General features: G+C 38.0%; 6 protein-coding genes across 8 annotated transcripts; 5 read left to right on the forward strand and 1 right to left on the reverse strand.

Moving 5' to 3' along the window:
- The first annotated feature begins 382 nt into the window (after positions 1 to 382).
- LOC117787682 lies at positions 383 to 9,245 on the forward strand. Its single transcript, XM_034626268.1, has 5 exons — positions 383 to 871; positions 7,800 to 8,094; positions 8,393 to 8,553; positions 8,682 to 8,804; positions 8,868 to 9,245. The coding sequence occupies exons 2-5, from the start codon at positions 8,031 to 8,033 to the stop codon at positions 8,934 to 8,936; spliced, it is 417 nt and encodes a 138-aa protein (XP_034482159.1). The 5' UTR covers positions 383 to 871; positions 7,800 to 8,030; the 3' UTR covers positions 8,937 to 9,245.
- Positions 9,246 to 9,647: 402 nt separating this feature from the next.
- Positions 9,648 to 10,159, forward strand: LOC117788233. Its single transcript, XM_034626931.1, has 2 exons — positions 9,648 to 9,728; positions 9,782 to 10,159. Exons 1-2 carry the CDS (start codon positions 9,675 to 9,677, stop codon positions 10,076 to 10,078), a joined length of 351 nt encoding a protein of 116 aa, XP_034482822.1. The 5' UTR covers positions 9,648 to 9,674; the 3' UTR covers positions 10,079 to 10,159.
- A 2,337-nt stretch (positions 10,160 to 12,496) lies between these two features.
- Positions 12,497 to 17,767, forward strand: LOC117788054. The gene is made up of 3 exons (XM_034626708.1): positions 12,497 to 12,748; positions 15,817 to 16,309; positions 17,017 to 17,767. Exons 1-3 carry the CDS (start codon positions 12,743 to 12,745, stop codon positions 17,547 to 17,549), a joined length of 1,032 nt encoding a protein of 343 aa, XP_034482599.1. The 5' UTR covers positions 12,497 to 12,742; the 3' UTR covers positions 17,550 to 17,767.
- Positions 17,768 to 21,677: 3,910 nt separating this feature from the next.
- Positions 21,678 to 31,002, forward strand: LOC117787445. The gene is made up of 6 exons (XM_034625975.1): positions 21,678 to 22,171; positions 26,918 to 27,049; positions 27,775 to 27,925; positions 28,023 to 28,783; positions 29,630 to 29,835; positions 30,671 to 31,002. The coding sequence occupies exons 1-6, from the start codon at positions 21,985 to 21,987 to the stop codon at positions 30,884 to 30,886; spliced, it is 1,653 nt and encodes a 550-aa protein (XP_034481866.1). The 5' UTR covers positions 21,678 to 21,984; the 3' UTR covers positions 30,887 to 31,002.
- Positions 31,003 to 35,846: 4,844 nt separating this feature from the next.
- On the forward strand, positions 35,847 to 42,877 carry LOC117787559 (titin homolog). Its single transcript, XM_034626108.1, has 4 exons — positions 35,847 to 35,933; positions 37,435 to 37,764; positions 40,053 to 41,474; positions 41,547 to 42,877. The coding sequence occupies exons 1-4, from the start codon at positions 35,865 to 35,867 to the stop codon at positions 42,549 to 42,551; spliced, it is 2,826 nt and encodes a 941-aa protein (XP_034481999.1). The 5' UTR covers positions 35,847 to 35,864; the 3' UTR covers positions 42,552 to 42,877.
- Positions 42,878 to 43,574: 697 nt separating this feature from the next.
- LOC117788372 lies at positions 43,575 to 48,119 on the reverse strand. 3 transcript variants are annotated; one of them, XR_004617763.1, is made up of 4 exons: positions 47,984 to 48,119; positions 45,305 to 45,457; positions 43,807 to 44,392; positions 43,575 to 43,774 (listed from the first exon to the last, which is right to left on the reverse strand). XR_004617763.1 is itself a non-coding variant. In XM_034627126.1 (4 exons), exons 2-3 carry the CDS (start codon positions 45,413 to 45,415, stop codon positions 43,859 to 43,861), a joined length of 645 nt encoding a protein of 214 aa, XP_034483017.1. In that variant the 5' UTR covers positions 45,416 to 45,457; positions 47,984 to 48,119; the 3' UTR covers positions 43,575 to 43,775; positions 43,813 to 43,858. The 3 variants fall into 3 exon arrangements, 2 of the variants coding, with proteins under 2 accessions (XP_034483017.1, XP_034483018.1); XM_034627126.1 differs by having other exon boundaries at positions 43,575 to 43,775; positions 43,813 to 44,392; XM_034627127.1 differs by lacking the exon at positions 47,984 to 48,119 and adding an exon at positions 45,567 to 45,585 and having other exon boundaries at positions 43,575 to 44,392.
- Positions 48,120 to 129,022: the final 80,903 nt, after the last annotated feature.

The raw sequence follows: 129,022 nt of genomic DNA on the forward strand, positions 1-129,022 counted from the left end.
TGAGTGTGGAGTGTTAAGAGTGGAGTGTTGAGTGTGGACTGTGGAGTGTTGAGTGTGTTGCGTATAAAACCAATTTAAGCGACGGATTCCGAACCAGTTGAGCGCTGACTTTGCAAACGTTTTCATCATCAACACAACGCGATCGTCCAAGAGCCAAATGCAGTTGGCCAAAAGTTCGTTACAGCCAAACAAAAACACAACAACAACAACAACACTAAATAAAGTAAAGCAAGCACATAAAATAAAGTAAAATACCAAATTGTTAACTATTTTGTCTTTGCTTTTTGCCTTTTGCCTTTGTTTCTGTTTACTGCTTTTGTGTGTGTGTTTTTTGCTTTTGCGTTTTGTGTTTGCAGCCAAAGTTAAAGTTAAAATTTGCCGTCAAGTGTTTTCTTTGGTTTGGCTTCGTTTGCCGTTTTATTCGTTCGACGTGCGCGATAGCGAACGGTTGTTGCTTTGTCTTTGTCTTGCGCCTTTTTGTATCTGACGGATACGCGAGTCTCGCGAACGCGCTCTCAATTTATCTCTGTGTGTCTGTGTGTGCGTGTGAAGAAAGAGCAATATTTATATAAAAAAAAAAACGAAGAAATAAATATATATAAAAAAAAAATGTTGTTGGTGGCGAAATAACGAAATAACGCCAACAACAATTGTCGATGAAACAGCAGCAACAGCAGCAACCACCGCATAAGAAATAGTTTTTCCAGTGCAAAAAACCAAATGCTCATTATATAAATCATCATCAAAATTGTGTTAAATATATCATCTTATACGAAGCACATGCAAATGCGTCAAGTGCTTGGCAGATTTCAAACTCAACTCTGTGTGGATAGCAGCAACATTAACGACTTTTCTTGGAGCCAACAATAAGGTAGGTAATAAATAAAGTATCCTCTGTTTCACTGTTGCATGTGCTCCACATTTCATGGTATTTCTTGCACGTTATGCAATTGTTATTGCTGTTGTTGTTGCTGCTGTTGTTTACGCATAATGATGTATCGTTATCGCCAGCGTGTGCCATTAACATATTCAATGCCTAATCACAAATGGCAGCTGTCGAGGCCAAAAGCATTTGCTGCCAATTTCGATATATTAAAAAAAGGCCAGCGAAAGCATTGGCCTTAATTTGTTGACCAATTGTCGTTGGAGTCTAAACAAACTGAGCAACTGTTGCTGCTGGTCAAGCGCAATTACCAATGCACATTGTTTAAACTTTGCCATTCTCACAACAGATAGTTAGAGAGAGAGAGAGAGAGAGAGAGAGAGGGAGTGCGAGAGAAAGAGAGAGAAGTTTAAGCTGAGGAACGACATATTTAAGCATAACTCGCTGTAGATCAGTTAAAAGATTGCAGAGGGGATTTTTTTTCTTAAAAATATGTTGTTCTGGGAAGAACTTAAGTATAAATTTATAATAAATTATTGCTAGATTTTTTGTATAAGAAAACCACAACTAAGAGCGGAGATTAAAGTAAGTTTACCCATGCAATCGATAAATTTGATAAAAAGAACTCGCTGTAGATCAATAAAGAGATTGTAGAGTGAATTTTAATTTTTTAAATATGTTGTTGTGGGCAGAACTTTAAGTTAATGAATCTAAAATATATAATTGCTAGATTTTTTTTCTAAAGAAAACCACAACTTAGCGTGGAGATTAAAGCTAGTTTGTCCATGCAATCGATAACTTCAATAAAAAGAACTCGCTGTAGATTGATTAAGAGATTGCTTGTTTCATAAATATGTTGTTCTGAGAAGCACTTTAAGTTTATTAATTTATAATAAATTATTGCCAGATTTTTTTTATAAAAAAAACGCAAGTTAGTGCGGAGATTAAAATAAGTTTGCCCAAGCAATCGATAACTTCGAAAAAAAAAGACAACTTGTTGTCGTTGTTTTTACTGCAGCTTAGCAATTTTTTTTTTTTTTTTTTTGAGAGTAAGTGTGTGTGTTGTGTTTGTGTGAAAAGACACTTGACTGGCGGCATGAAGCCCACCCGCTGCAACCAACTGAAGCTGGCAGCGCATTCTTGGAAAATCTTTCGACTCTCAGCAGCAGCAGCAGCAGCAACAAGTGTGTGTGTGTGTGTGTGTGTGTGTGTGAGAGTGTGTATGTGTGTGTGCTGGTGTGTAACTGCGGTTGCGATTGCTTGCACATCATTTGGCCCGTTGGCGTTGCGCTTTTTACAATGTGGTATGTAATTCATTTGCATTGTTTAACTCTGCACCGTTTTCTTCTTTGGCCGCAATAACAACAACAAAAGCAAAAATTGCTTTAAGCAAAAACGATTTACATAAAATTTATTGCTGCCACATTACAAAGCAGTTAGTTAATGCTGTTGCTGCTGCTTAATTGTGCGAAAAGCGTTTTGCTCGCTGATTGCAACGTGCTCAGCCATTTGGCCAGCACAGCCGGCACATCACGTATACGCCACGTGGCGAGCCTGGAACTCGGATAGCATTTGCTAAACACACACACACACACACACACACTTAGAGGGATAAAAAAGAAACCGGTTAAAAAATGCACGCAATCGTTTATATGAAATTAATTAATTAATTTAAATTTTACAGTAAATCAAATTATTAAAACACTTTATAGTATGGCCAAAGCCAAAAATCCTCAAAATGCGATCATCTTGATGATCATCAATTGGTGTTCGGGCAGCCTAATCGACACTTCAGTAGCACTTGGTCAATTTGGTAGCCGTTGGCCAAATTTGCAGCCACAAAACACATGAGTTTGACTTTTGATTTTTGATTTGGAAGAGGAACGTCTTTTTGCCGTAGACATGGATCAAGGCGATCAATCAAAGCAGCTTTAATGGCCTGTTACCATAGCAAATTGTGCAAGGTAATGGTAATCAAAACTAAAAATATATATACTTTAAAGTCTGCTGATTTAGTTAAGTGTCTGCCCAGAGATAACTGAACTTCTGTGCGCCCTTGTAACGAATATTCGATTAACAAAAAAAAAAAAAATAAACAGTTGATATGTTAATGTCGAATTGTTGAAGAAGCTGGAGATGCTGCTGGTCAGCGGCATTTTTGGTTAACAGATTTGCAGTTGTTTGTTATTTGTTGTTTGTTGCCTGTCAGCCGTTGAACTGTTGGCATTTAAGACCATCGATCGTTCGTTCCGTTCAATCGATCGATGGATCGATGGATCGATTGATGCTTGATGCGTTTGCGTTTAATGGAATCTTAATTAATTATTAGTTTTTCAACGGCCTTTTGCAGCTGACAAGCTCCATATGTTAAACAATCAAAGCGGGTTTTTTTTTGCTTAGCTCTTTTCTTTTGTTAACAAACAAAAAAATTAAAAAAATAATAAAATCAGCGGAAGTGTTAAATGTTAAACTTAAGGTGAGGATCATTTTGTGGGTGGCTCATGCTGCAGAATGATCAATGATTATTTAATGACAAATTATAAATTATTTTATATACAATATAAACGAAATTAAATGTTATCTCAACTATTTGCTTTAAGTGTTGGCATCGTAAACTAAAAAAGTGTATGATATTATTTAAAATTTTTGTTAAATATATTATCTAAAACTTATTAATTTTTTATCACACAGAACTAGAACTGATTTATACATTTTATATATTTTTTTAATTCATTTTTTTTTAAAATCATATGTATGTATTTTTATTTACATCATTAAATATTTATATCTCTAATTTCTTATCTATTTTTAAGCATTGTAACTTTATTATTAAAATCTCTTGAATCATAATTTTTGCAGCCATTTTTAGCTGCTGTTTATTTTCGCTTTCGTGTCGATCAAACAATTTAATTAATCGCAAATGGATTTTAAACCATTTTGTTTGGCTTAAAATTAGCACATTTAATTTTTATTAATGGTGGCATTTAAAGACTAAGACCAAAGCGATATATATTTTGTATTTAACTGATATGTCAACTTTATGAAATAATCTTAAAAATCAGTGAAGAGTCTCAGTGTGGTTTTTCCTGTTATATTTTGTTGCTGTTGTTGTTGTTGCGTTTCTTGTTCAATTTGCAATATTTATTTGTTTAAACTTTTGGCATGTATCGCATATATATTTGAAATTTATGTTTTATTAGCGCGCTTTCGTGTAGCTGTTTCGTTTTTAAAATTCACTTTTATCTGTCGCCTAGTACGAGTCCGACTTTGAGCAGGTTTTTTCTTTATATATATAGTTTTTTTTTTTGCCAAGCGAACAACTTTTTTTTTTAAACTTTTGCAAGTGTGTAAATGTGTGTGTTTTTTTTCGATATTGATTTTTCGTATTAAGCGCATTTCTGCGTACCGTTTTTTCAAGGCCAATCAGCGAGGGATGGAGAGGTGAACAAGGGGTGGGGAAGGGGGGTTGATGTCTGGTCAATCTGGTCAGCTAACAAGTTTTCTTGCCGTTGATCAATTAAATGAAATTTTAGCAGTTATTGTTGTTGTCGTGGCTGTTTGTATTGTTGTTATTGCTGTTGGCGGTGTTTTAATAGCTTGAAAAAATGTGTGCAAAAGTCCAAGTGTCAACTGCTGCGCCTGGCGAGGCGCCACAAATCGCTGCCTCTTCTCAGCCTGCAGCTTGGACTAATCAATTCAGCTGCTGCTGAGCTGCTTGGGAGTCTTTAAAGCTTGGTGAGATGATTAAGCCATGTTTGCACTTATGTAAGTGTGGTATCCGATAACGGGGCGGCGGCCATAAGTCGTCTCAAGTGTCGTCATCTGGCGTTTCAACATTTTTCTCTGCTTCTTCTACAGTCTTTCTTTCTACCTGTATTGTTTTTATTGTTGTTGTTGCTGTTGTTGTTGCTGTTGGCGAGCAGTTCCGCCAATTAGCGACGCTTCCGCTGCAGCAACACACCAAAAATTTTCTCAGCTTTTCCTCTTATTTTTCTTTTGTACATTCAATTGTTGTTGTTGTCATTTAATTCGCCTTTCAGCGTTGCATTTTCTTTAACGAAACGTAATACAAAAATTTGAAATTAAGCAAAAATTATGGGGATTTCTTGTTGTTGTTGTTGTGTTACAACAAATTAAATAATTTGCAATTTGCATAAATTACAGAGCCCTCGAAAAAGCCATCAAACATTGCGCCTTCGGTTACGCGTCGAAATTAACAAATTAGTGCGATGTTTCGCAAATCGACGCCAACAAACTTCCGAATCGTCAAACAAATTCAAAACAGACTTTCCAAAAACATCAAAAATAACCAAAAAAAAAAAATGTCGCGCATGCGCTTGGAATGCCAAAAACAACAAATAAAGACAAAAACCACAGAGAAACATGATTACAACAAACAAATGCCCAAAAGTGTGGCTCAGCTTTGGGTTTTGTTTTGGGATTTACTCGCAGATTATGTAAGTTGAGAACCGCTAATCAAATTGTTGGCCCCGTCATGGCTGGGTCCCCCGAGAGACCCCAAAGATTCAGTTGGAGTCGCTTTAGTCGCTTCTCACGCTTGTCAGAAAATGTCAAAAGTGACGCTGCTGCACATTGAAGTCGAGAAACTACAAGAAAGAGCCGACAATGAGCTAAGAATAAGCCGGCGAATTAATATACTTCTATTATATTGTATTAGACCATGAACCGAACCCTTGAACTTGTTGACCCCGCGAACCGGAACCTAAGCCGAACCGCTTTCTAAAGTAAAAAATAATCTCATAAATTTAATGGTTTTCTAACATCTGAGACTTTGGATGAAAATAAATCGTATTTAAATCTTTAAATAAATTTAGATTATTATCAAATTTTGATTTTTTTAAGTAAAAAATATGATTAGTTTAGAATGTCGAATAAAATGTATAGCAATCAAAGTATTTTTGTATGAAATTGATCCAAGGTTCGAACCCATACCTTGGGTCTTGCTCTGTGGTTCAAACCGCCGAACAAAACCTTTAACAAACTTTTTGCAGCCTTTCTTTATTTATTTATATGCTTTATTTATATTTATATACTTTTTTTTTATTTTATTTATTTTATTTTATTCCCCTCGGTTTAAAATTTCGCCTTTGTTTTAATCTCGTCATGATAGTTAGAATGTCTATTTATCGGAAATATTTTTCATAGTTATAGAACAAATTATCCCAAAACGTGTTTTTTAAGAAATATCATTTTTAAAATATGGAAACGGTTATATTTTTCTAAAAAACAGTGTGATAGTTGTGTTTGTATTTATATTGAATCTTTTTCTATATCAACAAACTGCATTACACATTCATTGAACTCTTTTTAATACCCTTTACTTATTAACTCTTACAAGCTGCGTTATTTTATTTTCGCGGAAATTTCGACGCACGCTTAAAAGCTTTATCTCTGACAATAGCTACATCAATTTTGAAGCGGGTGTGGGTTAAGGGAGGGGGTGGGGGATCAGGGGCGCCACAAATTGCGGCAGGCGCCATGGTCAACCGAAAGGTGAAAGACAACAAACCAAATGGATGAACAACAGTGGCTGCTGTGTCATCATCCAGGCGCCTCTTTGTTCGTCTTAGCGTGAAGATGAGTTTTTTTGGTATTAAGACCGCCCCTTCTCCTCAGCCCCGCCGCTGTCCTTTCGGCTGATTGTCTGACTGTCTGCCTGGCCTGCTGATGACCTTTAACGTTGCCTTCACTTTACGAGCGGCAGTCAAAGAAAAATCTGCATATCATTCATTATGCGGCTCTGACTCTGGAACTCTTTGACTCTCTGTCTCTGTGTCTCTCGTTCCTGTTGTAGCTAAATTATTAGTTGAAAATGCGGGGGAGGCGTGTGTTGCCTTAAAACAAATTTACGATTATTTGTCTGCCTGCTGACTTAAGACCATGTTAATCGCTGCAGTTGTCTACGCAGGCGGCAGCCATAAATATCAGAAATAAAGAAAAATAACGAATATTTAAAAAAAATGTCAAGGATTTGGCAAAGAGAAAGAGCGTCGCACAATAAAATGCAATCAGCGTCGGTTCGCTAATCGCTCAATCGGGTTGGCCAGGTCTAGAGGCCGTGGTTCCAGTTCGACCTGGTTGACACTTTAATTGGAGTCAGCCACCGACAACAACAGCAACAACAACAGCAACAACAATGAAGACAACGTCAACGAAAACGACAATCGTGAGCAAGGTCATTTTAAAATGGTTTCTTTCTTTTTTCTCAGCGATTGTGCGCAAGATTAACAAAGCCAACTCCAAAAATAAAAGAGAAAAAGAGAATGAAATAAATTCCGAGCAGTTTGCATAAATAAATTCTATTGCTGATTGGATCTGCCATTGACTTATTGGCTTTTAATGGCATTTCAGACATTCCATATTTCTTCCTACTCTTTTGTTGTGTGTGTGTGTGTGTGTGTGTGCGAGTGTGTATGTGTTAATTTGGCAGTCGATGTCTGATGTCTGATGATTGATGTGAAATGTTTTTGTTATGAAATATGAATGCAAATTCAAATTTAAATGACGATTAGTCAGCGCATAGCTAAGAATTGATAGACAGTTTTTTTTTTCGTGGCCAAAAAGTGGGTCAAGTTGGCGTCTAGACATAGAAATAGATCCTGCTGCGGATGCGGGTGCGTATGATGATTATGAGGTCCACAATTGAGTGGGAAAAACGCATCATTAACGGCATCCGGCCGCATGAGTCAGGCCAACAAGAAATCTTAACGGGTTTGCCATCTCTATGTAAATAAAGACGACTCTGCGCAAATGGAGGCTGTTGTTGCTGCTGCTGTTGCTGATGATTTTGTAATATTAGTTAATGAATTTCCAACCAAAATTGGTGGCCAATTAACAGACGTCTTGCCACAACAATTTAATGTTAACGTCTATTTTTTTTGCTCTCTTCTTTTAGCCATGTGCCTGCTGCCATAAACAAAGTCACGCTTCCTAATTGAAAAGTGCCAGCTAAATGGACGCGTAGCACACCAAGCTAGAGTGAGAGAGTGCGTGATAGAGAGAGAGAGAGAGAGAGAAAACAAGACGCAGTGCAGTTTGGTTTGGACAACAAGAGAGCGAGCAGTCACAGAAGACACACACACACACACACACACGACGAAGCGTAGTAACCAAAACAGAGGCCAAAATGTGCAGCTCTACAAAAATGGTTTACAGTTATAGAATTTTATGGCTTTCCGGCGTTTTACTAGGTAAGTTGTGGCACCAATAACAAGACGCGACAAGACGAATCGAAACGAGACAAGACGACACATAAATTAAATGCCAAGTGCGTCGATTAGACGATTTGCTTTGAGGCCGAATATCGACGACAGGCGTGAGCCACATAAAAACAAAATATATAAACCAAAAGTTGGCAACCAAAACTCGAATGTAGAGCATCGACAAGAATTTCAAAATTTAAACTTCAACTGTAACCAAAGAGTTCAAGTAGCTCAATTGATGGTCATTTCCTATATTCTACTATTGCTAATATTTAATTTATTGCAGCTCACCTTTTGCTGGTGGCGATAACGGCACAGGAGCCAGCCAGTCCAGTATTTCAAAATCACAAGACGAAGGAATGGACGAATTTAGATAATATAACATTTTCCTTCGATTGCAAGCGGCGTTCCGTGGGATTTTATGCGGATATGGAGTACAATTGCCAGGTAAGCAGTGCATTTATAAGTGAAAGTAAGCAGTTCAATTTGCCAACTGTCATTTTGAGCTGCTTGCTAACTTTTATATGCCAGCCTAAAAGTATGCAATGAATTTTAATTTCTTATAAAAATTTCAGATATTTCATATGTGCGATGAGGAGGGCAATCGAATACCACATTTGTGCGCCAACGAGACGAGCTTTAATCAGGAATACAGAATATGTGATTGGGATTATAATTTTAACTGCACAGAGTCACCGGTAAGCACCAATAATATAACCTCTTTGATGAGCTATAAATAAATATCTTTTCTATGCTTCTAGAAATGGTTCTATCTGAATGAGTTAACGTACGCCACAGATCCGCCAGACGAAGATGAAGATGACTACTAAATGCAATTAACTAAATATTTATTGTCTTTGAGGAGCAAAAACAAACTAAATTAAATGCCGCATAACTGAAAAAAAATTGAATGATATAAAAGCGAAAAAAACCTAAATGGAGAGTAAATTTCCATGAAAATGTTAACTAATTTAAGAAATTTGTTGACAATTTTTGTTGAGTTTCGTTTTTGTACAATTGTATGTAGTCTAATTTTGAGTACTGTATTGAATGAGAGTCGTGTAAATAATGTAAATAGAAGGCCAGTAACTAATAACAACTTTAACAACATCAACAACAACTACAACAATTCAAGGCCGTCAGATTACTATATAATTTACAAATAATATTCTTTGTGTTTAAGCAACAAAAACAAAATAAATCGAAACCATGGAGTGTACTTTTATATGAAATAATTTCAACAGCTTCTAAATTTGTTTCCGAGAATTCCGTTGATGTGACAAAATGTTTTAAACCCATTAGCAAATTGTCGGAATTGTTTTTAGATTTTTTGCACTGTGTGGGAGTCACCGACTAGGTAAATAACCCCCATGAGTCAAGTTCAATGACGAAACGAAAAAGGGTATCGAAAAAACTTACATAGGAAAATTGCTCAAAAAAAGTAGGTGAGTTAGTGCGTGAAATTGCAACTTCCTGACTCAACAGTTTATAAAATGGAATACGAATGGATGTTATACAGTTAGTGTAAAATTAAAGCTAGAACTATCTACAAGCAATTGGATTATTACATGATGAAGTATCAGAAATTCTATTGTGTGCTGCTGTTGGTTTCCTTATCTGCGGTGAGTCTATTAAAATCCTCTTAAATTTCCTTAATAATTTATCTTTAATATAGCTCGCTGCTGCCCAGTACTATACGCCATATAATCCTTACAACACGCCCAGTCCTACGTTTTCCAGCTTGAACAATAATTACTACTATACCACGCCATATCCCTACATTGGTATACCTACGGCTACTCCTTATTACTACAACGATCCTAAGATACGCATTTGGCCCTATGTCATCGGACAGTATCTGTATCCTTCCTATTACAATAACAATAGCAATAATCCTTATGCTTCCTTGAGCACACCCAATTGGCAGAGTTATTATACGAATGCCTATCAAAATAATTGGGGTAAAAAATAGTTGATAAAGCTGACTACGTATTTTATATCTTTGTTCGTTTCAATGTTGTTTCAATAAAACGTTATAAGTATTGCTAAGAAATTTGAGTGGAAACTTTTGTTTGGGTTACAGTTACCGAGTACAACATAAACATAAAAATGCAAATGATATAATCCATAATGATGTCATTTTGATAGCTCTTGTCATAGGCGTGGAAACCGTTATGAGAATACTCGTAGAACCCATAAGCATTTATGACACCTTTGACACATTTCGAGCATTCGAAAAATAAACAAAAAAATGCCGCCGTAGAACCTTCCAAATTCAAGACGCAGACGCTTCTTGTTGTTGTTTAACAATTAGGCCTAAAAGTGCGCTGCGATTACCACATAATACAATGTGCTTAACGGATTTCACACCTGGCTGCGAGTTACCAACTTCTGTGTCATTATGTAATGGCAAATGTTTGGGCTTTACATAGAGTAATGAACTTGAAACTTTGTACTGCTGCACTTCATAATGAACTCGAACTCACATCATTAACATCATTATCAGTTGGTTGACTTATGACCCACATTTGGCAGCCATGAATGGAAAGGTATTTGAGCTACGCCCATGTTGTTGAACTGCTAAGCATAACTGTAAGCTGTTATGCATGCCGATCAATGCGGATTGATGGCAGACAGATCAAAAATCTTTGCATCATATCAAATGTTCTATAAATATGCTTATCAGTATGACATATAATGCCACAATACGCACTCTTTTATTATGCAAAGCAGCTGCTGTAGGGAACTTGGTGAATGGACAGCTTACAGACAAAACAAGAGAGAGATTGGTAGAAAGAGAGTGAGAGAGGGAGACTGGTTGAAGAGAGAGAGTGCGAGTCTGCTCAAGCTGGAAATGGGTCAAAAACAATCACAAAAGCGCGGGTAAAAGGCAGCCGGCAAAAATGATTGGATTATATAGACATAAAACAAGAAATGCAAATGAGCCAAGACGAACTGCGAATGCTCTCACTAGCTTACATTTTAATGCAGTCAAACTTTGCTAGAGTAAATTCTCTAGAATTTAAATTAATTTCAAATAAGAGTTATTGAATGAATTTTATAAAAAAATTGATTTTAAAATGTTTTCGTGTATTTTTTTATTTGAGATTAAGAAATAAAATATATTTTCTTATTTATAACATTGAAAATAAGTGTTATTAAATAATTTATATTCAAAAATTAAATTTATTAAAATTAAATTTATTAATTTAAATATTATTTTTTTAAATTTTATTTTATATTAAGAAATAAAATATATTTTATAATTTAAAAAAATTGAAAATAATGAATGATTTTTATACAAAAATGTATATTCCATTGTTTTTATTTAACTTTTTATTTTAGATTAAGAAATAATAATAATAATAAAATATTAAAAATAAATGAATAATAAAATAATTATGAATGAGTTTTGTAAAGAAAAATTGATATAAAATTATGAACCAATTCTTTAAGTCAAAAATTACAAATTAATTTTAAATGTTCTTAATTCAAAAATTTTAATGTTATTAATATCTTCTTAAATTTATTATTGTGTTTATTTTAAGAAATATAATAGTTTCTATCCCTGCTTTAAATGGCAGCTTAGGAAAGCTCGACAGCATAAGAAATTTCAGTGAATATTTTTTTATTTTTTTCAGACTAATTTTATGTTACATTTACAAGTTCTAGTGTCAAAAGAGTATAAGTATAAATTCATAATACCCTATACTGCAGGTGCAACTTGTTGCAATGTAAATACTTGAGACATGAGAGCAACAACTGTTCAAACAAGCAGTTAATGCAAGTGGCTTAGTTCAAGCAGTTTGGCTTTAGATAAGTTGGGTTTGGGTTGGGTTGGGGCTTTGGCTTTGGGTTGGGTTTGTCTGGGCTTTGGGTCAGGCATGGGGCTGTGTGACGTCAGCAGCAAGTTTGTCACGTTCGCTGAAACATTTTTTGTGCTCTGGCCCATTGCACGACTATTCGTAATAAAGTCAACAATGGAACCGAAAAAGAGATGGGGATCGGGCATCGAGTCGGCACTTTTTGGTGCGGGTCTGTGTCTCCGGCGTTGAAGATTGTCGGCTGCCGTTTAGGGGAAAATTGTGAAGAAAGTGTTGAAAACGAAATTGTAACTGAGAGAGCGTTGGTTGTGTGAGAGTCGTCGTCGCCAGCGAAAAGCAAACACGTTAATGAAGAAGCTCTGGTCAAAAAAGACTGGTCCGACCGAGAGCAAGATTCGCGCTCGTTCCAAGACCAAACTGTTTAGACCTTACCAGTTGGCCAAGACCGCAGCCAACAGACAGTCAACGGGCACATCTCAAGCGCAGCAGTCGCGTCAAGTATACGATTTGGATCTCTTCTCTCGATATTGAGGCTCCTTAGTTACTGCTCTTTATTTGGCAACAGGCAAACAAGGCAAACGGCCAATTTGCGTGTGTGCTGGAGATTGATTGTTGTTGTTGTTATTGTTGTTTTCGGTGGTTGCGTGAAAGTCGTTCGAGCATTTCAAGACATTGTTGCTTAGTTTAAATTACAGCAAAAGTTCAATGAAATAATTAAGGATACGAAACAACAACAACAGCAAATAATCAAGTGAAAACATAGAAGAAATCAAAACAAAATCAACTGCAGCTGCTAAATTAAAGCTATAATTATGCTGGTAAGTCAAAGCAACAATACAATTAACTCGTATCGAAATCATATATCACTTAAATCATTATAATACCTGGCACGCACTTTGCGACCGACTTACCTCAATTCATTGTTAACTCTAAGGAGTCGCATTGATAACAGGGCCAACACATTTGACAATTGGCTTTGTTGTGTAGACAATTCTGGCCTTGTTTATATTGTTATTTGTCATCTTGCCAAAAAGTCAACTTTCTTTTGACCAACTCTTTGTTCAATTGTAACTACAGCTCTTTTGAGTACTCTATTATTAGCGCTCTTTTAATGTATTTTCCATTTGTTTGTCCATTCCAATTTTGTGTCATGAACTGTGACTTTAACTGCCATTAGATAATGCTCACTTGTAGATCGTAATTACATTTATCTGTCGTCCGTTTGTGTTGTATACAACACGTGCCCTAATTGCATTCAAAATTTTTATTAGTTTTATGATTATGGTTATAGTTTTACGAGCACTTACACAATAACTTAAAAGTGTCTTTTATTATGGTCAAAAGGTAGGAAGGCTTGTTTAGATTTTTATGTTCGTTTTGTAGGCGTGGTGTCGCTGTAAAAACCCATAAATTTAACTGCAGCTCCTAAATTTGATTAGGCTGCCTACACAAATATTTTTGAATGAAATAAAATACGTAAAAATAATGGAAGGAATGTGAAATTTATTGAGAATATGTTGAATATTTTCCATAAACTTTTTTCTGTTGAACCTTGTTTATTTAAGTACACAATACTTACAATATTTGCTCCACAAAAAGTTTAATGAATTTAATTGCTATAATCATCAGATTATTAGCTTTAATTTGTTTATATCACAGAAGTTCAGTTCTACAATGATTCACACAAATTGTAAACAATTATTGTGCATAATAATTCAAGACAATTAAAAGTCAGACAAATTGCTGTCGATTTTAACTAGAATACAAGTAAATACTGCGATAACAGCAAAGGTTTGTCTTTAACACTTTCCATTTTAAAAGTAATTTGACTCATCAGCGACTCACGGCAAGTGCTAAAAATTTAAATAAATGTTAACCCAACCCAAAAGTAAATTTGTCGCAAAAGTATTTAACACCAATTCGTTGAAATGTGGCTGGCGAAATTTTGTGAACCTCTTTAAATATTTATACGAAAAGAAAATAAAAATAAAATATATACAAGACTAAGATTTCACCCAAAGTATATATATTTAAATTTTGTTACATCGAATGACAGCATAAAAAGTTAAAGATGTAAATTAAATTATGCTGATGTCATTAATTTGGATGCAGTTGGAAACAGAGTCAAAGTGAAACTGAGCTGGAAAAACTGCCGGCTGTATCAATCAGTCAGTTCAAACGGAAAATATGTTAATTTCTCGATCAAATGTTCGCCTATTTTATAATGTTTATTATCACTTGTGTTTATATTCAAATAAAACGCAGATTAATTTCGAATTTCTTCGATTTGTTGCATCATCGTAAAAGCCTTTCTTTTTCCCTATTTTCTTCTGCTTTTGTTTTAATTTCGTTTTGCTTTGACTGCAGTTGCAGTTATTTAAATATTGAAAAGCCAATAATTTCGTATTATATTTAATCAAGGCCAAACTGCAGATTTCCATTTACAGTTACAACAACACGAAAGAAAAGAGAATAACAAACAATAAATTCGGCACAAATTAGGCAAAAAGTTCAAACAATAATAACAATAGCTTTGACAGCCAAATTAATAAACATTTTCACACAATGCCAAAAAATGAAATATTTAAATAAATTTGGATTAGATAATACAAAAGCAGTGACAAATTATGTCAAGCCAACGGATTCCACTTGACATGCGAATTCTTTTCTAGAGGTTCGCTAATTAAATTGTCTCAGAATACAGCTTTGATTAATCTTCTGAAACTGAGCTGGCCGTAAAGACCTTTTGTTTACATGAAATGATGCCAACCGTTAGTTCTACATAATTTACACGATTCGTTCAGAACTTTTGTTTTGTTTTGGCAATCGTTAAATTGAGATATCACTTGGCCACGCTCCAGGGAAATTTTTTTAGTTTTGGGGCCAACACAATTAGAAAACACAAATAGTTTTGTGTAAGCATGTGCAGAGGCTTCTTTTGTTTTTTAATAGGTTCTGAAAATTGAAAATGGAAAGCGTCTTAATGATGACTTTCAGTTTTGAGCTGAGTTCTGTGGGGAAAAATTATGGGAATACTTAGTTTGAGTAATTAAAAGATAATTGTGGGGGCTTAAGAGCTTCTGGTTGTGATATTAATTAAACTTGGGCTGAGAAATTGAAGGCAATGACCATATTAAATGTTAAATAAATATATAAATATAGGTATTAAATATTTTATAGCTCATAAATAAAATAAGTAGGACAACTTCGCGATAATATCTCTGTTTATTTTCTCATTCCCATCAAAATTCTCACATGTTTTATCTATTATAATTTCACTTTTTGCAAGAGCTTGCCACAGCTTTTCGTAATATCCGTCTTTTGTAATTAATATCGCGAAATATTTGATGATTTATATGTCGGGTTTCTGTGCCTCATTTACATAGTGCAAATATTTACATCTAAATTGCTGCCCACAACTTAAAGAGCAAAACTACACAAACAACTAAAAGCAAATATCAAAAACTTCATAACTTTGGCTATGTTGACACTTTGATTTTTGTTGTTGTTTTTGCTGGTCGAACTAGTTGACTTTGCGGCAAGAGCTGAGAATTACATAAAAGACGACAGACTTGCGGTTCATATTGTAAGAGGCGTCAAAATGGAAATTGTTGCAAGCTAAATATGGGTCATAAAATGTTTTATGAGTACGTTGAAGCCGCAGGTTTCTTTACTGCATTCTGAAAAGTGCTCACGGCTATAACCATAGCAAGTGAAGTAGTGGTCTTTAAACTTGAGACTGTTAGCAGGTTCGTTGCCTAAGTCTTTCGTTTACGCAATTTCCGTGCGTATGATGAAATGCGTCTGAAGCGGCTTTTTGTTGTCATATCTGAAAAAAAACTTGCACTCATACATTTACAACAATTTCACCCATTTGTACTTTCAGTTTCTCACAAAGAGTTCAAGTGCGCGACGCTCAATGCTCGCCTTGCTGCTGGCATTGTGTTGTCTGAGCTGCGCACTGGGCGCTAAAATCACCAAAAAGGTCGAAAAGCCGCCGGCTAATGCCAGTAACAATGAAGACAAAGCCGAGACAGATTCAGCAGTAGAAGAAGCAGCCGAGGCAGCCGAAGACGACAACGAAAATGAGGATGAGGAAGAGGAGGATGCTGATAGCGATGATGATGACGACGATGAAGATGATGAGGAGGAGGAAGTAAAAAAGAAAAAACCAGCTGATAAGGATGCTGCAGTAGCTGCCACAACAACAACATCTACAAAAAACAAGAACGAAGTGAAGCCAGCTGTTGATCCCACAGATCTGAGTGTTTGGGGCATGGTCCGCACACTCTGGAGTTGGCTGCGCAGCGATCTAAGTGAAAGTCTTTTCGGTGATGACGATGAAAAACCCGCAGCAACAACAGCAACAGCTGCCGTGGGTGAGTAAAAAACAGCTGCAACTGCTCCAAATTCCCAATGCCAGCAATTAGTAAAGCGTTGATTGCATTTACGCAATCCTATTGTCACTGATTAGCGTCTACTCTAATCAATTTTAATTTTCTCATCGTGTCGCTTGATTCACTTTCGTTTTCAATGAAACCTGACTCCGCTAGAAACAGAAAATGATATGAAAACATAAACAAACAAGTTACCATAAGATGCTTAAGAGGTGTTAACTCCTGAGTATACAGTCAAATTTTTTAACTCAACTGAATGCTGAGAGTTCGCTCGCTACGAGTCTTGTTTTTTTATTTCTCATGGCAACAACACCTCATTGTAATTTCACTTTCCGCATTTTTTCTAGACTCGCGTAAATTATTATTTATAAAAAAAAAGCTGGCAACGCATCTGTTAACGCTGAGAAAATATTTATGAGCTTATTTATTTGCGCCTTTTTTTATGGACTTTCGCATTGCTAAGCGTTCAGGTCTGTTTGTTGATGCAATTATTATTAAAATTGTTATCGTAAGCGGTTAAATAAAAGCGAATCTTAATTTGGCAGCGATGCCAATTCAATGAGCAATTTTCGTAGATTTTCTTTGGTGGCGAAAAAAAATAACAAAAGACTGAGGCAACGAACTTGGACGAAATTATAGCGTGAAGTTTTTCACTTTTTAAAGCATTGCTTATTTAATTATCTTTGCAGAGGGTCGTACGTTTGGCAAGATTCGTCGCCTGCAGATGGCTTTGATACCTATCATCTTTAAGTTTGGAGTTCTCTCGGCCATGGTGGCATTCCTGGTGGCCATTGGAATGAAGTCGCTGTTCCTACTCAAGGTGCTGGTTGTGATGAATGCACTCGCTATTTTGGGCAAATTCCTGACGCTGAAGACAAGTCTATTTGGTTCCTATGAGCATGCGGCACCCAGCTTCAGCTATCCCGGCTGGAATACACATGCCAAGGAGTCTTGGGCACCAACTGGCCTCAGTGCATCTGGACCACCATCTGGTCCCCATCCGCCCAGCAAGGAGATTCATTTACACATACACGGCAATGCTCAGACCCAAGCACAGTTGGCCAGCCAAGGCTATAACTATGAGACAACTGGTGGTTGGGCCAGTCGCTCCGATCCCTACAGTGCCTACCTACAGGATCAGCCAACCGCAGAGGTGCCCAACAATACGGATCCCATGTCGCTGCTGCCCACAAAGTACCCGGCGAGAAACTTGATTCGCTGAGCGGCTTTGAACTGCGGCTAACGACCACCGAGTAACATTTTAGTCAGCGACTTTTCTGGGGGCGCAGCTTTACGTAATTACATACATAACACAAATCAACTAGTTGAAAGTTTTGATAAGATTTACAAGTTAATTAAATTATATTCGCTGTAAATAGTCATAAGACGATTGCTTATAATTTATTTATTTATAATAAAGACATAGCATAAAAAAACATACTAAAATAATTAGCAACATTTCCTCACAACTCTGTCTACGTTTTGCTGATGAATGTGTGAAGAAAGTCTTCTCCTCCATTTTGGGAATCGTCTTGGAGCATGTGATTAATTGGGCTTTTGACAAGTGTCACCGCTGCGATTTCTTTGGGACCCAGCTCAACAATGGGCGTGTGCGGACTTCACGTTTTGCCGTCTAATCATCGACATTATCGCCAACATTGAAATAGAAGTCAAAGTCATGGCACTGGATATCGTGTTGTGGTCTTTACAGTAGCTTTGGATACATAGAAAAGGTCAAAAGGGGGAGCAGCAGCAAAAGATAAAAAACATTACCAATTTGGGCAACAATCGACGGACGTCGCCTGACGGTTTCTTTTGTGCGGGCCAACGATTCATTAGCGACGCGACGCCTCTGCGGGCTTAAGCTAAACGATAAAAATTTGTTGAGCTAATGGTTGCCATAATTTCGGCTTTCAATTTCAATAAAATTCAAAATATTTGCACAAAGTGAAAGATCACTAGGAATGAGATCAATCGAATTGAAATCAGTGCGTCTGTTGAATCGTAGCTCATTTATTTAATTGGGTTATTAAGTGAATCTAACCGCTGCCAGTTTTTAGTTGCGTTGTTATTGATTGCTGAAATTTTGAGGTTTGCTTAATGATAATTTAGTTATTGTTATTTATTGTTGATGAAATAAAGGATTAGCTCGATCCGAAAAAAATAAAACAAGTATTATAATTATTAATTGAGTAATTGTTAATTATCGTTAATAAAATACATGATTAGTTTTATAATAAATATGTATAACAAGTATTATTTTTATTTATTTATTTCCATTTATTTAAATGATTCAAGGGCTTCCCCAATTCTTACAGCACATGTTGAATAAATAATACAATATTAGAATGCCTAATTTAACTATTTAAATTTTCAGTTATAAATTGTATATAAATAAAATAAATAAGTAAATAATATTCTAACTTAACCATGAATTACGATTTTCTCAAACTTGTGCAGTTTCCAATGCTTTCCAAACTGTTTTACATGTGCTTAAAAGTATGCAACAGATTTTTTCATTTTCAACTTTCGATGCAGTTTATTGAGCAGCTCAAAAGTATGCTACATTTTTATATACATTTCAATATTCAAACAAGTTTGTGCCTTAAGTCTTTCGTTTTCAATGTGTCAGGGAGTGTCTTTGTTCCCTTGCGGCATTTTTGACCACAGGGCGTATGAAATGCATTTGTAGGCCAAACAGCAAAGTCTTAAATAATTAATTATGCCACAATAATTAAAGGTAATTAAAATTTCTTGTCAGCGGTTGGCATGCGCCGCCCCATAGAAAGCAAAATTAATGTGCGGTCAAACCAGAAGCAAAAATTGCGCAGAAAAACTCATCTGACAACTGTAACAAATTAATGACTCGATCGAGCTCGATAAATATTTATCGACTCTTGTTACGCGCACAATTCAGACCATCTGACTGACAGTAAGCCAGGCATGTAATGGGACAAACCGAGGCGAGACGAGCCTAAAATGATCTGAGCGATAGATATGAGAGCTGTCAGAGCCGCCAACGCCACGCTGTTAACAATGTGGCTAGTTGACGAGTTGCAAGTTGGAGTTGTCCCTGTCAGCGAGTTGCAGGCAGTTGACATTCAGTTGGCCAAGACTAAATGTTGGCCTTTGTTGCTGGCTGATTGTGGTTGCCTCTTGTCGGCTAAGTGATGTCTTAGTCCGGCGTTTAATTAAAAACGGAAAAAGCATAGCCGCCGTGCCTTTTGAAGAGCTGATGGTAAACGCGCCAATTAATTAGTCGCAGTGACAAAAGCGAAATGGCGCAAATTATATTAATACCCTACACTTGAGCAAAAAAGAGTTTGACAGAGGAGTAGGACAGATGACTTTTTAGATAATTAATTGGAAATATTTATTAGTTTAACATAAAAGTTATACATTAGGAAAGAAGTGATTAACGTAAAAACGATACAACTTTTTTGTTTGCATATATAATCTATCGGTTAGTTGTTACAGGGTATGTTTGTTGTTTATCTAAACTTGATTTTTGGATTCTTACCTTGTGTAAGCATGATCAAGTGCGTGGCTATATATTACAACTTGTTGCAGCCAAATTAAAGAGTCACATAAATTTCACTGCTTTCTAACGCATTGCCAATGCGATTATTGAAATACGTCAGAAAGGTTTTTCTTTTAGCCACTTGCCTGCCAATTGTTTGGCCACAAATCATGTGGCATCGACAACCGCACAGCCAGCAGCCGGCAGCAACAACAACAACAGCCAATAGCGGCTGCTTTTGTATTTTGTTGCTGCAAAATGTGGATAATTGCAGTTGACAGGATGGCAATGGTGACATTGGGACTGGGCCAACAACCATTGCAGACCCGCTGCTCTCTCTCTGCTCTCACTCTCTGGCTAACATGATAATTGGACATGAGCATGGACATAAGAGGATGTCAGCCTTATCGGCGCTAGCAGCGTTTTACCTTTGACAAACCGTCTGCATTTGCCCTATTCCTTTTTAATTGACAGTCGTCGCATCTTGGCCAGAAAGAAAGTGAAATTGATAGACTTGGACTCGCACTCATATTGTTGTGTACTTCACGTGCTTCGCCTGCTAATTTCTTGAATTTCGTAATCCAAAATAAAAATGCGAGCGCCGTTGAATAATTTTTTTGGTTTTCGTTTTTTTGGCATTTGATTTATTTGGACACTCTTCCGCTGTCCACTCAATTTCATCAATTCCCGCTATATATAATTATTATTAATTTATTTTTGCAAACTTTCCTTTTGTCACCTCAATTGACAGCACAAGTGACAGGCGTAGAAATTGTCAAACAATATTAAAAAAAAGATCTTTGCACTACAAATTTTTATGTTTGGACTAACTGGACTGGGGAGACTGCGCCCCCAACACACACATACAGACATACTTAACTAGCCAAGAGCTGGGCTGGGCCTACATATAAATAGCATTAGCTTGCTAATTGTCAGGGTCAATAAAAGAACAGCACAATAAAATGCTTTGGGCCAGCCTGCATTTCGTTAGACAAACACTTTAGAAAACTTTCATTTTTTTCGTTGGTAGTGAAAATTCAATTCAAAAACTGTTTGTAGAATCTGTCAATGATGCAACTATTTAAATTGCGTAAACGCGTTGTTAATTTCATTATCAAATAGTTGACGCAACTCGACAGACTGTCAAAATAAGTGTTAAATGATAGGTTAATATGGAAAAGGTGTTGGGAATGTTTTGGATTTTTTTTTTTACATTTTCTGCGGTTAAAGTGATAGTGAATGGAATACAATAATATAATATTATTGTAAAATTTATTTTAATATTATTAAAAAAGTAAATAGTGTTTTCGTAAAACACAGACTTTAAACTCTTGAAATTTTCAGTAATTATACCTTAAGGCAATGCAAAAAAAAAATAAATATAATATTTTAATTGTAAGTTAAATAAATGTAGGAAAATAATAAATACGAAAAAAACATCCACTACATAAATTTAAATTCCTCCCCAATACTTTCTTAAGTTTCTTAGCTTAGGGAACATGTTCTGCAAATTCCTCTTATATCTTTTAATGTGACACGCCGTAAGTCTTTTTTGGACACCTTAATTGAGCCATTGCGGCGCTTGGATCCTAAAAAAAAAATTCAAATGTAGAAGCAGTTAGCGCCTACAACAAACATGCCCATTGGTAAACATAGTGAGTGTGCTCTTTTGGCTCTTTGGCCACTTGTTGCTCACTTTCCACAGAAGAGCACGATGGCAACAGCTTTCACATTGCGCTCTTTGGAGTCAGCTGGATGGTTTGGTATAAAACTTCTTACGTATGCGCGTCATGGCTCAATCTTACCTTGAACTTGGTCGTGTTAAGATCGCGCTAACAGACAATAGAGTTAGTTGAGTTTCCTGATCAATTGTGGTGAATTGTGTGACGCGTCGGGACAGATGATTTAAAATATTTTCAAGTGCTTTAATTGAACAATTTTTAGTGACTTCTTTGAACAAAGACAAAAGTGTGTAAAAATGGCACAGAGATCTGTTGTTTCTGTTGCGTGTAGATAAGTGTAAATCAAACAGTGAATCGACTTTGTTGTAGCCGTTCTGCAAGATTTAACGGCATTTTTATCCATCACTGTTTCTTTGCAATTGCAACTGTGCGTTAGTTAGTCTGCCTGACTAAATATGGATTGGCAGCGTTCCTTAGCAGGCGCTGGGCAACTGTTGCTCTGTTTGCTCATGTCATTCACATTGACGCATGCCTGGAGCCTGGCTGCAACTGCCGTCCCTGCTGCACCTGCCTCCTCAGCTGCCTGGTCACCAGTTGTGGCAGCAAAGCCAGCGACGCCATCGGTTGCCCGACAAATAAATCGTAAGTACTCATTTGGATGAACAAATAAATGCAGACATTTATATGTATATATATATAAAAGAAGAACTTGGCCGCTCTGGCTATAACTACGTGTATATTGTAATTTGGGATTAATTTCTAAGATGCAATTATATAACTAATTAAAAAAAAAATAAAATAAAAAAAAATTATTATTACTAAAATTTAGGTTTAATTTCTTAGATTTAATTATATAAGTATATAAATTTATTTTTTTTTTTATATCAACTTTTGTGCCCAATTTTCATAACTCAGCGGCTCATTGTACAATTTCTTTTTGGCATTTCATATATGTAATGTGTAAACAAAGGCCAAGAAACAAACCTTAAACAAAACAAAAAAACAAAATACAAAAAAATATAATCAAAAAAGCATTTATTTTATTGCAGTGAAATTTTGGCTCATTAAGTTGAATGTGAGAGCGCATTTAAAATTTATTTGCCATTATATCATAGTCGACTGCTACTAGAGAGAGTATGTTTTGCTCTCTATCTCTCTTACTTTCCTACTCTCTTGGGCAGATCCACAGATATCGCTTGATGTGGCAATTGACAGCTGTCAGGCGACACCAATTCAAAGACAACTCAATGCCACTAATTAACGTTGACTTGCATGACTAACGCAGCAGAACAAGAATATGTTTAAGAGGGTTCGGGCCTTTTTTTTTTTTTAGAGCAGGTGACATGCTCTCTTACGTTATGCGATCATGGCAAAAAACCGGCAACACTTTTCCATATTGTCTATCATTCTTTTAGTTCTTTTTAGTGCTGTTCTGTTCTGTTCTGATGTGCAAGTCGAGCAATTAGCCGGTTGCCTGCACTTGTTGCGAAGGTGCCACAAAACTCAACTCATTGGTAATATGGGTCACATATGAGTGCTTATGACTAAACCAGAACTTGTTGAGCGTTAAACACAGACAGATTATTAACGCAGGTTGCCAGATTTGCAGTTTGGGAAGGAAGAGAGAGAGAGAGGGAGTAGAATGGAAGGGCAACTGTACATAATGTCGAGTCATTAAGGAACACGCAGTTAAAAGACAACGCACATAAAAAACATGAACTGAAAAGTGTTTAATAGAACGAAGTTTAGATACGCTTGTAAATACAGAAATATCCGTAGATTGGTATTTGCTTCAGCTTCATTTTGTTGAACAGTTAGAGGTCTTGAAAGACTAACTTAATTAAGAGCTTAACAAATGAGAATCAAGTTGGGGAATATTGTGTCAAAGAACAGTTTTAGTTAAAAGGTTTTATTATTGTTTGAGCCTGAAGAAAACCGTTAGGAAATTAAACTATATAAATTAATACGATAAAAACCTTTTTTTATTTAAGCTGAGAATTTTATGAATTAAAAAGAACAATAAATTTGAATATGAAGATGAATAATAGGCGGATTAATATCAAAGCTCATTTTGTGACTTTAATTTGCATCGATTGAAAAGATTAAATAAATAAGCCTATTAATAATAGAATATAATAATGGTTAAATAACCTACTTAAATAAATTATAAGCGCATTTTTTGTTAAGCTTTAAATACTATAAAGTCTTTATAAATCTCTGAACTCTTTATGAAATTTCTTTGGTTTATTAGCAACAGCATAAAATGAAAAGCAATTAATTAAAATATTTCTTCTATTGAAAAAAATTAAATAAATAAGCCTATTAATAATAGAATATAATAATGGTTTAATAACCTACTTAAATAAATTATAAGCTACGCTTTAAATTCTTAAAAATCTTCTTTATACATTTTCTTTAAAAATTTCTTTAGTTTATCAGTGAATATACCTGAGCTTTAAAAGAGCATTAAACAACAATAGCAATGGAACCAGTAGCAACAACAACATCTGCGAAATGTAAACAACAAAATGACCACAATTTTGATATCTTAGTCAAGTTTTGATATGGAGTATGGTGTCAGATTCGCTTGTCCACAATTAAGTGGAGTCGGCACAGTTTTGTTGGGAGACGACACCAAAAACAACTTGAAAAATGCGCACAATTGGGTTATAAACGAGTGTGTGTGAGTGTGTGTAAATGTGGCTACACATCGTCTGGTTTTGGTTAGCTGTTTGGATACTTGTGAAAACTGAAAACAAAATTGCGTTCATGTCCGATTGCCAAGCGACATTTTTTCAGCGCAAAAATAATAATAAATGGAAAAAACTGAAGTTTTTCCACGAAATGAAATCAAATTTCATTTTTTAATTGCAACTGAAGCATGTTTGGCATCCCAGCTTGCCACGTTTGGTCAATGCTCCTCTTTCTTGCCACAACTCTGATGACTGTCAGTTGATTTGCGTGTAGGCTGTTTGTGGATTAAGTGACATTGACTGTCTTTGTGTCTGTGTCTTTCCAGAGCATTTCCAGACCTCAAAATGTCTACGATTTGCGTAGATCTTCCACCGTACGTTGTCACTGTTGTTGTTGTTTTGCGGGTGTCTTCAAGTCATGTATCGAAACCAGTGAAAGTTTATTGAGCTTGTTTTTATTTCTTCTTTATTTTTTTTTTTTTTTCTAGTCGCAACAACAAAGCACACACAAAGTAACGGTTAGGTGAAGCATGTTTCTGGGGGACAAGTTTCTATTTCTACGTTGTTAAATTCTTTCTAAAGAATTCTACAAACTGGAAATTGAATATAAAGAAAAGACCAAGCATAGCACAGATTTGAATTGAATGAAGTGAAAATCAAATCATGAATTATTCACATTTTTCAAAAACAATAGAAAAACTGAAAAACTAAGCAGGCTAACTAAATACATTGATCTTGGAGTAATCATAGTGCATTATTTATTTAGTTGTCTCGTATTTCACTTTCAGATATGCATGAAATTTAACGTTACAACTTCATCTGTTTGAATTAAGAATTTCAAGTGATTATGCTAATATTTTATGAGCTACTGTTATGGTTAGCCATTGGCTATAGGTTGGCTTATAGATTGAGATTTATGGCAATATGGCTGGACAGTTATGTTTGTTGGCCCAAATGGTTAAGAGCCGCAGCAGCAGTTTACAGTTTGAGCAGCTTTACATGCAGTCAATGAGCCATTCTTTTTGAGAGGCATGCAAATAAACGCGTCACCCATCATCAAGTTCAGTTTGCATTGACCACGCCCACCCCCTCCTTTATTTTTCCCCTCTATACGACTCTTTACAATGCCTTAATAATAACGATGAGGCCACGCATAAATTTCAATTGCAGTGAAAGTTCAAATTGTAAATGAAATTAAGTAGCTTGAGCCCAGCGCATGGGCATTGTCATTTTAGTTAAGGGACAGGGGTAAGGGCAAGAGACCGGAGGGAATTAAGGGGTGGGGAGGTAACATTAGCATTGATCGCACGCCCTGGAAAGTGAAAAGATCCACGGGCAGTCCAAAAAACAAGATGTTCACCCATCGAAAAAACAAAGCCCAAAAACAAATACCCAAAAAAAAATATGCTGACGCTGCTTGCCACAAGGTTGCAAGTCGGCGTGGGCTTGCAGACAAGGATTTTTATCTGTTAAATGTCACCACGACAAACGGCAGAGGTAACAAACAAACAAACAATTTCTCACAAGCCCAAAATGTCGAATGTTGCATCCTAGTTGCACGTTGCACGATGCATGAGGACAGCTTTCACTTGGCATTGAATGTCTCACAAAATGACACTATTAGCTGCCGTTTGGGTCAAAGTACATGCAGCTCATTGAAAGTAAATTTGCACAAAGATGTTGCAGCTGCAAACAAGCAAGATACATGCAACATATGCCTTTTATAATTAAAAAAAAAAAGGTAATCAGGCGACAGTTAATCACAATAATTGCTCAATTTGAAACTTAAAAAGTTGCAATGTTGCAAGTGCATTTTAATTTAAGTAAAAGAATTAATTCATTTAATTATTTGCCAGTAGCTGCAATTAATGTGAGTCTGATTAATTGTAAGTCTTGGCGCATTTTCACTTGATTGTTGATTGTTGTTCAATGGCACCACTTGCACCACCATAGAGTGGTTGTGACTGGTCATTAGAAACCACAGACAATAAGCATGGCATGTGCCGCTGACAATGCTGCAAGTGGCAAGCATTACTATAGATGATCGCCAATGCAAGACGCAGCTGCCACACAAGGTGTTATCAGTGTTGCTGCTTGTTGTTGTTGTTGTGGTGCTGTCCAGTGGTCAGCTTTTGTGCGTACTTTCACTCAAATATTTACAATTGGAAAAGCTGCGGCTGCCACATACTAAAACCAAAAATTAGACCAAATTCCGCTGTGCGTTAAGCCTTATGTGGCAGCATCAGTCTTTTTGGTGGCAATCTGGTTTAACTTTTTCTACACTTATAGAAAAAACGAATAGTAAACATAAATATAGCCGTATTTGATTTATTCCGAAAACGTTTTAAAATTAAATATAATAAATTTTACTCTAACTAGAAGCCTACTGACATGTCAAAATTAATAGGAATATAGTAAAAGCAAAGAAAAAAAATACTTCAAATAAAAATGGCATTTTTGTTGTAAGTCCGGTGGCTTATTGATCAGAGTTGTCGACCTGCTGCAGACATAACATTTTTCAGTTCGAAGGCCTGGGTTCGAACCCCACTGAGTGCCATACTTATGAGAAGAGTCAGTAATAAAATAAAATTAAATAAAAAGTTTTTTTAATTCTTAGAAATAAAAAAAAGAAATCCATAAAAAAAATAAATAAAATAAACATCATTTTTTCTATCATTGTATATTTCTTTTGCAGAAATCTCGCCATATCTGGATCTGGCGTTGTGTTCCATACGTGCTGAGCCCTGGACTTGTGCCCGTCAACGTTCTGCGAGAATTTTGGATGTCTGGGATGCTGAACTCTCGCTGCAATGGCAAAAGTTGAAAGGTGAGCGAATTGGGAATCGTGTGTTGCAAGTTGTGAGCCATCTTCACATTCAAGTGAAAGATGTGTTAATTGGCTGCAAATGAACGTTTAACTGTCAACTCATAATTAACAAGGCAAAAGCTTTTTTCTCTCTTTCCTCCCCTTGATCTCTCACTTGACTGTGATTTATGCACTCAGGTGAAAATCAAAGCGAGTGAAATTTGCATGTGCATTTGCTTTTTACGAGCAATTAAACATAAAGTTTAATATTTTTGTGTAAGCAAAAGTAAGCCGTAAGTCAGCTATAAATAATATTGCAAAGATCTTTATATACATTTTTTTTTTGCTTTTAAATTTTGTTCAGCGAGTTAAAATTGGCAATTGAAAACTTCATACATTTTATGTATTTGCTTTATTTTAATTCCTTTTCTAAAACAAAAAATTTTTATGTAAGCAGAAGTAATCTGTAAGCCAGCTATAAATAGTATTGCAAATATCTTTATGCATTTTCTTTAGTCACTAAAATTGACAATTTAAAATTGGTTAAAAAATGTATTTTCTTGAAATTAGTTCCTTTCCCATATAATATTTAAATGTAAGCAGAAGTAATCTGAAAGCCAGCTATAAATAATATTGAAAACATCTATATATGTTTTTTTTGGCTTCTGCATTTTTGTCAATCAATTAAAGTGGACAATTGAAAATTATTTTAAATATTTATGTACTTTATTTATTTTTCGGCACAGTTGAAGCAGATCGACAGCTGAATGCGACGATCGAGAAGCGCGGCTACAGCGCCTCTGAGTTGCCCATTGGTGAGAAACCATCAACATTGCTGAAGAAAATCGAGATTGGCACCAAATATATGAAGGAGTATTTGGCCGAGACCATGGACGGGTAACTGACCAACATTTGGAGTGCCTTTGGCAGTCAGATCCGGTTTCTTATATCTTTCCATTTCTGTTTCTGTTTCGTTTATTCTTCTGTTGCTCAGTTTCCTTGGTCGTGAATATGAGTATCTGCAGGCACCGAAAGCAACGTCCGATGATAGTGAAAATGCCGACTATGATGATGAGACGGAAGCGGAGGCGGAGGCGGAGGGGGAAACAGATGCCGCAGACAGCGAGGAGAACGGTGAGGAGGAGGAGGAAACAGACGCTTCGGCTAGCGGAGATGAGGACACAAGCGACGCTGAGGAGGATGAAACGGAGGATGAGCAGGAAAATGAAAGTGTTTCAATTGTGTCGCCGGCCAATGTTGAAGCAACCGACGATGATGTGAAAAGTTCCGTTTTCAGCACCGATACTGAGAATGCATCAGGTGCTGTAGAGTTCATAGAACTAGAGGAGGGCGAGTCAGATGCGCCGGGAGCTGTGAAGAAACCCGGTGGCGGTGGCAAGCGCAAGAAGAACAAGAATAAGAAGAAGAAGAAGAAGGGCCAACAACAACAGCCAGCCACATTGGTGGTGGTGCAGGCAGCGCCAGAGCACCACGAAGTGGATTCCGGACATGAAAGTGGCTCATCAATTGTTAGTCACGGCGGAGGTGGTGGACATGGCGGTGGCAAGCCCTTCAAGCGGAAGCAGAAGCGTGGCAGAAGGAAGAAGAAGGGTCAACACGCGACAGCGCTGGTGCACGATCACGAGGCGGACGATCCCCTGGGTCTCGGACTGCTGGACGAGCTGGTCAGCAGCGGAGTCGGCGGAGGAATACGCAAGCATAAATTCCCAACAAATTATGGTAGAAGTAACGGAGGTGTGTGTTGTTTGCTGCGTGTGGTTTTCAATGAATTTAGCGCACCATTTCCTAAGCACAACTTAGTGCCTGTCTATCCATAGTATTAGATTGTATAAACTAGCTTTTATAAAAATTAACATTTCGGCATGCCGAAAATCTACTGCTCTTGCAGACCTTATTAAAGAAATTTCAAACAGTCCGATAGTTCTACAATGTTATACAGAACGTATACTTAATTTTTTTTTATCTCATTTTTAAATTTATTTATTTAATTTTATACGCTCTGCAAGAGTACTTACTGTTCAGTTATTTTTAAAAAATTGCTTATAAACTTGTTTAGCTTACTTGCAACTTGCGCATGTTGTAGCAGTCAGCTACTTAGCATGTACAGCGTTTACAACTGCTTGAGCAAGCAGTTTACACTGGTGTCGGTTTTGCGCGTGTCGAAGCAGTTCAGCATGCAGGTTAAAAATTCAAATCGTTACTCGCAAGCTAGAATTAAATGCTTAAATAATTTATGCGCAGTTAAACTCAAATTAAAATTTTATTAATTTGAAATTTTTAAAATATAAAATGAGAAATGTTGCTGCAGATGTGCATAAATTATTTGCCCTTAGTGATAAGTGATATTTTGTATATACAATTGCCTGCTTGTTTGCCTCGAATGCTTGTTGTGTTATCGTTATCGTTACGTTACCGTTAACGCACTTACGCGCACTGCAGTTCATACTAACAAACACCACCCTCCCAAGAGATAAATATCGTTGAAAAAATTTACTTTTTTAATAGTTTTTGTTATGTCTGTTAATCTATAAGTGAATCTGTGCGTCTAGCATAAACTAATCGATCCAACTTGATTCACAGTTACCCGCGGTAAGAAGAAGAAGAAGAAGAAGGCTATCGCTAAACTTGCGATCATTGGAAGCGTGATAAAGGCCAAGATTGAATTGCTGCTGAAGATACTGGGTGCTCATTTGCAAATCAAGTTCTTTGCCATAGCTCTGATTGGATTGCTCATTAACATTGCCCGTTTCTGGATAGATGTCAAACGAGGCGGTACACCTGCCAAGGTAAGTTGAGAGGCACCCAATGGGCGACATGTTCATGTTAAAGCTAATGTGTTTTTTGTTTTTGTTCTGGAACACACACGAACAACTTGTTCCGGTTATGAGACCAATGTTTCTTGTTCTAAATGAATCTTCTGCACCCTTTCCAGTTATATAAAATTTTATACTAATCTTAAGTATATCAAATTTTTTGGCAGTACAACTTTGCCATCTTACTCTCGTTCTCTCTCTGTCTTTCTACTTTTTTACTCACCCTACTCTAAAACTCTCTCCAAGTAATTTTTTATGTATATACAGATACACAGATACAGAAGCTCTAATTGTTGCACTCCAAGCTGCGGTTTCCGTTTTACAATTTCTCCACAACAGTTCCACAAAATTACAGACCTCAAAATGTTCCATATGCTAACATATTCAGACCTCTTTGGTTTCAGATATGGTAAAATTTTGGACAGCTACAGCAATTAACAAGAACAAAAATTCGAAAAATTGACAAAATAAATGAAAACCCCATAAACTAATATCAGTCAAAATACAAAACGTAGCGTATCCAAAATGTAACCCACAATGTGTAAGTATGGGCGTGTCTTCCGCCTCAGGTCAGCTACCCCTACCCACCCTACAATTTGGTCCTGCAAATGAGATACGAAAAGCAACATATTGTCCCCCTCTCTCACAAACACACTCATTCATATGATACAACAACACACATATAATCGTACAGCCAAGAATCCCAAATCATGTCCATGTTTACCCACACAGCTCTTACACTTTGGGCTCTTTGGTATTTCCTGTGGTGTTTCTCACTTCACGCCGTATTTGAATCATTTCTAACTAGGTTGTCTATGTCGAACATGCTCATCATCAGCACCATTATGAAGACCATGGCGAGGATTGGAACGAACAGGGTAGCTACTGGAAGCGTTCACTCCAAACCGATCCCTCCATCGAGGATACGGATTCATCTACGGACAGCTATCAAGTGAGGCCTCAATTGCAGCGGGATCAGCCCCAAGATGCCCATTATCTGGCCTATCGTAATCAATGGCAGTGAATGTGCCTCATGGAGCATTCTGCATAAATCTATTTAATATCGTAATTTATATCGTATTTATTTGACTTAATCTTACATCGTATTATGACGCTGATTATTAAATAATCCCCCATATAGTCCTAGTTATTCGAAATTAATTTTAGCACAAATGCCAGATAAACAATTTTAGCTGTAACCCCGCCTTAGTAGAAATTTATTCGACTTTAGTACAATGTTTTAACCTTTATCCTAATCTTAGTTCAAAGCTCGAAAAATCTTAACGCAATTGTTATAATTTTTCGTATAGCCTTAAGTTATTTATTTAAATTATTTATTGTGCTCGTATGCTATATATTATGATCCATATAAAATTCTTCAAGAACTATAATCCATTGTCTTTTATTTGAATAAAATAGTTGGTAATCTTTTCTTAAAAAACAAAAGATTCAAAAAGATTCTTTTATTGCTTCATTTTAATAAAGTTTTGGGAATTTCAGCAAGTTTTAAGTATTCTGAGCAGATATTTTATCGGTTTCACTTCCTTTGGTGTCTGGAAAAAGTTTAGAATAAACACTCGCAAAAAACAGAGGTCTCAGCGAATAATTACAGAATGCGGTCAATTCTATGTGGAATTTCGAAATTTCACCCATGTGGCCGTGCATTTGATTCTAATTTGTGGCCCAATTCTGGGCGATGGAACTGCTCCGTAATACCAAATAGGTGCGACGTGCTCCCATAAATGTGCTAGACAAAACTCAAATGGGTGTCTCCAGAGTCCCAACGTGTCTCCGCCGTGTCTCTTTTTGTCTCTCAGTGTCTCGACAATTTGCGCATGCGCAACGCGTGTTGTGAATTTTGAGCATAAGCATTTTTTTTTGGGGGCTGACAAAATGTTTGCCAATAATTGTAGTAAGCAATTAAGTATTGTGTTTGACAAACGTCAAAACAAGCTGAAAGATAGCCAATTTATGGCTAATAAATTGTCTACACCAAAATTGATTGATTGTGATTGTGATGTAGAGTCAAATGTTGATTGATGTCGACCCCCATGGGCCAATACTCTGGCAAAAAGAAAGTGAGCAAAGGTCCAGTCGAAACCACACAACACTTCACATGCATTCTGACACGTTTAGTTGCCACTTATATTGATATTGACCTTGTTTAAAGCACATCGCAGTGCACTAATTGAAAGAAAAGTTGCCCCATTAACATGCAACATGCGGGGGCAATCGAAAGAAAAGCGAATTGACATGCCGCAACATGCCTCTTATCAAAAGGCAGCAATCAAAGCTATGTTTCTTCTGGGGTTCGTGCAAAGAAATGCTTATCATTAGCAAAATTAAAATCAATGAAATTGGCTATAAAAATTCGATTGTTCCCTCAGCCCAAGTGTGTGGGAGCCTCGCATTCGGAGGTGTCTGTAAACGTGTGCCACATATGTAATTGATGATCATCGTAGGGAGAAATAGTTTAGTTTATTTTTTTTTTTTTATATATTTCAGCACTTTCTAAACCCAATTGGTGGGCGGTGGTGACAGTACTCTCTTGTCTTGAGTGGGTGTGGTCAATGGTCATATATCATGCAGATACGATCTTCAATATGTTCTCGAATCCCCCTCTTCCACTTCCCTAGCCAAAAAAACAATTGAAATTCTTGCTGCAAAATTTGTTTGGCGAATCTCCCCAGTGGATGTCGGTGAAATAACGGTGCATTCAGCGCCTCAGTGGAGCAACGTGATGTGGTTTGCCAAAAAAAAAAGGCAAAAATGATATTCAAACAGAACCCAAAGGAAGTTTTTGACTCGCGCCACGTACGCAGGTCAAGTATGAGCAAAAACAGTAGATACAAATAATTTCTAAGCGCGTTTGTTGCTGTTGCTCTTCTAAACGACAGGCGGCGACGTGCGGCTGTCAGTTGAGCCATTTGATGTGATCGCCACACGACAACAACAACGACAGCAGCAATGATATCTACATTTAATTAATTTAAGTGCTGCACTAGAAAGTGTCACTGCATCACGTATACGCACTGCACAACACATTCTCCATGGTCTCCAATGGTCTTCATGGCAGGGGGCTGATCTACGCCCACGTGTGTCCAGCGAATGGGACATTTTAAAATTTGAAAAGTGCTCATGATATTTCCATTGCACTTTGATTTGCATTTTAGAAAGTCACACGTGTTTCCCATTGCATTAAAATACAATAAGAAAATCCACAAAAAAAAAAATTAAATTAAAATAAAAAAAAAAAGAAATGAAAAGAAAAGAAAAAGTCAAAGACAAAGTCTAAAATTAAGTCTGCAATTTCTACGCATTTTTAATAATGACCATGCCGGGCACTACAGGGAGCTAACCATCTGTATCCCCTTACACTCTCTGTAATCTGCCTCTTCCATCCTATTCATAATTTCATTATCATAATTCAAGTCATGTTTTTGCCAGCCCCAGCAAAACTTACTTTATATAGAATTTCTGTTTAACACGTCACCCTCTTGTCAATCGCTTTATCTTTGCACGTTTTACACTCTGTCCGTCTGCTTGTTTGTCTGTACTGTGTTCCTTCTGTGTCTCAGCCAAAAGTGCAGCTTAACTTCATTGTTGCTAAGTGCGCAAAATATTCATGTTGGCATTTTAATGAACAGACTCAAAGATATTACAACTACTTAACAGCAATTTAGCTGCCCATATACCATGTTCGGTATATAGTAAAGTATTATATCTTTACAGAGAAGGTGCAGGCATTGAATTGTCTGTAGCTTCTAAAAAAGATGACAACTTGACTATCCAAACATATATATTTTATTAAGTATATAAATTATCACCAAGACTTTTATAAAGTTATGATATGCGGATTTTCTGTATGGCCCTAAGATGGTCTTAATGGTAGTACAAACATAAATCTTATACCAACAAGTTGCCTGAAAGTTATGAGCTAATATTCCGATTCGATGTATTTTTCAGAGAACTAAAAAAATGTTCTTATAAATAGAATATATCCAAAGGTCTAATGAAATTGTATTACTTTACAAGGTTCACATCAATTATTCTAAAAATTGTATTCAAAATAATTTTCACTGTACAGAATTATTTAGTTTAGCTAATTAATTTTTGCACTATAAAAAGTATTAAGTATATTTTCTTAATTTCTGGAAAGCTGATGAAAACAGTCTGATGATTCAGGAGTAAATAAGTGATCTTAACTATTGGCTCAACTCTTCAGCCAAAATAAGGAATCTTCCTAGTAACTTTATATTTATGTGCATAGTTGATAGTCTGATTACCAAGAAAATTGTTTATCCATAAACATGTCTGCTTACTGACTCTCTCACTCTTCCCAACAGATTACACTCGAAAGATTGTCCCAGACGTGAGATTGCAATTTTATGTGTACCAAGTGGAGCTTTAGCCGAACTTAGAGAACTAATAAACACATCTGAGGTTGGCCAAAAATAAAAAAAGAGCTTCGTTAGGGTTCATTGGCTTGGGCACAGAGTGAGAGAAGAAAAGAGAAGTGGTAAAGGATTATGCAACAAACGAAATATCATCATGTTGTGGCTTTCACACAGAGCCCAAAACAAGCGACGCTTATTAAGGCGCATTAATAATTTAGAATGGTTTGCTACCATTTCGCATAGGTCGAGTTGTGCCTTTGGCTACACGTACAAAGTATTACGCGTCAATTATGAATTTCTAATTTAACGAGTTTATTTAATATTGTTTTGGCTCTTGGTTGACGTTGGTTTGCACCTCCCTTTTATCTTCTCCCTCTGCTCGGTTCTTTCAAAAACACGTACAGTGCACACACAGCAAAAAGCGAAAGCTAACAGAGGCCAATGGCATCGGAAATAGTGAGTTGCCATTAAGGTATACGAGCTAGTAATCATTTTATTATTCTTATTAATTAGTTTTTGGATTTTTTAACAGACATTTTTTATAGCTGCCTGGCGCTAGCAATATACATAACTCCCTCTTGTCAGAAATACAAATAGCGGTGCTTCAAAGTAACATGCATCTGTTGGGATTCATCTTCTGGTCGGGAAAGATTAAGGCTTAAAAATATGTCTGGCATAATAAGCAGGCGGCAGCTGATGATATTTCTTAGCCTTGGTAAATACACTCCTTAAATCTACAAGAGATGAGAAGAGAGAGTGTGACTGAGATAGAGTCTGTGAATTACAAAGGAAAAGAGCGTATTTTTCTGCTTGTACTAATATTAATTATCTAATTTCTGTATCCCTTAATTGTCTTTTAATAACTTCTTAACATTTTCTTTACTTTACATTCATGCTTTCTACGTTCTTTCTTTCTCTTTCATTTCTGTTCAAATTCACTTCCAATAGGATCAACTGAACTGCTTGCGCACTGCTTTATTTTGGCGCTCAGCTTATTCGTTTAAGTTCCACCAAATGCGTTCCACTAAGTTCCACTGGATTCCAAGTCACGTTTGCGCAGCAGAAGCCGAACTAACAACAACAACAATGTGAGCATTTGCCATTGTAATTGTAGTTGTGATTGTGAGTGCGAACGTTGTTGTTGTTTTTGTTGTTGTCGCCTACATTTCTTTGCCGCACGCACCTGTAAAGTGACAATGTGTGTCTGTATGTGTGCTTGTGTGTGTGGAGTGTGGTTTCGTTTGTTGGATTTTCTCTACCTTTTGCATTCTTAATAAATCAAAGTGAAGAATATATAAATTGGGCGTCACATTGGTACGTCGGTCGCAGTTCGTATTTGAAAGCCAACGGTGCCTCACAGGTGTGCGAGTGCAAGCTTTGGTGACTATAGAGACAGATCTTGAGATCGACAAAAATATATATATATACGCCTGGATACCAATTGGATTAATACACACACACATAAACACACCAAAGGATTACTATGTGCATTTAAAACTAAGTTAAAGTGTGAATAAAAAATAGAAGCAAGCAGTTCTCGTGATATACAAGTGATAACCATATAGCTATATATAACTGAACAATCTGTGCAACTAGAGCGTCATCATGTGGAAGTACATCTGTGTAACGATCTTCTTGATCGCCTGCTGCAATGCGGGTCCAGTTGGCCAACAGGTGGGTTATGAATATCGATTCTATTCTATTCGATTCTATTCGATTCGATTGGCTTGCAATTGCAGACAACTTCCGTTTGCTAACGGAAATCGAAACAGTCAACGGAAAACTGTTAATGAAATGTTTGCCTTGTGAAGGCATAGTCTGAAATTTTAATGACACTACCTCATTGAGTTAGTCATTCATATAGCCCAAAGTGTCGTCGTCTGTGTGTTCCTTAACTTCTACTTCTTCTGGCATTTGCATACGTCTGACTTAACGCAGTTTGCTTAGTTTGTATGCCAAACGTTTAGCCTTTTAACGGCTAACTGCAGCAGAAGACTCAAGCCAAGGTATTTATAGACAGCTGCAGGTTCTCTACTTCATTTTATGGCTGACAAACTATTTAGCCGGCTTTGGATAGGAGTAGACTTTACTCTCCAACTCCAAGATTGGCTACGTTCTTGTCAATGAAACTCCAAATGGAATGAATCACATTAAGACATCAAAATTATATTTTAATACTTTCGGAATAATCAAAATTTAAGCAAGAAAAAAAATTTGAAGCAAAATATTGAAAGAATATTTAAAAACATTCTAAGCATGAAGAAAAATGCAAAAAAAGCGCGAAATATTAAAATAAGAGTGGAAGTAAAAAAGGTTAAATTAATACATTACAATAATAATTGATTATAGATTTCTCTTTGCATACTTTTAAAAAATAGAACATACACAAAAGTTTAATAGTAATAGATCTTGGTTCTTGAATCATTTTTTGAACAATAGATTAAAATTGAGATTTTTGTTTCATAGCTAAAAATTTTTTCTTATCAGTATAGATTATGTACGAAATTTTGAGGTAATAATATTATTAATTTGACAAGCAAGAAGATTTTTTATTGGGCGCAAATTAAAACATAATTATGTTAAAGAAAAATGTATCAATTATGTAGAACTAAAATTTAAAAACAGTCTATGCTATTAATAATATCCAAAAGCTTCCAGAAAATCCAACGATTCACTTGCAACTACTTTATTTCCCCGAAAGAAAATAAATTTCTGCTGGTCAGAAAGCAGACAGAAAAATTAACAATAGTTAGCTAATTAAAATGCATGTCTCAAGTTAATAAATAGCTTATTGATATGGTTAAAAATATGATGTGATAACATTCAAGCGAACTATTCGAAAGTCAAATTCAATTGCAGCGTTGACCAAAAAGGTTAACCAGTTGCCAGGTGCGAAGTGCACAGAAAAAAAGCAGCAATAGGTGGGGATAGGGGACGTTGAGTAATTCAGTTTTCACTTAACGCCAAAAACTAGAACACAAGTGAAATTTTTTTTCGGTTACCCTCTTAGAGCTACTTTATAGACACTCTGTCGTGGCAATCACCTCACGTGCCTTGATTCAATTCGTGTTGCGCATGCGTCGCACGTAGATCGTTAGCTGAATCGTCGCTGGCTAATCATAATACCTTATTATATTCCCTACCCACTCACATCTCTCTCTCTCCCCCTTTGCAGAGGAAGAATATGCCCATAAAGGCACGCGAGGATAGTGTAATGGCTGTGCAGGAATCCGAGGCGGAGACTGAAATGCAGACGAGTGGCAACGCAGCGGAAACGGAAGCAGCTCCTCTAGTGGGCACATTGACGCTGCCCAGCAATGCCACCTCCATCAGGGCGGACATCACGGACAGCTTTTCGTGTGCCAACAAATCCTATGGCTATTATGCTGATGTCGAGAACGATTGCCAAATCTTCCATGTCTGTCTGCCAGTTACCTATGCCGACGGCAAGGAGAACACATTCCGTTGGAGCTTCATCTGCCCCGAGGAGACGATCTTCAGCCAGGTAAGCTCAAATTAGTGATGGGAAAATACATAGAAATATAGACCCTCGAATTGAATTGATTCTACATCAAAATTGACACTTTACCAAAAACTTCAAGCTCTCATAACTTTGCCAAAACTTAACCGATTTTCATGCGGAATATCATTTTGATCATTATTTGGCCTCTATTTTGATTCTGCATCAAAATCTTAATTACTTAGAAAATTCGATATTTTGGTCATCACTGTCATATTTTTCCATGCCTACCCCTTGACACCTTATCCAAAACTTCAAGCTCTCATAACTTTGCCAAAACTTAACCGATTTTCATGCGGAATATCATTTTGATCATTATTTGGCCTCTATTTTAATTCTGCATCAAAATCTTAACTACTCAGAAAATTCGATATTTTGGTCATCACTGTCATATTTTTCCATACCTACCCCTTGACACTTTATCCAAAACTTCAAACTCTCATAACTTTGCCAAAACTTAACCGATTTTCATGCCGAGTATCATTTTGGTCATTATTTGGTCTCTATTTTGATTCTGCATCAAAATCTTAATTACTTAGAAAATTCGATATTTTGGTCATCACTGTCATATTTTTCCATACCTACCCTTGACACTTTATCCAAAACTTCAAACTCTCATAACTTTGCCAAAACTTAACCGATTTTCATGCTGAGTATCATTTTGGTCATTATTTGGTCTCTATTTTGATTCTGCATCAAAATCTTAATTATAGAAAATTCGATATTTTGGTCATCACTGTCATATTTTTCCATAAATACCCCTTGACACTTTATCCAAAACTTCAAACTCTCATAACTTTGCCAAAACTTAACCGATTTTCATGCGGAATATCATTTTGGTCATTATTTGGTCTCTATTTTGATTCTGCATCAAAATCTTAATTACTTAGAAAATTCGATATTTTGGTCATCACTGTCATATTTTTCCATACCTACCCCTTGACACTTTATCCAAAACTTCAAACTCTCATAACTTTGCCAAAACTTAACCGATTCTTATGCGAAATATCATTTTGGTCATTATTTGGTCTCTATTTTGATTCTGCATCAAAATCTTAATTACTTAGAAAATTCGATATTTTGGTCATCACTGTCATATTTTTCCATACCTACCCTTGACACTTTATCCAAAACTTCAAACTCATAACTTTGCCAAAACTTAACCGATTTTCATGCCGAGTATCATTTTGGTCATTATTTGGTCTCTATTTTGATTCTGCATCAAAATCTTAATTACTTAGAAAATTCGATATTTTGGTCATCACTGTCATATTTTTCCATACCTACCCCTTGACACTTTATCCAAAACTTCAAACTCTCATAACTTTGCCAAAACTTAACCGATTTTCATGCCGAGTATCATTTTGGTCATTATTTGGTCTCTATTTTGATTCTGCATCAAAATCTTAATTACTTAGAAAATTCGATATTTTGGTCATCACTGTCATATTTTTCCATACCTACCCCTTGACACTTTATCCAAAACTTCAAACTCTCATAACTTTGCCAAAACTTAACCGATTTTCATGCGGAATATCATTTTGGTCATTATTTGGTCTCTATTTTGATTCTGCATCAAAATCTTAATTATAGAAAATTCGATATTTTGGTCATCACTGTCATATTTTTCCATACCTACCCTTGACACTTTATCCAAAACTTCAAACTCTCATAACTTTGCCAAAACTTAACCGATTCTTATGCGAAATATCATTTTGGTCACTATTTGGTCTCTATTTTGATTCTGCATCAAAATCTTAATTACTTAGAAAATTCGATATTTTGGTCATCACTGTCATATTTTTCCATACCTACCCCTTTACACTTTATCAATTATTTTAAAATCTCATAACTTTGCCAAAACTTAACCGATTTTCATGCGGAATATCATTTTGATCATTATTTGGCCTCTATTTTGATTCTGCATCAAAATCTTACCTACCCCTTGACACTTTATCCAAAACTTCAAACTCTCATTACTTTGCCAAAACTTAACCGATTTTCATGCGGAATATCATTTTGATCATTATTTGGCCTCTATTTTGATTCTGCATCAAAATCTTACCTACCCCTTGACATTTTATACAAAAATTTCAAACTCTCATAACTGTGCCAAAACTTAACCGATTTTCATGCGGAATATCATTTTGATCATTATTTAGTCTCTATTTTGATTCTGCATCATAATTGTATGCATTCAAAAAGTTAATTTTTTCCGGTATTTGAATAAGCTAGCAATAATCTATTGCATATTAACCTGTTGTTTACTGCAGGAATCTTTCACTTGCATGCGTCGTGAGGACATGACCATCGAGTGTGCGGACAGCTCCAGATACTATGAACTGAATGGCAACTTTGGTCTGCCCGTTGAGGAGGAGAAGCAACCAGCAGCTGCCGAGAGCGAGCAGCTTGAACAGCAGAAGCCACAGCCCGAGGAGAGTGAGATGCCTGCGCCTGCTGAGCCCGCTGCAGTTGCCGCTCCTGAGCCCGTCCCGGAGTCAGCGAAGCCTGTCAAGGTGCAGAAGCCCAAACCAAAGCCAAATCGTCGTAAACCTGCCGTCACATACAACAAACCCCAAAGAAAAGTGCCAGTTCCCGCCACAGCAGCTCCCGTTGTTGAACCTGAAGAGGAAGCTGAACCCGAACCCGAACCCGAACCTGTTGTTGTTGCCCAATTGGCTTCCAAGCCTGTGAAGCCACAGCGTTTCAATGTGAGGCCCAACAAGGAGAGGCCACAAGCCATCAAGCCAGCTGTGTCCGCCCCTGCCACGCCCATGCGCAATGAACTCTTCAACTCCATACGCAAACGTCCAGCAATCTTTAATAAGCACAGCTCCAACAAACTTGTACAGGAGAGTGAAGCCGCCGTTACTGAGGCAATCCAAATCCAAGTGGAGCTGAGTGAGCCACAACCCACCTTGAAGTTGCAGACAATGTTTGTGGATGCAGCTCCGGAGGTGCCTGTGCAGATTGTAGAGGAGCCAGCGGCAGAGGCTTCTGAGCATGTTGTGGCCATAGCAGAGCCTGAAAAAGAAGAAGCACTACCAGAGGCTGTTGTGGAGGCAGAGTCAATAAAGGCAGAAGAAACAGCTGAGCAAGATGCGCCAATGAAAGTGGAAGTGGAGGAAATGCAACCCATTGAAGCCATTGAGGAGATTCCCGCTGTAGTTGAGGAGATCTTGGAGCAAAAGCCACAAGAGATTGAGCAGGCACAGGAACAGTCACAGCAACTGGCACAGGAGCAGCTAGAGGAGCAGCCAGAGCAGCAGTCAGAGAATCTGTCAGAGAAGCAGCCACAGGAACAGCCAGCGGAGCAAACCGAGGAGCAATCAGAAAACGAGGCACAAAAGTTAGAAATCGCTCACATTGAGCCAGCTATTGTGGAGAGCAGCAGCTCCAATGAGGAAGCCTTAAACAATATTGAAGCCATGGAGGCAGCTAAGCCAGCAGATGCACCTGTCAGCCTGCCAGCCACACCAGAAATGGCCCAGCCCAATCCTCTGGTGGAAGAGATGCTCGACAACAGCGCCAGCAATAATGAAATCAAAGAATCCATTGGTGGCTTTAAGCCCGTAGATCCTGTCATGGCTGCTGAGGCGGAGCAGCTGATCACCGATTTTCTGAACACACTACGCAAGCATGAGGAGAAGACTGAGACTGACATATCCAATGCTGCCATGGACATGGCTGAGACCATTGAGCAGCAGCCACAAGCAGAACAAAGCGAAGACAAACCAGCGGCAACTGAGATGCAACAGGAGGCGGACAATGTGTCCATTGAGGAGGCCAAGTTGCCAGAGCCTGAGATAATCGATAAGAATGCTTCCGTTGAGGAGCAGCTGCTGGAGACTGAACCAGAGCCAAAACCGCAGCTGAAATTGAAACAGGATTCACCCATTTTTAATATTATGCAGCTGAATCATTTGCCTGCCGATTATCAGATTCCCGTGCAGGTATTTTCAGCGCCGGAGACAGAGAAGGAGTCGCAGTCAGAGGCCATTAAGGAGCTGACAGCAGAGTCGGAGATTAAACCTGTCGAAATTGACCAAGTTCAGGAGCCAAATCTGGCCACAGCTGCCTATATGCCATCCATCAGTATTGATGACATTGTGGAGCTTGTCAAGGAGCGTCTGGATCAGAATCCCAAGAATGAACAGCTCACGCCCATGGAACTGATCCTCACACCAGGCGCAGCAGCTCCAATGGCTTTGATACCGAGCAATAGCATTAAGACAGAGACGGAACAGCAGCCAGAAAATGCTCCGATCGCAGAGTTGGAGTCAGAACCCGCCTCGGAGATCACCTCAGAGATCGCTGCAGCTCCCGCCTCAGAGATCACCTCAGAGATCGCTTCGATTCCCGCCTCGGAGATCACTTCAGAGATCGCTTCTGTTCCTGCCTCAGCGATCACCTCAGCGATCACCTCAGAGATCGCTTCAGAGATCGCCTCAGAGCCCTCCTCAGTTTCCGCCTCAGAGATCACCTCAGAGATCGCCTCTGCACCCGCCTCAGAGCCACAGCCTGAACCTACATCAGATTCAGCGACAGCCCAAGAATCCGAGCAGGAGGAAGTCATACTGCCCATTTACAAGCGCATTTCTTCAGCGGAACCCAACATGTCCAAGGTGCAGACATCGCCAGTGACAGTCAGCAAAGTAGAAGTCGAGGCAAAACCAGAGGAGGAAAAGACTCCCTCCGTATCCGAAGCCAAATCTACGTCAAGAATGGATGCACGCAAGCGTCGTTTTCTGTTTCGTGCCGATTCCAGTTAGAGGAACAACCTCAAGATGAGAAGAAGAAGAACTCCCGCCCACAATAAAGCAACCATTTAGCCGAAGTCCAGCCGGAGTCCCATGCATACCCTCCGAGTCCCTGGCAACCCGACGCTGTCCCACTCATTTGCACCTAGGCAACTTTAATGACTATTTTTTGATTTTCTAGTTTTATGGCCATTTCTGCACTTTTTCTCAAAAAGCGCACACGAGAGTTGAAATTTAAGTTTAGCATTGTTGTATCCTTTTGAGTTAAACAAACAAACAAACAAATGAAAAACAAAAAAATTGAAAAAACATTTTGAATAAAAATCTTGAAAAATTTATCGACAGGTATGTAATTGAATTTTCTGGGAAATAGATCTTCCAGGTTAGTCAGCTCCATCGTGCATAGGTTTGAGTGTTTCGAATTTGCCTAATGGCATTCAGCCTCTGAACGGTAGAGATGGCCAACTGAAAAGCGACCTAAATTCATTAGATTAATCAAAATTGGGAATGTCCTATAGAAATGATCGATTGAAGATCAGCTTAGAAAAGTAAAATTTGAGAGATCAGTAGACAAAAATAAACAAATTATCTGCCTAGGAAATAAGAGAAATGGTTTTAAAAATGAAATAGGGGAAACGATCAGTTGAGCATCAGCTGAAGATTTAAAAAGCAGGCGATCATTAAAAGAAAACCTTAAAATGTCTGTTATTTGAAAAAGAATCAGTGGAAGATCAGCTAAAAAACCGAGCATTCAAGTTAAAGATGTTCAAAAATTTGGCTGTTATTGAATTTCAGCTAATCTCACAAAAAGAATAATTAGCTAAAGATCAATCTGATCAAGATCAGTTTAAGAAACAAAACACTAAAGATATTATATGGCCAATGTTAAAGAAATAATAAGCTGAATTAGCTTTTTAGAAGTTATAATACGCGATCAGAAAAGAAACTTTATAGAAACGACAAACTGAAGACTTAAAGAACTTATCAAATTAAGTTTAGACCTGTATAAGATGAAGATCAGTTGATTTATATTAATTTTATTTTTACGTAAAAAGATTATTTGTTGTTTACAGTTGTTTTAATGCTTATGCTTTGGGTAATTAGCTGTATGAGGCTACTACCAGGTGAGAGATAGTGATAAAGATACAGAGAGAGAGAGAGAGAGAGAGAGGATAGATAATAACAAAGGCAACTGCAACTACTGTACTGTACAATAAGTAACTATGACAATCACAATTGACACGACTTCCGGACACACACACACACACATAAAAAAAATACACATATACTGATAGATAGAAAAAGGGGAGGGGTTTTCCCTACGCCTCCGTTTCCTGATCCAGTTCTCCAGCCTGAATCTCTTCGGGCGTACGCAGATCAATGGCGAACTTTTGTCTCGTGGGCGTTATGATGTCGTTGTGTGTGGCTCCCGTATTATCAACCGTATCCTCGCCTGATGCTTCCTTCACGACTCGCGAATAGTCCTGGAAGGCGGCGGACAGGGCAAAGGTCAATTTGCGTGCCATGGCGCGACTGTCACAGACAAAGGCATGCACCTCAAAAGGATGCGGACTCGCCTCATCCTTGACCACGATCATGGCAAAGACACGTGTGTAAACCAAATCCTGTACACCATAAGAGATCGTATCGATGGGATAGCTCCAGTTGTTGATGCTCGCCTTGGGCGAGATGATCTCCAGCTGAACTCCCGTTGTGGACACCTTCAGATCGCAGTTGGGCAGCACCTTGTTGGGCGGCAGATTCTTGGCCACGCCCACCATAATATCAACGGGGCGACGTGTGTATTTAATGCCCCAAAGGCCACGTGATGCCTCCGAGCCAATGTATTTGACCTGCAAATACACAGAAAGAATATCAGGGTCAAACTAATTTCAAATTTTAAGAAAAGTTCAATGAATTTTGTAAAATTCAATATAAAATTTTTGTTTCAAAATGATTTTTTCTAATATCTAGACTATTTGGGTTTAATTAGAATTTTTTATTTGAATCAAATATTTTATAATGTTTTAAATAAATTTGGACTTTAATTTACAAACTCAAAAAGAAATCATGTATTATTTTTTATTATAAAATATCATTATAAAATAATGATTATTCCTAATGATTATTCCTAGAGTCTAATTTTTATTAATCAATAATAATGCTAACAAATCAAATATACATATCATTAAATCAATATTTGATTTTTTAGGTTAGTCTTATCTCACTAATTAGAGTATATAATTTTTGACCATGAAATATATAAATTATTTTTGTTGCGAAATTTACAAATCATGAATTTTAAACTTGAATTTTAAAATAATTTTTGGCTAAAGCTAAAAGTAAACGGATTACAATTTGTTTGGGAAGCTACTTCCGGACTGTCGACTGTCAACTGTTAACTGTCGCATGCCACAGGCCGCATGCCCCGTTATTCCCTGCCGACCGTTAGTCAACGATTCTGGACAGTGGGTTCATTTGCATCCGATGCGAACCGGATGTCAGCAACAGCAGTCGAAATGCGACTCATGTGACTTGAAACTCTTCAGTCAGCGAAGCGAGACGAGTGCGTGTTGTGATGTGTTTTGATAACAGGGTTGCCGTGTGGCATACACAGGCAGGGTTGCACAGCTAAACGCACTGAAGCACATTCGCAGCAATTTAAATATACATTTTGCCATGAATTTTATTTTATTTATTTTATTTTTTTTTTGGTGTGAAATGATGCGGTCTGTTTGCGGTTTGAACTTTTATTTTGAACTAACCTTGAAGGTTATGGGCAAATCCTCCACATTCACTTGACAATCCAAATCACTGTTGGTGGTGCTGCTGTTGTTGTTGGTTTTGGTGCTGCTGTTGCTGTTGCTGGAGGCCATGTTGTTGCTTCAAGTTGCACTTCGGGTTCGCCACAATTTCAACTGCAAATTAAATAGATTTTTAGTACTTTTCTTTTCATTATTTCTTTTTATCAATTTGATAAGCTTCTTCTATTGCTCTTCTTTCCTCTTTACCATAATATCTTCTTACGCATAGTTATCTTTGAGCTTTTTACATGCTTCACTTTGCTGAGTTGTCAGTTTTATATTTGTTATTTTTGTATCTATTGTTTTTAATTTCCTTTTTATCAGTTCTCTAATCGCGTTGCTCTTTGCTCTCTGCGTTGTGTTTCCTCTTGTTGCCGGCAACTAAATGCGACTAACGTCATACGCCAGGTAGCGACAATGCCAAAGGTGTTGTGCGTGTGTGTGAGTGTGTGTGCGGGTGAGTGTGTGTGTGTGGAGGTGACGGTGGAGGTGTAGCTGGAGTTAAAATTGGCCGAGCCCATTGCACATTGTCTACGCTCTGTCTCTCGATCGTTGTTTCTCTGTATCTCTCGCTCTTACTATCTATTGCTCTCACTAATTCTCTCCCAGTTTCTCTCTCTGTCTCTGAGCTTCACAAATGCGACAATTGAAAATTTGCGCTCAGAACAGCGTCAACAGCATTAAGAACCACAACAACAATTTGCTATACACTTATTTTATGGTTATTTCCAGTTTCTCATTTAGTCTGTAATTTGCTTAGAAATATTAAAAAGTGATAAGACTACTTAGTATCAATAACTATTTAAATTTTACTAAGCTATTTAAACAAATGGAAAAGAAGACTGTCTTAAAAGCTTGTCGTCTAATTTATCTACATGTTAAATACTTCTAATGACAATAATTAAATATGCAAATTAAATTTGAAAATTAACCATTTAATGTATATAAAAAAATCAATGATTTTATACTTGCATTTTTGAAAGATTTTTATTGTTTTCATTGCAAAAGAATTATGTTATTTATACATATTTAAATTTTAGTTTAGTCCTTGATTTTTTTGATTTTAATCTTTAAAAAAGAGTGTGCACATTTCGATCTAAAAATATCTATAGTTTAATAGTTTAAATTTCTCTGCACTTGAATGAGTTTCATTGTTGTCTTTGCTCTTGTTAGTTTCATGTGTTTGTTGCTGTTGCTATTTATTAAAAATGCATTATTAATACTTCCGCGCGCTGAATGTGAGCTGTGAAAGGTGCGCTGCTGATAGCGGGAGGTAGCCACAACAACAACAACAGCAACAATAACAGTAACATACATCAACAATAACAATAACAAACAACAACAGGTGAGCAACAACAATGCAATATTGTTGCATGTGTACAAGTTAATGACCAAAAAAATAAAGATCATATTAAAATCACGAAACAAACGTATTTCAATGCTGCTATTTGATCGTCGTATTATGACGTCACAATCATAAGCTTGGCCAAAGGCAGTCGCGTTTAATGGCCAACGACCTGGCCAGCAAGTGTCGACTAATTGCAGGTCGGTTTTAGTTCGTTTTAGTTAGGTTGGGGAATCTACATAAAGTATATACTCGCAGAAGACTTCTCTTTGTTGTTACTACAGATTGTGTAACGCTATTTACGAGCTATTTCTTAGGCAATTTCTTTTGCTATTCAGTCAACATAAAACCGGCTACGGAACTGGGAACTGGCACAAACAGTCAACGTGCCAAGGTACAGGCCTATAAATACTTTTATAAGGTAGTCATTTCTGTCTAAATATGAATTTGATATGCCATACAATTTAGGTATTTAAGTTTTAAAAATTCAGCAATTTTTTATATAAATATTACGAGTTATAGTTTCCCTCCCCCGAGTTAATCATGGGCGCACAGTGAGGAACGTAATTGTTTCCGATTTGTATTTGAAATATTTGGTATGTAATTTGCTTTGGTTGTTGCTGTTGTTGTTGTTGCCGCTGCGCTTCGATTCCGCAAATCAAATGCTTGGTTTTTTTTTTAATGTTATTTCTTTGCGCCGTTGGCTGCATTGAATTCAACAACTGATTGAGCTAAATATATATAAATATACAGACATATTTTATATATGATATATAGTATGACAGCAGCAACAACAACAACAACTGCAAATAAGCCGTAACCTAATTTATATATAATTTTTTTTCCACTGGCATATTTTGCTGTTTAAATGGCCAGTCAGAGCGGAAGCTGCTCATATGAGCATATCTCCTATTTAATTAACTAACATAATATACTTGTACCCTCTATATACATACATTATTATTGCGTAGAATAAAAAATAATTGTTGTTATTTACAACTTTACTAAGTGACTAATGCTTTGATTCTTAGTTATACTCTGTTTGTTGTATGTGCTGTCTTTTAACCAACTCTTATCACAAGCGTCGCGTTTCTGGGCTATCTTATCACACAAACACACACACACACAATTACACACACATTTTTATATATACGGAGGCAAAAATTGAACACAATTTACTTCTTCTTTTATGGCTTTTATGTCATTTAATTTGCCCACTTTGCTTTGACTGGTATCCAATTGTTACACAAGTTTGATAGATTAATTGTTCAACTGACAATTGATATTAAAATTACCGTTTTTTTTACTCTTATCACAACGCGAGTCTCGCATGCAGTTTAGCTCATACACCTGTTTCGTTTGCGGCCGATCGCGCGACTGAAACGTAAAACCGATAAAACAAACTCAACAGGTGAATTTTTCAAACCTCCACACATCATTTTTTTATCGTTTTAGGTTGCGGTTTGAAAATTGTGTATAATTATTTTATTGCTAATTTTATAAACTTATTTTTAAACTTATTTTTAAGTGCAATTTATCTAAATCATTTAAATTGTGAAAATAAATAGCATAGCTGCCAGATTTGGTGAATTTTATGAAATTTTGAGTCGCCCTCCCGCGACTGCTAAGTGAACTAAATGTGTATAAATCAATTTATAGCATACTTATCTGCACAACTGAAATTCCTTTTTGTAGAGTTATTAGCATATTTTCAGGCTGTGTGCGTTTATAACTCAGTTTACTATTTTGCCATAAAAATGCATGCCATACAAAATTGCCAAGTTTCGTTTATGGTGTTGTGGTAGCTGTCTTCGCTGTTTTTTGCCATACACATGCCAGGTGTCTGTTTATAGGCACATGCCATAAAATGTTGCCATAATCGTTTGCCATACTGTTTCTGTTTAGACCAGCCAGAAAACTTCTACCATACAAATAGCTTAATTTATTGCAATGTGGTTGCTGTCTTTGCTGTCGATTGTGTTTATTTTATTGTGGTTGTTGTCTTTGCTGTTTAGTTATTTTTGGGGCTGCCTAAAAGTAGGCTGCAAAAAATTTAACTTCTATTTTTGGAGCCTTTCAGGTGGCAGATGTGCCATATTTTAATGCAGAATAGCGACTTAAGTTGCAAATTTGCTCAGTCAACAGCGTCTTGCACATATTCAGGGTTAAATGATAACCCAAAAAAAACAACTAAGGCAAATATAAACACCTACACATACTAATTCCTTGGCCAAGTGCAACTCTTGCCACCAATAAAAGTCAATCGCCTTGACTGAGTGCAGCATGCAGCTGCTACAACTTGCCAGCTTCTTCTTCCCTCTTGCCGCAAGTAAACCTAAACAATAATAAATAATCTAAGGTGGTAGCGGCAACGGCAACGGCGGCCAAAACCATTTGACATTGGCCACAAGTGAGCTCAACGTGTCCCTCTTAAATCCCGAACCATGTTTTTGTTTCAAGCCCGTTCCTAAGTGTTGAGTGTGATTAATGAAATGGGCCCAAAGCTGGGCAACGATTTTAGATGGAAGAGGTGCGGGAGGAAGGGGGGATTGTGTCTGATTGCGGGGTAAGACAGGTTTCTCTGGCTTGTTTCGGGGTTAAATAGAGTTCAGGTCGAAAGTGTACATAGTTGATTTTGGTTTTTTAGATGGGGAAGAGGGACAGGTGAAGCGGGCGCAACACTTGATTAATTTCAGTGCATGAAATATAATTAATTTGGTATTTACAGAGAGCGGCTGACTTGGCTAGCCACCTTTTACACCCCCTTCGACTCCCCCTAGCAGCGCTTCTAGTTCCTCAGTGCTCTCAGGAAGTCATTAGCTAAATTGTTGAAAATTTTTCGGCGACAGGTGTTGTCACAATGTGTGAGCTGTGAGCTGGGAAATGGAAAAGGGAGAATGGAAAACGGGCATCCAGTTCAGCTTAAGGTGTCGCCTGTTGAGGCAGGCAATCGGTGTTGCAAAAACACTTTATGCCACTTGAGGGGCAGGCGACGCAGTGGGTCATTTAAATTCATTACCCAACAGCAAACTCGAAGGCCTGCAAAAAGCGGCTCGTTAATTGACCACAAAAGTGGCTAAGAGCGAGCCAGAAGCAAACGAAGAGATATCCAGATAGCTACAGAAAGAAAGAGAAACAGGTAGAGAAAGAGAGAGCAAGAGACAGTGAAAACGGTTGGCGAAATTTTCATGAATTTTCATTGTGACGTTTTTGTGGTCGCCGAAACTTGATGCGCCCGTGGGTTAATGTAATGGACCGACCAGCCAGAAGCCAGCAGCGAGCAGAGAGGAGTGGAGAGTGGAGAGCAGGAAGTGAGGAGCCAGAGGCGAGTAGTCAAAACAGCCAAATAGCCGCCGTGTGACATTGAAATCCTTTCAGCGAGTGGATGGCGCACAGGAAATGACAATGGCAACAGCAGCATTTTCGGCCTGGATAGCCAAGCACAAAATACGCGCTTGTTGACAATAGTTGCTAGCCCACATCCCCTACTAAATCCGTTCCCCGTCTCCCTGCTCCCGCTTTGCTGCTGCCTTGATCTCCTGGGCATGCTAAGTACTTGTGCAAAGTGAATGTTGTTGCCTCATTCCATTGCCATTTCCTTGGTCTGTTACGCGTCGTTAGTCGCAGCTGCTGGCAAAACTATGCAAAACTCAATTGAGTAATGCTTCTCCTTCTCCTCAACTGCTTGCCAGGCATAGTTTGATCATCATCCCAACTATTTAATTAACATAACAACTTGCTCAGTTGCAATAACTTTCTCTTTCTCTTTTCCTTTTCATTTTGCTTCCTGTTCCTCTTGCTCAACCTGTTTTTGTGTCATTCTTCGACAAGGTCAAGGCTATGTCCTTAATATTTTAGTCACTTCATCCTCAAGTGAGTTTTCCATCATGGCTTTTGTACATACAATTGATGAGCTGAGTAGACTTTTTATTTAAATAGTAAAAAGGGTCTTAAGGTTTTTCAGAGAGGCAAGTGAAAAAGTTGCAAATACCATTAAATATTTTGTGGTTATTCCGGAATAAAATGTAACATAAAATAAAATAAAATTTTGTATGGTTTTTGGCTGGTTTGCATTTCTGGAAAATCCCTAATAAGTACTCTTTTTGTATATTTTAATTCATAGTATTATATTTTTGTTTAAATATTAATTCAATGCATATATTTAACAATTTTTTTTTTTAAATTTGGTAGTATTAAAAAATAGAGTTTTCAATTCATTAATTAAATTTTATTATTGTATTATATTTTAAATTTATAACTGAAAAGATTAGGTAGTACTAAAAAATATAGTTTTCAATTCATCAATTGAAATTTATAATAAATTTTTTATTATTTATAGCTAAAAAGATTATAAATTTGAGTCTAAAATGTTTATAATTCTAAGATATTTGTTCAAATTCCTAGATTTATTTTTCCTGTGTAGACTGACCTTTTGGAAAAAATTTTGTCAAGGTATAAAAATAAATTCAAAATTTTAATAATAAAACAATTTAACTCAGCTTCGTTTTTAAAGAAAAAAGAGTGATTGCAGTGAGTTCTCCCAAGTTTGTATATGTTTGAATATATTTATAAATAAACTCTTGTAATATGTAATACGAAACATGAGTAAATACAGAATAAGTATAGGGACTTTAACAGTTGAATGTGCTCGACTATAGACTTTGCCACTAGTTGTGTGTGTGTGTGTGTGTGTGTGTGTGTGTGTGTGTGTACCACATGTAATCACAGCAAGCAAAACAAATCCGCCAAAGTATCAGAATCACGTCAGCTTACACATACTCGTACATTTAATAATTGATCAGGCTGCTGGCCGCAGGGCCTAGAAAGGGAGCAGGAATGGAAGCAGGAGCAGGAGCAAGGGGAGTCGAATGAGGAAAGAAGGGAGCAGCATCAGCTTTCAACTCTGGGTGCGGTCTTCGATGACGGATGAGCTGACGATTGGCTGCTGTTGATGGGCTGCTGATAGGCGGCATTGGTCGTAAATCAAAAGCCCATTGCCCGAATTGAACCAAAAGCTGCAATTCTCCAGCAGAGAATTCTCCACTCGGCTCTCGGCTCTCGGTTCTCGGTCTGTCAATGACAGGCAAATGTTTCGCGAATTTTATGCGAATTACGCCTAATTAGCATTTTTGCCATATGAAACCATTGGGGAGTCGCCTCAATTGGGACTCCGGGTTCGCGGTTCTCCTTTGCTTCCTGCACTGCCTGATTATGTGCGCGATTGCGTATGCAAAACATAAGTGCTCTTGGTAAAAGGGGATCCGACTCCGACTCCGACTACCATTCTGGGTTCTGGCTTCTGGCTTCTGTCTATGACTCTGACATATGGCCCCGCACTCGGTGCCTACAAAAATGCAGTCTGCTGGGAGCTCTCGGGTAACTGTTGATTCTGTTTGCACCACGTTGACGTCGAAGTCATGCGAGCCAATAAAATTATGCGAAATCCGGAATATGTTCGACCGAGTGCAGCAAATTGTATTTGCAGCCAACAGAGACAACCATGCAACATGCAACGCCAGCTGGGGAGTTGCAGGCACTGGGAACAGAGCAGAGAGAACAGTGAACAGTGAGTCAATGGAAATCGAGTTGCACTTGGAGTTGGAGACGCGACCCGCGGGTCAATTGTTGACATAGGGCGGTGACAGCTATAATTTGAAACTCAACTGCTGTTATACAGTCCAAAATAAAAATAGGGTATCAAGAGCCTCTTGTTATTTGAAGTAAACAATATATTTTCACATTAAACTAAATTCACCTTTTAAAAAATAATTAAATTCAAGAAATCTCGATTATTTTTAACTTGTTTTACGCACTATAAGTTGCAAAAATATATTAAAAAAGTTTAGAAAAGTTTAACTTTTTTTTTTCAAATATACATATCTGTATTTTTGCCTCTTGTTATTTGGAGTAAACAATATGTTTTCACATTAAACTAAATCCACTTTTTAAAAAATAATTAAATTCAAACAATCTTTTTTATTTTTTTTATTTTTAACTTGTTTTACGTACTATAAGTTGCAAAAATATATTAAGAAAGTTTACAAAAGCTTAACTTTTTTTTCGAATAAACATATCTGTATTTTTAACGTTTTCAAAAATATTACTTTAAGTACTGTGTGTTCTCAATTCCATAAATATCCCAATTTCTGTGAGGAGCACATTTTTTTTTTCAGAGTTGAGCCGGGAAAGAAATATTTATTTATTTATTTAGTGTCAATTATAAACAGTTGACTAAATTTATGAAAAATTTATTAAATACTAATCAACCTTTAATTTAATGTTTTCAAAATTTAATACTCATTAAAATAAATATTAAAACTTTGCCCAAAAAACCACAATTTTCTGAACAAAAATTTTAAATAATTGCCAAACTGATGAGCTTAGAATAATTAATTTGTTATTCATTTCTTATTAATTATTATTAAGGATATATACAGTATACAGTATTTATAAATTGAATAAGTTTTTAAATTAGTTATTACATCAGGATAATTAATATAGTTTTGTAAAATAAAATAAGATATTCTTACCTGATGTTTTCCGACTTTGTCTCCAGTCAGTTGCAGTGCATACAATATTCGTTGTGGCATATAGTGAGTTCTGCTTTATTTTTTAGTTTACTGTGTGGTTTCACATGTCGCACACTCAGCGAGAAAATAGGCTCAGTTGCATTGCCGGCGACGTGCTTGGGGATTTTGCAACGGCGCAACAGTTGCAACGTTGCCGCTCGCTAATTGCGGCTGGAGTCGGAGCTGTGAGGCGCAGGAGGAGCAGCAGAGGGAGCGGGCGGGTCCAGCGGGCATATCAAAAGGCACGACGATGCAATTTGGCATTCTGTTGGGGCACAGCAGCGCAGCAGTTGCAGCTGCAGCTGCAACATTTGGGGGCAGCGCTTATCTGCTTTGGCTTTGGCTTCTGCTTCTTGGTGGCTTTGGTTGCCAGCCAAGCGTGGCTTCTATTAATGATTAATTAAAAAACTGCATGCTGTCCAGGAGGACTGGGGTGGAAGAAAGGGGATCTCTGGGTCTGGGGAGTTCATGACATATGTGGCATTTAATTGGGCAAACAAAACAGACGCCGGCATGCACTGGCCAGCTTCAAGAGAGCGGGAGAGCGGTGGAGCGGGAGAGAGAGATATAGAGTTGCGGCAACTTCCAATGCCACACATTTTGGTTTCCATGCGGCTGACTAACCAGTTGCGCCACACGCCACATGCCACACACACTGAAACGTTTGGCAATGGAACAAGCACGCTCTTTCTCTCTCTCACTCTCTGTCTCTCTTTTACTCTGTTTCTCTTAAGCTGCTCACGCTCTTTGACAGTGTCGCAGGTCCGGGAGCTGCCCCATCTTCAATTCCAATTGCCGAAGCTGAAACTAAAGCGGAAGCTAACGTTGGCTACTGACGACAACGACAACGACGACGACAACGACGCCGCTGAAGCTGACGCTGACGCCGACGTCAATTTGGGGCCAAGTTGCCCCAACTTGCGGCACCGCGTTGCGTGGCACAGAATCAGTCGTCAGTTTGTCTTAAGCGGATTTGGTCGACACGTGAGTGTGTGTGTGTGTGTGCTTCTCTCAGCGTGTTTGCATGTGAGTGATTTTCTTCCATATTACGTATACGTAATCGGAATCGCTTACACTAGAAACGTTCTACAGTGGAATTTGTTTGGCATCTTCAAAGCGAGTTTGCCGCTTGTCATAGGTCACGTACAGCACGACTCACGACACTCAACTCACGACACTCATATGTGTGTGTGCGTGTGTGTGTGTGCGGTTGACATTCGATTTACTTTCGCTGGCATTGCGGCAAGTTGGGCAGCAAAAAAGCAAAGCATACTTTTTGGCAGCTTCTAAAGCTGTATGTGACTCGGTCGATATTTGCATAAATTAAAAAAAAATATACAAGTAGCATAAAAAACCAAATAAAACACACACACACACACTCTCTGCAGACTCTGGTCGCTAATGAGTTTTTAATACGCTGCCACGTTTCCGTTGCTGGTGTGCGTGTATGTTGCACGTGTGTGTGTGCGTGTGTACGCTTGTGTGTGAGTGTGAAGAACTAAAAGTCATTGTCACTGGATTTGGGCCTGACGCCACAGCTAATTTATTGAGCACGCCAAAAGACTTTGCAAACGTGGCCAAAAACCCCCCCAAAAAAAAAGTGAGAAAAACTAATTCGAAGTGAAGTCCTACGTGAACGAACAGCCAGAACATTTTGTGGCCTGAAACTTTTACTCTGGTAAGTGACCGAACAAAGTTCTAAATGTGGGTGATACAAACTGATAAAGCATAGCTGAGAGTCGAGTAGAGTGTAGCGTATATGCAAGAGTTATTGATAAAGGAAATACCATACGTGATTTAGTTGATAATTAAATAAAACTTGGCATTGTTGCCAAGAATTTGCTTTCTATTATTGTTTCACAAGGTATTTATTATTTACTGTTATTGAATTAAATGCCTTTGTTTTTGTATTTATGCACAAAACATGCAGAGCAAAGGTCACAATAAATTTCAATGCATACAGAGTAGAGAATTCTGACACGAATTTCACCTCACATCAAAATTGTGAAAGAGACAAGAAATGTAATCCTGTTGGCATTGTTGCTGCCAATTGATGTACAAACGCAAATTCTTTAGGCAATTTATCAAATATTTGCACTCGCATAAACAAATTTGTCTTTTTTGATAATGGTCTCAGAAATGAATTTGTAATTATTTTAAATTTTGTGAGATTTTCAAATGCTATTATTAGTTACTGGTCAGAAGAAAATAACAGAAAATCAGAGACAAACACAGAAACACTTTCAATTAAATTATTAATGCAAATGATTAGTTTACTTATGCACTGCCAATCGAAGCGGCATACTGACAGATACAAAAGTATCTGTAAGATGCACACAGCATGCATAATTACGACTGGCAAACAAAGCAATTTGTCAGCCAGATAGATAGAAAAATATATATTTGATTGGATAGATGGATGAATGGATGGATGGATGCTTATCAATGCGACACAGCAATTTAATTGAAAATTTAATTTGAAGGTGTAAATATTGTATGTCAATTATAGATATGCTCGTATATTAATTGTTTAATATTCATTTTTTCTATGCACTAATTGCGAGCACTTTAATTCTGTAATTTATTTTAAAGTTTATGAACATATTTATACTTTATCTCATAGCTATGTCTCTTTTCCTGCCTAAAACAACTAACATTTTTATTTGATCAATTTCTGATGAAATATTTAATCTCTCAATTTTCCACGCTCAACTTTTCCTGATCGCCTTATTTGTTTTTGGCTTATCAAATAACCAAAATTCGCATTGCAACAACAAACAATTCCAATTAATTTTGTACATTAGCAAATATTTATCTAAACAAGAATCAAGATAAATAAACAATATGAAACTGTGTGTTTGTGGAAAAATTGCAATATCAAAAATTAATTCAAAATGTAATTAATTTGTACATATCCGAGTGCATGAGCATTGATGCCACATATGTATGTATAATAATTTTTAGGCAATTACAAAACTAAAATGAAAATGGAAAGCGAAATAAAATTAAAATTAAAAAAAAGATAAAATAACATTTTCATTTTGGCGGGGAAAAATGCGATTAAGCAAATATGCCAAATGCATTTTGCTTTCAGCTATTTATATACAATATTTAAGTTAATTTTAATGTTGTTTGCTTAATGGCTTTTTTATGTGCGCTGCCAATGGGGCGTATGCGTGTTATGGGGGGCTTCCTTCTAGCCAGTTACTGATGCCTTTCACATGCAATTTGCATTGCATTGCATAATACCAACAGCAGCAGCAACAGCAGCAACAACAACAATAATAATAAAAACAATAAGAGTGCATTGCATGCAATTAAAATTAATTATTATCAATTTACGATGACAACAATTTTCAATTTAAGTTTTATTTTATTTATTAAAAGCGCTCAATGCATGTATGCTACTGTTGTTGCAGTAGGTGAGTGTGTTATTGTGTGTGTGTGTGTGTGTGTGTGTGTGTTGCCAGACAATTGCTCACATGGCTCTAATGTCAGGCGGTCAACTTCAATTTGAGCTGCCTTCCTGGTGAATTCTGTTTTTATTGCACCATTGAAGCACAGTTTCCGTTGTGCCATTGAAGAGCTGCTTGGGGCAAGAAGCCAACACAGAAGTCGATAGAAAGGAGTGAAGAGCAGGGGAGGGGGCAGTGCTGTAGCAGGAGAAGAAGCCACATCATTGTTGTGGCAGGAAACTGACAACCAATGGTATCAATTGTTGCAGCAACGTTGAACACTAAATGCGACTGCAGTTGCGATTGTGAATGCGAAGTAGAATATAGATGCGGATGCGGATGCGAATGCGGATGTGAAGCGTGTACAATAAGACTAAAGCTTGCAGTACGTATATCAATCTATAACTATGCAAAGCAATTAAAACTGCCACAGCGTTGCATTGATTGCTGACGCCAATGTGTGGCGCTCATTTTTATCGCAATTTCATTTTGGCTGCCATTCGCAGTGAATGGCAATAATAACTTGGCCAGCAAGCAGGCAGATATGGTCAAGATAAATTGCGTAAAAGACATTAATTTGACACAAGTTTGTAGCTTAAAAAATTATATCTACAAAAGTCAGCAAATGCTTTCACAGGTGCAACTGGGCATACAGTACTTATGAGTAATATTTTAAATTTATTTACGTAGAGTATACAAACTTCGTTAAACAATTGTTGCAAAGCATTTTGTGGCCAAGTGCAAAAATCCGTTGAATTTTCAATTAAAATGAACTGAGCTGCAGTCAAAAGGTGAAGAAGGAAAATAACTTTGCCTTTGTTTTGCAGTTAAGAGCCGTCCTTCACATTAAGTTGGCCATTTGAGTGATTCTAAATTATAGAAAGGATAAGCATAGTTAAGGTTTTTCATTAAATATTGCCCACATTTTGATGACTATCAAATACAAATGGTAGCTGAGACTTTTTCTCAAATTGTATTATCATTTCCATTTGCTGGGGGAACTTTTTTCATTAGCCTGCTGCGTCTATTGAGTCTATTATCAACTTAATGACCAGGTAAACAGTTTTATATTCAAATAAAGCACTGTCAGGCCAAGCAAAGGACAAAGGTCTGGTCCTGGGCTACTTTTAATTGAGTTTTGAACGCAAATCAAATGCGTGTGAATGGCGAAAAGGCGAAAATTAATGCGCTCGGTTGACTTTTTCGACTTTTGATTTCTTTTTTTTCCTTTATTTTTTTTGTTCTCCCTGTGCTTTTATTTGTGCCATCTGTGTCGGTGTCCGTGTCGAATGTGTGTATCTGTGTATGTGTATCTGTGGCAGTTTCACTTTGATTGTGTCCCTCATTTGGGGCGTTGTCTGTGAGCTGTGAAAATATTTAAAATTCATTGGCTCTGTGCTCTGCTTTGCACTGATGTTGCCTTACATTTGACTTTTGTGGCAGTCGACGGCTTCTGTGCCACATCCTTATGCAAATCGTATTTTAATAAACTTGCGTTGCGTCAATTTTCATTTACAGTTAGTCCATTGGGAACTGCTTTGCATTCCCTCCCTCTCTCTCTCTCTCTCTCTCTCTCTCTCTCTATCTGAAGCCTAAAACAATGTTGAAAAAATCCTAATTAAATTTAAATTAACTTTAAGCATTTGGGGCTTTGTTAGCTTTGCTTTTCAATCTCTTGCTATACCCTATAGCTAGTTGGGTATATAAGCTTTGCAATTATTCAAATACTTTTAATTAAATTGATGAAAGTCTTTAATGAACTTTTATAATTTATGCTTAACACTTATTAAAAACTTTTAAAAGCTAACAGGGTATGTCAAAGTCCTGCTGGCTTCTCTGTTTTATATTTGCTTATTTCCTGTGTGCGTTCCAGTAACGTATATATATTTTGTATATTTTTGCTTTTTTGATGGCTCATTAAAATCTGAAATTTAATTTCTTCGCATATGGATGTAAAAATTTTGTGCGCACGAAAATTGAATTGAATTTAATATCAGTTAACTAATGGCACACACACACACACACACACACACACACCAGCTGTTGTTGTGTCTTCAAAGCGCTATTTGTAATACCAGCGTGCCCTCAAGACAGCACCAATAAATATGCAAAACAAATATGGCATAAGGAGATAAAATGTCAAGGCTTGGAAATCAACGTTAAATACGTTAAGTGATATTTAAAGTACACTTAAAAGCGCCAACCTGCCAACCTCACATCATCTGCTTCACAACCTGCTAAAGTCTGCTTCCTTGACTTTCTACATATTTTTGGGAGCCAGCATTTCTTGCATGCAACGCATTTGCGGGGATCACAGAGAAAATGCTTAACACAGGGATAACACGAAGCGGAAAGAAACAAGAAGAAGAGGAAGACGAGGAAGAAGAATCCGTAACGTGTGTATTGACAAATGAGCAGGGAGTTGAGAGTTGAGTACAGTAGAGTGAGGCATAGAAATACTCGTACACATGTTTGTAATTTTCTTGTTGATTGTTGCCTTGTCATTCGTCGTCGTTGCTGTTGTTGTTGTTGTTGCTTGTCTCTCATCTGTTCGCCTGATAGATGACTTTGGGGTAAAAACTGAAGCTCGAGTATCCCAGAAATGTGGCTTGTGCCGCGATAAATGTGCCGCACTTTACTTGCCACGCATACATTTACTTCTGCCTTGCTCGGCTTGCCACAAATGAGTAACGGCTGCGTTTGGGTTAAGCTAAATATTCAGCTTTATCTTGGCAGCAATTCGGTTTGCATATGTTTCAGCCATCGATTTTCAACATTGCCTCAATCTATCAGTCTCGCTGACTCGCAGTCTGTCTGTCTGTTTGTATGTGACGTCACTGTTGAGCTGTTGAGTTTAACGTTGCGCATACGCAGCGTATTACGGTCAAAGGCTGGCGGCGATAAATTAGCTGGCAAATACTTTGATTACATAATCAGCACGCAGGGGCTAAACGGGTTGGCCAAGCTAACAGCGGCTGCCGGCAGCAGATGAAACGAAACGAGCGTTTAAACGAGCTTTAAATGTGCCCCTGAGTCAGCACGCACTCTGTGGAGTGTAGAATGTAGAGTGTAGAGTGTAGAGTGTGTGTGTGTGTGTGTCAGGGGTGCGGGTGTGGATGGGGCAAAGTGCAGAGCATAGCAACTGCAGCGAGTAGCAAATTTAATTGAAATTGAAAGCACTTTAGTGTCCTTTGCCTTGGCTTGGCTTGAGTTTGCCATCTCTTGGGCTGAGTTGGCCGGCAAGTTGGTTGGGTTCTCGATGCTGGTCTCGGCTGCCGTTGCATGCAACTAATTTGTGCCACTAATGAATTTATTTGCCACTTGTATGCTGGCAACGTGGGCGTGTGATAAAAACGTGCAGCGGGTGGGCGGAATAAAGCAAAATAAATGAAACTAATATAAAAATTGTGAGCTGCAAAAGAGAAAGGCATAAACTGAGATTGCAGTTGACGTCACAGTCGAAGTCGGAGTAAGGGGTATGGAGTGGAAGGGAATAGAGCATAGGGGTGTGACATTTAACAGGCACAGTGCTAAGAAAATGGCTTCAAGGCGGCGACAACTTGTTCTCGAGCAGCTGCAGCGACAGGAAAAGCAGCAAACGAAATCGTTTGAAAATTAATTTTTCCATTTCACAAGCAAACGGAAAAGAATCCGTGTGTGTGCATGTGTGTCCTGGCTGAGCTACTCCTGCTCCTCCTACTCCTCCTAGTGTCGAATTACAATTTATTGGCTGCTAAGTGCCAGCGTCTTGGCACTTTTCACTTACCTCTTTCCAATGTGGAGTCATTAGCAGTGCATCATCAGCTTGGGCAGTCAATGGGCCAATGGGCCAACAGGCAGACAGACAGGATAATGAGCCTTTACGTGCAGTAATTAACACATAACGAGCCAATTATTGCATAATTAATTCATTCAAATATATATTGTATATATTTAAAATATATACTTAAATAACTTAATATATTTATATAAAATAATTTAAAATCCTTTTGATAAATATGTTTTAAAAAACATAACTATAGTTGGAATATCTCATTATATTAAATATAAGTATTGTAAAATCAAAAAGAATATTTTGTATATATATTTAAATATTTTTAATATTTTTAAATTCTATAAAGTATAATTAAATAATTTAATACAATATTTTATTAAAATAAGTGGTAGAAAGCTTTCATAATATATTTTTTTTTTATTTAAAATAATAAATAGAATATTAAAATTTATTTAATTTTTTTTTTAAGATCATAAAATAAATACGAAAATATAAAAACAAGCTTGTTAAGTCATTGGGAAAGTCTTTAAAAAGCTTTTAGAATATATTTTATGTACTTAGAATATTAAATAAATATTGCAACTTATTTATTTATTTTAAATAAATTGTCAGTTCATTAAATAAAATTTGAATGTGATTTTTAAGTGTATGCCAGATTCGTTGAGCTTAAGTTTTAAATTTCTTAGTGCCTTGTTAAGAAAAAACTGCTGACAGCTAGTAAAAATTCTTAACGACTGCAGTGTGCCTCCAATAAATACAAAGGAAAATGTGAAAAATGTTGGAAAAATACAAATTGCGTTTATGCTGCACAATTGGAAATTGAAAAGTGCTAACTGTAAACTGTGAACTGTGAACAGCAAAGTGCAAAAGCAGAAAGTGTAAACAGCAAATGCTGTTACAGCTGCTTTAGTTTTGATTTTTTAATTAAACACTGGGGCAGGTAACAAATGTATGTGGCACGTTGCCTCGTTGTATGAAATGTTGGCAGCATTTTGCAGCACTGACTGCTGAGATTTAAGTTATGGCTATGTACGTGCATTACATCTAATTGAATAGCGCTGCTAAACATGCGCCATAATTAGGCGGCGTTTTGTGCAAGTGTACACATATATATACAGTATATATGTATGCATGTATATGTGCATACTTGTGCAAAACAAAGGCACCAATTGGGTCAGCCAGTTAGTGTTGTTGCAGTTGCATGTAAATGGGCACAGTTACTTCTTGTTATTATGCTGTAAGTGCCCCATGAGCTGGCAACGTCCAATTCATATTTGACTGGCACTCGGCATAGGCACAGTAGCGAATCCGCCGGAGTCGTGTCCGGGTCTTGTTGCTGTTCTTGTTGTTGCTGTTGTTTTTTGTGCAATTTCCATGAGTGGCACTCGGGCAAAATATACTATTTATTTCGCTACTCTCAGCACAACGCCAGCATAGAGTGGCCCAAAATGAACCACATTCCAAGCTGGCCAACTTTTTTGCGTATAAAAATAAAACACAGCACACACACATAGACAGCAACATGCACACACACACTTAGGTATGTAGCTACTACTGAGACAGAGATGAGAGGCAGCTGTGGCATTGTTGTTGTTGTTGTTGCTGTTGTTGTTGCACTTCTACACTTTGTTGCCGCTACCTAAAAGCTCGTTGAGTGCAAAACGTCGAGTTAAGTATGTGTGTTTTAAAAAGCGATATGATACACTCAGAAAATTTATTTCCTATATTTAAGAAAGTCGACAGAAAGTTAGAATTTCCGAAAATTGACAAAAATTTTTCAATGTTGAGAGAAATTTATTAGAAAATTTATTTCCTATATTTAAGAAAGTCGACAAAAAGTTAGAATTTAAGAAAATTTACAAAAAAAATTTATTAAAAACAAATAAATTATATAATTAACATGTATCTGAAAAGAAAACTGTAATGATTGGTCTAACGTTACGCTAAAATTTTTTTGAGTGTACATACACTCTCACAGAGATAGAGAGTTCACAGCTCAGAGCTGGCAGCAGTTTCTCGAGTGGCACTCACCTTGCACAGGACGCGAGCTGAGACCCGGACAACAGGACGACAACTTGTAGTTGCCTGATAGAAGAGAGAGAGAGAGAGAAAGCGGGGAAGACAGGCTTTTTACCTAGCCCAAAAGTATGCTGCTAACATGCCACTACGAGCTGCTACATATATCTCTCCCTTTTTCCCCCCCTCTCTTTCGCTCTCACTCAATCTCTGTCTGTGTGTGTGTGTATTTATGTCTGTCTCTGTATTTGGTTAGTTTTCATTTTTGTATTCGTTTTAGTTTTAATGAAATGTAAATGTTTAGTTATACACTCATACACACACACACACACACACACACACACACACACAGGGACATTCTCGAATTGTAGGTGTATACTTTTACTCACGGCAATGCCAAAACAGCCAGTTCGTTGCAGCAATGCAAATTTATGTTAAGCTGCTTTTCCCAGTTGTAATTTTTCCAGCAGTGAATGCAAATCAGCATTTGCGCCAAATATATTTTAAAAAGGAAACTCCCAAAAATCAACTGAAACGCAAAAGCTTTGTGTATGTGGTACCAACAAGTTTAGGTTTTTTATTTTATTTGTTTACTCTCGAAAATAATGCAGCGTTCATTGCAATCAGCTAAAATTTCAAATAAATGGCTGGTAAAAACTATGTACTCTTTCACATTAAATGGCAGAGCACATTAGAATAGTTAAGCATGGTCTGAAATTGTTGGAATGGATGCTTTCAATGGGTATTAAAAGGAGTTGGAAAATTTTAATTTAAAGGAATTTACGTTAGGGTTTATAACAAAACAAAAGAGAGACTTTAAGAAGCTATTAAAAATTTTTTAGTTAAATAGATTTAAATAACAAATATTGATTTAATAAACTTGGGGTTTAAAAAACTAAGAATATATGAGGTTTTCTATATTTTCAAGAAGTTTTGATGCTTAATGAATTTTTATGACAAAATTCTTAGTTTTGAGTTACAATTTGATTTCTTCTTAATAGACTGGTGAGTCAGTAAAAAAAATCCCTACTCTATGCTCAAAATCTCAAACATTTCATTATAAAGCTGGCATAATATGAAACAGATAAATTCTCTAAGCTCTTTGAGATTGATCCAAAAAATGTCAGCTGTGATGCCTTAAGGAAAAATCTAGATATTTTCTAAAAATTCGACTAGAAAAGTTTAAATTAGAAAATAGACTAAAACAGATCGTTCACCACACACTCTCTAAAGAATCTCAATTATTTTAAAAGCTCTTCTACCTCTTGTTAAACGTCCTAAAAAGCTCTCAGATTTTGTTTTAACAAGGGTTCCATTGCCTAAAAATAAACAAAGAGTTTCCACTGCTGAAATGCCTATGCACTGGCATTTTCCATATACATTTTTTTGTAATGCACTTGGCTAGGTTTGTTTCGGTTCAGAGGGTAAATTTACATTTGGCGCATTGTGTGTTTAGCAACAGTTACAATTTCAATAAGCCAAAGTGCGTTTTGTGGTCAGCTCTGCATATTTATTAAAAATTGTTGATAATAAAGCACAGAGAGAAGCGAGCAGCTTCCAAACAGCGGCAGAAACCAACAAACAAACAGAGAACAAACAACTGAATAAACATTGGGCAATTGTAAACACTGATAAAATGGCCATAGATAGAATGGGGATGAGGAGGGGTGGGGAGGGGAGGGAAGGGGTAACTGTGGGCTTAACACGCTTGTCAACGTTGGCACCACTAAAAGTGGTAAGAGAGGGGAACGAGGGAATATAAAGGGGGACAGTTGCGTGTTGCGACTAAATGGCATTTCCTTTTGGCTCTGTTGGCTTTTCGTAAGCGACGCATCGCTTGTATGTCCGAGTATTTTCCGCCGGATTTTGTTTACAGGCCACGCCACGAAAACAAATTGAAAATGCACAGCAGCAACAGCAGCGATAACAACAACAATAACACGGAGTGACAACGGCAATAATAGCAGTTGCAGTCCACGAAAATGGTGACAACTCTGGCGGCTGCCAGATGCATTTGTGTGCCTTTGTGCGGCATTGTTGTCAAATTTATTAAGTTACTCATACGCCATGTTGTCGTCGTTGTCGTTGTCGTCCCACTGCAGCCGCAAACAAGTGACAGTCGCGACGAAGAGAAGAGATAAGAAGGGAAGAGAGGAAGGGGGAAAGGGAAAAAAGGAACGTCGGCTCCAAGCGGTCCCAGGCGTCTCCACATGTGTTTGGCATATCAAATGTTGTTTTCGTTTGTCAAAATGACAAAACCCAAAATGAAACGAAAAATTCCATTGGCTGACAAAAACAGGCATTCTGTTAAGTTTAACTCTACACTGGTTACAATTTTTAGCCAAAACTTGATTAAATTAAAACTGATAGCTGATTTGTAGAGTTTGTATAAATTCTAGAAATTACAGATAATTTTAATGAATTAATTTGCATTGTCTAAAAAGTATTTCTAGTGAACGACAGATATAATAACTTTTTAAACTTTGTCTCAATTTGTCTCTGTTCTCTATCCATCTGTCTCTTATTGATATATCAATAGAATAATAATCCTATTTCAATTGCTTTTGTCATATTTCTCATTCAGCTCCATTTCGTTTTGTCAATTCCCCTGACATGAGTTTTGTAATAACCTAAAATATATATGTTTTATTTTTTTTACATTTTTTTTTGTTTCGGTTCCACTGTGTGGCACACTTATGTAACATGTGAGTTGCCACTTGCCACTTGTCGTGTCCAGTTGGGGGGTCGTCTCCCGCTGTAAGTATATCCTATTTGGCAGTCACAGGCTTGGCTGGCATTTTGGGTCGCTCAGTGTCATTTTAGACGGTTTGTTTGGTTTGTTACATTGTTGTTGCTGTTGCTGTTGTTGCTGTTGCTGTTGTTGCTTTGCCGTCAATAAACAGCAGACAGTTGGCAAGTTTGGAAGCTGCTCAAACTGCTCATGTTTGTGCTTGTTTGCTGCTGCCACCCACACACACACACACACAGACAGTCGCGTCGAGTGTCGGATTCGTCGTCGTTGTCGCCATTGGCCATAAATATTCGGCTAAATATGCTGGCCAGCTGCCCAGCGACTGCCTAAGGCCAAAATCAGTCTTAATATGCTCCACACACTTCTAGCTAGCTGTTGCTATGCCCACGTGTGTGTGTGTTTGTGTGTGTGTTTGTGTGTGTTACTTACCGTTTGCTTGTGTTGACGGGATTTATGTTGTATGGCCAAGTTTGTGTTTTTTATGTTGAACTTAAAGACATTTCTAAGTACGTTTTGTGCACTTTGTGCTGTGCCACTTTTTTTTTTGCTTCTCTTATTTCTTCGCTTACTTCTCCCTTCGCTTACTTCCTCCTACTGCCTCCAACTGTTGTTGTTGCCGCACTTGAAGTTTGCTTCTGGGAGCGCTTCAGGACATTCAACTTGCTCTGTGCCTTGTTCATCCTGCTCGTTGTTCTTGGCAACTGTTATGTTTGTATTTTATGGTCATCTCTAATGTGCTGTGTGTATGTGTGTGTGTGTGTGTGTGTGTTGCTGTGGTGTGTGTGCCCAAGTACTTAGTGTTAATAAACTTTTATAAATATTCTCTTTGACACTTTTAGCACGAAATAAAACTGACAAATAAATCTGATTAATCATTGCACTTTGTGTTCTGTAATAGCATTTCCCGTATTTTATTTTCACAAGTGTAAATGCCAAGTTTCACCTGCAACTTTGTGGGCGGAAGGGGAAGCAGCAAGTGTGCGTGACCTTTGTCCAGGAAATACTGATCATATTATTGCTGTGAATGCTGTTTGTGAAATGTTTTAATCCAGAGCTTTAGTTTGCTTACTCATTTTATAGATGACTGTCCTTAATGCTGGAAATATGAAGCAGACACAGGGAGAGACAGCAAGAGACAGAGAGAGAGAGGGAGTGCGGGGCGAGGAGGGGGGGGAGGGGGGGTAGAAGGAAGTCGAAAAGCTGCTTATGTGGCAAACAAAATAAGACATGCATTACATTTCCAGCTGACAGTCGGAGGGGTAAAAATGTGCTCATTATTTCTATTTACTTATTTTTAGCAGCAAGCTAAAAATAATATCGCTATTCTTAAACAAGACTAAAAAACTCAAAGAATTACAAAATACTTTTTATTTAGTCTTATTTTTCTTTTAAATTTTTTTTTAAATTATATACATATTTATTGAATATATTTAGTATGACATCAAGACAGTGAGAGGGGGACTGGGAAATTAATTTTGAGATCTGCTTATGTGGCATAAAAAATAATACATGTATTACAATTCCAGCTGAAAGTATGAGGTATAAAACTGTGCTCATTATTTCTTTATACTTATTTTTAGCAGCGAGCAAAAAAAAATTTTGATACCCTTCGACAAGGCTGAAAGACTGATAAAAAATGAACACTATATTTTATTATTCTTATTTTTCTTCTTATTATTTTTTAAAATAATCATCATATTTATTAAATATAATTAGTATATAGAATTATTTAACCAAAAAATGGCTATATATATGTAAATCTAACATTAAATAATTTAATAGATTCCATTATTTTTTTACTATATAGTTAGTATAACGTAAAAAAGTTGGAAATTTAGGAAATTTCTTAAAACTGCTAAAATCACTATCAACAGTTGCCATATTTTGATTTGAATCCCAAATTGAATTACACTTTGTGCAATTTACTGACCGTTCAACAGCATCGATTGGCTACGATTGAGCGCCTTTATTACATCGGTACCAATATGCAATATATCTGCAGGCGCTATATATCGTATATATCTGGCTTTTAGCCAACTGGAAATGTTTGATATCTAAAAACGTTTCGTTGGCCAGCGAACGCAATGCACTCATCAAATCCAATGAAAAAATCAAAGTGCCCCAAAGGCCAATTGGCGTTGCATCCGCGGTGCGTCCTGTGCGATGGCCATGCCACGCCCACAGCGCCTACACACTGCCTAACTCCAACTATTGCTCTCATATCCACAATGCTAGGCAAATACAATTTTGAACGCATCACAACACGCAAACACAATCACCAAAGGGGTCCAGTGATATTGAGAAGGAGGAGGAGCAGGGAAACGGGTGTTGTTCGTTTTGTTGTTGTTGTTGTTGTTTGCCGGCTGCAACTGCAAATGGAGTGTCGGAGCAGCACTTGGCAAATGTGTGTGAATGTCCGTCCAAGCATTGATATGCACGTTGGCCAGGATTGCCAACTTTTTCGTTGTTTTCTCGCGCTGTTCACAACCACGCGAAGAGGTCACACTTAATTTCCGCTCCAAGTTCGCACAATGCACCAACAACACGAACAACCAGCAGCAGCAGCAGCAACAACAACAACACTCACATCAGCAGTGGCACAAGCAAACGTAGCATACTTTTTGGGGCTGCCACTGTTGCTGTCATTGTTGACGCTGGCGACCTCGTCCTGGCCTGACGCTGTCAGTCTTGCTGAACTTTCAACTTCCGCTTTTCATTTACACACACACACACGCATACGCACACACACATACACACACACGCACACAGAGACAGAGCGAGATAGGCAGTTTTTCGTGGTAGTCTGTTGCTGCTTGTTGTTGTTTGCAACATCTGTTGATTATTTTGGCGTTGCTTGTTTTTTGCACTTCACATTGTTGCAACAGCTACAGTGCTGCATGTGTCTGTGTGTATATGTGTGGTTTGTTTATTGCACTCACTCGCAGCATACATGACGCAAGGTGGCCAAAGTTTTTTTTTTTTTTCTGTTTGTTCATGTGCCGCGTTCACTTCTTTTATTTGCAGAACCTTTTGCATCAGTCACACTCACTCACACACACTCCTAGAGAGAGAGAGAGAGGTACATGTCAGCGACAAAATTGATTATGAAATGATTTATTGGCCTCAAAAACTGCTTCAATATTGATTAAAGTTGCTGCCTTTTGTAGCGGCTTTCCTCTCTTTCGTTTCTATTTTGTTCTTTTCTTTCTGTTTGCATTTACCCATTTCCTGCACTTGGGTCATGTGGCGTATACGCAATACGCTGCCACACTTTTCAGCCATTCAGCCAGTTTTCATCGCTTTTATTGTGCCGCTGACCGGTTAAATGCATTTTTGTTAGCTACCAAATATCCGTTGCGTTGTTTTTTGACAATTCCCAGTTATTTATTGAAAAAACAAAAATGATACCAAAAACAACAACAACAAAAATAACGAGAAAAATAACAATGTAAATAAACAAAAAAACATTTACAGACAGTTTCTGTTTGTTATTCAATTCAATTGCTGAAATTTTAGGTTAGAGTTACAAAAACAATCCAATGCATAGATATTTCTAATAAAAAATATACATATTTTCAGCGGGCATTTTTAACTTTTGGCGAATTTCAATTCATATTTGCATATTTGCCGATGGGAGAGTAAAGCTTGACTTGGCATTTAGACAAACCTAATATGCGAAAAAATTTTTATTATATATGTATTTTCTACATTAAGGAAAAATTTTTGTTTTGTAATATTTATATTAATTGAAATGTGATGATAATATTTGTTAACGACTTTTGTTTATTATAAAATATGATTTATTGTTATATTGGATTATATTTAATTTGATATTTAAAAACCCTAAAAGCCGATGCAAGTGGTATTGTAAGCATGTTTGAGATTTAAGATATAATGTAAGATAAATATAAATTTGCCGCTGAATCTAACTCATAGTAGATTTATTAATTTAATTATGCCTAATCAAAGGGTATCTACTTGTCGTATTACTCTGCTTAGAGCCAGCCTACATGTTTTATTTAATTACATTTTACTTTGTGCCACATTTTTATATTATTTCATTCACATTTTTATATATTTTGTTTTGCCTGTCAACACTTGTCAACACCGAATGTTGCCCTGTAGCGCCTGTGGTGTTGTTTGAATCTGTGTGAGTGAGTATGTGTGTGTGTGAGTATATTTGCAGAAATACCATCTGAGTGGGTGTTATGAAAGTTTTGTGTATTGCATTTGTAGCGTTAAATCATTCATGTTGATTTAATTATTTTACGTTGTTGATACAATAATTTTTTATTTGATTTATTTATTTATACTTGTGTGTGGCAAGCTCACGTTTAATGCTATTATGTAGAGAGTATGCCACACGCCGATTTAAGTGACACCATCAATCAATCAATCAATCAATCACGACAATTCTGTGACAGCGCCAAATGCGCTGAAAAGCAACTCAATACAATAGTTATCACACACGATAGATACAGAATCCATCATAGACATGAGGTTGAGGCTATGCAAATATTATTGCAAATTAAATAACATTTTAAGCTGCATTCATTAAGCTCCGAGATTTTTTTATAGAATCGGCTTAATAAATTATGATTAAACACATGTACAACAAAAAGCAAAAATATTTAAAGTATTAATTACGTTTTATTACGGACATAAATAAGATTAAAATCGAAAATTAAATTTAAAGCAGAAAAAATTATTTTTTAAAATTAAATTCTGCGATCAGCTAAAATAACATTCATACTTCCATCTCAGTTATCTCATCTTCCCCAATAAATAAGTCTGAATATTGAAATTCAATATTCCATTAGGGAAAAACTTTTTGGTAGTTGCGCAAAAAAATATGCAATGGTTTTCTTAACGAATAATGCCAAAAATTGTGCCGGCTGATTAAAAGTGCAGGGCGTGAAATGCAGCGCACAATAAATTTAAATGATTTCGTTCATGCAAAACCAAATGGCACTTGGATTTTCGCTCTCTCTCACTCTCTCTCTCTTTTTCTGTGCATTGTTGTACTCTTGTAATCGTTGTTGTTGTTGTTGTTGTTGCCTTTGTTGTAGTTTGGTGGCCCATTGCCGAGAGCGCTTTTAGGATTTATTATTATGATTTGAAAGTGCATAAAGCACTCGAGGGCGATTCGCGCATTTCGCTCCATAATTGGCACAATCAGCCAAAGGCTGGCGATAAAATCTCGAGACGCGCAGCAGCAGAAGCCCTAAAAAACGATGCCAGCACTCCAGACCTCTCCGTTTCCATTTATTTAGCACGCCCACCAAAGTTGGTCGAAGCCATAAAGAGGCGCTTCAACTTGAAGCTCTATTGCACTAAGGGCTGGAGCTTGTGTTGATTTTTCAACGTTTTAATTAAGTGACAAGCCGCTTGCCAGGGATACAGGGACAGAGTCAGAGTCAGAAAGAGGGCAACAAGTGCCAGACAAGGACATTATAATGACGGGAAATCGGGCGTAGAAAGTCAACAAATAAACAAACAAATCGCTGGCACAACAAACAGACAAACAGATAAACAGACAAACAGACAAACAACGCAAGGCAGCGCAGACTTGGTCCCTCAGACAGGCAGACACTGATTGAAAGAAGTCTGCACACATGTCAGATGTCCAACTATGCCACACACTCACACACTCTCCGACTCTGATCCCGGCCCAACTTGAAGGCAGGTGGCAACTGGTGCGCTCATTAAAATGCAACTGTGTGCGGCAATAGCCAAAAGAATTGTGCAATAAAAACATGCAGAATCAACGCCAGCAGCCTGGAAACACATTTCGCTTTATGCAAATGCATAAAAAAATGCACGTACCACATCCAAAAAATAAAATGAGGCGAAAAAACGCGATGGCGTTGAAATAAAAACTCAACGAACTTCCAGCAAAATGGAACAGCTTTGCACAGAAAAAAAAAGCATGTGCGTCTGAGTGATTTGTTTCTACTTTGAATGGCAGCAAACATTTCACTTATTCGCAGAGCAACATAGAAATGTCTTTAAATTACTTATTGACTTGAGTTTCTGCTGGCATTAAAGCTAAGCAAAGCCAAGCCTTGGGCAGCAAAATATAAAAAAAAATTACGTATACGCCATGTTTGTTAATTATCGACAAAGCTGTGATGTTATTGTTGTTGTTGATGGTGCTTCTGGCATTGGCAGCTTTGACAACCAGATTCTGAAGCAGAGGTGTGAGCCCGTAATTAGCTTTTGTTTAGCGTCAAGCTAAACAAGCCACAAGACAGAGATCTAGGCCCTTAGCGCCCAAAGCAAAAGTAAAAGCAAAAGCAATTTTTAGCGCTTTGCGCGTCTTTTTCTCTTTCAAATTTCGCGCTTCACTGCCGAGCCAAAAGCCAAAAGCAAGTTCAGAAAACTCAATCGCCTCAGAAAGTTCTTCAAACTGCATTAAGATAAATACATCATAAGCAAAAGTCAAGAAAATCAACGGAAATCGACAGCGAATGTAAAGAGAAAATACAGTATATATATTTATTTAATGCGAAAATGGTTGTGCATGAGAAAGAAGTGATTTGTGGAACATCTTCGATTACTTAAGTTGCCTTTTATGAGCACTTTCTCTTTTTCCCTCCGTGTTCTCTGGGGCTAATCAGCGCAGCATCTGGCGATTGGGCAAAGCGCTTTCAGTTTCAGCTGTCTGTTGGGTCAGACAAACATCAATAAATTAGAAAATGAATAAATAAATAAGCTACAAGCATGGCAGACTGATGGACAAACAGACAGACGGACAGACGGACGGACAGACGGACACGCACACCAAACCAATGTACTATATCTACAGGGAAAATAAGTAATAGAGCGGGCAAATAAATCACCACAATAAATCTTTAGGGTCGCAGTTGTGAGCACTTGTGGGTGACCTACCAACCCCCTCCCTCTCTCTACATGTCTCTCCTTCCTGCTTCTTTGTGCTGCTGGCACATTTTTCTGCTTGGCATAAATATCTAACTATAAATACTTGTATATTTATGCATGCATGACATAAGTTTGTTCTGCATAAACGACCCAAAATGGATGAGCTGCGCTTTTGTTGGCTAACATACACACACACACATACACACACACATGTAAAGTGCGCATGTGTGAGTGTGTGTGTCTGGCATTGATTCTGGCCCAGCGCCCAAAGCAATGCTGCTGAAGCAGCCTAACTGCAAATCTGCTAAACTTTGAGTAACTTAAGGGGCAACCGCAACACCGCCAACAGTCAATATACGAGTACTCTTTATACTAAAGGACGACAACGAATTCAAGTCTATGAAGCATGCGACAATGCACATAACTTCAACAGTATAATGGATGGCAAGCACAAGGCCAAATCGCATTAATTTCACAAATTTGACTGGCAAAAGTTTTTGCCAGCGTGAGGCACTTGAAGTTAAATGCCACTTAAAGACAAAGGATACACTCGTAGCTCGTAGTTGGAAGCTCAACGTAGTTGGCAAAGCAACAGCAGCTAAATTGTGAGAAACACTCGATAGCTAATGCTGCTTTTGATGCTACTCAACATATGATGATGCTGCTCTAATTTGTTGTTGTTGAAGCGTGTGGAACTGACAAAGTTTTTAGCCTAGTTTAATGTGAAGGAAAAATAAAATACAAATCAAATACATAACAATAAAGAAGTGATCTCCCTTGTATATAATAATAAATATCTAGTAACTTTAGCTGTAATAATTTCTAACAACTTTCGAGCTCAGGCAACACAATTTCTGTCTAGCAATTTAAGTATTTTTGTTGCTTAATTTTATAAATGAGCTGCGAGTACTTAAATAGGCATTCAGCTCATCAAGCAAGTTGCATGATTGTTGAGACATTGCATACACGAAATTAAGCAAATTAATCATACGCACTGTGGGCAGGCAGCTAGCCAGCCAACTGCATAGTAAATTTACATTTATTTTCGGTAGTCCTACTCATCGTATATGCAGTCAATTGGAATTTATGTGATTTGTGTGCTCGAGGACCTGTTTGGGTTATCAACAACACGGCAGGCTCTTTACTCCATTTTGGGTCTCTGCCAGTTTGCCAGTCTGCCATTCTCTGACCATGACTTTGGACTTTGGACTTTTGGCGTGTGTGTGTGTGTGTGTGCTTAAAAGTATTTATAAAGCAGCCGGATTTTAGGTCTTTTAATTAGCTGTCGTTTGAGTGTATTTTAGGTAAAGTTTTTGGGGCGACATTTTAATATTGTCATCATTATAATAATTGAAATGAAGCAGCAATCTCGGCATCTACTTTTCCTATGAGTATACCCCTTAGCCAGGCTCGAGGCGTGACCCAACTGTTTTTTTCCACCTTCCTTTTTTTGTTTTTCGTATTTATGAATTTCGTGTGCTACTTTTTCACTTTGGTGCACAACTTGTGGGGTTTTTTTTGTGTCCATGCTGCGCCACTTTTATGTGTTAGTTTTGGCCCAAAAAGTGTTTTGGCCAGCGTTTACCTTTATAAGCGGCTTTGGACAATTTGTGGACGGGGTATGGCGGCTATATACTGATATGTTTATGTGTGTGCGTGTGCGCCCACGTGGCTGTGGGTTGTGGCTACTCCGGTTGGAGGTTGGAGGTTGGTGGTTGGCATCCAACTCGTTCACCTTTCGAGTGGGGATTGGGGCCGATGTTGCAGGTTGCCGGGTAAAGCGGTTTATGCGGTTGCTTGTTATCATTTATGGCTTACACATTTGCGTACTTTTCGTTGTCATTGCTGTTGTTGTTGTTGCTGCTGCTGCTGCTAGAGTCATTTTCTGGCCCAATGAAATTTGTTAATTATATTTTCTGGCCAAAGAGAATTTTAAAGGCATGTTAAATAAATTGTCGCATCTCAATTTAGAATCAATAAATCAGCAACATATGGGATTTCATTTGATTAACATACACCATGAATTTTAATTGGGAATTATGTGCAATTTTAGCTAGATCCATTTGCCATTATTTAAGCGCTTAATGCATTGACACAGAATTCCACCGAAATTTCGATCAGTGGCACAAAAAGCGGCAGCCAACCGAAAAATGTGCGGACGGTGCAAAAGTTTTTACGAGTAAAGCGACAAAACAACAAAATTTAAATTTGCATAATACACACACAGTTACACGGATAGATGGACACACTGTGAAGTGAGTTGGTGGGGGAGGGAATGGGGAGGTATGGGAATTTAATAGCTGCAACGACAAACGACAAAACTCAAACTGCGGTTGTTTAGAAGGCAGCGCGAATTCGGAGCATTTCATGTGCTTTATGCGCAAGCAATGAACTTTTAATACACAACAACAACAGAAACAACAGGAACAACAGTAACAGTGGACGATGTATCACAGCTAAGCACTCAGAAACTCACACACACACATACACAGACAGACAAACAGACAGACATAGCGCGATAAGAGCCAAACGCCCACATTTAAACACAGATCGAGCGTGAGAGAGAGAGAGTGTGTGGGAGAGGGAGGGAGAGAGGGAATACACTCAGCTATACGTAAGTTTTTTGCTTACAATTCGCGCTTTTGGATTTATGAGGCAAAAGAGAAGTGGCTAAAACTGAGAGCAACTACACAGATACATCTGTAAATATTCGTATAAATGTGTGTGAGCAACAACTGGTCAGAGTTAAAAGAACTAGCCTGTCTGGCGAATACATAAATATGATATAAATGAAGTAAACAGAGATTTAAATATGCCAAAAGGAAACAAAATGTAAAGCAAAATATAAACAAGAGCATAACAGAATAGAGTATGACGGTAACAAATTGAGAAGCCTAAAGTAAAAACCGCTTTTCACTAAAATAATATGATTTTTAATTTTTTAGAATTGTGGCTTCTGAAATTTGTTATTATTTTTATTAGTGTAGTGTACCATTTGTTTACCCTGACTTCAACTAGTTTAAATCTCAGCCTGCCGCAAAAAGTATTTAAAAAGCCGCAGCTAATAGCTTTCATATGCATAAGCAGTATCAAGGCTCTTTCTAAATACAACAAAAAATAATTAAACAAAAAAAAAGTTATAATTGTAGCGCGCATGTTGCACGGCCACTAAAATCTTACCAGCATGCCTCTCGCTTAAAGCTGAGACACATGTGCTGCCTGGTTTTCAAGTCTCTCCTCTCTCCCCTCTCCTCTCTCCTCTCTCCTTGCCAGTCCCAGTCTCTCATTTTCTAAGCTTAAGCTGTCTCCTGCTATCTAAAGATGTGTGTGTGTGTGTGTGTGGGCGTCTAATTAATTGCCACCACGTTGAAAATATTATTTTTAATTGTGTGTTTATGGGCGTGGCGGGTGTGGCAGCAGAGGGGAGGTGCAAAAGGTTATGAGAGCTCACCCAAAAACCAAGCCTGTGTTCAGCTGCTGCCGCTGCTGGCAGCAAACAAGCCTCAGATACACAGAAAGATATACACAACGCATACACACATAAATACATACACACACAGTTGGCAGCATTTGGTTGTGCACTAAGCAAGGCTGGCTGCCACATTCCCCTCCCTTTCCCCCGTTCGTAGCAATTGCCAACGTGCTACAACGCAACTCTAATATTTATGAAAATTATCCTTTCGCTGTGGCTTTTTAAGATGCTCATAATTTATATTTAAGTTAAGTTTAGTATGTCGCCATGCGAGCAGCAACAACAACAACAACAACAACTACAACAACAACAACTGCGGCTTGTTTATATGCGCCTGAGTTATGAGCCAACGAAAAATATGCGTTCATGTTTAATGGCGGAAGCTGTTTAGTGTCGTGGCTTCCAACATAAATCTCAACCATGCCCACCGAGCCGTAAGTGTCAAAGGGTATCAAAGGCGGAAAGTGACTAGTGGAATAGGGAATGGAGGGGGAATGGGGATGGTGAATACGATGGCGTTAACGCTTTTAATTGGCTACGAAAGGCAGAGCAAACAAACCTGGCCAACTGCAGCCAGCAACTGCAAATATTTGCCTATCGACAGTGACTTTGAGCAGTTAGCTGACCAACGTCAAGTCAACGGCAAACGCAGGCCATTAAATAAACGCAGCGAGCGTTTCAAGTGGTTCAAGTGGTTTTTGTGCAAAATGCAAAGTAATTTCCACTTTGAGCCACCAAAATGGCGGCGTTTGCATCTTTAGTCATGCATGAGGAGCACCAAAGGCAGAGGCAGAGGCAGAGGCAGTGGCAGAGTCGGAGTCCGAGTCAGAGCTGAAGGCAGAGTTCCAGGCGCAGCCAGAGGACCAAAGAGGAAACTGAATTGGATGCCTGGGCTCTTATCGTTAGGTCCTTGCACGACAGGATATGAGCATTTAAATTTATAGTAGTTGTCGCGTGAAGCATATCGATGGATTTCTTCCCACTCTCCCACTGTGTGTACATAAATTAAGCTCAGCATTCGTCGAGACTGTGGCGTCAAAGCAAATGACAAACGAAACCATATAATTGAGTGGTGCGAACCACTTGTGTGGCGGCAAATGGCAAAGTGCTAGCAAATGGCAGCCAGAAATGCAACTGCAATTGATTAGACTTAAATGAAATACGTGTGGAAAAGTTAAAGGTGGATATAAGTAAAGAAGCCAGGAGTTGACTTATATTTAAACTCAAGATTGCATGATGTAGAACAGAAGACGACAAAAAAATTGGTTTAAGTAATTTATTTGTATATGCCGAAATAATTAAGAAGTCAAATAACGAACAAAATGACATTCCGTCTGAATATCGGTTCAGTTTTAACAAAGTTATGCAAGTTTAAAGTTTGGTAAAACTTTGGTCTGTCAACTTTACAAGTTAAATTTTTTGTTAATTTTGGCTTGATGTTTGACAGGAAAATGAACCCTCTCTGAATCAAATTTAAAGTGTCGTTTCATACTAATTGGGTCAACAAGAGTTGAATAAAAGTGAAAACTCAAGATTTAAAATTTTGAAAAAAATATTTTTTCCGAAAATGCAAAGGGGGGAGTACATGATGTTTAACCAAAAAATCGAAAAATTATTATTTTTTTTAAATTATTTTTGTTTTAGCAGAACCAATTTAGATACCAAATAATGACCAAAATGACATTCCGTTTGAAATTCGGTTCAGTTTTGACAAAGTTATGCAAGTTCGAAGTCCGCCATATCTTTGGACTGGCAACTTTACAAGTCAAATTTTTTGTAAATTTCGACATGATTTTTGACAGGAAAATAAACCCTCTCAGAATCCAATTTAAAGTGTCGTTTTATACTAATTTTGGCACCAGGAGTTGATTAAAAGTAAAAACTCAAAATTTAAAATTTTGAAAAAAATATTTTTTCCGAAAATGCAAAGGGGGGAGTACATGAAGTTTGATGAAAAAATCGAACAATTATTTTTTGTTAAAAAGTAATTATTTTTAAATGTAGAATCGATTTAGAGACCAAATAATGAGCAAAATGATATTCCGTTTGAAATTCGGTTCAGTTTTGACAAAGTTATGCAAGTTTGAAGTGTGGATTATTCATTCATAGGATAATAAAACATGGTACTATAAAGAAGTACCGACAAGACTTTTTAATAACTCTCAGCTTAAAATCGCTATTATTCTAAGCCTTTGCAATAATAATTAATTTAGCTATAAAGCAAAGAACTTGCTGTATTTTCAATTTAAAAAAATCTAGAACCAAAATAAAAAGCTTTTGTTTTATAATCCAAGAACTATAAAATCGAAGTTTCTAAAATTTCATTGCACACACATCAAACAAAGCGCAGCCAACACCGCCAACAATAACTAAGCACAACACAAACAACAAAGCGAACGACAGTTTTTTGTTGTGCGTTGATTTTAATGAAATGCAAGCAATCAACACTAAGCGGATCAATTCGTGAGTCGATGCACGAGTGTGCTTTGAGTATCGAGTGAATATTCATGCTGTTCTATTGCGCTTTTTGTGCACTGTAGAGTGTACATTGTTGTTGCTATAGTTGTTGTCTTTCATTTGCATTGCACAAAAGTTTTGTTTAATGAAATAAGCAAAGCAATCGATTGTATTTCGTTGCCATTGTTGTTGTCGTTTGTTGTTGTAAATTAAACTAAGCTCTTTTCTTTGCCGCCTTTTGTTTGAACTCCTCATCCACTCTCCGCCGCCCCTGTTCGACACGCCTTTAATCAACTACACCCTGCACATTATGGACTGGTTGTGTATTTGTTCAAGTGTCGTATCGGTTGCGGCTGCGGCTTAGCTGGATACCGCTGTTTGAGTATATCTGAATATGCATGAGTGTGAGTGTGAGTGTGAATGTGAATGTGAATGTGTGTGTGAGTGCGGTTAAAAAACAGCAATTCAATTAATTTCCGTTGCTGTTTAAAGCCGTAATGAGCATTTAAATTGCTTTTGAATGGCCCCTTTGCGGTGCCCACAATTGAACAAAAGGCATTACAAATGCCGTGCCACATGGCTCTTTAGTTTAAACATTAAGTGTATTGAACGCTATTAGTAAATGAACTTGAGGTATTGGCGGTTTTCATAGATCTATAAATCAATCAAATCTATCAATCAATCTGTGCAGCTGAAAAGCGTTTTGAAATAATCATACGCACTGTTATCACTCTGATTTATTTTAATTTATAATAAATATTTCAACCTATTTATTTTATTAGTTAATCTATATTTTTTATTTTTAATGCAGTGTTTTTATAGTCGATAACCATTAGTTGTCGTAAATAAATAAACAGCTGAAACATTCATGACGCTCATAAAAAATAAAATTTAACAGTATTCATAAAAACTTTACATTTATTAATTTTATTTGTTTTTTTTTAGTTTTCTGAATATGAATACTAAGTATTATTTCATTTGTCGACTACTATTAGTTCACGTAAATAAATAAAGAAGTGAGTTTATAGCTGAATCATTCAATAAGGGTCATAGCAAATAATTCCCACATCGTTGAGCATAAATCTGTCCAACAGAGCATTTGAGTGGAATTTTATTTCTCACATACAATCAACTATAATTGTCAATGGCAAACTGTTGATCAGCATGGGCAACAAGGACAGCACCTGTCAATGTCCGCCAACGCATACAAAAAGGGAAAACTAACTGCCTGAAGATTTATGGGCGTCAATGCGAAATCCATTAAGTCAAAAGCTGTAGAACGATGCGTGCATAACCTTTTAACATTTATTGAAGTTTATTGAGTGACCCGGCAGGCGGCACACGTTCACTCCAGTCAATGTCCACTTTAGTCCAGTCTCCGACTCAGACTTAGAGCTAGATCCTGTGGCTTTATTTGTTATGCGAGCAAAGAGGCAGCAGCCATTTCAACTGATAAACGCATTCATTGCTTTTGTGTATCTATTTGTGTGTCTTTGTGTGCGTGTGTGTGTGTGTGTGTGCTTGCCTGTGTGTATTGTCAACAAATTAATCAATGTTTATTTGCTAAGTAAGTTTGCCCTCAAGGCTGGCATCTATTCAGGGCGACAGACAGACTGAAAAGCATATACTCCTATAGTACAAGGCAAGGTTGGCTGTCAGGCGGCGCGTCAGGCTAATGTTTTGTTTCCTTTTGCCATTTCCTAGTTCCGGCCGTGTGCGTGTATCTCATTGTGTATAAGTGCGTGTGTGTTTGTGTGTATGTGTGTGTTTGGTGTGCTGCTTTGCGCCTTTGTATTTGTGTAACTAATCGTGTTAATAGAGTGGATAATACGCCTCAGGTATGCGAGGCGCCACAGAGTCTTCAAATGCCATTGGCGAACACAATCGCAAAGCTAACCCATTGAAAGTGTATACCAAGTGTGTGTGTGCGAGTGTGTGTGTGCTTGGCTCATGGGCGAGCATCTGATTAAGCGCTGCTTATCGACGTCTGTTATTTGATTTTGGATTTTGGGGCGGCAGTAAAGTGCTTTAAGTGTCGCTAGCTAAGTAAATGGTGCGTATGCGTAATATTCAATTTGAACAAATTACAGAGACGGAACCCAACAATTTCGTTATTCTTTATTCAGCTGCGTTGAAAGGTAATTGCATGTGATTAACACAATTGATTGTTATCGATTTGTGGGCATAGCTGGCAACGCCACAAAACTATCAACAAAGTGGGTCATAACAAGCAACAACAATAAAAAATGTGGGCATATATAATAACCTATGGATAATTGAGTTATAAACGATAGCAATAGATTCTATAAAATTGTTGGAAACTTAAATTACTTTATTATATTGACCCAGTTGCCTGTTTTCAATCTCAATTTTATACCGCTTTAAGAACCTTTAGTATCTGTAATGCAAGCGATAGCTTTGTATGTGTATTGTGTGTGGCAGGCTGCGTTGCAAATGGGCATCAAATGACGCAGCAACATTGTCAAAGCAATCGTAACAAATGAAGTCAGCTGCAATGGAGACCGACCGACGTCCATGTCGATTTTCTTTTGCTTTTCCTTTGGGGGTTGCATTGTTTTGCCAGCCATTTAATGCAAGTTTTTACCAGCTCCTGATACCTCCTGATGTAACCGAGTAACCGAGATTGTCGACTTTTTGCCGTTGTTGCCACATTTGCCACATTATTAATATGAAGCGTAGGTGGCTGCCACGTCTCCATTTACCTCTTGCCCCAACCAACTTCAACTGCAGCGCCATTGGCATCGGTTTTCGCACAGTGTATGGCGTTGTCATGCACTGACATGGTGCATGTGCAACGGTTGCGGCTCCAGTTGCCTTCAAGTGGCCAAGGCATGTGAATTTATGGCAAATACGGAAATGCGAGCCGACTGCCAACTGCCAACTACGTTGCCAACGTCAATGGCAGACTGAGGCAGAAGGCAGAAGGCAGAAGGCAATGCACGCGTTGATTATGAAATGCGGCTCATTAAAAACCCCAACTGAAGCCCAGGCCCAAGTAACAGTTGTGTCACACACACACACACACACGCATACACGCACACACAGCTGCTGTCGATGGCAACTTCTGACCTAATTCGTTGCGGCTGGCAACAGACACAGACACAGACAGGGAGAGAGACTGAGAGGGAGTTGAATGGATAGCGCCTAAAAAGTTTGTCGCATGATATTCATGCTGCGGTAAAAACATCATCAACACTCACAATTTGGCCCAATCTCCAAGTGGGCGACTGTCACACGCCTCGCAAATATTTTGATATGCAGCTGTTGGCCAACACCAACATTAAAAAAAAAAAAAAAAAAAAAAAAAAAATAAAAGCAGCAGCAACACAAATTGGCAGTAGCATTTTTGCAACAATATTTTTACAGCTGCGCATGGGACTCAAAATATTTGGTTAGCCCATATAATTGAGGGCCGTGCGCTATCAACTAATTTTGGTCTAAGGATATATGTTGTGGCTTTGTAAATATGTTGCATATGAATAAATTCAGTTAAAGTTAGCTAAGATAGTTCAGGCTGAGATTAAAGCAGGCCGTAGTCGACCCTAGACCCATATGCTGAGCCGGTTTGCATGTTAATCGCTTACAGGCAATGACCCAATTCTGTCAGCAGAATATCAAAAGGCCGCATAGATACGAGTAACAGGACAGGCATACACATAAGTGTATGACAGGCAACTAGAAGTTGGCAGTAGTTGGTAGTTGGTAGTTGGTAGTCACAAGGCTAAGAGCTCTAGACAACGTCTCCCACTCTTTTGGCCATTTAACACTTTCATATTTCGTCGTCAGGTTGTTTACTGCCTCGGTACAGACTTTTACTTTACTTTACCTACACACACACACACACACAGTCACACATACTTACATATACATAAATGTATGTATGCAGCGCGCTTATAAATTTTGTCTGGCGGCGTCTGGCAAAGCCGCTGCCATATTTGTGACTCCCCGGGCGCCCATTTTGGGAATGACAGCGGGAATAGCGGCAAGGGTTAGAGCTTTTGCTTTGCCTGGGGCTTGGCTTTGGGATTGGCACTGGAACAGAGACTGGGATTGGGAAATAGGGACTCAGGGAAACAGGGAAACAGGGAAACAGGGAAACAGGAGCTGACTCAGGCAGTTGGTCCGCTTTTTTGTTTCGACTTGGAACGTGGCAAACAATTTATCAAACAAAATATGCACTTGAAATACACGTAACTATGGCTACAACATTTTGCCCTGCACATTGCACGTTGAGTGCATTTTTATTCAATTTTCAGACATCTCCTGCCCTCTCTTTCCCCCTATCACCTCTCTCTCTTACTCCCATGATAAAGTGCGGTAGTGAAATGAATTCACAAGTGTCAGGAACTTGGAATGTGGCCCAGTTGCGTCAACGAATTTAGTGCCAACGATATTTAAAGGGATTTTGATTAAAGTGTGGAGAAAACAGAACGAAAGAGAGTGTGATAGAGTCAGTAAAAGATAGATATAAATAGAATTCGTTGCATTTAATATTCAATATTCAATTCGAATTTTAGTCCTCCTGATAAATTCCTCTGCAACTTTATGCACTCTGACTTTGATTTAATTTATTATTTGGCTTGCATTATTTATGGGGCGCACATTAACTGTAGTTTGTTGGCACATTTTACAGCTTGTGGGCGTGGCATATTGTTGGCAACTTACTATGGAAATATTTGCCAAGCGAGCGTCAACTTTTCAGCTCAGCGCCAATTAAAAGTTAAATTATTCTAAGTATTTTGATTATGTCAAATTGCTCTTTGACATGCAATGGCGCCCTCTGGCGACCAGAGGCAGCAATAACAGCAATAGCGGCGGAAGTAGCGTTAAGCAGCTAACATGAGCATACACTGCGTATACGTATTTATAATGATGTTGATGATAATGTCTGCTTAAAGTTCACCAAACGCTTTAAGATACAAATGTATCTTAAAGATGTCAAACACACACACACACAACACACACTCAGACAGAGTTTGGCGTGTGCTCAATTTGTGCGGATCGTTGCACACATTAATCGTGGCACACGGTTTTATTGATTTCCGTTGCGCTAATGCAAACCCATAAATTTGCCGAATGAGTCGATTTGTAGGTTCGTCTCCCACATGCGAGTGAAGTACCAACAATTTAGGCCTAATATCGGGACACGGGACACGGGACACGAGGCTGCCAGGCGGACAATAGCAATGAACTGTTGCTATTGTTTGTTATTAGTTTTTATGGCTGTGGCTCTGGTTGTGGCAGGCTCTTGGGGCATGCTACCAAATGTAATTTGTCTCCATTTTTATCATTAAAATAACAATTAAAGCTTTTGTGTATTGCCTGCGTGTGCCGCTTGTAAATGTGTGCAGCATTTGCGGTCTATATATCATTATGACTCTGTGTGTATCTGTGTGTATCTGTGTGTGTGTGGATTATGTGTATGCTATTTGTTTTGCTAGTTTTATTGCTTGTAAACATTTATACTTATTGTTAGCCATTTACACAGATACACAGTACACAGACAGTTGCAGATACATAGATACATATACAAATGACACGTTTATGCATTTGTAGAGCGTGTTAAATTGAGCTACAGTCGCAGTCACCATAGTCAATCAATACGTTACTTAATTCATGTGTTTATGGCACCCTGAATTATGCTAATAACATTAACAGCAAAGCTCACGCTAATGAATAGCTTCAAGTCAAAGGACATGGACTAGAACAGAAACCGAATGACACCCCAGAGACACATTTAATTACTGGGCCAATCCCAAGCCCAATCCCAGGCCCAATTTCAATCCCAATCCCGAAACTAGTTTCAATTCCAGCAAAAAAGCTTTTGCCATAAGTTTGCATGTTCAAAATGCATAAAACTGTCTATAGAATACAAACAGGAAATACACATGTGAAGAAAGCGAGACAGATAGAAAAAGAGAAAGAGAGAGAGAGAGAGAAGTACATATGTTATAGTATGGATCCGACATGCTTTCAGCAACATGAAAATGCTTTATAGCTATTAAAAACGGCAATACATAAATTGTAAACTCTACTAAAGCAACAAAAAAATAAAAAAAAATAAAATAAAATAAAAATCAACCACATCATGTGTACAAGTTTTGTTTTGGTTATTTTTGTATACAAAAGTACAAAGAGAGACAAACAATTTGAAATGCCAAAAGACATGATGCAAATCGTAGACATTCCAAATATCGATTTCACCTTAGTTGTGAACTACTTTATGAGTTTTCTTTGCCAAAGTGTGCTCAAGGGACTTAGTTTTGAGTAGATTTAAAAGAAAAGTTGTTGAAATGTGGCAGAAATCGTAACGCGGAATGCTTTTATATGTATTAGCTGCGATTTTGTGTGTAGCACAAAATGTCAATTTGTAGGTAAAAGCAATTGGAATTAAATGTCAAACAAACACACACACACACAAACACACATATACATTGGTGTCCAGTTTGGGGTAGGGGTTGAGCAATTGAGGTAGAACTGCGATATTCGCTAGACGACATTTAAATGCCGTAAATATCCCATGTACCTACAAATACAAAAGTATTTGTGTAATGCACTCGATAAGCTCATGTATTGATCCACTAACATGTGTATGTGTGAGAGAGTGTGTGTGAGTGTGGGGGTGAGGGTGGGGGTGAGGATGGGTGTGTATTGCACCTCCTCTTCAGTGATTTCGGGTTAAGCTTTAGCGCCATTTTGGAATATTTTCATGGACCATTGGACGGCGTCTAAACAAATGAAGCGCCAATTGAAATGTATGTATGTTTCTGTGTGTGTGTTACACAAATACAAATGCGCTTCGCTGCCAATAATGTGTGCACAAACACACACACAAAGACGGGGGAGACTGAGGGACACTTGACAGCTACAAACGTGGCTACATGTGTATGTAAAATACTTTGCATAATTTGACTAACAATTAAGCTCAAGTGCACACAGAGAACAGCACGAAACCAACACAGACAGACACACACACACACACACAAACACACAACACACACTTGCTGCTTTGTTTGCAGACAGTGACACCAATACATCAACACAGCGACATAAACGCGCTTTGAACTAATGAAGCTTTGCAAGTTTGTTAATTTCTGTTGCCTACTTTCGTGCGCAAAAAGTTAGTTAGGTATTAACTTTTTATTTGATCATTTTATGGCTCATTAAAGCGTAACTTTAATTTGTAAATTTGCCGTTTTTATCTGCTTTAAATAAATATATTCTCAACTTGTTTTTTTTCTTTCAGATTTCCTCGAAAACATCTCGTAAACAGCAGGTAAATATTTTATGAGTTGATTTGAGAAATATATTTTCCGAAATTCTTTCTACTTTATGAATTTTTCTGTGGTGACTTGCTCGAATTAGATTTCATGTTCATATTCTGTCTCCTTGTTTTTGTCTGCAATTTGCCAAAAGTATTTTCAAATATGCATTTCAATAAATCACACTTAAATGAAGTCTAGGCTTTTTGTTTATGCATATTTGCATAGATAGTATTCTGTTTGTTGCCTTTTATATTTTGCTCAAAGCAGTTGGCAGCTGCAAATGCTGTTTGCCTCTTGTTTCATGCTGTTTGCCTGATGGCCGCCTGCAGTTGCAATTGATTTTACAAATAGCAAATAAAATGCAGCAAACAGAGCACTAAATTGCAAGTCTACCAGAAAATCCAAAGGCATCAAAAGATATTTCATAGATACAAGCATTTTTCATATTTAAACTGTAAAATATAATTGAAATTGAAAATTTGTTTCTTGATTATGCATATGGCTATGCACTTAAGAGATTCATTTAAATTTCCAATCCTTTCGGCCAAGAGACAGTTTTTTTTCTTTCTGTTGTTAATTAGACAGCTTAACAGCATGCCAAGGCAGTGTTAAAATGCAAAAGTAGTGGGCGTGGCATTAGATTTTGTATGCCAATAAAAAGCACAACTCGCATCGTTTGCTTTGTAATGCAAATCGCACTCAAATGTTGCCAGTGAAAATATGAAATAAAGCCATCGCAACCCATTCTGGCCAGACTCAGACTCTCTGGCTCTTGGCTCTGGATCTGGCTCTGGATCTGGCTCTGGCTCGACCTATTACTTTGAGAGGGTTTGCATGCTGAAAGGGGTTATGCAAAGTCAAGCAACCTGAAAAAGACACATTTGTGATGCAAATTTGCGAGACTCTCGAGGTTGGGTGCTGACTTTCCATGGCAACGTGTAAATCAGGCTAAGTACGTGGCCTTTTTGGTCTTTTAGCTGCCATGTGCTTTTGTAGTTGTGTCGCTGTGACGTTGTGCGTTTTCTGCCTTATCCAAAATAAAAAATGAAAAAAAGAATGTACAAAAATATATGCAACAATTTTTGCCATCGCATCGCTGTTTGCCCAACTTTGCAAACGGTTTTTGGGGTTTGGGCTTTGGGGCTGTTTTAGGGTTTGAGTTTGAGTTGAGTTTTTAATATGAGCCCGAACACAGCAAGCAGGTGAATCTCAGCACTCGAAGCTTGTTTACACGTCGCAAACATTTGGCCGACATTTGCTTTGCGAATCGCTTTTGCTAGCCATGGAATAATTACATATGCATGACATGACAGTCAAAGCCAAAGCCAAAGCGTGGGCGTAACCAATACACACTGTATGAATGTATGAGTATGAGAATGAATATGATGAGGATGTGTACAGTGTGCGAATATTCCATATACACCATACACCATACACCATTCAGCAATTGCAAGCTATTGAAATTGCGCATACGCCATGGACGCCCCAAGCGTAAACTGTCCGCTCACGTAGCGAGGGCCGAGCCAGCCAATTGTTGTTTTAAATTAATTAATTTCGTTTTCATTAGCAACAGCAGCAGCAGCAACAACAATAACAAGAAAAATAACAACAACAACAAGAACAGGAACAACAACGATGGCAATGAAAATAGAGAAAAAGCTTTTGTTTTTTAATTTTATGCTTTCATTTACCATTATTTTTACGCTATTTGCCAATTTGCGCGCCGTTGTTTCATTTAAAGCGATTTTCGCGCCCCACTAATTATTATTTAAATTTTGATATGCAATGTGCAATGGACAACAAATGGGATTATTTAAATAAATAAATGCATGTGGAAAATCAAGAAGTTAGCAATACACAAACATAAAAACACATTGCGCCCAATTAACAGCTCACAAAAAGTCGCTACAATTAAGTAACATTAACTAACTGAAGCCTTTTGTAACTGTCTGAATAAATAAATTAAGTAACTTGTAATAAATAAGCAATTTAAGGTATTGATAAATTTATAAGAAGAAAAATTAATGTAGTGTAAGTCTAATTGCACTCATTTAAGGGTAGCTTTAATTCGGCTAATGGCTGATGGGGCAAATTTAAATCGCACACAGTTTTTTGTACCGTTGCCCGGCCAGTCAATCGCAATTATTTTTTATCTCTTTGGAAATTGGCATTGTCTGCCAATTTCGCGCATTGTTTATAAACTCATTTCGCATTGTAATCCGCCGAATTGGCAAGCGCCCTCATGCGTGCCTAGTGAGCGTAAAGTCGCCCCAATCTGTGGGCAGTTTGGTAGTTTGGGTTGGTAGCATTACAATGTAATTACACCAAATGCAACTTTGTGCGTTGCAAAATGTATGAGAATTATTGCCAACAATGCGCCAAGCTTCATTGGCGTTAAGAGTGCACAGTGGGCAGCATTCAGGGGAAGCACAGTGGGGCTTGAGTGTTGAGGGTTAAAACTTGGACAGACATCGAGTGCTATGTTGGCAAAATGTTTATGAAATTAGTCAGGGGGGTAGACGAGATTTTAAAGCGCCAAACAACAAAGTGAAATTTTAATGCAAACTAATGCAAAATCTTTCGGTATAAAACAAAACAACAACAACAACAATGAGCAAAACAAAAAAGGCAAAACACGCGCAGCATCAACAAAATAAATTGAAAAGCAAAATGCAAAGTGCGCGCTCGCCGTGGCGTTCACATCCTGCTTCTGCTTCTGCTCCTGCCACGCCCACGCCCACTCCCAGTCCCACTCCCCTTCCTGCTTGCCTCTTCTTTCCGCTGCAAGACAAATGAGTCTGCATCAATCTTAATTAATTATTTAAACGCAGCGGGCATGGAAATGGCTGCTATGCCATTAAAGTAGTGTCTACGCCTCTCGCAAAAGCCAAGCAAGCAGCTCCCTTCTTCAGTTTCCCCCCAAGTCGGCATCGGGTCCTGACTCTGCAGCTGAGTTGGCTGTGAAGCCACAGCTTTTGACTGCTGCTGCGTATCTTTAGCTGTTGCTGTTGCTGTTGCTTTTTTTTATTCTTTGTGTTGCCTTTGTATTTGCTTTTGTTTTCGTGTTGCGCGTAATTAAAACGAAAGCCTTTTGATATTTAAATTATTTTTCATAAATTGCATTGCAGCAGCTAAAGCGACAGCAGCACAAGCAACGGCAATAGCAGGCAATCTGCAACGAATTATATATACTCTATGAATAAAATGTCTCTCATTTCCAAAAAAAAAAAACAACTTTATTACAGCTGTAGTTATAATTCCATTTTATATAGATACAATTGTATCTTTTGTGTTTAACAAGAAAGAGTATCTAACATTAGTTGCTCCTTTTGATTCAACAGCAACGAATTATATATACTCCATGAAAAGTATGAGTCTCATTTCTCATTAAATAAATAAATATTTATTTAAAAATCCATCTAAATTGCAGCTCTATTCTTATTGCTTTTTCATATATAGAAACAATTGTGTCTGTTGTGTTTAGCAAGTAAGATTATCTAAGTTTAGTTGATCCTTTTGATGCAACAGCAGACAGTAAGCAACGAATTATAAATACTCTATAAGCTGTATGATTCGCATTCCCAAATAAATAAATATTTTAAATTGCATATAATTATATATATAGATACAATTGCTTTTTTTTTTATGTATTTGACAAGTAAGAGTATCTATCATTAGTTGATTTTCTGGATGCATTATCTTCACATTTACTGTGCACGCTCTTTCGCACTTCCTTTTAATTTTAAAAAGTGACCCCGGGACTAACATAAGGTTAATTTGCTTTGGCTTGTGCTTAAATTAACTCTCTGCTCTACACTAAAAGTGAGGTCAGCGTGCAACAGTCACAACCGCCACACATGTGTCACCACACAAACTGTCAATCGTTTGACCCCTTTTCCCCTTCCTTCCACTCAGCAAATTAAACACTACAATTAAGCTAAAATGTCACAAAAATCTAAACATAAAGGCATAAAGTCTATCGTGTCGTCTCCTTTCCTTTCCTCTTCTCTCTTTACTTTGTTGTCTCTCTTACCGTTTTGCTGCTTAGTAATTATGATTAATCTCATTTAAATTAAATGGCTTAATTGTGTGGCGCGCGTCTTGTCATTAAATGATTTTTATCAGCGCCACAAAATGTAATTTGCCCCATCTTTCCATTGTCTAGCTGCCCCTCAAAATCCTTGCCACCTGCTCACTCTCATTTACAGTATTTTAGCCACTAATGAATACAGTTTTCGTATTGGATTTTCGGAGGCAAGTTGCTGCATACCTGAGTGCCTTTCAAATTGCAACTGTTGCTGTTGTTGCCGTTGTTGCTGAGACTCCAAAGTAAAGTGAAATGACATTTGTAGAGATTTAAATTCATGCTTTTAGCATTTAATCCTTTTATCACGGCACAACGAAATGAGCAGCGGACAGCAGCGTTCCAAGCAGGGAGCAACCACTGTTAGAGTCTGTGTTGTGGGTATAAGAATACCCTGTAGTCCTTCAAAAAGGGACTGCTAATTTATGGGTATGTCTGAAACAGTCAAAGAGGCTCAGCTTCAGTCTTTAAAGTATATATAGAACAAACTTAACAAAAGTATTCTCGGGCTTAAACTATTTATAATATTATTTCCATTATTATTATTTCCAAACAAAATTAATTAAATTTCTGCTATTATTGGCTGAAAAATAACAGGTTTTGTTTTTTTAATTTTACTGTCCCCCATGACATTTTTTTTCCTGATATTTTTTGATATATTCATAGAATATTCTTTAACAGAATAGTAATTTATTCTTGTCTATCTTGCTCTTAAATTATGTTGATTACAGACAATACAACTAAATAAAAAATATTATTTTTTTTATGTTATTCACTGTGATTTTATATGCGTTTTTTTTATATACGTACTAACAGGAATTATTAGTTAGTTCTCATGTTAAGTCCGAGCTAATCTTCAGCTCAGCTTCAGATTAAAGTCAGAGCTGGCTACAGGGTATCTAACACAGTCAAACACTCTCTAAAATAGCTTTTCTAGTTGCTGCTATTGCTTTGCTATTACTCTTAAGGATAATGCCACATGCGGGGGCATGTTGGCAGGTCACTAAGTAAATAAGTAAATCCGAATTGAAATATTTTGTATTTTACATTTACAAAGTGCACTGTTATTGTCACACAGTAGTTGTTGTTGTTGTTGCTGCTGCTGCTGTGAAATGAAGCTATTAGCATGGTAAATATTATTTTTTTATCAAATTAAAATGTACAATACTTAGCGATGCGTCACGTAGCCGCCCCGTTGCACACACGCGTTGCACGCAAACAGACCGAAAAATTGTGAAACTGTTGAACTGTTGCATACACTCTCGTATTTTCAGGGGCAATGTCTGCTGTTTGAACTGTTAATACAGCAATTCGCTTATGCATATATTAAATGTGTCATGCCGTCTCGTTTTTATGCGCTTAATTTAATGCAATTGTGTGACAGTGCCAAAAAAAAATATCCAGTTGCGACTGCCAAAAAATGAACGAAAACAATGCCAACAAAACGAGACATAAATCGCAATGTGAATACCCTTAATACACAGACTCAATTATAGCTTTGCTTTTACAATTTGCTGATGCTGTAACGAAGCAGACTTATGGCATATAGAATATGTTATTATGGTCTTTTGAGGAATTTGCATAGTTCTTAGGAGTTAAACCATAATTTGTTATGGCACTCAACATATTGCCATATTTCAATTATGATGATGTTCTCAATGAATTGTTATGGTCTGGCTACCTACTGCGTCTAGACCTCATTGATGCTGATGATGATAGTAATGATGATGATGTCTGAGTGCAGCTCACACAGTCCACAAAATTTATGACGCGACGCAAATCTGCTCAAAATACTCGTAATTGCACAATGCGACGGTTTTTGGGCTGTGGCTCTCTCTCACTATGACTGTGAATGTGGTTCTGATTCTGGCCTAACCACTTGGCTGGTGCCAGCCAACAAAAGTGGATAATATGTGGATATTTTTGGTCACGTTTGAATTTATTTGATTGCTAGCACTTTTCGCATTGTTGTAGCTGACGTTTTATTTAATGCCCTGCCAACAGCAGCTGTAACATTCGACAACAAGGACAACGGCCGGCCAACAACTGTGTTCCTACACCAAACACAGTTGCCAGTCGACAGTTGCCAGTTGTGGGCCATGGAAATTGCTCAGGAAACGTACAATTTATTTCAGTTCATTTCTTTTTGCCACCATTTGGCGTCGCAGCCGTTGTGCAGCGTGCCACGCCCACAATTGATGTTGATGTTGCCTACTTTCGATTTTGGCATGTCGCGCCGCTCACGTTCCGCAATTGTCCGTGTCCATGTTCATGTCCAAGTCCGTGTCCGTGTCCGTGTCCCTAGCCGCGTCCTTCTTTTGCCCTCTTCCTGCCCATGTGTTCTATTTGCCTTGCCTGCCATTTGGCGGTCGTCGTACTCGGCATAATTTGAACAGCACCAAAAACAGTAGAAGACAAAAAAAAAAAAAATAGGAAAAAATACAAAAGCAAAACAGAAAAACTGAATGGAACCCGCAGACAAACACAAGTTGCCAAGTTATCAAGCAGACAGTGGCGACAGCAGCGATCCACCTGGCATAATGGCATTTGGGGCGGAGCTGAAGGGACAGTCCAAAAGTAAAAGCAAAGGCAAAGGCAAAGGGAAAGCTAAAGCCAAACAAGCCATTTGATGTTTTCATTTGGCTGGCCCCATCAACTTTGTGGTCGCTCAACGAGCCGACCCCCCACCGCCTTTGCCAGGACCCTTTTGTTTTTACCAAATAGCTGCCAAAAGACTTAAATGAAGGGTGCAGCCCGAAAGCACACCGAAGCGTAAGTGCTCTACGTGCAATGACGTTACTAATTCAACAGCTCTGCAGATTGTTAAGGCACTTGAAGCCAATATAAAGAAGGGTGCATTATATTAAGCCAGTGAAATAATTAAGTTAGTCGTGATTATAAAATTAGAGCACTCATGTTTGTCTTGATATTTGTTGAAGTAACATTGTCAAATATTCAGCATAAAAAGAAATGTTTCTACAGTTAAGAATTTTCAACTTGAATACTTTATTTTTAAAATAAAAGTAGTTAAATCCAAAAATACAAAAATGCAATATTTAGAAACAAGATTAATCGTTTTCCAGTCATTCTATTTTTTTTTAGATACAATAAATAATTATAATTTTAATAAGAGATAGAAATTAAGAAAAATATACAAAAATTACAATATTAATAAAAAAATTAAAGGGTCTTACAATCATTTTATTTTTAAATTTTTTTGTTTTTAGATAAAATTAAAATTTCTATTTTAAATATATTCCGAAAATAGATATACTATATTAAGGTATTTTATAATATAAATGCATATTTCATACATCTTTGAAGAGATGTCCAAAAATTGAAAAAAGTAGTCTATAAAATATATTTTCGTAATTGTAATTTTTAATTTAATAAATTATAATTTTGGATATTTATGACATATTGCCTTATACAACATGTATTTCAAAAGCACTACATTATCAAAGTATCTTTCATGCACTAGAGTATAGATATTATTATGTTTGCTAATATTTCCGGTTGGTCTGAGTTAGCTGCTCCCCATGGTTTTTCTTCCCAGCTCAAAGTTTTCTATTTTTCTTCTTTTTTTCATACTCTTCCTCGTATCTGTGGAGCGGCATTCGTGACAAAACCAAATAAATTGCAGCGTTATTTGCATAAAAATGCGGTACGCCTTAGTGCGAGTGACAATGAAATTTAAATATTTATGCTATACGCTTAATATTATTAGAGTTGCTAAAAACTTTGGGGGCTCCATTGGAGCCATGTACATTGTACATAGCTGGTTGGATGTGCTTCGCCTGATGGCATTTTGAGTTACCCAAAAACTTATATTAAAACATATTTTGCGGATTTTTGTTGTGCGTGACGGGCAGTGTTCATTGTTGTAGTTGTTGTGGTTATTGTTGCTGGTTGGCTTTTGACAATGGAGCATTGGGAGCATGAAACAAGCATAAAAATACCAAGAAATTGAGTCATAATTTGGCCGAAGGGGAATGTTGCAAATTGTGCAACTTTAAACCCGAATTGAGTGTGACGTGTCCGTTTAATGAGCAGCGGCAGCAAAAGGAAAGCAACATGCAATGAAAATGAAAATGAAAGCAAAAACAGACACGCAACTAGGACACACAGCACAACAACAACAGCAACAAGAGCGACAACAACAACTAAGCGCATAGAAGTCAAAGCGTCAAAGCAATGAATCACCAAGCCAGGCAGCTAGCGAATGTTGCACAGTCTCCATCCGCCGCTGCCCCTGCCACACTGTGGCAACCTCCTATGCCCCACTTGGCCCCAGCAAACAGCAAACAAATTCAACTTGAAGTGAACTCGACTTCGAGTTGACTTTTGACCGTCAAACAAACGCTGCAACTCGGCGAAGTCCACGCTCTGCCGGCAAAGTGGAAAGTGTGTAAAGTGCATGCAAGCGAAAGTCGAGTCGCAAGACGCCAACTGACCTCCAGTTTGATCCCCGAACTTCAACCCAAACCCCTGAACAACCCGGGGAAAGAAGGGCGAAGGAAGCAGGCTACACAACGGCGTCATTTTAGTTTAGTTTAGCCAAAGTTTCGAAAAGTATTTTGCACCGTTGCAGACGAGAACTGGAAACTGATAGCAGTCGGTTAATAAATGGCATACGCTTTTCCAAACTGAGCGCAGATAGTAAGAAAAAAAAGTTGAAAATAAAAGAAAAACTGCCGAAATTAAAGAGAATCAGTGTGTAGTCCATTGATTGCCTTGCTTTGGATTGCTGGGCGTGGCTTAGGATAGTCCCATATAAAGGAACGAAAGACGTTTGCGTTCTGATGAACACACAGAACATAAGGCAGAGAGCAAAGATTAAAACTCAACTGAAAAAATAATCCTTGTGAATAGTGAGTAGATGATGGACTCGTCTTTCAAACACTCTCGTAGAAGTAAGCTTTGAGAATTTTATATCAATTAATTTTTGAGGTTTTTAATTGGTTGAAATTGCCAAAGAAAGAAGAGGAGAAAAGCAAAGAGAATCAAACAGAAGATTTCAATTCAATTTTATTTGATTGATTTAAAACAAAGTGCTTAAAGCTGCAATAGTTTTTGATATATAATATACTTTAAATGGAATTTTAAGTACATTACCATGTGCATTATCATATTACTGATTATTTAACTTTCATTTCTAGCAAGTTTGATTACACATCGGAATACATACAAATTTTAAGTGCTTGCTGCTCATATTCCTGTGGTTACTTCGCAACCACAAAATTCGCACCACTTTGTGGTTGGGCCTGTTGTTGATGGCTTCCAAGGCTGATGCAACCGCATTAATAAGCAGTTGCCAATTAATTTCATAAAATTCACGCGTGTCAATATCCCCATATTAATTAATTCTGATCACATGAATTATTAATAACATAAATATATGAATTTATAACAGAAATTAGCTGTTAATATACCTCAGCATCATTAACTTGAGCACTTTTTTTTAGCTGCAAGCCTAAAAATGTATAATTAACATGTATATAAATAGCTATTAAATGGTTTAAATAACTGCAAATAATTAAAACAAAAATCAGCATAAAGAAAAAACGTTTAGAGAAAGAGTCAAACTGTATAAAAGCTGGCAAAAAACGTGAATTGTTGGTGCACAGAAAAAAACAAAAACCCAGCTGCCTGAACTCTGAGAGGGCAAACCATTTACATTTACATTCGCATTCCTATTTCCATTTCCATTTCCATTGCCTAACATAAATGCTAGCCGCAAAAGTCACTCACACAACATAAAAATGCTTTTAAAATGTCAAAGCGCGTAAAAGAAAGCTCTGCAAGTGGGTGACAGAGAGAGAGAGAGAGAGACGAGAAAGGGAAGGGGCTGCTAACTAGCTAACATCAGCCAAAGGATTGATGCCAGGCAGCGCTTAAATAAGCCATGTTGAGGGCAAAGTTCATATTGCGTATACGCCGTGTGCCCAAAGTCAAACACGAAACGAGCGCCTAATCAAAAATGCTTTGCGTGCCCCGTTTGAAGTTGCATACACACACACAAAGAGAGAATGTGCTTGTGTAGTATACGCATATCAAGTATACGCCGCTTTGTGCAGCGCTTTGCCTGCGTTTTATTTGATTTTTATTAATGCTTAACGAATTCAGCGTAAACACGTGATGAATTAACTACTCTATTGATGAACTCACTGCTAAAGTTAACAAAGTTTCGTTTCACAGGTCTCAGCAAAATGTCTTTTCTTTCTGTGCAGTTTATGACTTGACGTAACGGCGTAGAAAAGATTTCTTGCATACGCTTAACAGTATCGTCCTTTGTCCTTCGCTCGTCGTACGCTCTCCTTTGTCACTCATTGCGTTTTGCGGGCTGTCAGAAAAACGAGCAAAAAATTATTCATACAATGTGAACGCCGCTGACGTTGCTGCCATCTCACAACTCATCAAGCCATCATCGTCAACCCCTTTGGCCCTTATTCAGCTTCAGTCAGCTGCCGCTTCATGGCCGCAGTCCGCATTTTGCCTCATCGTGAATAATTTGGGTCACTCGGCGGCAGTTAGTCAGTCAGCTGCATTGTTGCTATTGTTGCCGTTGTTGTCGTTGTTGTCGTTGTTGCTGTTGTTGTTGCTGCTGGCGCTGCGGTCGCGTTTTTCATTGTCGGCATGCGGCAGTGGCATTTTTCAAGAACCATCCCTGCTTAAACGCCTTTAAACTGAAAGACGACATAATTAATTAAGCAAGTCGGCTTGACTGATGTCCTGCGACCGGCAGCAACGTCCTTTACTGCTCACATTGTTATGCGTAACGCGAAAGGGTCGCAAATTTTTAGTTGAGCATCGCTTAAAAATGTATAAATGGTCAGTGTCGCAGTACTGACCCCAAAGTGTGACTCCTGTGGCTCATTTTCAGTTCAGACTCCAGAGCAATGAAATTTATGCGGCACTCAAAACTGAAGGCGGCTTATGACTCGACTCGCTGTCCATTTGAAAGTCAGAGCTCGGAACTCGGAACTGGGAACTCGAATCTCGAACCTCAGGCCATTTACAGTACCAGTATGTGGTGCCAGTGTGTGTCATAATTTAATAAAATGCTCTAACAGCACCACTGGATGTAAATGTGAAAAGTTTTCAAATGTTTGCCCAGCCAGCAGCCAAAAAAAAATGTGTGGAGAATAACGAAAATAATAATAATAAAAGAGGCAGATGCAGCTTCCAAAAAAAAAACATGCAGTCCGGAAGTGATGGCAGCGTTCGTTGTGATTGCCAACATGTTGTTGCTCTGCATTTCTATACACTCACATATGTGTGAGTCTGTCTATGGTACTGTGTGTATGTGTGTGTGTTGTTGTGTGTGCTACTCTTGTTGTGTGTTAATTTTTAAAAACTGCCCAACAGCCAAAACTGCAAACTGCAAACTTTTCACTGCAAATGAAATAACACAAAAGCCATTGCTGTGATTACTTTGCCTTCTGCCTTCCGAACGAACTCTGACCAGCTCTCCAGCCTCTGAATGCGCCGAATTTGAAAGCTGGTCAGAGCTGGCAGTGATTCAACAAAATACCTCGACATGAACTGTTGCAATTTTAATGCATTTCTCAGCTGCTTAGCTTCACTATGCGTGGGTGCTTTGAATCAACCCAGAGGTCAACAGTTCAACATCTAATATGCTCACTATATTCCAAACTTGATGCCAGAGAGAATGACAGCATGGTATTTAAAGTAACTGACATACCTTTGGATATATGAAATTATAAAACAAAATAAGGGGATATAAATTTTAAAACTCCAACTATTTTTTTTGCTGTAACAATAGCAATCAAAACAATGATAATTTTATCCAGGAAAAGTGAAGTAGATATGATAGACTTTTTTTTCAGATATTAGAATTTTTATTACTGGAATTATATGAATTTCAAGAACTTTGTTATGCAAATAACTTCCCTTTAAAATTGGAAAATTAAAATCATCAAATTTTAGGCTTTCTAGGATGAGTTTTTAGTAAAAACGTTTAGTGTAAAGAAACCCCAGTCTTTAGGTTCCTGGGACTGTCAATTTGTTTATTTTATGACAAACCTATTTATAACATTTATTCGCTTAAGTTCTTATGCCTCTTTGATTGAAAATAAAAGAGTAAACCAGCGCATGGATGATCTCCATTATTTGCTGTAATTTAAATTTAAATATGTTTATTTGTTTGTATGTAGGTCAAAAATAATTGCAGATAAATTAACAGAAATTCACCTTTTATGTACAGTTACAATTGCGCAAGTCATTCAGCCGTGTAACTGATGATAGTGACAGGAGTTTATCGAAAGGTTGAGATGATGCTTCTTTGTATGCATCTTTTGTTTATTGGCTGTCACCACAAGCTCATCTTGAAACGTCAGGGCAGCAGTTAACGCCAGAGTCAATAAGAAGTTTAATTGTATTTATTTATTTCATTGTTGCTGTGATTGCGATTGTGGTTGTTATTGTTGTTGCTGATGCTGTCAGCAGCATTACAAGTATTCCCCAAGTGTTGGCTGTCTGCCTGTTGGCCTGGTCAATGCGATTACGAACCTGTTTGCATTGATTGTCAATGCTCAATTCAGTGACAGGGCTGCTCTCTTTCATTTTAACGGCTTTTATTATTTATTTTGAGTTCATAATGTGCTGACAGGTCAAAGAGTCAGTGAGAGCAACTCAGCCAGTGATATGCTTAAGTGTAAATTAATTGAATAAATTAAGTAAATGAAAGTGCAGAGCTTCGCGTCTCTTCTCCTGCCACACACCACAAAAAAATAAGAGTCAAGTGGCACGCAGCGCATGCGGCGTATACGTAATGTAATGTCAGGTGATAACTGATGTGAAGAGCGAATTAACAGGTCAGAAAGCGCGTTGCTGCAAATGTACCCGTTAATGTGCAAATAATTATCTAAATAATTGAAAAGGGATGCCAAAAAGGAACCAAACGAAGCGCGAAAGCAAACGCAAATACAACAAACGACAGGCAACAGGCAACAGGCGACCGACAACTGGACAGACTAAACAGCTAAGACCAAGAGTTAAAACGTCTTGAACATCTAGCTGACAGTCCTTGCCATCCAGTGATGTTATATATATACCTTTTAATTATATACAACAGCAACAGCAGCTGGACGAACCGTGAAGCATTTGTTGTTTGTGCATTTGCGCTTTTATTATTTGCTTTTCTTCTTGCCACACGCTCACACCTTGCCACTTACAGCAGCGTATCTCGTACCTCTTTGATTTCTTTGCTGAACAATTTAATTTTTATTTTTTCTTACCCTGTGATCTGTGGCTGCTCAAGTTGCGGCAAAGTTTAAAGTGAAAGCGGCTTTTAAGTTGCTTTACCTTTAGCCTTGTCTTTTAATGGCTGCTTTAGGTTCTGTAAGCCAATTAGTTCTTAATTTGCAATTTGTTGTGTTGCAGTTGCCAAAAAAACAAAAAAAAAAAAAGTCGAGCAGAAAGAAAAGTGAAATAAAAGGAAACCAACAGCGCCAAAGGAGTTAAAGGCAAAGCCAACGAGCAGACGAGCATATTTAAAAAGTTTTGTTTTCAACTTTGTTACTCTTTTTGCCCTTTTTTTTTGTTTTGTTCCTGTGTCCATTGTTGTTTCACATTTTCACATTCTGTTGTTGTTGTTGTTGCTGTTGTTGCTTTTGCTTTTAATGTGAAACTTTTAACTGAATTAATTCCTTTTACTGCGCTGCTGCTTATCTCCAGTATAAAATGAGCAGCGAGCCGTTTAGTTTAATCTTTGCATTCCCCATTCTTCATTTTTTGTATTGTAGAATTTTCATTTAAAACTTGTTGTATTTTCTAGCATGTTGAATGCATTCCCAGATTGATTAAATTCAATTTAACAAATTTGTTAAATTTGTACCGCTTGCAAGCAGATGCCATAAATCATGCAGAGCAACACGCGGCGTATGCGCAATAAAACAGCAAATTAATATTTCAGTTGGTTTTCACGCTTGCATAAGAAAGGGGCACACAAATACCTGTCATAAAAGTAAATGTCATAAAGTGACGTGTGGGAGCCAACACACAGGGATGTTCCAAGGGTTAGGGGTTGGAATAGAGGGGTATATTGGGGTGCGTCTTGTTGCTCAAGTTTTATCAGCGGCAGGCGAAATGTCAGTGTAAGTGAAATATTTCCAAACAAATAAGAAGAAACGCAAACGCACGACAGAAAAAATGTGAAGGCAAACAAAAGGCAAAGTGAAATAAAGCGAACAAAATAAAGAAGAAGGAGAAGAAGCAGAAACAGAAGCAAAAGTGAAAGAAGGTAACATGACATAAACATGACATTTGACTTTTGTTTTGCGCCAGCTTTTACCTTGACTTGGATAGCTCTGACAGGCCGCGAGAGCTAGGAGTCTGTTGCAAGGCTGAGACGGGATTGCGACGGAGATTGCGATCTGAGACTGAGGCCCAAGTGGCACGTGACTGGCCGCGCTTAGCGGCGTTCAGACAGAGCTAAAAGCTGGCCAAATTATATGCACCTTTGTCAAGAAATTATAAGCCCGTCACCGCCAACTTGGCACGCGAATCAAAAATGCACGAAACGCGCACACTAACTATTCAGTTGGGTGTAAATGTTTGCAGGTAAAGCTTGACAAGGTATAGCAAATATAGAGAAATATATAAATAAATTCTAGATGGAATTAAATGCAAGAAACACTTGTTGAGCTAATTTTTTAATAAAGAGTATCTTTTATTCGACTCAACTTTATGAACTTGCTTTTATTTGTTTTATATTAATACAAAAGCCAAGTGGAAAGCCAGAATTAAAATAAGTATAGCACGGGTAATTTGGCAAATTGCTTGGCCAAAACAAAATGTTATGGCCGCGACATGTTGGCGCGAATTTATGTGCTCAACAAATGAGTCAACTGCTTGCCCAACAAAGCCAATCAAATGGCCAAAACCAGAAGGCAGGCAGCCCACAAAACCAATGTCCATTCAGCTTGAATGCATATCGATAAGGCACACTCTCCCTACTTTCAAGTAGTACTCAAACTGTCGACATTCGGCAATCGACAGTTGCCATAATAATTTGCCACATCATTAACAGCTCAGTGCATAAAAAGCAATGGCAATGGACATGACAAGGAGGGGAGAGTAAAGGAGGGGAATTTCCCAGCGGACTGAGATGAGATCAAAGCTGGGCAACAGCGACTTTATTAAGCCAGATAGACAGACAGTCAGAGATGGGAGATGGGAAACGTCGAAAGTAACTAACTTTTATACATTTTTGAGTACAAATTAAAATAGCGTTAAATGCGCTGGACTGGCAACGAGGCCAGAGAGGGAAAGCATTGGAAACAGGGCCAAGTCCAGGGCCAAAAGTTGCCAAAAAGTGAAAGCCGTCACGCGGCTGAGCTCGCTAGAGACATTAGCATTTTTAATTTCCAATAAAAATGCAAAAAATAGCCGCACAAGTAGGCGATAAAAAATTAATAAAGCTGCGATTATACAGACTGAGAGGCAGCAGAGAATAGAGAGAGACTACAGAGACTAGCAACAGTCGTACCATGGCTCAGTGTCAGTCAAGTGGATTTAGGGCGTGGCAGGGGAAGCAAGCAAGTCGAGTGAGAGCTGTGAAAATAATTTGAAATTCAATTTTCGACAATGGCACACAAAGGAATCGCAATAGAAGGACTGCGGCGATGAGCAGGAGCAACAAGACGAACCAAGGCTCGTTAGAAAGTGGCAACACCAGTCAGCTCACTCACCAAACCAGGCACCTGTGGCAATAGCCAGGCCAAGACAGCGTCCAAGCCAGGCCAAGAGAGCTAGAGCCAGCAGTTTGGCAAACGCTTGTTGAATGGCCAACAATTGCAATGCCTGCGGCTTGTTCAACAAGAGAGCGAGGGGGACAGAAAGAGTGGCAGAAAGAGATTGAGGTAGAGTGAAAAGACTCGGCGCATTCACTTGTAACATGGCACGAAAAATTTACGATTTTATTACTCAATAAATGCAAAAAGCTCGCCACTCGTAAAACCGTTGCCTGCTGCACTTGCTACCACCCCAAAAGAGGGGTGAAAAAGGGGAGTAAAAAGGAGAGACGGAAGCCGTTAGCGCTGTCTTTAAGTTTGGCTACTATGAAATTTAATACAGTGCAGATACTCGAGAATACACACCCTTTATAACCACCTACCACCTACCACCCTGATGCCGTTACACTGGGTTAATGTTGGCAGGTGAAAATTTCGAAATCCCTGGTGGTTAGCAAGCGCACCAGCGTCACTCCACTTGCTTCACTTGCTCCACTTGGTCATGCATAATTTAAAATTAATTTCGTTCTATGTAAAATGGCGAGGGTTTGGCCTCAAGTCGTTGTGGCACATTCAACCATCCAACGAAACAATAGCTGGCACATTGAATTATTATATATTTGGCCAACAAAAGCGTTAGCATTGTGTGTTATTAATAGGCAGAAATTGAAATTTTATGGTCACATTTCACATTCTTTGGGGGGCTGTTTGATTTTTGAATTGGCCACCCTTTTGAGGCCATCAATCAAATGCCGAATGGCAAATATCAAATGCTGAAGGTCACGCAGCTCACATTATTTAAGGTGTCTCACTTTAACGCTCTACTGCCATCTCACTTTATAGCAAATATTAAATTTGTGCTGCTTTCTTTCACTGTTTGAACTGCCTCCACATATGCAGGAAATAATTATGAAGTTTACTCCTAAAAGTTTGCACAAAAATTGCAGTTGGAGTTTTTGGTCGTAAGTTTTGTTTTGGCTCGAATGCCATTGCCAATTTTACGAGCATTCGGAACGGCATGCTTTAGCCGAAAATTCAAATGCCGACAGTGTCAAGACTTTTAATTGCAACAAAATAATTATGGCGCCCTATGGCAAATTGCAAATTGCAAATGGCAAAGTCTGCGATGCTAAACAGACGCTCGATGCTGCACTTAAAAACTTACTTTGCAAAATTAAAAGCAAATAAAACAATAGAACTATAACAAAACCGGCAAGAGCCAGTGCAAGAAAATGGCTAAGATAAACGGCTTCAAAAGCTGCTAACGACTGCACAATACCCTTTAAAATAATATGCAAAATTCACAACTATCTTTAGGCAGCTTTTTAAAAGTCTACAGAGCTTAAGAAGCTAGCTTAAAATATTTAAAGCACTTAATTATTAAATCTAAAGCTACCCTTTAATCATTTTCTACAGGGTATCCGCTTAAATCAGAAGCTTAAGTAACACTTTCAATAGTTTTAGATCTACTTTTAAGCGGATGCCAAAAGTTGACGAAAAGTTTGCACTTTGAAAAGTTTTGTGAACTACCCTATTAGCTGGCATTGCAGGGTATATGCACTGAGTATGGCAAACAATGGCGCAGCAGCTCGCGCCCAAAAGTGGCAAAAAGGGTCCGCAATCGATAGTTGGTTGGTTGGTTGGTTGGTTGCTTTGGCCTTTGTGTATTTAAGCGGAGAAGCCAAACCCAAACCCATTTTCAACAGCTTGGCGAAATCTTAAAGCCAACTGAATGCCAGGCAATTTATTGGCCAACAGCATGGGCCAACTTTCAAGCTTGGCTGGCTCAAATGTTGCGTACGAAAATTTAGTAATTTTTAGTGCGCATTTGGTGCCATTGGGCCATAGTCCATGGTCCATGCGGACTCAAGACTAAAGGAACCAAGCAGCCGAGTACCAAAGGACCAAAAGGCACCAAGGACTGCCAACTGCGGGTAGGGTAAACCATTTTGCAGTTAGTTTGGTTTAGGTTTTTACAGTTGTTGCTTATTTTATGCTATGCTGTGCCGGCGATATACTTTTTTTTTATGACTGCGCAAAGTGTTTGGGCCAAAAGTTTGCACTTGCCTTGAATTTTTAAGACACTTGCCCGTTTTTGGGGTTCGCTGTAAAACAGTGGACCAAGTGTGTCTTGGAGAGGGTGTGTTGTATTTCTCTCTAGTACTGTGTAGTATTTCTATTCTTTGGTTTCTACAGTGCGTGACGCATGTTGCCAGCTGCAATGCACTTCAAAGTTGCACGATTCTGAGTACTTGAATATCTTGGCCAAGAACTAGCAAATGTTGGATAAAGTTTCAGCGCCACTTTGTTGACTTGCCCGACCAAAATGTGTGCATAACAGTTGTCTCCCACACACACTCACACACACACACACACTGCATGCTGAGATTGTACTCAGTACTTAGTTGCACTAACTACTCGTAATTCAACATTTAAAGCAGCAACAAATTATGCTAGAACTGTTTCCTTTACTCGTTGCCATTTACATAGAAACTGTCTGCAGTTTCAAATATTTTAAGCCAAGCATCTGGCATTGAGTTTCGTTCGTGGTTAGTATAACATCTTGCACGGTCTTTTATTTATAACATTCGAAAGTTTTCTGTATACAAAGTGTTGTTCAAAACTATTACAGGGATACGTATTGCAGTCAGCTATGTATTTTTCGCATAAGTATAATAATTAAACTAAGAAATTAGACATTACTTAGAACTTTCAAACTTTTCATTGTTTATCCTTTTACTGAAAAATTTAAATAATTTTTAATTTATTCTAGATGTTAATCTAAATCACAATCTCACATATTTTATTATATTTACAATTAAAGTTAAACCAAAAAACAAAAAATTATTTACAAAACAAAATGGAATACAAATTTATAACATTTTTTCAATATAATTCTTTATTTGAAAAAATTAACTTCAACTTCATAATTTTCTGCTTTTAATAAATATATATTAATTTTAACAAATCATCTTTCATTTTGCGATAAAGTTTAAGTTTACATGGAAAAAAAAATGTATATAATTTGTTCTACATTATTCTTGTTATGAAAAACTTTAAATTCAACTTCATAATTTTCTGTTTTTAATAAATATGTATAAATTTTAAAAAAGCATCTTCCATTTTGCGATTAAGTTAAAGTTGATATAAAAAAAATATGTATATAATTTTTTCAATATTATTCCTTATTTGAAATGCTCTAAATTCAATATAATAATTATCTGCTTATAATAAATATATATTAATTTAAAAAAGGATCCTCTTTTTTGCGATATGTGTGGTTAAATTTTATATGGCTAAGTTTAACAGCTTTAAAAAATAAATTTCACATTTTTTTAACTTTTTAAGATAAGGTCAACACCGACTTAACCCATTTAGCTCCCAATAATTGTCTCAGACAAGCTGTTGCCAGGCTCAACGTTGTTTTTGTGCATTGAAAGTTGACTTTATTTGTGTAATTATAACAAATGACTAAGCTTGGCATTTATTGCCTGTTGGACTCCTGTCCATTATTATTATAATAATTATGTATAGAGTCGTTTTCCCACTGCAATATCCTATTGGGCTGTCATATAGTCAGAAAGCGGAAACAGAAAACGACGACAAGCGAAGAAAATTAAATAAATTACGTGATCTTATTAACTAGACACGCAATCTGCAAGTGGAGCCTCTGTTGGCCAAATATAAGTTTATTTGGCCTGACTAATCGTAACTAAGATTAACTGTTGCGCGGCATATAAATGCTGCACCTTTTTAGGACTCCAATTGCACGTGTGTGTGGCAGCTGAAAGGGAAGGGGCCTTCCCCCAAAAGGGGAGTTGGATACTAGATAGCAGAGGAAGGAAATTAAGTGCCCGACCAGCAGCAGTGAAATTTATAACAAAAAGTTAACGCGACTAGCACCAAAAATCGTGGTATGAGTAAACTCCCAGCCACAAAACCCATTTGGAGCTTCAGTTGAGGTTTGCGGAGAGTATCGACTCACTCCAAGCTCAACCTTAGTCGAGTTGCTTTTGTTCTACACGCAGTTGTGTAGTTCATTTGAAAGTTACCCAGTAACAAGAGCTTCCGTTTCCACGCCTTCTGCTTCTTCTACTTCTGCTTCTACTTCTGCTTCTGCTTCTTCTTCACTTCTGGCCATGTTGTTGCTGTTGGCCCAGACTGTAGCGGTGTATAAATCTTGCGCCGGTTTTATTTGGCTTAATGACCAGACGTGCACGGCTCCATAATTTACGGGGCGGCATGTAGATGAGCGAGCCAGACAAAGTAGGCAATGTCTATGTCTGAGCTCTGTTGGCCATTCTCTTAGTGTCTGTGTGTATATGTGTGTGTGTGCTACTTGAGGCAACATGTTGCGCTTTTACTGCCACAGCAGCGAGTTCCGGGAATCTCTACTTTGTCTTACTTTACGCTACTTTGTTGCGGCTTTTAATAGAAATCCTTTGCACAGTTTTGTTCACCTGGACGCGGCCACGCACTCCGATTATCTCTCAGGCCACGTTCAAACTCGTACCCCAATTACCCTAGAGGTAGCTGGGTTTGAATGCGCAACAAAGCGGGTCTCATCCGCATGGGGCTTATTCAAAAAAGAAAAAATTATAAGAGATGCGATTGCGGTTCGGTGTGTGTGGCTTGAGTAAATCTCATAATTTATTTAATTGTATTTTAGTATGTTCAATAAATTTCTATTAGTGTCAGTGTCGCCAACTGCCCGATTGCCCAGTCTCAGTCACACTCTCAGTCCCAGTCACATTCTTGCTTCCCTTCCCAGGTTTTACAGGGTTCGAGGTTTGAGTTGACCCGCATGTGGCACGGCAGGCAAACCGCAGGCAAACGAGTATAAAGAAAACCAGCAACCAGCACAAGGGGGTGCCAAAGAAACAGGCTCGAAAAATGAGGACACCAAGCGTAACAATATAATAAAGCCGATGTCAGGAAAAAGAAAGAGAGCGAGGGGAAAGAAGAGTGTGTGAGGTAGCCAAGTGCATATGCGAGTGCGAACAATGACTGACCAAATATTGACATAAATGTCAAACTCAAATTAGAGCTCAGGGTCAAGGGTCGTCCAGTGTGCCAGCAACCACCAGAAAAAAAAAAAACAATGCTTCCTGCCAGTATTTCCTATTTTTGTCTCGTTTGCTGGGGTTGCAAAAACCAAAAGCAAACAATCGAGTTAAACTTGGACGGCGCTACTCTCTAATCCTAAACAAACAGACCCACGCACTTCTCACACACACACATACACAGAGACAGACAGCCAGACAGACAGACGGACAGACAGACAGACAGACACTTGAGCCATTATGCAATAAAACAATAGATGGCATAGAATTCAATAGAAAAGAGTAAGAGTGAGAGAGAGCGAGAGAGGGAGATACACTGAAAAAAAAGAACAACTACTAATAAAAAGGTATATATAAATGAAAATTAAAAAAAAAAAAATAATAAATCTTAAAATCATTTTTAATTTTTATTTTATTTTTTGATTTTAATTTAAAAAAAAATTATTAATAAAATAAGAACTTGGTCTTATTTGCTATGTTCTCAAAACCAAGTTGTGTTTTCTTTATTTAAGAATTTTATGTTTTTTAGACAAAAATTCGTAGTTTTGAGAGCCATTTTTTGATTTTAGAACATTTTTTGTAACAGTGTAGCTGTAGGAGATTATGCAGTATAAGCATATTGAAATTGTTTGATAAATAAATGCAATGCAGCCTCGGCAAAAGAGCAGGATTAATGCTAAGTACGCGTGCATGTTGTCTGCTTTGGTGGCTCACTCACTCAGCTGGTGGTTGAGTGAGTGGGTGAGTGAGTGAATGGGTGGTTGGGTGGTTAGATGGTTAGTTCCGTTGATTGCGTCGTAAAACTGGCTGCCTGCAAATGAGCAAATTGCACGCTAATGCAAGGGCATTATTTCTAGCAGCGGATCGGCTTGAGTGGTATTTGGCTTAGGCGGGTGGTTCGCGGTGGTGCAAGTGGCAGTGCCAGCCATTTTGCCGTGCACTGCATTATTTCACCTTTAATCCGCACTTAGCCCAAGCTGCCACACAGCTGCCAGCAACAACAGCAGCAACAACAACCACAGCAACAACATGAGTAACAACAGCAATAAAAGCCATGTGTATTCATTCAATATGTTAGAAGTTTCGCTGTGTGCACTTTAAGTCGATTTCATTGCCACATGGCATGGCATATTGCTTGTGGAATGCCACAGACAGACAGACAGACAAACAGATAGACCAGATTCAATCACATTAATAAACATATTATTTATACTAACTAATTGCATTAAGACGGCTTTAATTTCTAATTAATTAAGCATTCGTATTTGGCAGTGCATTATGAATTGCATTGAATAATTTAAGATGGACTGATTTACACATTGACTGATTGACAGTATTGAAAGAGTTGCTATATCTTATGAATCTTTACCTCGTCATAACAATTGAGAATGGCAAATTAATTGAGTTGCATTCTATTTATATGTGTTTGTATGTATGTATTCTTAACCCCACAACACTCAAGTAGCAGTAATGACAGCAATAACAACAATACTGTTAGCAACAACAACAACATTAGCAGCTCTTAAGTGAAACCGAAATATTTCACAGCCTCAAAATACACGATGGCAATAATACAATATTGCCAGTAGCTCACACACACAGATACACACTTACACCTATGCATTTATGAGCAAATCAACATGTTAGCATAGACATGTTAAACATTGCACACATATGAGCATTGTGTCCATGTGGCAAATAATTATGGCATTAATATTCCTATGCAAATATATGTGGCATGCATTGTTAAACCCCACCCCGCTACCGCTCGCCCCACCCCTCACACAATTGGGTATTTGTACTTGAGTTACCATCCCCCACCCTCTAGATTTATATGTGTGTGTGTGTGTGCGTGTGTGTGTGTTTGTGCCTGTAAGTACCTTTGTTCATTAATATAATTAGAGCTGCTGCGGGCGCTGCATGCAACGTCCTTAATTCATATTTATTGGATCATTTGAGTTAGCCAAGTTAATCAGAAATCAATGCTAGACTTCATAGTGCCTATAACAATTGTATTTAACGTTAGTTCTTATACCGATTACTTATATGCATAATAAGTAAAAGGGTATGTTGTTTTCGTTGAAATGTTTGATGGTAGCTAACTTTATCTATTATCAATAGCTAACCAAAGTTATTACAAACTACGGCAATACAAGCACCCAAAAGTATGCAGTAGTTTTTATATAGTATTCTATGGTCAGGATGTCGACTATAGTCTTTTCGACTTGTTCAATCATCAGTCTGCTTAAGGCTCAAATCAATCACAGAATCAATGGAAATTGAGCTTATCAGCAGGTTTGGGATAGCTGATAGTACTGTAGTAGTTGCAGGTGGCAGCTACCTTCCTTCCCCTCAACACAGAGCCCTTGTAATTAACCGTGTCCGTTGTTGTAGCCGTTGCCAACAATTAGTAATAGATATTTGGCAAGTTAACAATGCATTGCGAGCAGCAACTGTTGCAACAACCCTTGCCACCCTTGTGGCAAGTAGGTAAAGTGCAGTTGCAGTTGGAGTTGGGGCAGATGAAGCAAGAGCCTGAAGCGCGCTTTTGGTTATGGATACGGTTAGAGGAGTATTATGTCCCTGTTTGGATTGGTATACTAATAGGACTCATCTCTAAAGCTTCGAGGCAGCTGCCACATACCTCATGCCACATGCTCCGGTTGCAGTCTGCTATTGTTGTTGCTGTCTGCTGCTGAATATGTGTAATATTGGTTGCCTGCGGTAACAGATGCGCTTTAATTGGAATACAAATGCGAATAGGAGAAATGGGCTAACGAAAATGCATCTGCCGAGTTTGCATTCTACGGAAAAATGGCGCCGAAGCCCAATTAAAAGCCTATTAGTTGGGACTTTGTAATGCCCATTCCATGAGCCGCAATTATTGTTGTTGTTGTTGTTGTTGCTGTTGCTGTTGCTGCTGTTGTTCGAATTGTAATTGCAACAGCAAACGGCGCTAATTTCGCTTGCCTGCCCCAAAGCGTGGCAACAAATTATGCTGCCGACTAATGAATAAATATCTACATGTGCTTGCCACACACAGTTGCCGCACCTAATTAACTCCATTTTTGTGCTCGCTATAAGAGAGCTTGGTTTGCCTCAAAATGGATAAAGGCTTAAGCGTAATTAATTAATTTATCTAACATTCCATTGAAGTACTCAATATCGAATGCAGCTGCCATATATATATATATATAGACGTATCTATAGATATTGAATTCTCTTGCTGCTGTTGCGGTGTTGCTGGCGTTGAAGCTGCACTAATAAGAATGCAACGAACACACACACACGCACACATGAAATTATTGCAAAAAGGCGTGTGTGCGTGTGTGTGTTTTGTACGTGTGGCTGCAGTTTGTGGCATGCCACATAAACTTGACGCTCCTGCTGCTGCCGCTGTTGCTGTTGCCTGATATTTAAGCATTGAGCGGATGCATTTGTCTGCTGACTGCGATATTTAAATCCATGTCGATGTTGTGGGCGATAGTAGGTAGAGGCTGTGGGGAATAGAGAGGGGTGGTTGGGGGGAAAGGGGAAACCATTGCGCTGCTGGCTTTTGTATGCGCATTAATGCAACGACTCTCATGTTTATTCACACACAAATTTGCTGCAAATGCAACGCACACTAACTGCGGGCAATACCAAAGCGCATCCGGATACATTTTCACTCAGCTACACATACACACGCACACATACACACAGATACAAGCTGCTCTTGCCACTCCCCTATAGTCGTGTTAGCTCTACAGAAACTGCTTCTGCTTCTGTTTCAGTTTCAGCTCGAGTTTGAGTTTCGAGCGGGAAATGCGCTTTACATTTTGCACACGCTAATACAATTTAATGGTCGCATTAATTTGGCGCATCTGTTGCATTTTAAAATACACACACACACACATACACTCCCCCGCTCTCTCTCTCTCTCTCACACACACTCTTTGCACAGACTGAGGGCAAACCGCAACCTCGGGTTGTTCGCCTTGTTGCGTTTTGCCAACTGCAGATAAAGTTAAATGCACTGCAAAAATTCAACTATACTAAATATTAATTCCACAAGATGGCTTAAGCACAAGACACACCACTCTAATGGTATGGGCGTGGCCGCTGCGCCCCCAAGCTGGCAACAGCTACAAATCGCTTTGTCAATGATTTCTGCTTAACCATTAAAAACAAATATATGATAAAAATTCATGACAAGAAGAGTAGGAATAAGAGAAAGCAAATAAATAGTATTATCTTTGTTACAAGTCCATTTTATTTCAACTGATATTATTTATTCATATCTTAAACTCAACTCAAATTTGTATAAACTGTATATCTTTGAATCATTGATTTTAATTTTCACAAGCTTTTTAAATTTTTCGACATTTAATACACTTTATTAAATCTACAATAATCCTATTGCATCTCATATTTTCTAATTGCAGTTAAAATATTTGGCATTAATATATTTATTTATTGAAATATGTATTTTTATCAATTATGTTTTCACAAATAAACTGTTTCTTTTAATGGTTATGCCAATTATTCAATACATATTTATTAATACTTTTAATAATAAAATAATACCATACAAAATTATACTTACAGTTGTATTATTCTATATTTATTTCAAGCATTCGAATTAATTTCATTGCATTGTGCAAATAAAATATTATTCCAACTATTCATATTTGATTAGGCATCATAAAAACATTTCTATTTGGCATATTTGAGTTTTATACTCATTTATTCCAAATTAGCTCCGTATCAGTGACTAAAAACTTTATAAAATTTTTGCTTTGCTATATCAAAAAATATTTGCTCGATTTAATTAAATATTTGATGTATTCGGCAATGCTGTAAATTCGCTCTGATTTAATCAGAGTTTCTCCTCATTTCTCATTTCTCATTTCCACTTGTTAGCCAAGCACAAACATATCACTCGTATATATGTATGCATGTGTTTGTATACATATATACTTTGGCAGGAAGAATATTATTGCGAATTCACAAAAGTTGTGACTGCTGCCAATTAGGTTGGATTCTGATTTTTGTGTTAATGTTTGCATATTACTTCTGCCCAATTTGTGTTGATGCAACATTTCGACGGCATTATGCAGCAGCAATGATCTGTAGCTCACTCTCACTTACATTCATATTCTATCTCTTTAGCTATCTCTCTCTCTCTCTCTCTCTCTCTCTCTCTCTCGCTTTCTCTGTGGCAACGCACAGTAAATGTCAAAATTAAAATATTAAAAGTGGCAGGCAACAGGCAACGAACTCGAGCTCCAGCTCGACAATTCGTTCTTGCCCCTCTTGCCACCGCTAAGTCCACAATCCGCAAACCAATCTGCCAGCTTGCCCCGCTTGCCACACACTGCTTGCCACACACTGCATGCCAGGCGTTGCACTAAGCGGATAAGCGCTTGTTAAATTTTTAATGCGTTGCATAATTTTTAGTTTTGCGCGCATATTTGCCACAAAATATTTTAATACATATTTGCCCCAACGCATTATTGTTGCTGCTACCAGAATGGTAAATGTGTGTCTATATGTGTGTGAGTGTGTGAGTGTGTTTGGCATATGCTAAGTGCAGCTGCTTTTTGCAACCGAGTTTCATACATGCCACGTGGCAATTTATAGTTTAGTGTTGCAACTTCACTTGGATAATCCGTGAATAATGCGTTCATTTTCTGATGGCCACAATTCGCATAAGTAATGGTAAAAATTTGATTAATTTCCATTTTTCCAGCGTTACTTTTGCCCAGTTCAACTCTCTCTCTATTTGTCTCATTTCCTCGCATTTTCTGCCAGCTTTCTACTTGTTTCTGCATTTTAATCATAAAGTCCTTGATAAACATTTTTCAATTAATTTTTATTTGCTGCTGACGACATATCTTTGTGCACTCACACACACAGATACACACGCATACATAAAAGCCTCTCTCTCTCTCTCTCTCTCTCTCACATATGTTGTTGTTGTGTGCCAACAACGGCAGCTTCTTTATCTGTTTCACGTATTTCTTTAACGGATTTCCACTTGTCTCGCTTTTTGAGGAAACTTGTCGAGCTGACGCACGCATTGTCAAGCACACGCATACACACACACACACACACACACGCACACTCCCACACACACATATTCACAGTGTTTCATTTGAGCAACAGCAACGCATAAATATATTTCGACCCAGCGAGTTCTGTATAAACAGACAGTAATAAATGACATGGTATGCAGAACAGCAATACCCTGTAAATAGCATACACGTAGCTGTTTATTTTAAGTACTGCGCTGCTACAAAATATCTTTCCCGATTTATTTCTAAATTTGTAAATATCGAAAACATTTTATTTTTAATTTTCATAATTTCCGAAAATAAAAAATTTATTTATATTTTTGCAAGTTATTCGCATATATTTGACTCACACGTGTACATGCTTAATGCGCACACACACACACACACACATACGCCCACGCGCACTCACACATGTGCATTTCATTTAACATTTTAAGTAATTCCTTAAACAACCCAACAGGTCGTCATTGCCTGGAAAAGTCCTTGCAGTCGTCCTACTTCTCCTTCGATTCGAGGAGCTGTAACTGACGCTGAGTGGCAGGCGGGCACACACACACATATACACACACACACACACTCATACTTACGCACACACATGCAAATTGAATTTAATGTCTTGTGGAGAGAACGTCGCGATGTTGCAAGAAACTGCGACGCACAAATAAATATACAGAAGTGCATAAATTTAAATTATTTTTTCGTGGTTTCATTTGGTCGCTTGCGTTTTTATTTATGCCTTTTATTTTCTTATGCCTGTTGCCCATCGTTGATCCTTGTGCTCCTTGTACGCTCCTCCCCCCCTACCTCCTTTCATCTACAACTTTGCCTCGTCATGCAATTCAACATTTTCGAGGCCGTGCGTTAAGACGGCACACTTTCAGCAACAGCAACAGCAACAGTATCAGCAGTTATGTATCTTCAACTGTATCTGTATCTGCAACTGTAACTGTAGCTGTAGCTGTAGCTATATCTGTATCTGTAACTGTATCTGCAGCTGTATCTGGGGTTGTCTCTTAGCCAACTATGCGACCACAGCTACAAACACACACGAACACTATGACTCGTACACAGTCTGTGCATAAAGCATGTTAACTGGGATTTGACAGCTCGTAAATAATATTCCGCTTGTTTGTTGCGTTGCTCTTCGAGAGCAACGACTTACACAAGGACACCAGCAAACAGTGGGGTTAAACGCTTATAAAACTACACTCAAGCTAATCTTTTATCTTATCAATAGGGTTAATTTTTTTAAATCGACAATTCAACTCTTATTTGATTTTGTATCAAAGTTAGAAAATTCAATATTTTTCAATCACTGTAAATCTTATGCAAACTTTTCCCTTGACACTTTTTTTTAGAAACTTCTATCGGTCATAACTTTGCCAAAACTCAACCGATCTCCTTGTGGAATATCATTTTGACCATTGTTTGGCCTCTGAATTGATTCTGCATCAAAATTTAATTCATTTAAAAAATTATATTTTTGGTCATCAATGTCATATTTTTCCATACCTACCCCTTAACACTTTATCCAAAACTTCAAGCTCTCATAACTTTGCCAAAACTTAACCGATTTTCATGGGGAATATAGTTTTGATCATCATTTGGCCTCTATTTTGATTCTGCATCAAAATCTTAATTACTTTGAAAATTCGATATTTTGGTCATCACTGTCATATTTTTCCATGCCTACCCCTTAACACTTTATCAATAACTTTGAAATCTCATAACTTTGCCAAAAATTAACCGATTTTCATGCGGAATATCATTTTGATCATCATTTGGCTTCTAAATTGATTCTGCATCAAAATCTTAATTACTTAGAAAATTCGATATTTTGGTCATCACTGTCATATTTTTTCATACCTACCCCTTAACGCTTTATCAATATCTTTGAAATCTCATAACTTTGCCAAAACTTAACCGATTTTCATGCGGAATATCATTTTGATCATTATTTGGCCTCTATTTTGATTCTGCATTAAAATCTTAATAACTTAGAACATTCGATATTTTGGTCATCACTGTCATATTTTTTCATACCTACCCCTTAACGCTTTATCAATAACTTTGAAATCTCATAACTTTGCCAAAACTTAACCGATTTTCATGCGGAATATCATTTTGATCATTATTTGGCCTCTATTTTGATTCTGCATCAAAATCTTAATTACTTAGAAAATTCAATTTTTTTATCTTTACTGTCCAAATTTTACGAGAATTTCTGTACTTATCCCTTGACACTTTTCCCCTTGAAACTTTAAAACATACTCGCTCCTTTAATTAATTTCCACATTTCGATGTTAAGCTTGATACACAGTTTGAATTTACTTCACTATTAAAAACTTACATAGCTTTACAATTTCTATGATTTTGCCCATTGTACACAACACACACTACGCCCTCTCTCCACACACCTGACACTCAAAACCAAGAAACGCATTTCATTTTTTAAGTTTATTTATTTTCTTGGTTCTTGTTTAAGAATCTTTTTACATGACACATTTGGGTTCTGTAGAAGGAGATGTCGTTGACGTTGTTGTTGTTGTTGTAGCTGGTTCTTTTGCTGTGGATGCCACGACATGTGACTTGGCTTGTAGCGCTCTTCTCCCTGCCAGTCTTATCATTATGGAGAAAGCACTTGGCAGAGAAAGAAGCATTGAGCACAGATAATGGTGTGCTGCTTATTAAAATTTCATAAGGATGGCGCACGGGGATCTCATTTGGTCCTGCTTAAGCGGAAGTGGATTAAAATTAAAGCGCAGACGCAGGCGCAGAGAAGGAGATGAAAGCATGGAGGCGGAGAAAGTGAAAGAAACAACTTCAAACGGCGCTTTAATTGCAGATAACGAAATGACATGAAAACTGGCCGAAAATTCGATTGGGGAAACTGAATTAAAACGCGGCTAAAACAAAAGGACGATGAAAACCTGAACCTTAAACCGAAATACGGCTCAAATGGAAAATGTGAAACCACAAAAGAGAGATTGCCAGACGGACAGACGGACAGACAGACAGACAGACAGAGAGACACGGAGTCTAAAACCCGCAGACGCGCTCAAGTGGAACAAGATGGCGATGTGAAGATATCTAAGGTCGTCACTGGAGTTGCAGGTGTGTGTGTGTGTGGCAGTGTGGCAAGTATGGCAGGGGCGTGGCCGCTGGCAATCTGACAAGCGGCAGCTTGAGCTTGTGCAATGTAAACGAAACGTAGACGATAAAAATAATACGAGAGGCAATTTCGATTTATTGACAGGTGCTCGACTTTATTGAAACGTTTAACTTGAAAGCACAAACGAGCTGAACACACACACACACACAGGTATTCTATATACACTTTCATACACACACTCGCACACTCGCAGGTTGCCAGTGAAGTGTGTGTGTGCGACATATGCAAAATTGTGCAAAACGATAAAAATGATGTGAATCTGTTATGATTTATCGATGGGCGTTTTGCTTTCGTGTTTGAAGTGGGCGTGCCACAATATTTTATGGCCTGTTTGGCTGACTAAGCAGGAAGTGCACGCTTTATTTTGGGCTAAATTTAATTACAATTTTGGCCATCCTGTCGGCTTTAGGATACGCACTATTTGTCATTGGTCCGGGACTCTTCTAAATGGCAAAAACGTACGTGCATTTCATTTGATCATGTGGCACGTGCGTCAGTGCCTTATCAGAGTTGTTGTAATAGTTGTTGGATTGCTTTTATCAATACCCAGGCATTATTTAATAATGAAAATTGAATAGTCCTAATTCAGAGCGTTGACAAGGACATTGCAGGTGAGCAATATGTGAGTGCCACGTGTCGTGGCATATGAAAAAAAACACACACACACACACACTCGCACACACAGACATATTAATATAAGTTTACAAGTGTACATTCCTTACACACATCCACTCAATTGTGGTTTTCCTTTTGTCGCTTCCGTTTCCGCATAATTTTTGCAAACGGAAGACTTGAGAACGTCGCGCTAACAAAACATTTGTTAAAACGGAAGACGACAAACGCAGACAAAAGCACAGTCAAAAGACGAAGACGGCAATAGAAAGAGAGAGGGAGAGAGAGAGAGAGAGGGGTATAGAGATAGGTAGACTGTAAGAGATATACACTAATTCCGCTTTTAAGCTTACATAATTTTGTACCTTCAACAACCTTGGACCCATGGCCCGCACACCTGTCCAATGCGGGCACGTACGAGCACCAAAAATGCGAGCGGACTCCCTTATGCCACATTCCACTCTCCCCCCCTCTCACTCACATTTGTCAGCCCCACCAGACATCCTTCCAGTCGGCTGAAGAAAAGGTTGCATGTGATTTGTGTCAGCAGCCAGGCTGTAGCTACGAGTCGACCTAGAGCTGTGCGTCAGGATGTGCCACAGACTATATATTATGGCGTCAGGCGACAGTTACAACAATAAAACATTACGGATGTCTTGTCGCTCGTCTTGGTCTGAGCTGGCGACCAGAGCGAGAGCCAGAGCCAAGGGCTGAGGCAGGTAATGAACGATGCCAGGCATTTTCTTGTTATTTTTTTATGCCAGGCGCGCGGAATTATCCTTGTAGTTAATGCGAGTCGAACGGAGCATCATTTCGCAAGCCTTTTTCGTAGGCCATGCACGTAGTGCACAGTGGCACCAAACTACAACAAATTTGTTATCAACAACTTATAAAAATATCATGTAATATATATTACTAAAAATGCTAATTTTTATATATATTTAATATATTTCATTTAAATTCTGTACTCAACTTTAGTTTGTAAATAGTTGTTGTACCACTGTGGCATGCTGTTTGATATGCCGCTACCCTGGGCAACCACACACAAAGATAAGTAATGTCTTTTGTCCTTTTGGCTTCGCTCGGTGGTTGACTTGCAAATAGCGCGTTACGCATACGCAGCGTGAGCCGTCGTCTGGCTACTTTCAGCTACAGAAAAGGAAGTGACAATGACAATGCATTTAAAATTCATTAATTGAGCGCATTTTCAACATTACATATAAGATGAAACTGCCACCTTTGTCTGTAATTTTGTGGGTAAGCAAAAATTGCAGCTTAAATTGGGATTTTAATTAATTTGAAATGCAGTCTGTGTGCAAAAAGTTGAAGTTGACTTTCACGCTGCATAAATTAATTGAGTGTTCAGGCAGCAGACTGTCTGCTTTTGTGTCTAGCCTGAAGTTAAAAGCCTGCGGCCAGCCGCACTATCAAAAACTTGCAACCCGCTTATATGCCACATGCTTGGTCCAAGTTTCTCTGGTTCTCTAATGCATTTTTCATGGGCTTTGCTGCTTTTGAATGGCAATCTTGGCGTAAAGTACAGAGTGTGAGTCTGCGTTGCAATCGAATTAAAATTTATGACAAAACCATTAACAAAGTTGGCCCACAACATTGGCAGCCAGTCAACCATTTGCCAGCCAGTCTGATAGAGGTCGCCTGCTAACGAGGTCATATGCAAAACTTTGCCCTTTTTATGAATCCACAGATCTCGACAGACTCAAAACTGTAACTCTAAACTGTAACTGAGACTCTCAAGTTTATTTCTAAGGGCGCCTGCAGCTTTTCAGCCTTGAAGAACTTTTTCAAAATAAATCAATAGACGGAACAATTTAAACGTCGACTGCAATTAGCTTTGCAGAAAAATGTTAGGTACTGCGGTTTATTCTTTTTCCCTTTTTTGAGTCAAGAAAAAACTTATCTAGTTACACGCAAAGTTCGCCCTGCAAGAAAATGCTCACAGCTTGATTGAGAATCAATTGACTGTCGATTGTATTGCAACGATCGGAAAGTATAGGACAATTTCTCAGGAAGAGTGCTCAGTGTCTCACTGTCTCCATTTCTCTGTCTCTGCAGCTTTCAAGTATGCCATAAATGTTGAATAGTTTTTAATACTCAATGTTCAATTCGCGCATACCGCAACTGTCTGGGGAAATGTCCAAAGGGGTACAATGGCCAGGCTGAAGGCTGAAAGCTGAAGGCCAAAAGCAAACTGGTCGCGTGTGCTGGCATCTTAGACATCTTCGAATGGAGTTGGTAGTGAGAAAGAACTGCGTGGGCCTCTGTCGTCTGGCCACTGCGATAAAATGCTTCAATGTTCTCTCTTATTGGCTGAGCGTGAGGAATTTTTATATTAATTTATTGCTGTGACTCGTTGAACGTGCCACGCAGCAAAATGTAGAGCAGGGGCAAGGGGTGCAAGAGCAGGGAGCAGGGGGGCAGAACGCAATCGGCTCTGGCTTTTAAATTATGAATTGAATTGGCAGCGGGAACTTGGCCTGGCCAGGTTCGTCGATTCCTTTGCGGCTGCTTCCTGTGCAAAAGTTGCAAAAGCGTTGAAATTATTTTATTTTCTTTTTATTTTTTTTGCATTTTCAATTTCATTTTTATTATTTTTTTTTTGTGATTTTCTGTTGCGTTTGTCGGATTCGGTTTTAATGGCTTTTTAAATGCCAACTGATAAATGGCCAGCTGAATGACAAATGAGATTTCCGCTGTAAAGTGTTGCCAGGCAAAAGTTGCTGCCACTGTATGTAGTTCTTTTTTTTTTTACTTTTGCTGTGCAACGCATTATTAACTTGTATGCCAAGCAGCTCATTAATAATTTCAAGCATAAAGCGAAGCATATTTAAGTCTGAAATTGAAATAACTTCAGAGCGAAAGAGAAACTACAAATGTGAAATAAGAGAACATTTACATTAAGTGCATTAAAAATGGAGGTGAAAGGATTGTAACAAGCATATTGCAGCATAACAGTTATCTCATAATACCTACACATATGTGGTTATCTACTTTGCAATGCTAACCACATGTTAAGGCTAACAATATGCTGCGGCAACTACTTAGATGGCAACATTGCGCATACGCCCTGTGGCCCATATACAAGTATAACTCAGTCCCAACGGTGGCACAACCGTTTGCCATCAAAATTAAATGGCATTTGCTTCAGACCGGGACAACTAACAAGCAAAAGCAACCGAAACCAGTTGGGCAACCAAGTCAGTCAGTCAGTCAGTCAGTCAGGACATACATTCCCCATTCATTTAGCTCCTTTTCATTCCCAACGGCCCTTTGGCCAGTGGAGCCAGTTGCCTTTGGCGTCGTCTTGATGTAAACAGTTGCTGCCAGACAGACAGACGGACAGACAGACGGACAGACAGACAGGCAGAGAGACAGGAAGACAGACAGACAGACAGACAGACGAAACCCAACTTTTCGCGTAATTTCACGTATTTTGTGCAAATACTCTCAAATATGCTACAACAACAATTCTGGGCAAACAAAAACAAACAACATAAAAATGTTGTTGCCTGACAAGTTGCCATTGTCGTTGTTGTAGTTGCTGTTGCTGTTGTTGTTGTTGCTGCAGTGGGTTGTTAGTCCCAACTAACTGGGGACTGTTTGTCAGTTTTTACGAAAAATTAAATTTTATTTATTCATACATTATTTTATTTTATTAATGCGTCTGCTGGGCAATTTGCAAATCAAGCGTGTCACAGTCCACAAACAGAATAGAAGAAATTTCCAGGTATTTTAATACACAAAATTAATGTGGAATTTGCCAAACATGTAAAACAAAATAAAAATAAAACAAGGGATTATAAGTATTTTATTAAGAGTACCAATAAGTTATATTGTTGAAATAATATTGATTATATGACAGAGCTTTTAAACTAATTGGGTCAGAAGCCAGGAGGACAAAGCAGTTCCGTTCATTTTGTTTTGTTTTGTCTCGATTCGTTTCGATTTGTTTGGCTTGACTTGGCTCAAAGCAAACAGCAAATTGTTGTGCGATATGGCAAAAAGCGCAACTTCATGCGTATTTGTTTGGCCCTTAGCATTGTCCTTCAAGATGGTGGAGTACGTTAACTTGGATTGGACAAACAATGATGCAGCACTTTACCCCAAACCGAAGACAATCAGACAGTCAGACAGTAGAGTCAACATTGAAGAGGAGTCTTGATTTAATATTGATAACCTGCCAAGGACATTCCACTAGAATTCCAAACATTAGATATTAAAAACTTGAACGTGATCTATTTATAAAATTTCAAGTAAGTATTGCGCATGAGTTTCATACTAAAAATACTATAGAGTATTTCAATAAGTTAAACGTTTGTCGCAGCAATAAAAATAAACTAGAGAATTCTAAAGGCGAAATTGCTACGAAAGAGTTTTTGAACTTATTGCTATAGCATAGTCTCTAAGCTGAAAGTGATTTGCCGTAACGATTGTGGCTCTCAATTTTCTCGTAAAAAAAAAAAAGAAACAATAGAAAAAACTGTAGCATAAATCCAGGCGTTGTGGCGCAAGCTTAAACTGATTTTTATGCCAAGACAGACGGACAGGGGGACAAGGGGACAACGGGACAACTGGACACGGCAGCAACAATAGTGCGTAAAGCAGGGGCAAATTGTCTATTTAGAAAAGGGATACAAGGTCAGCGCACGTCCTGCGGGTATCAGCAACAACAACAAAAAGAACAAGAACAACAAGTCGTCGAGCAGAAGAGTTTCAGTTCAGCTTGTGAGCTGACTTAACGACCCTCAACATTTTATAGACTATAGACAAAGTCTGAATAATTTATGCGCCATAAAAACGAAATCGAATTGCAGACGCTGCTTTGGTCCGTTTTTAAAGGAGTCATCAGGAGGCAATTTATTGCGACTTGACCGCTTCAGGGCCAACAGGACATATGTGTGTTTATCTCTGTGTGTTTGTGTGTGTGTGTGTGCGGCTTTTATGTGGCAGGTAACCAAATAACACTCGACGCTCATTTTATGCAAATTAGTTTCAAATAATAACAACAGCAACAAGGACAACGACAACGACAAGGCCAAAGTTGTTACATAAATTGTGTCACTGCTGAAAAATAAATTAAATTAAATGAAGTTGAAAAGTGCCAGCATTTCCCCTGCTTTCCCCCCTCCCCCTTTAGCTCTTTTCGCCATCATGATAAATTTCATTATTGGCTCATGACCCAAAAATATTTGTTTATTGCCGCAAAATGTATGGAAAATAGCTTAAAATGATACGCGGCCAACCCCAAAAATGCAATGAAAATATTTGCAATGCAATTTTATAATCAAATTAACGTTACAAATGTTGCAAGTTGCAGCTTCCATAATGTTTTGATTTTGCTTATTATTTGAAACTTTCAGCTGCCGCTTTTTGTAGCAGCAGAATTTCTCTCACTGTCATGGAGTCAAAAATATGATTCTGATTGAAATTGAAACGATGCAACGCTCAGCTCCGAATGGAATTTAATTGAAAGATAGTTTTCCGATAGCAAGGCACATGAAATTGCAAAAATCTCGCGGCGCATTACGTGATCTCGTTTCCCAATGCCCAATGTGTTCTATGGTAGAACCAATGCCAATGGCTTGGCTGCATCCAGACCAAGTCAAGACTCGGTCGCAGTCGTACAACCAAAAGGTGACGTGACTCGACTTGAACGTGCGCCCCATTAGTGACATCTACTACTCGTTCAGTTCGGTGGCAAGGACACACGGGGAGAGGGGGGGGGACACTGCGGGGTTGCAACGTAAACATGATCATCATGCATGCTGCGCAGACATTCACGTTGCCGCATGAAAAGTGGAAAATCGGGTTAACAGTGCCAAAAACCCAGACAATGGCAAACACAGCAGCAACAACAACAACAGCAACAGCAGCAACAACAGCAACAACTACAATAGCAGCAACTTCAATAAATCAGCAACAAAGCATTCCTCCAATTTCCAACCACTTTTCCTCCCCGTGGCATGCCGCAAAACGCAGCGCGCAGCTCGTTTTCCCAAAAAATAGATTTAAAATTTATAAATTATGAGCATTTGTTGCTGCAAATTGAAATGTTACGTTGGCCGCGTGTTGATATTGCTGGAATATTAGAAATTGCTACAGGCACAGCTTTAACTGCAGGTTAAACTACACAATAGACTTATCAATTGCGATAAGACTCCTGTTAATAGAGCACTCAGCTGGGCCCAATTAACTGGGTAAATAATAAATATAAGTCTAAAACAAAAATTGTGCGAAGTATAATTTTTTTTTAAAAGAATTTCATAAGGATTTCTTTTATTATTATTTATATTTATATTTATACATAGGATTTCTTCAATTCAAATCTCTCAGAATCAATTTTTTCCCCTAACATTTTATCATTCCTTCAAATTAACTTTTTAACTTGAAAAAGTAAACATTTTCTGACTTCAAATAGGAAAATTTGATTGTCGATTTCATATAATAACAGTAAGAAAATATCGTTTTGTTTTTTCCCAGAAACTTAATTTTCTATAATAGAATGAGAACAGTTTGAGACCTTAAAGATTCAAGAAAGGCGCAAACTTTTCTTAAGATTTTTCTTGGTTTCATCAATGTCTCTAAAATAAATTCTTTTCACAAGAAATCGTTAAGGTCATTTATTTACTAAGAAATATAGGAAGCAAAAACACAGTGTCTATCTCTCAGCTTTTAACACCACAATAAGGTAGTTCCAGTTTCTGCTTAAAAGCCTTTCAAGGCAATTTATTTGCTTTTTGTCTTGCTTCAATTTGCGTTTAAAAACCTTCAATTGGCAAGCAACTTAGCCAAATGGATGTCACCTTAAAACTTTGTTGACAATTCCATTTGCTGCTTAAATTTGCTAGTTTCCCCGCGGGGTGCATAAATCATAACTGCAGTTGGGTACAAAACTTGAAAATGCAACGGAAAATGGAAAAACAAAATTGAATCGCCATTCGCTTAGCCATTTGGCACATTTTATGGCAATGGCAAACCGACAACCGACTGTCGTATATCAAAAACCAATGTGAAATGCGGTGGGAAAATGCATCATAAAATACAGATAACGGCAATCAAATTTACTGAACAGCGGGCGGATTTGTAAGAAGGGGATGTGTGTAGTAGTAAAAATATTGAAATAATTTTACGCAAATATTGGACAATTAATTTAAAAAAATATTTAAATCACTTAACCATAACTCATTCTCTTTTATTTTCAGGTGCGTGCAAAGAGTGTTTCCTTGGAATCGTTTAAGCTCAAGTAAGAATTTGGTATTTAATTTAAGCTAATTAATTTTTGAAGCATTTGCTAGAGATGAAAAATTGAAAATTTCCCTTTTTTTTTGCCCCCATTGTAGTCGTATTTATGCTAATCAAACAGAATCCTGACCTCAGGCAAAATGTGTTCCAGAAATCAGCAAGACAAACAACAAATGCAGACCAGCAACAACAACAACAACAACAAGTTTCGAGACACAAATCGACCCAAGTACTTGGCCGTACTAAGGCCAAGGGGTATGGCCAACCCAAGGGCGGGGGAGGGGGTCGGGTTCGGTTTCGGTTTCGACCCAAAGACGTAGCTGCCGTTGTTTATAAAAATAATTAAGAAATATTTTCATGTTTTATAACTTTTGCGCATGAAGCGCAAAACTTTTTAAATAGACAAACTTTTGTTGCCGCTGCTTGTTTACTTATAAAATGTTTTTGCAACATCCCCCCGCCCCCTTACCACGACCATCTACACTCTTGACACCCTCGAGCCAGAAATCATACCTCTCAGCCATATCTAAGGATGGATACATTTGGAAAATCTCGAAACAGCTAACAACATACTTCATTATAATATTTTCACTTTTAACTTGGCAGCAAGTGTTTTTTGTACTCCCCTCGTTTCAAGTCCCCTTTCCATCCCATCCAGTCATTGCTCTGTTCTCCCTTATTATTGTTCTTGTTATTGTTATCCCTGTTGCTGGTCGCAGTCGACGTCGCAGTCGCAGTCGCAGTCGAGGTCCAAGATGAGTGTTCCCTTGACAAAATGTCTAATTTCCGTGCAGGAAAGCAAGAAATTACTTTATGGTTTGTTAATAGCGGGCGGCCTTTTCAAAGCGGTCGGCTTTTGTTGTATCCGTCGCCATTGTTTCCGCTGCTGCTTCTTCTTCTACTACCCTGCTTCTTCTTCTTCTAGCCAATTGCCTTGTTGTTGTCTAAAACGCAGCTTAAATGTTGTGACATATTTTGTGAAGCGGCTTTTTGCTTGGGTTTCTTGGCAGCTTTTGGCCCAAAAAAGCCGCCGTGGGCCTCACGTGAGAGCCATTTGCCTATGCGCCACGTTTAATGGAAATTTAAACGGTAACAATTACACTTGGGCCAAGTTATTGTGATACTCCCCATCCTCCTCTTCCGCCTGGAACAACACTCTCCCTTTTGCGGACTTTCAGTTGTCAAGTCAATGAAACTTTCGCAGCTCTATTGAAATATTTGGGTATGTTGGCAACACCTGCTGCCTGCCACAATTCTACAGGGTAGTGTGAGAGGGAGAGGGATAGTACATTTACTGGCTGATCGTAACACGTGCCGCAGCAGCAGCAGCGGAAGTGGGTGCAAAAGTTTTGAATGAAGTTAGGCACTGGCCATAAAGCCCCCAAAACCGAGACCCTAAGGCATCTCAAGAATTTCATCATGTTTTAAATTTTTCTTTTTTTTTTTGGTTGATGCTGAAATTGGCATTTACCTGAACATTTACCTGTGTCTACGGCATATTCATTTATGCCCTTGGCCATTCATTCTCGGTCCGAATAATGTATGTACGAGTATCAATGACTGTTGGCACCTGGCAACTTCATGTTGCCACAAATTTGCATATGCCTCAGAGAAGATTACAGTTCGGGTGGATAAAGGACATTATCGGCAAACGGCGGTGAGAGAGAAAAGGGAATTAAATCATCTTTGCGAGATAAGTTGTTTCAAATATGGATACACTTAAATATGTAGTCAGTCACAGATTCTACAGGCAGCTCACATATTTTATTATTTATTTATTTATACACGACTAAAAGCAGTCGGCAAAGAAAATAATACCAAGTATAAAAATTAAGTGAAAGATTACAAATACAAATAAAATTAAACATAAATTATGGACTGTAAAGAAAAAAAAGATTAAAGTTAGATCTGGGGTAAGCAAAAATTATAAATGATCCAACATTTGTTGCAAGGATTGGGGAAAATCCAGAAAAACCCAATCAGATCAATAAAGATTAGTATTGTTAATAATAATAGAATGAATTTTAGACTAGTATAAAGTAACATAACAAGTTATTAGTATTAGTAAGGTCAGGGATTCAACGATAGGTGTTGGAAAAAACATGAAAGAGGCTATTATAGTTAGTGCATAAAACACGAAACGAATCAGTTGTGCAAGTAGATAAAAATAAATAAATATAAAGTATAATTTAAAAAATATTTATATACTGCTTATAATATTGTGTTCAAAAAAAAAACCATTTAAATATTAAATCTTTTGGATTTGAGCAGCCCGCACAATTTATTTGCATGTGAAATACATTTCTTGAGGGCAGCTTATTAATCCGACATCAGCTTAATCCTGCCCAAGCCCAGCCTTCCCTTCCGCCCCTTCAATTATAGCCCTGCCCATTCCTTTGTTTATATGGTTTTTGTGTTGTGTATTATTTTTTCTTTGGTTTTTGTGCTTCTTTCTATCTCTCTATCTTGAGGTTTACGTTGTCTGCGAATGTTTGTGGCCTGCATATTTCGCCTTTTACATATAGCTATACAGCTTTGCCATTTTTCCCACACACACACATATATACATATATACATATATAGATAGAAATTTTCCTGCTTGAAAAGGCATTTTCCGGAGCCTAATGCAGCCTGTTTTTGTGCCCTCCTCTTGCGTCTGTTCGCTCACTCGCATTGTTTGTTTGTTTGTGTGTTTTGCATTTGTCCTCCTTTGGCAGCTTTGCACCCCCAACAACAACCAGAACAACTACAACAACAACGACAATGGCAACAACTAGAACAACGCTCGCCAGAGAAACTAATTTCTTGCCGTTTTGTGCCTTTTTGTGTTTTTCGTGTGTTGCTCGCGGCAGTTAAGTTTTTTTCCAGTTATTGTTGTTGTTGTTGCTGTTGCCAGCAGTACGCATTTACTAGCAATTGTTGTTGTTATAGTTGTTGCTTGGCTTGTTAGCATGCCACAGCTGAAATGGCATTTCCTGTTGTTGTCCTTTTTCAGGCGAAAGTCCGCCGGGTAAGATATTCAAATTATTATACAGCGTAGACAGAGTGAATTTGATTGGGAAATTAAGTAAATGCTGCCCTTAAGCATTTGATAAGTCCATGCACCGTTTTTTCCCCACCCTCTCCCCTGACACAAAATATTAAAGATCAGTGCATGTTGCATGCATTTTCAGCTGATTTTCTTGTTAATTAGTTGCAGTCTGTTTATGCTGTGTAATTTATGTTGCCACCCCCCATCTGCTGCCTGTGACTGTGTCTGTATCCTGGCGCTCAGTGTATGTTCAATACGAGTATAATTCACATTCAATTGCTGTATGGCAACTTGTGGCTGCTGCCTTCGGGGCATGCCACATGTGTGCCGCATCCCAGGCATCACGCTGATGGACTCGACTCGACTCGACAGTACATGTCCATGTCCATGTCCATGCACGCACCCACGTATAGCCAGAGGGGGCAGCTGGGGAGTGTGGAGAGCGGAGTGTGGCATGCAACCCCTTGTCAGCATTGCCACTGACGTTGCTGTGTAAAAGCTGCCGCAAACAAAACATTCATCAAAATTTTATACACTCAACATGTGCCCGCCTCGTTGCACTTCCCTTCTTCCCCCTCCTACTTCACAGTCCTGCCCCGAGCCGAGCCGAGTCGAGTCGAGTTGAGCTGAGTTGATTTTGATTTGTTTGTGTGTTTTTGGGTCTGCCTTCGATTTGAATGTTCTTTGAAAAATCACAACTAATTAACTTTGCCTATGGCTCCAAAACTTATGATGTGGGAGGCAAGAACAAATGCTGCCAGCCAGATGTGTTGCATTGTTGCATGCTGCACGTGTTTATAAATAGACAGCATTTCTCACTAAAACATTTCCGGTGGCTAATGTATAGTTTATGGCCAAATGAGGCTGAACGAAGGCGGCAAAGGAAGAAAAAGGTGTTGCATGTGCCACAAACTCAGGTCAAAGGCAGGTTAAACAAAATTTCCAATGTCAAAGCAAACATTTCTCAGAGGCAGAAATAAATAGAGTATATAAACAAATATTGTATAGATACTCAAAAGCAATACCCTTGATTTTAAAACAGACAGACGCCTCGAGGGCTCAAAAAATGTATTTCAAAAATTGCTTATTCCTTTTGCAATATTTTTACGAAACATCTTTTGGCCTGCAGCGAATGTTGTAGAGAACAAAAGAGTCACATTTGCAAACAGATATTTTTGCGGTGTCTTAATTTTCATATTTATTTGCAGTCAAGTCGAGGACTTAAGAACTTTTCTTTAATTGGCACAACTCAAATGTCAGAGTTCGGTGAGAGAAAATAAAAAAATAAAAAACAATGGAAAATAAAATGAGAAATTGAGTAATTTCTGCATTTGCCGGCTGTGGCTGTTGATTGTTTCCCGGCGGCTGCATCTATTGTGTGGCAAGTTCTAAAGAAATGTCGATGAGCGGAGTAAGTTCTTAGGCAAACTTTTCATCAGCATCATGAGCAGAGTGACAGGCAGAGAGAGAGAGAGAGAGAGAGAGAGAGAGAGAGAGAGAGAGAGGGAGGAGGGAGGAGTAACTGTTTTGCTGAGCTGGAGGCAGGTGATGTTGCTGCCACTGCTGCATACACAATGAAAGTATTTATTAAAACAAACTTGACTTGCAGTCTGTCTTATTCTTTCTTTCTCTCTCTGTCTCTCTCTCTGTGCTCGCTTCACTGCTTTTGCATCTGGATTGGTGGACAAAGTTTGTCGCTTGCCGCCCAGGCGCATAAATGTCACTTACGCGCTCCTTGACGCACGCCATGCGGCAAGTTGCAAGCCATTGTTCAGCAAAGCCAACGTTGCACCCACTGAGCAAATTGCGAAAGTGACAATTTCGACAGCCTCACACAGATAACACTCAAGCAGCAGTTGCTGCACTTGCAGCACTTTCGGCTCAGCTCGGCAGGACTCGACAGGACTCGACAGGACTCGACAGGACTCGGCGGAGTCAGCGGCGTTTGTCCAAAGTGTAAGTGCAAATTCAGTTTGGTTTAATTTCGACAGTCTGTGGTCGTTGCAAGCAACGCTGCCACTGACCAAAAGTGCTGTCAGCGTTGCCACCTTGTGTGTGTGTGTGTGTGTGCGTGCGGTTGCAACTCTGCCTGCGTCGACGTCAGCTGCGATCTTTATTAAGTTTTCGCTTACTTTTCGCCGAGTGCGACAAAAAGTTTACCCTCACAAGTTTTCCCTTCAAACAATTTTCTCTTGTTTTTCTACATTTCGGCTTTTGTTTTCTGGTTAAGATTTCACTTGCTGTTTTGCCAACATTCCCCCGCTCTTTCCCCTCCTCCCACATCTCGCACACTCTCACAATCAGACAGCCAGACTGTCTGACAGCCAGACTGAATCTCAGTCGAATCTCGAAAAACTTTCTTTTCGGCCAAACGAGTCCTCAGCAAATTTGTTGCCTATAGTTTTTACAAAAAAAATAAAAAGAAATAAAATATACGTGCCACAGCACAGTGCAGCAAAATCAATAACTATAAATGCAGCACAGTTGAACAGCAATATGAGCAATAAAACTTTTTACCTTTGGTATCGAACCCATGATTTAGAGAAATATTATTTTTTTTTACAAAATTAATTAAATTTGAATGCAGAATGATTTCAGAGGCCAAGCCAAGATCAAGACGACATTCCGCTTGAAAA

This window comes from Drosophila innubila, assembly GCF_004354385.1.
Source record: "Drosophila innubila isolate TH190305 chromosome 3L unlocalized genomic scaffold, UK_Dinn_1.0 0_D_3L, whole genome shotgun sequence".
Taxonomy (NCBI): Eukaryota; Metazoa; Arthropoda; class Insecta; order Diptera; family Drosophilidae; genus Drosophila; species Drosophila innubila.

Bases quoted from the DNA above. Each gene is read 5' to 3' on its own strand.
- LOC117787682 (XM_034626268.1), top strand. From the start codon at position 8,031: ATGTGCAGCTCTACAAAAATGGTTTACAGTTATAGAATTTTATGGCTT. The intron at 8,095-8,392 runs GTAAGTTGTGGC...AATTTATTGCAG, and splicing joins GCTTTCCGGCGTTTTACTAG to CTCACCTTTTGCTGGTGGCG. The intron at 8,805-8,867 runs GTAAGCACCAAT...CTATGCTTCTAG, and splicing joins TTAACTGCACAGAGTCACCG to AAATGGTTCTATCTGAATGA.
- LOC117788233 (XM_034626931.1), top strand. From the start codon at position 9,675: ATGATGAAGTATCAGAAATTCTATTGTGTGCTGCTGTTGGTTTCCTTA. The intron at 9,729-9,781 runs GTGAGTCTATTA...TCTTTAATATAG, and splicing joins TGTTGGTTTCCTTATCTGCG to CTCGCTGCTGCCCAGTACTA.
- LOC117788054 (XM_034626708.1), top strand. The intron at 16,310-17,016 runs GTGAGTAAAAAA...TTATCTTTGCAG, and splicing joins AACAGCAACAGCTGCCGTGG to AGGGTCGTACGTTTGGCAAG.
- LOC117787445 (XM_034625975.1), top strand. From the start codon at position 21,985: ATGGATTGGCAGCGTTCCTTAGCAGGCGCTGGGCAACTGTTGCTCTGT. The intron at 22,172-26,917 runs GTAAGTACTCAT...TTTCTTTTGCAG, and splicing joins GGTTGCCCGACAAATAAATC to AAATCTCGCCATATCTGGAT. The intron at 27,050-27,774 runs GTGAGCGAATTG...TTTTCGGCACAG, and splicing joins GCAATGGCAAAAGTTGAAAG to TTGAAGCAGATCGACAGCTG.
- LOC117787559 (XM_034626108.1), top strand. From the start codon at position 35,865: ATGTGGAAGTACATCTGTGTAACGATCTTCTTGATCGCCTGCTGCAAT. The intron at 37,765-40,052 runs GTAAGCTCAAAT...TGTTTACTGCAG, and splicing joins AGGAGACGATCTTCAGCCAG to GAATCTTTCACTTGCATGCG. The intron at 41,475-41,546 runs ATTGAGCAGCAG...CAGGAGGCGGAC, and splicing joins CCATGGACATGGCTGAGACC to AATGTGTCCATTGAGGAGGC.
- LOC117788372 (XM_034627126.1), bottom strand. From the start codon at position 45,415: ATGGCCTCCAGCAACAGCAACAGCAGCACCAAAACCAACAACAACAGC. The intron at 44,393-45,304 runs GTTAGTTCAAAA...GTGTATTTGCAG, and splicing joins ATTTGCCCATAACCTTCAAG to GTCAAATACATTGGCTCGGA.